This window comes from Fundulus heteroclitus, chromosome 5 (genome assembly GCF_011125445.2).
Source record: "Fundulus heteroclitus isolate FHET01 chromosome 5, MU-UCD_Fhet_4.1, whole genome shotgun sequence".
Classification (NCBI taxonomy): Eukaryota; Metazoa; Chordata; class Actinopteri; order Cyprinodontiformes; family Fundulidae; genus Fundulus; species Fundulus heteroclitus.
In genome coordinates, this window is record NC_046365.1 from 23,570,735 (window position 1) to 23,714,913 (window position 144,179).

At 40.6% G+C, this 144,179-nt stretch overlaps 1 protein-coding gene and 2 long non-coding RNA genes across 3 annotated transcripts in view; 2 read left to right on the top strand and 1 right to left on the bottom strand.

Moving 5' to 3' along the window:
* Positions 1 to 48,138: 48,138 nt before the first annotated feature.
* LOC118563172 lies at positions 48,139 to 50,574 on the top strand. The gene is made up of 2 exons (XR_004931069.1): positions 48,139 to 48,319; positions 50,421 to 50,574. It is a non-coding gene; the product is annotated as an uncharacterized LOC118563172 (long non-coding RNA).
* Positions 50,575 to 74,785: 24,211 nt separating this feature from the next.
* Positions 74,786 to 75,590, top strand: LOC118563173. The gene is made up of 2 exons (XR_004931070.1): positions 74,786 to 74,898; positions 74,993 to 75,590. It is a non-coding gene; the product is annotated as an uncharacterized LOC118563173 (long non-coding RNA).
* A 38,253-nt stretch (positions 75,591 to 113,843) lies between these two features.
* The window catches only part of bcl11ab (BAF chromatin remodeling complex subunit BCL11A b), a 48,236-nt gene continuing 17,900 nt past the window's right edge, over positions 113,844 to 144,179 (bottom strand). Inside the window, exon 3 of the mRNA XM_012870208.3 lies at positions 113,844 to 120,070. Coding sequence (XP_012725662.2) covers positions 118,098 to 120,070 — 1,973 coding nt within the window. The 3' untranslated portion in view covers positions 113,844 to 118,097. The remainder of the gene's footprint in view (positions 120,071 to 144,179) is intronic.

Consider the following 144,179-nt stretch of genomic DNA (forward strand, 5'->3'; position numbering starts at 1 on the left):
ATTAATCCTCCAGGGCAATCTCTTTCTGTCTCCCTCGCTCTCTCCATCTACAACTGGTGAAAAACAGAGCCACATTTGCATGCTGCATATGTTGCCAGGTGGCTCTGTGGGCTGCGGGTACAAATTAGATTTTCTGACAACAAGGTGTAATAGAGAGGGAGGAGCTGAGAAACCTGGCAGAAATGTCTGTCTTTCTTTCAAACCACTCTTTCCTGACATTAAGGTTGGTCTTTTATAGATCTAATTCAGTGTCTAGATAACCCAGATAAAACATTTTAGTCAGTCTTAAAGGTTATTAAAAGACTGACGGGTGGAGAGATTGTGATTCTTCCCTGATCGCTTTTACACATCCATTTCTTGTTTGAGATAAAATAAAATTTAACGTCCTCCCTTTTAACATATCTTAGAAATATCCTAATGTTACTCATAACACCACAAAAAATATTTTCTTAAGTGAGCTTTTGAAGTAAAGATGTTGGTTTCCATGCTCCTGACTATGTAGCAGTTCCAGGTCTCTTAATCTGGTCATCCATTTTTATTTAATCAGTATATGTGAAATAGGTGCATAGTGCAAGTTTTGAAGTTAGATATTATTTATTTTCTTTCCCATACATGCCCTTACAATTGCTGGACGTATAAAATGAGCTTTCTCTTATTTACCGCAGTTGCCTCTATTTGTTGGATTAGTAACTTCATGAAGAGTGGTTCGGACCCAATCATCTGGGCATGCACGTGCTGCTCGCTCTCGTTCACCTGGCTACTGAGTCTCCGTCACAATCCTTACATTAGTGAGAGAACACAGGCTAAGTTCAATTCAATTCAATTCAATTTGATTTATATAGCGCCAATTCATGAAACATGTCATCTCAAGGCATTTTACAAAGTCAAATTCAATCAGATTATACAGATTGGGTCAGATTATACAGATTGGTCATAAATGTCCTATATAAATTCAATATTTAAAGCTTTCTTACCTTAGAAGACATTACGCATCTAAACAAAAGACCTGTGCAGTTGCAGTGGCAGATGCTTTTCCTCCTCTCCAATGCATGCACAAACTGGTGTAGTTTCAACTTTTCACCAGAGGGGGCAAACTTCTGCAAAAATCCTGCAACTTTTGCTATGCTCCTTTAATGGTGTCAGTGGTTTCACAACTTAATTTGTCTCAGACGTCAAAGATCAGATGGAGAGCAACTTATGTTATGGTTTCAAGTCAGAGAACTTTTTAGATTTAGTAATTGCTTTGGCGTTAATTGCTATTAGAAATTCAAGCCAGTAACTATGTATTTCAATCCATTTTAAACATTCAAACACAAAAGGGACCCGTTAAAATAACTATATCTGACAATGGTTAAATAATAAATATAAACTGTCAGAAGTGTTAATAGATATGTATACATTTAACTTTAATTGTATGTGACTTTGTAAAGTGCCTTTAGATGACATGCTTCATGAATTGGCGCTATATAAATAAAATTGAATTGAATTGAATGTGCACAAAGTGAATGTGGTAGAGAGTTTCATGGAATGAATTTATGTTGCAGAGCAGCTAAACACCAGCTAAAGAAAACCCAATGACGACAGTGGTGTAAGCTTGCCACTAGACTCTAGGGTAGTGGAGAAATGTGCACCATTGCTCTAAGACAAGGCTGCAAGTACCTGGTTATTTCAAATACATGGATGAGCAAATTTATGGTTGAAGAACTTGACCTATCAGAACAGATTTGGTGTGAATTAGAAAAGAGACTACAAGACCTATGGTTTATGAATCTGACGACGCTCAAGTTCAAGTGTGTGTCAACGTAGATGAGAAAATTATTTTAGTAATGTAGCGAATCAAGTTCAGGATGGAGTGAGGAGAGGAAGCCAGTTTTTAGAGATATATATCTTGGCATGTACTTTCAATATGCAACACTAACATTTACATTAACAATAAGTAGAGTTTATTTATACTTTTCAGTATATCAGGCACAGGAGTCCAAGTGCCTGACTGTCCTTTTAGAACCCCAAGTTTTTTTTAGATTTTGTTTCTGAGCTTCCCTTTGTTCTTTAAAATTCCTTTCTAATCATTGTCGACCACCATTTTTTTCCAACAGAAGACTGAAAGCAAAGTCTAAGTTGAGGAGGACATTACCATTCCCTAAAGACATCATGTTACCCGGGCCTTAATCTTTCTGGAGACAACGAAGAAGGGCATCAAAGCGAAGATGATGTTCGTCTGAGTGTGTCAGCACAGTCGTGCATGTGCTCTTGCTCTTATGCTGTCCATCCATATAAAGAAACCCAGTCTGCTGCCTTGCTTCTCCCCAAATTCAACATTCCAGAATTATCGACCCATCCTCTCAATTAACAGACAGGTTTGTCTCCAATCAATTCCTATCTTAGTCTTTTCAATTCCTCTATCCTTCTCATTCTATCTTTTCTGCTTTCTACATTTTTCACATCAGCCCCTCGTGTCTCCCTCTTGTCCCCCCCCCCCCCCCACCTCACACTTTAAGGTCTCACGGGTCACTCGCACCAAGGTGATTCGTAAACAGCAGCCCGCAGAGAAATCAATACTTTATCAACAAGCTACAAGGGGCTTTAGCCTATATGATCTTGGTGGTAAAGGCCTCCAAACATCTATCTCCTTCTCTGGTCCGCTTCCTAAGCTCTGTTGCTAAGACAATCTGAAGAAAGAAGAAAAGGATGAAGGGAGATGGAGGAGGGGCCAAAGGAGCGATGGAGGGAGGCAAAGTAGAGGGGATTGTGCAGGGTCTAGAGGCTTGCTGTTAGAGGAGAGATTTGCTGCTCCGCTGCTTTTAGCTTGATCTGCATCTGATTAAGGAGAGAGGGCAGAGTTTTGTCCTTCACCCCAGTGCTCCTCTGTCCCACCATTATTGTACCCTGGCACTGAGATCCATCATCCACCTACCACAGGCCTGGCTGCCATAGCCTGGGGACTTATTAGACCGACCCTGCTCTGTTCAACACGGCCCCACGCATACCATTGAGGGTAAAAAGCTTGTGCTTCTATAGGACACTATATGTTTACCATGGATCCTAATGATTCAGATGAATTCAATATAAAAGAGACATGTACCACTAGAACTGCCCAGGTTTCCTTAAGGCTTTGGATCATGTTTATTCACCAATTCCCGAGATGTCTAATTAAAATTTAAGAAGTTACAAGTTTTCCCATTTAGTCACTGACTCTGTTTTGTTATTCCAATTACTTTTTAACTGTTTGGGTTTAAGTTCAGATTAAACTGCCGATTTGCAACATTAATCTCCAGACCCTGTAAAAGTATTACTTTCTCAACACGGAAAAACAAGGTGCAATAATCAAAACGTTAGCGTACAAGTTGACGTACTGCTGTGATGCTCAAAGGAGCTATAACTACATTTATTTTTGTCTGGTAAAGAAAGATTTATTTTACACAATGTATAATGAGTCAGATGATGTAATTTGATAATAACAATTGACTAATTGATTGTGCAACCGAGCGAGTCCAGGCTTTTTTTAGTAGGAATAGGCAGCGAACTGGGGACGACCCGGGACGACTATTCTCTGCCAATATTACGACAAGGTGCAGTGCCATTGCTAAGCAGCAGCTTCTCCAGTGCGTGTATGACAGGGTATGTAAACAGAACAGCATGGCATGAGAGAAAGTATTGACCGTTCATATAAGAAATATAATTTATTTTCATGTAAAAAAAGAAAGAAGAAAAGTCCCTCGATGAAGCTTTGTTTTCTCCGGAGGATTGTGCACGACCTTGAGGCACAGGTTTAGTCTTGTGCAAGTCGTCAGGGAGGAGTGACCAGGAGAGAGAGAACGAGGGTTTCTCATTGAGAAATAACAAAGTCGGAGGCGGGGTTCACAATTCAAACTAAACTGTTCTCTTCACTGATGGTTCAGATTTGTGAGAAAATCAGCTATAGTTCCTTTAAAGTGGTTGAGACACCAGTCTGGAAAGCATGATTTTAAAGAACCATAGATTGATGTAGGAGTCACTGATGCGTGTTTGGAAATTCCTCCTTCATTATGAAAGAAACACAATTCTGAACTTCCTGTTGCATTTCTAAGCATATTTGGACAACACAATAAGGAACATTTGCATAAAGGTAAACCCATTGACAAGTGACAAATTATAGTAGCCTAGACAAATCTTATCTCTCTATCTGGTAATCCAGTGAATGAGTCTGGGTTCGGCGTTTGTCTAAAGAACAGCAGGTGTCGGGCTACATTCCGTCAAGCCTTAGGTTTGCTGTCAGACCGGACCATGGTATGCGGCTGTATTTCGGGAGATGGTCTCGTCCCTAATAAGTTAAAAAAAATGAGCGGACAGCGCAATACCAGGGCATTTTTGATCATCCTCCCTTTGTGGGAAAAAAGCCTGTTCTAACATGACAGCAAACCATAAACTTGATGTGGAAGAACGGTATTTTCAATTGAGAACTGGTATAGAGTCCTGACATCTACCTGACATAACAACTTTGGGATAATGAGATCATGACTGCAAGCCATCATCTCATCCAACATCTGTGTCTGATTTCACAAATTCCCTTAAAGATTCTCCTGAACCTTGTGGAAGGTCTTCCACAGAAGTAGAAGCTGTTGTAGCTGAATATTAAACCCTTTTGATTAAGAATGAGATGTCACTCAAGCTCATGTGTGTGAAAAAGCAGTCGAGCATATGTAACAATGGCACAGTTGTGTGCATGCACTTTATAGGATTTATGGTGTAGAAGAAAGTGTCTCATCAAAGCAAAATAATTGGATTCCTATTATGTTCCAGCACTGGATTGAAAATGTGCAAGAACTTATCCAGGGGTCATGAAAATTCTTCAAATCATATTCTCAAACCCTTAGAACGATGGTTTTAGACCATCTGTCTATGTCCTTGGAGGAAACAATAAACTTGTTTTTATAAGTTGCATGTGCTCATGACTTTTGCATAGTGTTTGTATAACCTGATTTAATAACATTCAGTCAATATTTTTACAGATCAAATCATTAATTCACCTAAAGAAATATCTGTGGCCTTTAGTTCAACCTACCTTTTGCTTTTGCATAAACATCATGATGACATATTGGAGTTTAATTCATCTGCAAATCACAAGCATGTGGAGGTCAGTTTTTGTTCTGCAGCTGTCTCACTCTCAATGCGTCTCGTCCAATGAGCCTGCATCAAACCCTTCAGACTGAAAGAGAAAAAAAAATGGAGAAGCTTGCCTTGTGCACACATCAATCCTAAATTTCCAGCCCCAATACCATCATGACCTTGGTTTGGAATGACATCTATTTACTGGCTGGCTGCACACATCTCTTTGCAAATTGTATGGGCCAAGCTAATTTGTTTTTATGCACGTTTAGTCAAGAATGTGATGCCACGTTGGCCTTTGGGAGCACTGCCAATGTGGTGTGGGGTTCCAGGTGACAGACAGAAAAAGGGTGATTGAGGATGATTGTTCTGCCTGGTTGTGTAGATGTATAAAAGGAAAGACGCCCTGTGCATCCTGGAATGGGTTCATGGCAGATAGAAGTCCTTCTGGGACCACCTAAAGCTGAATATCATTATCTGTACATGCGAATAAACAATGACCTTTAGAGCTTAAATCCAAAACCACCGGAAGGTGCAGGGTAACATAAATAATAAAAAAAAAAAACTAAACAAATCCTCCAGAACAATCTGTCATGTGATGTAAAGCCTCATAATACTTGTTAAATCACTCAATTTATGGTAAAAAATGTACATGCAATAAAAGGAAAAAAAAAAACTTTCCATGCTGGTAGGACTACACTCCTCTGACCTGCATGCAAACCTAACAGCGTGACCTGATGAAACTGAAATGTAAACATAGTTTATGCGGGAAAATGTTTGCCTTCTTCATAGCTGATTTGACCTTTGCACCTTACAGATTTAACCTCACGCCGTCATTATCATTTTTACATTATCTCCACAGCTATATAGTGTCATGTTTTGCTCCCATGTTATTATTCACAAGAAAAATAAACCGACAGTAAATATATACTTTAACCTTACTGCACAATGATAAGGAAAAGTGTATAAGCTGAAACATTATTGATCTCTTTTTCCAGACTTTATCTTCTGTACTGTTGTCTAAAAGCTGTCTTTCCTTGATTAATTCCTTATGTAATTCCCTGCTATTTTGTTCAATTCAATTCAATTTTATTTATAAAGCGCCAATTCACAACACATGTCATCTCAAGGCACTTTTCAAAGTCAAATTCAATCAAATCATACAGATCATTCAAAACGTTCCCTGTCCGAGGAAACCCAGCAGATTGTATCAAGTGTTGACAAGCAGCATTCACTCCTCCTGAAAGAGCGTAGAGCCACAGCGGACAGTCGTATGTATTGTCCATGGCTTTGCAGCAATCCCTTATACAGAGCATGCATGAAGCGACAGTGGGGAGGAAAACTCCCCTTCAACAGGGAGGAAAACCTCCAGCAGAACCAGAACCAGGCTCAGTGTGAACGCTCATCTAGAGCAGAGACACAAAAAAGCTCAAAAGCACACATTGATGTAGGAATCCTTTCTATGTTTTATGGTAATAGAATGCCTCTCCTGGATAATGTCACAGCTAAAAGAACGCCAGACCCAGTATACCTACCATGAGGAGGAAAGAAGACAGAGAACAAGAAGTTAAAGACTCTTTAACTTTTTGTTAAAGAGTTATATGTAATGCCTTTATAACTATCTTGTGTCCTACCTTACTTCCTTGTCTCCATCCTCCTTTCCTTACTTGTGTCATTCTGTACTTCCTGTAATTTTTTTGTCTTTCAATCCTACTTTACTTGCTTTCCATGCTTGTGTCCTTCCTTACTTTCTTAGTTCCTTCCTTCTTATGTCCCCCTCGCTGTTTTCCTTCCTCCCTTGTGCCCGTTCTTCCTCTTTGTTTTCCCTTGTATCATACCTCCTTTTTTTCTCCTTTCCTTGTGTTCCTCCTTCTTTTCTTCCTTCCTGTATTGTCTCCATCCCATTTTCTTTGTATCCTGCCTTGTGTTCTGGCTCTCTTCTTCCTTACGCCATTTCTATTCCGTTCCCTTGGGTCCTACACCCTTCTCCCTTTTGTCAGTTCTTCCTACATTGCATTCTGTAAAGAACCCGGGTGGGCAGGGAACCCAGAATTTTAGCCAGACATGGCGTTGCATTAAAAAAGTTTTATTTATAATGAAACCTGGACAATAATGAGCATGCTGATCATGCACAGGAGCCTAAACAGAGCAGACAAAATTCAGGGTCAAGGCAAGGCTTGTTGACGTGGTACAATCCAGGCTGCAGTCAGAAAACAGAAGCCTGATATGATGTCCGACAAGAGCAAATCAAAGCAGGGAAATCCAGAAAAAGGTGAACAAGATTAAAACAAGGTCATCAGGCAAGATAGCAATACTGGAATCTACTAAGAAAAGCTTTCAATAATCTGGCACCTGCTTGCTGTCAGTAGAGAGCTTATAAGGACAAGGAAACAGGTGTCCATAATGGCCGTAGCATGGTGAGACAGCCTCACAGCTGTGGTGAATAATGCTGATTACAACCGGGCAGCGAAGGTGCAGCAGGATGCAGACAGCAAGCAGACCAGATGACAGCACTTTCCTCTGTCCACTCTGCTTTTCTTTTTTTTTTCTTCCTTGTCTCCTTCCTTCTTTCCCTTCCAAAATGTTTCCTTGCCTCTTCCAGTTTCTGTTTTTCCAGGTTCTGTACAAAAATCCTGGTCACGTCAGAAGTATCTGCGGCAAATTCATAGTGAACAGTGTATTTTATAACTAACATAAAGGACTAAAAACTGGAAAATTAAGTTTGGAAAATTAGACATTTTTTTAAAAGAGAATTTTATAGGAACGTGATTGGCAGAAGGGAACTAACAAGCGGAGAGTTGCTAGGGACATGGTCTGTGGAAGAGGAACCAGGTGAGTCTAACAAGATAACGTGCTGCAGCTGGGTGGGGATCTGATCTGAACCTGGAGAAATTAGGTTCAGATAAAAAAAAAAACTGAAAGGCTAACTAGGGACTACAACCTAATCATGTTAGGAAAATCTTATCTGGATCATGGATTTTTCTGGATTGAATAAATGTACTTAAATTAAAGGTACGTAGGATAGTTATTTCTTTCAATTTTTACATTGCAGTAATGCCTTTCTAAGCCCTTTTACATATTTATTTGGAAGGCAATGCATCCTCATTTAAGCTGAAACCTAAATATTTGTTCCTCCTGAGGCAAGGAACTTTAGCATTGTCATTTCAAATAGATAATATTTTACAGGCTTTAATGTCAATAAATGTTACATGTATAGCCATTTATTTTCTGCGTCCTCTTGATCGTATTGAAGACTAATGCAAGAGGGTGCATCAGGTCACTGGTTCATCACAAAAACCACACAGACATTACAGGAGCCTATTAAAGGCAACACTTACACACAGGGTAAATTTAGACATGCCACTTCACCTGATGAGCATGATTCTTCGAGGATGTGAACCCAGCCCCTTTTAGATGTGATGGAACAGTGACAAACACCACATAAAAAGGAAAAACTAATAAAATCTTGTTTAGGCAGTAAAGTTTTGACAGGTAAAAAAAAAAAGGAAGAAACAAGCTCTGGCAGATGTTCAACAGCCAGCCTTGTTTCTGTTATCCAAATTAGTGTCCTGTTACACCCAGAATTTATTTTTTTATTTTCTCTTCCTTCTAACAAGACATGGTTTATATGTAATGCCTTTTTTCTTTTGTCATAAAGCATCAAATTATAAACCGAGGCATACTAACAAATATCACTTAACACTGTATTTGGCCTGCTTAGAATACCTGCTGGGCCACCCTCTCATAACGGATATCATAGCATTAACACTTGGTTGTGTTTTTTGTGCTATTATCATTAGTCTGTTTAAAAATCTTGCCTTGTAATTTATTCCACTGTCATGTTTTGACATCTGCCAGAGTATTCAGGTTCATGGAATACCCAGACAGGGACGTATGGGCTCATTTTCCCACAAAACCCTTTTGTTTTTGTGGCATATACTCCTCTTCTGTGATTACTTGTTTTCTCTGCATCAAACACGCTGTCATGCGGCAGCACTTCTTTGATCTCTAATGTAGAAATAACTACCCCTCATAATAACATAATGATGCAAAACATTTACTTTAGCATTTCCTCAGGTTTCGCTCTTTTTTTTTTTTCTTTCCCTCTCCTAATTTATATCTCTCTGTCCTTATGTATCAGAACCCAGCAGGCTTTTCGGTCCCAGATAATGGATGCCTTTTCATGCATGGGAGGCCTGATAGCCACACGGTGACCTCATACCCCTTGGATGCTCAAGGCTATGCTTCTCCCAGGTGTAGTGAAATGTTGGACAAACATTTGATTGAAACAGGAATGAAGTGATACAAGAACGTGTGATGTGGCTCCGGGGATGGAGTGCAGCTCTGACACAATCTCCCAGACGCAGCGGTATCAAGAATATCAGGTATGCTCCTGTAGCCGGAGGGGTTTCCATAGGATTAGACTCTGCTATTAATCTCTCTGCAGAAATAGACCTTTGCTGAGTATGAACGTGTCAGTCAAAGCAAATTCTGGCGTGTAATCAAGCAAAAAGTATCAGTCAACATCAACAACATATTCTGTGGTAGTTCTGCAGCACTTTGCAAATGTTTTTTGTGTCCTTTGAATAATTTTTCACATTCCGTCATGCTGCTGCCGTAAGCTTCGATGTATTTTATTCTGAGGCCAGCACAAGGGAGTGCATGTTTTTTCTTTATTTTACACGTCAAAATCTGTAACATTGCGGCATGCATTTGTGTCAAACCCCCCTTCGTTCTGATGCGCCTCAATAAATTACACCAGAGTCATCTACCTTTCGAAGCCCACTTATCTTAGCCCAAATCCAGATGTTCTGTGAAGGCTTTAGAGAAGGGGTGTCAAACTCATTTCTATATTGGGCCACTTTGCCATCATGAAGTCATTAAAAGGGCCGGTTGCACCTGTATAGATGACACTTTTGATATCATAATTTCATTCCAGTTCACATAAAAATGTAAAAACATTCACAGTAACATAAAATTAGCACCCTTAGGACAATGTTCTACAGTTTATCTGCAAAAATAAAACTTGATATTGGGGTGAGTTACATTTTAAGCTCTCATCATTCTGAAACACTTTTTCTCTTTTTTTTAGTAAAGGTTGTTTTAATGTCTTGAGGAAAAACTGATATCTAGTGGCAGGATGCTGTTACTACACAGTTAAAAAAAATCAACATTTTCTACAGGAGGCACAGTTTAAGCCCCTTTGTACACTTTAATAGGATATGTGCCTCTACTTTATGACATGATATGCCTCTTTTGGTTCTTAAGGGCCGGATAAAATGCCTTAACGGGCCAGATTTGGCCCACGGGCCTCAAGTTTAACACGTGCTTTAGAGGATTGTGAGAGAACTAGCAGCATCATGAAAACCAAGTAAGACACAAGACAAGTCAGGGTTAATGCTAAAGAGAAGTTTAAAGCAGAGTTAGATTATAAAAAAAACATATGTCTAAGCTTTAATTTCTCACACACTACTGTTCAACCAATCTTCCATAAACAAAAGATTTTTTTGCAGACATGAAAACCTACCAAAACATGGTTGTCTACCAAAAATTTTGCACTATGAAGGGAGAGCATTAATAAGAGAGAGAGCATCCAGGCCCATGGCTGTGCTGAAGCATAGTGATAGCAGCATCATGCTCTGTGGAAGCTTTTTTTTTCAGCAGTGACACGAAAGCTGGTTAGAAGTGATGGAACGATGTATGGAGCAAAATGCAGGATAATCCTGGGGGGGAAAAAAGCTGTTAGAGACTGAAGAAAGGCATGAGGCTGGGGTTTTAAATCAATACATAAATAATGAGCTAGAATGGAACAGTTTATTCAAAATCCAAAAAGAAAATCTGTGGCAAACCATGAAAATCTCTGTTCAGATGCCTTAAATTTAATCTGACAAATGATTTTGCAAAGAAGCATTGTCAAAGATTTTAGTCCTTTGAAGCGCAAAGCTGACAGAGATAGAGCCCAAATGACTCGCAGCTGTAATGGCGGGAACACATATTTCTAAAAAGTACTTTCTTTCCTATCTCACTTTACTAATTGCACACACAGTATGAGGTAGGGCTACAAAACCAATGACACAGAGCAAGCGACTATCCTCTGTCTCTAAATCCAGGAGGAGTGAATGACTAATCTGTTTGTATGATTCATTTGAATTGACTTTGTGAAGTGCCCTGAGATGCCATTTGTAGTGAATTGCCGGTAAATAAATAAACTGAATTTAATTGAATTATTGATCCTGTAAACCACACTGTTTAGATTTTTATTTGTAAAGGCTTTTGCAAACCAGTCAAGCCCACATGACAACGATGCAACTTATTTTGGTCTGTTACATAAAATCCCAATAAATACATTGCATTTTGTGGTTGTTAAGACGACAAAATGTGAAAAGGTTTAAACATCAGGTAACTGTTTTAACTGCTGTGTACACTTTATGTAGATTCAAAGAGAAGTGAATATTTCTTTCCCTTACTGTGGATTAAGAGCTTAAATGCATACAGAGGTACCTGCATCCATGTACTGGTCTCATCTGGAGAGAATAAACCAGCTCCAGATGTTGTCCTGCCCCCCCACCCCACCCCCCCGTCCCACTTCACCTGATCCTAAGGCCCTAAAAGTACATGGGTCATTTCTGCACCTCACATCAGTTTCTGGGCAATCGCTTAATTTTTTTTTACTTCCTTTCTTTCATTCACCGTCTTCCCTTCTTCTATATTCCAGTTTGTTTGTTTGTTTTTTTGCCGCTGTCCCTATGTCCCCTTATTTTACCTTCTACCTTGACATCTTTCATTTTGTTTCTGATGCATGTTCTCCTCCTTTGACCTAAAGCCTCCTCCGTCCTCTCCATCCGTCAGTTTGCAACCATCAGACGAACGGACAGGTGTCAAGCTGACTTTACAAGCGATCTTGCAGGGGGTGACTACTTCCTGTTGTTTGTTCAACAGTGCTTTTAACAGCAGATATGTGCATGTGACAAATACGGTGCCATTTTGTTTGAATTTATATATACATTTTAAACTCTTTAGGCAGTAATTTCTAGGGCAAGTATGGCCATGACTTGACTGTCTTTATTACTGTATTTTTGAACTATAAGGCACACTTAAAATCCTTAAATCTTCTCAAAAATTGATGGTGCGCCTTATAATCTGGTGCGCATGGTATATGATCACGGTGTGCTTACTGACCGATTTTATGTGGTACAATGCACGCAAAAATCTAATCTAGCTAGCTGATCACACATTTTACCATCCATTCCACCACTGGCCGAAAGTGTGAGAATTGTAGGAATTTGCCACAAGAAATGTATGCAATAAAACGCTCGACTATGAAGGGTAAAACGTCCGCGGAGAGTCAGCGCGGGGTCTGCCGAACTCAAGTATGTGGGAGTCTTTAGGCATTGAAAAATGCCTTCTGGTTCAATAAGTCTTTATTTCAGCTGCAACATTTAAATAGCAGGATCAGAATTAGGTGTAAACAACATGAATGCTTGGATCCTTCCAGCCTTATATCAATGGTTCAAGCTGCTGGTGGTTGTTTAACAGTGTGATGGATAAAAAAGATGTTAAAAAGCTGCGGGAGTTTCATGGCAATATGTTTATTTTCTAAAAATGACCTGCCAGTGGTTTTCCAGCCCCAAAACACATTAGGGCAGAGACTGGTTCACCCCAAGGATCCCGTCGCCCGGCTCAAACAGAGCAATGTTATGTGTGCTGTCAAGTGCCAGGAGGACTGTGACCAGTTATACATTGGGGGAACAAAGCAGCAACTGACCAAAAGGATGGCCCAGCACAGAGGAGCAACATCATCAACCCTAAGAAGACGTTTTCATCCTGGACAGGGAGGAACGTTGGTTTGAGGGAGGAGTACAGGGAGCCATTTTTGTGAAGTGAAAATGCTTGTCGTTAAACAGGGGTGGAGGCCTCTGGGCCCAACGATGCTTCTATCAGGAGTATGACTCTTAGGAACAGCAAGCGGCTATCAGAGCGCTGACTATCGGTCGGTAGCCTGATGGTCCTCTTTTGCAAAGTTTCAATAAAGAAGAACCCGTCCGGTGGACCTGCTCAACTTTTCTTTCTACCTGGATTGTTGAGAAGCATCAGGACAGTGTGGAGGATACATTTTCTGGCACACTTTGGGACCCTTAGCACTAACTGAGCTTCATTAAACACTAAAATTGACTATGTCCTTCTCTTTATGATGTCAGTGTGCCTATCCTCTGACGGCTTCTTCCGGCAGGATAAAGCACAATGCCAGCCAGATCAAATCAACTCAAACAGATTTCTTCTACATGAAATTTGCCCTCACTGCCAGATCCAAAGCAGCATCTTCGGGATGAGGTGGAACCGAAGCCTCGCCTCATGGATGTGCACATGACAATTTTTTTTTAAACCCGTTGTTCAAATTGTGCCAAGAAGAACCGATGCAGTTCTGAATGCAAAAGGGGTCCAAGAAAAGTACGAACATACCTTAAACAGTGGCCAGAGAGTGTACATAAATGGGCAAATATGAAACAGACAGATAATAAATGAGATGCAGTAGATTCGATATAAAACCCCTCATGAACAATAAAGCTTAACGTGCTCCATTTTTCTTACATCGGTCATTTATTTATTGTGCAAAATTTGGAGAGGGCTCAAAAAGACAGTAACACTGAACCAAACCGAAAACAAACTTAAACAAACAAAGTTTAAGAAATTAAAAAAGCTACAAGAGGAAACAGAAGTAGTTTGGGAAGCTTGGGGCCTCAGTGGTGCAGTGGTTCGTCAGAACATTTTGGGCAAAAATTCCCAAACTAGGAGAGGGATTCCAGCAGATTCCAGGAGCAAAGTCTCCTAGAATCTCAGTCCGGTACGCAGTTTTCACAAAAATACCTCCAGCAGATTTTATCTAAAAGCTAAAAAGAAAAAAAAAACTCTTGCTGTGTTGTAAATTAAAAAGTTTACACTTGCTCTGCTACTTTACATGGTGTGAGAAATTATATTAATTCTCTAATACATTTATGTTTTTTATATGAAGCCCTAAACAGCTAATAAATTTGACTCAAACTCCTTTTTTTTCTAAAAAGAACTTTCAAGAACCCGAGTGTTATTAATTCCCTTAACATAATAAGCTACATTGTTATGTTGATATAAACAGTAACATCATTTTTTTTTGTTTCAAATTAATTTATTGTGGGGCTGCAATTGCAGGTGCATAAAATTCATATTAGTTTTTGAGTCAAACAAACAAAATCCCAGGTGGTTCTTATGTATGCGCTTGTTTGTTTGTTAAATGTGATTGCAAAGCTACATAGTCAGCGGATTTACATTTTTTCATGACACAAATGGGTTGTATGCTCAGTACACTTCACCACAGTGGAAAATTATTTCTGCACTGAATATGCGAGTTCTGATTTGAGAAACTCATTACGACGAAAACAAATGCCCGCGTCGTCTAACTCTTAATTTGAAGATGTGGTGGTGAGAATGTGCTCCCTGATGCTGGCGTGGCACAGCTGGACACAAGCATGCATGCAGTCATTGCTCTATTCTCCATCAAGAGCACACACACACACACACATAAACATACATGCTTATACTCATATCTAGGTCAAGGCAGCCAGGGGTGATGGGAAAGGCCTGAGGCATATCTACCAGGCAAATGATCTAGTGAAATGATTAAAAGGTGTTTTTTCCCCTCGCTGAAGTAATCTAACAAACAAAACCCGGGGTTCATGCGGAGGTTTGCTTACAATCATTAGCATGCAGGCTAATGCACGACTTAAAGTGCATTCTGTTCAAATTTTACACACAGCAGGGGGATGAGAGTTTAGAATCTCGCTGTTCTCTGTGTACTCTATATTGTAGCACTTCATTGTGTATTAATTGAAGTGAATTGAATAAGTCAAACAAGTGCATGGGTGTCTTTACAAAAGAGTCTGTGTGTATTGTGTTGTAGCTTGAAGTTGTTCACAGCGCCTAACAGGTCTTATTGCTGAAGCGCCCCGTATTTCGCTTTATCCATCTTCTCAATTCTTTCCCAAAGAAAAGCTCCCCACAGCATGACACTGCCACCACCACAAGTCACCCAAGGGAATTTATCAGGGTAGGTTTCTGTCACGTTTTTGCATTTTAGCAAAATGTTAGCATGTTGGTTAGCTTCTGTCTCACCTGACCAGAGTTTGTTCTTTCACTTCTTTTTAAAAGTCATGTATCTCCTGACCGTACAACTCTCAGCTGTCCTGTAAACAGATTCTCTCCCCTGAATGGTGGATCTCTGAAGCTGCTCCAGAGTTACCGGAGGACTCCATACTGCTTCTCTGACTGAAGCCAGGCATACACTGTATCGTGGTACTCAGATACAGCTCAAACTGTAAGACGAAACCGCAGGGTTTCAAAGTTGACTGCTCATGATATCCGTTTTTACACTGTGCCGCTCGACGCTCTGAATCGACCTGACTGCTCACACTGTACGTTCAAAAACCACACGTCGGACTCAGCCCCGTAGAGAGATGGCGCTACTCGGACTTGTCTACCCAGAAGCCAAATGTCAAAAGTAGAAGAAGAAAAAGGCGGAAGTGTCGATGCTCACTGTTAAATAAGAGGCTCACAAGAACAAAACGCGCTGCCTTAGCAATTCTATGAGTTTCTATTCCGTAGTTTGACTCCATGTCACACGTACGGCCATCATGCTTCTCGCCACTCCTATGTTTTTGTTTGAGAAGACGAAGAAGAATTTCCAGTGCACGAGGTCCGGGTTAATCGGCTCGTAATTCCACTTCAACAGTAGGACACGTTCACGAGGGCCCACTCAAACATGTTTGATTTCCAACCGACCATACGATTCCTGATTGGGAGGTGGTCGCAAGAGGCGAATCGCCCCTCGACACAGGACGCACGATCAAGCTTGGCCCGATCCAAAAAGTTCTCGCACAACTGAAGAATCGGCCCGAAAAGGGTGAAAATTCATACAGTGTATGCCCCGCTTAATGCTCTTAGTTGGTGTTAGTCTTGGTAATTTTTTTTTTTTTTTGTGCCACACTCTTTCCATCTTCAGTCTGTGAACTGACCAGTGCTCTGTGAGATGTTCAAAGCTTGGAATTTTGCTTTATAACCTAATTGAGCCCTTTCTTTACCAATGTTCTCTATTAAGCCATCAAAGCATCCACAGAACATCTGGATTTTCACGGAAATTAAATTACACACTGGTGGACTCTATTCCCTAAACAGGTTGAAGGAAGACCCAAGCACAGAGCATGGTAAAGTGGAAAAAAGAAACATATCGAGGAACTCGCGGGTGGAACGACTGGTAGAACAAACAGGTAGGATAATGGAGAAAACAGCAGGTTAACAGAATCCAAAGAAGAACAACAGAAGAAACTGGCAGTAAACTGTGAAAAGGGCTTAATTACTGAGGCAGGGGTGGAGAACTGATGAGCAAACCAGAGGAGCTAATCAGATGAAAATAAGCAGCATCTGAGGAAACAAGCAAGCAGGGGAGCTGAAAAGGGAGACACAGAACAGATCTGAACAGCAACACAAAGAAACTCAGGAAAATATCGAACAGAAACATAACAGGAAAAAACTGTAAATGTAGAAAAAAAACTTAAATAAATGTGGAAGGTAAGCACAAAACAAAAACCCAAACACTTGGGGATGATGACAAGGTGATTTCCCATTGCCTGAGATGCAACTAAGGCAAATTCTTTTTATTCCTTTTGGTGACTCTCTGTGGCGTGTCAACCTGGGCTTAAAGTCATATGGCCAATATCAAAGATGGCCTGTTCTTATTGTCTGCCATTCATTTTATTCATTCATTATTCCCTTGTTTAGTGATTAAAAAATAAAAACAATTGGCATTTATGACAGATACTCTTGACTTCCGTAAACATCTGGACATAATACAGGTAAGATACCAAAGTCACTGCCTGTTTCTGGCCATTTAGATTTAAATGGGTTTGATTCAACGATGAGGCACATTTCTGATGATTCTCTCAAAACATAATAAAACAATGTGTAAGGAGAATAACTGGAACAAATATCTTGCTGTACAGCAGCCAGACCTTTCCTGTGGTTTGCTGACCAGCTTGTTTTGCTGGTTTTGGTGACATTTTGTTTTCATTGACCTCCAAGTCGATGAGGTTAGAAGGCCTCTTTGCCATAACCCTAATCTTTATCTCTATCCATAGTATCTCTATCAGATTCAAGTCATGACTCTGACTGAGCTGTTCATAAATGGTATCATTACTTCAATTCAAAAGACACACATTGGGAACATTAGGATTGGTTTAAACCCAAAACTGCCATTGGTAAATACACAGTTTCAGTGTTTGTTCATAGTGATTAAAACAGATGCTTAAGCCTTTGCTTTATATTTATTGAGTAGCCCTTTAACAAGATAAAACAGTAAAAAAAAAAAAAAAAAGTTCACACGTAATGAGGATGTTATCATGGAAGTAGTTTTGGCTGAGTCGTTATATCCTTGTGATATTTAACAAGACCACACACTTTTTTTGTTTTGTTTGCTGTCTGCAGATCCTTTGCACAGCCTCTTGTTTTCTGGCTTTTATCCTCGTCGCGTGTCTTGAAATTGGGCTAAAATAATTCCTCACCGCTGAACATCCAGCTCCATAAACACATTTCCCTTGCCTTGATTATTAACAGAGTAAACTTTACTTATGTGTTTGACAAGCAACAGTGATGCTGATATTTTTTTGTTTTTGCCAAACTTGCCTCAGTTCTAGCAAAGCATCCTGCATATTCCTCTTTTTTTTTTTTTATAGGAATCCACTCTATTGAAAAGTGCTGACAGATATGCAAACAAGCAGAGTATGTGTTAATGACTGCCAGCTCAGTGTGTGAATAGCAAGGTGTTGATTAGTGCTGCTGCGAGCTGCAGCGGCCCTGACAAGTCCGCTCCTCAGCAGAGAGTTATAGCTCAGACCCCCAGCCAACGACAACTAACTTCTGCCTCCATCAACGGCGTCGTTTGTGCTCGCGTCCCGGCTTCGCCCCCGTGGCCCTGTTAGAGGAGGGAGGATAACAGAGAGCATTTTGGACAGCGGCGAAGTGACCCACGTGTTTTCTCTGGTCATCTCTCCGTCTCGTCTCTTGTCCTTTCTCATTTTTTCATCTGTGTCTCTTCTTTTTCGTTGCTGCGCTGACAGTGAACAGATGTTTGGTGTCACTTCTGCTCCAAAATAAAAAAAAAAAAAAAAGACACACGAGAAAGCAGTCGACGCATATGTTTTCATGTTTTAAATCCTTCTTAAAGTGGTTTAAATGGTGCGTGTGAGCTTCCCTTTGTCACGTGCAAAGAGCTCTCCTTGCGTTTCCGCTCCCGACATCAGAGGAAAGGGGGATGACGCGTCGTCGCTCCTGGAGTCGCGGGATCACTCTCGCCGCAGATGACCAACAGATATAATCAGCTCTCCAGAGACTCGTGCTGCTGTAGCCGCGTTCATTACAGCACCGGCTATAATGCGCGCATCAGACAACAGAGGCCCGCTGACCGCCGCACTGTACCCACGCGCACGCGCCTGCCTGTCACGGCGACATATTTAACGCACATCTCCACGCTCGCGCGGTCGTTCACACATAATTGCCCGCACTGTCAACGCTCATTGTCGTCACCGCCGACACGTATCTCATTTCAAAAGAGTTGTCTCTTTGACCCCCCTCGTGGCACGTAGAGCAGAATAATCGCATAATCTCCGAACTGAGGAGCAATATACAAATGGCTGGCTAGGCGGGTTCTTCCTGTCATTCCATCAGTACAGATTTGCATGTGTGTGATGTATTTAATACTTTCTCAGGCCCGGTCCGGCACTCTATAATAACCCAGCGTGTGAAGACAGACCTGAAGCTGATTTATAGTCTCAGCCTGGCTGGAGGCTTCTGTCTGGGCTGTTTGAAGTGACATCGGGGTGTCTTTGTCTATGAATGAGGACGGACAGAGGAGCTGATATAGGTGTTTATGCATGCGTGTGTGTGTGTGTGTGTGTGTGTGTGTGTGTGTGTGTGTGTGTCTGGAGGTTCGCACATCTAATGCATGTCGTCTAGACAACATTTGTGCCCTCCGTCCGAAAGGGGTGATTGTCTTATGCAAATGAGGCCACGCTGGCTGTGACATGTCATCCAGCATGTGGGTCATGTGATGAGAGACCAACCAAGGCACGGCAGTGACGGTTGATAGCCTGCCTTTTTTTTTTTTTTTTTTTGTATATATTTTTTTAAATTTATTAGTGTGGCCATTGTTAATCATCACCTCTTTGGGCAGCGGAGACACGGCGTGGCATTCAGGCCAAGGAAAGGAACACAATGTGTGATTTGTCGCAACCTTTATGTTTGCATGTGAGACCATATAATGACAGTGAAAGAAAGAAACATTTCTAGCTGAAGACCTAAGCGGGGAACTTGTGAAATAAAGTAAAACAGAAAAAGTTATTTCTGTCTAGGATATGCCTATTCAGACTTTCACACTTTTTAGTTTTCTCTTTACATTTATGGAGGGAAAAAACAATTATTTATTGGACAAAGATGAAGTTTGAATGGAAAAGTTTGTGATTTTTTTTTTTGAAAATACAGTGCTGCTGCCAGGTAGTGGTCAGGTAAACACAAGGATTGGCTTCAACAGGAAGATCTTCCCACCCGTTCTCTGCTCGGGCAACGTTCCTTCATGCCACGAGATCTGATACCTTCCGATTGTCGGTGCTGTAAGTGCCATCCTTCTTTTTCTGTCATCCCGGTTCTGTCTCCGGTCCTTTTTGTAACACTAACTCCTTTCAGAACCACCGTTTTGCCCTTCAGGTGTTACTAGATCAAACTGCGTGCTTCTTTCTACCCACTGCCAGTTCCTTACCGCATCCGGGTCTAACCAGAACGCTACACAGTCGTCTTTAGGTGAGCATCTGTGCGTCTTGCCTCCTCAGTGACAGCTGTGAAAAAGAGTTTTCTCCCTATTTTCTTCGCTGCCACTTGAATTCTGTGTCTGCCTCCAGGCTTAACTTCAGACAAAGCTGAACGAAGCTAAGAAATAATTCTATCGTTAGAAAACACCTGAGTCTTGTTAGGATCTTGGTATCCTTCAGCCGTAAGTCAATGACTAGATAATGGTAACGCACAGTGGAAAAGAAATAGATTCTTCCATGTGTGAGGTTGGTGTATAAAGAAGCTGAAACTAGAACGACTTGTTGCAGTTTTGCTGTATGTTTAACCCGGGTTTCCTTAAACAGTTCCTCAACCAAAGCCTTGTGTCTCCTGGTCTCTGGGGTGTCTCTCGATGGGTCACTATTACATCTCCAAACAGACTTTCTTCTGTTTGGCTTTTTGTCAGTTTTAAATGTTTGATATGCATACACCATTATTGTAAAAAGGGAGCGATAAAAGAACAGCGGCGAACCTTCCTAAGAGAAACCAGCCTAGCAGAATTACTCCTGGGGGTCACAAAAGAACCTCAAAATGACATTTAAATAACTGTGGGTCTCATATACTTTATATAAGGCAATTACATGTTTCACATTTGCTCAGATTAGCTATGAGGAATTAATCTTTTAAAAGCTAGAACGTTGCATTTTGGGTGTTTTGTTAAAAACACATATATATTTATTATAACGCTCAGACCTGCTTGGACAAGTAACAAATCTGAAGATGGCACACAGAACATGAAAACATTTTGGTGTAGATCTCTGTACATCTGGGTTTTCTGGACTCAGAACAAAAGACAGGAATAAAATATGTGCACTCATTTCCGAATGTAGAAAAATACCTTTTTGTTCCAGGATTCTGACATTGACAAGAAAACCTTTAATACATTTACAACAAACCTCTGTCCATTTTTATAAATCAAATGGACTGTTTTTTTCCCCCTCTTCTGCATAAACTGAAGGTCCTTTGGATCTCCTCCAGTTATAAACCAATTAGCTTCCTGATTCCAGCTTTCCTTCTCCAGCTGTAATATAAATATGTACATATATTTTAAATTCTGCTCACACTGAATGCATTGTTTAAGTTTAACTGGTTCTTTCTAAAGGCATAGATTTATTTAATATGCTGTTCATATATTTTGGGGGCAACAACAGACAAACAAGCAATAATCAAAAAAGTAAGATATGGCATCTGAAAGCAAATATTTTAAACCAGTGGTTCCTTATGTGATATAAAAACAGATTTATTGTTATAATAATAATAGTAATAATACTAATAATAATAATACGCTACTTGAGTTGAATTTATTCATACTTTTACTTTTACTACAACCACTCGTTTAGATTGGGAAAAGATACAAAATTGATCAAACTCACCTTGACTTAATTATTGCACCATTACCAGTACAATTAATATAATACAGTAATACCTATACATCACAGTTAATCCCATTTCTTGTATCCACTATTACTATTAAAGTAGCATAATTTAGAAAAGTCATACCTGAAATATTAATATATTCGGGGAATAAAAATAATGGGACTACAAATTCCAAAATAGAAAAAGATTTTTTTTTTTCAATCTACTAATATTAATCTAACTAAATATAACTAAAGCTACTTGCTAATTTATGATTTACTTTACTATGAGGATCAGGTTCCAGGCTCCTCTAATCAGTTACCGTATCTACAGAGCAAATCATTAAACGTTTAAAACAATGGTTTTAAACTTAAAAAAAAAAAGTTTTACTGAGTTTTATGTTCATTACCACTATGCGTGATGAGTTCTCACTGTAAGAGAACTGTAGCAAAGGGTAGCATCTCAAGGTACACAAATCCCTTTATTTTAAGGCTTTTTAGTCAGTTTTACCAGGGGTAACAATGACTGACACGAGCACAGTAACTCTGTTTGAAATATTTAGTACGCAGGTAACAAAGAGGTTGTCGATTTAGCCCTTTTTCATCCTGGCATACTCCTCTGGCACTTTCACTCAATGCTGCAGCCTCTAACTGGTAGCACTCAGGTTTAAATACTTTCCTCATTTATGAATAACCAGCAAAGGTTGGAATGCAGAAAAAAAAACTGAGTTTTGACAGATACCTTGCAGCGTGGATTCTGCAACCCAGGGCGTGAATGTTGTAAACAAATTTTGAAACAAATGACCTGCATCCTGATACCACGATGTGGGCCTTCCAGTCCTTCCTAAATGCGATATCTTCACTTCTCATCTCTTTCATCATGTTTTCTCACATAGAGATCTCCCCCACCCCCCTCTAGACTCACACACATATGTACCAGAGTCCTGGGTATTATCATCGGATATGTCCAGAGGTCCACACTGACCTCTCACCCTGGTCCCTGGGACATAATGGGGCCCCTGTCTCTGCCTAAGCCGAGCCAGCGGCAGTTTTATAGAAAAGGTCTGCTGACTGACGGGTCATTTTTAACCTATTGTTTTTCTTTTAAACACCAATTTTATCTTGCAAAGTAACACACTGGCAACCATGAAGAGTGAAGCTGTGGTGTTCGTGTTATTGTTAAGTGCTGATCTGATGCCTTTCAGAGCAGAAAGGCAGGAGATGTTTTTTGATTGGCCAAATGGTTCAATCTGTTCAATACAAATAGGCTGTTATTTACAAAGTATTCATAAACTATATTAAAGTATGTTATGTTCGTGTATCAATCGATCTCTCTCATTGTTTCCTAAGGATTTATCATTAATACATTATTATGATTTACTGTATGTTTTTTTTTTTTTCAGAATATTACCTTAGCTGACTGAAGTTCAGTGTTTATCAAAAGTTAATTAGTTTGAAGAAAGGTGCTGTTCTTTTAAGTTAAAATGGCTAACATAAATTTAAGTGGGGAAGAATCCGAGGGGAAAGGAAAGAGTCTCAGAATCAAATTTGATTTCCACAACCAGAACCAACATAAGAGAAAAGAGTGCCTCATTAGTTAAATGGGCTAAATATCTTTCTCAGAACTAGGTTGCATTTCTATTCCAGTCCTCCAACGCTACTGTCAGCGTCTCGCCTGGACGGACCGTGGGCTCCAAAGGTGGTCTGGTTTGCCACATATCTCTCTGAGATGGCGAGTGGTGCTGGATCTCTCCTGTTTGAGATTTATTCAGGTTCCTCCCTTTGGTTCCTGAGCTGGGTGATGCCATTCAAGAAAGTCTTGAGGGATGCTAAATATTTCTATATCATGGAGGAAAGACAAAACGAAAATCTGTGCAGGAACTTTACAGAAAAATTAGAGGAATGTAACAAAGCATTTGATGCAAGCAAGAACATTTAGAGCAGCCAAATCCGATAGGGTGATTAGGCTTTTTCGGACAGACAAAACCTCTTGGTGGTTTCTATGTTGACCTGAGAGGCTGATCACAATCAGAAGCCAGCTTAGAGAAACCTGCTAGCTACATTTGTGTTAGATAGCCACCAAAAAATGGATTCGAGAAACTGGAGATGTCACCAAGCTGCTCTTAATATATATTATATTAACCTGTTTTCACATTTAAACACACAATAACTGTGTTGAATAAAAAAACTGTTTTTGCATTTTAAGGTGTAAAAACACAAACACACATTAAAGGATATTTAAAGTTTACACAAAATAATTTTTTCCTCATTTTTGTAATTCCTCTGTAAGTCTTTGCTATATTCCTATCCCTTTCACCAGAAAGCAACTCCTAGGCACCAGGAAGTCCTCTCTGGACAATCGGATTCTCATTGATTCATAGAGTTTTCTTTATTTTTGAGATCCTGGTTGGTACCGGCCCTGCGATAAAGTGGCGACCGGTCCAGGGTGTACCCCGCCTCTCGCTCATTGACAGCTGGTGATAGGCACCAGCACCCCTCGCAACCCCACAAGGGATAGGCGTGGTAGAAAATGGATGGATGGTTGATACCGTGGCAGCTCTCTATGGGATTCAACAGACACAGAAGTTGGGAATGCACAGGCACGCTTGTTGAGCTCTGACAGTAAAACGGCTCCATGTCCTGCCTAAGCACTAGGCAGATGCCCGCTCCCTAGTTGACAAAACGGATGAGCTGCTTTTTCTCAGCACAAGAAATTCAGATTTGCATAGATCTGCCGCCCTCTGCTTAGCCAAGACCTGGCTCGGCAAGCAGGTCCCGGCCTGTGCACTTCTAGTGCCGGAGTTCTAGATGTTTCCAGCAGACTGCAGTGCGGAGCAGAGCTGGATTCTGCTGTTACATCAACAAAAGTTGTTTTTCTGATGTATATATATTTATATTATATTTATACCAAATATGTATTTGCTCTGAGTACTGTAACCAAAGTCAAATTCCTTGATTGTCCACATGATCATGGCCAGTAAAGCTGATTCTGGTTCTATTCTCTTTTGGTATCTGGCACTGAATCAAGGCAGGGGAACGAGGCTGATTCCAAGTTTTAAACTGATTTTCATGCCGGATTAGTGGCCCTCCTCCGAAACGCATCGGAGCCTCCCTCTAATGATGCGCTCATCTTCGCACACCAGAGACACGCTGTGGAGGTTTGTGTTTCTCCATCAATTAGTACAAGTGGCAAACCAGTTATGTTTGCTTTATCACTGGAAGTAATTACGCTCCTTTGTTGAGGGGGGGCTTCATCACACATTGAGACAGAGAAGGATACCTGCATTTTGGGGCACATCAAATGTATTTTCAACATGCACTCACTCAAGCTGCTTTGTAAAATGGATGCTAACATAAATCTGTATGAAAATGAAAGCAAACAGAAAACGTGGACACACTCGGTTTCTTCTTCCCTCCCTGGCTAAGTCTAATGGGGTATGGGCAGCCTTGGGTCTATCTGTCCTTTGCCATGTGTCCTCTTTAGCACTGACCCATGGTGCGGGAGCAGGGACCGGGCCCCGGGGGGCTGAGGTGGTAGAGCAGAGGAAGGAGTGAGTGTGAGCGAGGGGAGGGGCCGTCTCTCCTCAAGGCTACGAGCGAGCAGAGGGCAACATCGTGGGGGTTGAATGTAAGCCATGGAGGCCTCTCCTTCCCCTTCATCCAGCACTCCACCCCTCCCTCGTGATCTTGGCCTGAATGACATGGATGAATAACAGAGATGTGCTGCAGTACAAGCTGCCCTGCTGCTGACCCTGACGGCTCTGGCCAGACCAGGGACAGCATGTGTGTCTCTGTATGTGTGTTCTTTAGACCTGGCTTACATGTGCATGTATGTGTGAGGAAGGTTTCATCACGTTTTTAACATTTAAGGTGAAATCAAGGCTCCGGAGGTATAGACCAAACAATGTGTGATTGTTAATGTATCTCATATATGAGTCCATGTATTAATATATGCATATATGTGTAAGTGCACATGTGGCCAGCAGGGAAAATAAACAATGTGCTCCTGTCAAACTTCAGGCCTCAGGCCTGTGAAATATATCAGGCATAACTCATACAGGAAACGCATGAAGTCAGACAAAGGAAGGGGAGGACATAAAAAGAAGGTTCAGTCCATTTGGCACAAAGAGCAAACATTTTTTAAATATTCAGATACAGAAGGCTTCTGTTGGGCTTTAAAATGCAAGTGTAAATCAGATAATCATTCTGAATGGGTCAATATTTCATATGTCTCTATACAAGAGGAATTAGTAAAGACTTTAATTTTGTTGAGTCCACATGTTCAAATGAAAGTGATGTTTTATGATTTACATAGCTTATCCTATAAACCTTTGTCTACGCACCTATTAACAGCTTTAACTCTTCTGGAGAGGCTTTCTACAAGGTTTAGGGAGGATTTTTGACCGTCTGTCTACTTGAGCAGTTTTGAGGTCAGACGCCCATTATTTTACTTATTTTCAATCAGAGCCTTTGCAAGGAAATGTATATTTTCAATGTGCAGTTGAATGACAAAGTCTGTGTAAGTCTAAAAGTACAACAAGGCCTGCTTTCACCCTTTACTCTAATTCATCCCAAAAGTGTTTGGGATGTCGGGTTGAAATCAGGGCTCCAGTCTAGTTGTCCCTCACCAAACTCGCTCAGCCACATCCTTATGGAGATTGATTTTTACACTGGTAGGAACTAGCCATCCCCAAACTGTTTCTACAAAGCTACTCAGAGCTCAGTGATTGTCACAAACTTTTGTAGAAGCAGCCTGCATGCCTAGGAGCTGGATTTATACACCTAAAGGCATGGGAGTAATCGGAACCTGAATTCAATAATTTGGAGAGGTGAGTGAATACTTCTGGCAATATAGTTTATGCCTGACAAGAGTGCGCAAATACCTCGTTGCCCCTACCCCAATCCCTCCCTAAAATTTGATAGAACACTAAGAATTCACAAAGGTAGAAAAGAGGAGGAGGATGATGTCAGGATTCAACATGTAGAAGCTCTTGAAGGACTTGCTTTTGAACAGTGGTGTAACTTGGAGGGATTTAGGCATGACTTGACTCCCCTCTCTATAATGTTATTATTTTCTTTTTTTTCTTTTTTTGCATATTGCCTTCCCTTTATATTCTGCAACATGCTTTATATACTATGTAAGTAAGCTGTGAATTTATACAGATACCTTCAAGGTTTGACTCATAAACATATGCTCACTCATCTCGTTATAATGCTTGTAGCTTTCATTTTCATTCTAATGCATTTTTACACACTTGAATTATTTTTCACTACGATTGTTTTTTAATGTAAACCAACCCCCGCCGCTTGTTGTGGTGATTAAAACACAATAAAGCCGAGGCGTTCCCCGGCATTCGTGGCGACGCGTGCGATGAAAACGATGTTATGTAAATGCTGCTATCAATCTTAGCGTAGAAGTGGTTAAGTTTCAGGGGGAGGTAGAACAAAAAAGCCAGCCATATTGGCTGTGCTGTTTGCCAAGTGGTTGTCATGGCCCCTGCCCAGCCCTCCTATTATGAGATTGGCAATAAGTTGGCCTGCCCGCTGGGGGAAACAGGGAGCTGACACCAGGAACATATGCAGCAACACCTGATTGCCGCGCCGCTGCCACGGACCCTTCCCTGCTAGGGAGCACAAACACACGTCGATTCAACATACACAACGGCAACCCTCGAAGATACTGCAGGACGCATTAACATAAGCCGCCTAACATTCATTTTACTCATTAGCGCTTATGGCTGTATGATCGGGGCACGCACACAGAAATGTAGCGCGGCTTCCAGAGCAAAAACCCCACTGGGGATTAATTTCCTCGTTCAGAGAGGCTGCGCATGCCAAGCCTGGCTGGTGTGCCAGCCGCCCGCGGTGCACCACACACTGACATGCTGTGCCAGCAAACAGCACCGATGCCCTCCATTTGCAGTGTCGCATATATCAAACGCACGCTGCGATCGTTTAGCCCTCAGTGGTGAGAGTCCCGTCCGCCTTGCTACGCCGCTCCTCAGACGTGTCTCTGTTTGTGTTCGGCACCTGGCCCTGAGAATGCTCTCCGATCGGGGTTGATGGACGACGGTGCCGCACAGAGCCACCGCTGACTGTGTGAAATTCTGAATGAGCGGAGGAGTTTTTCAGGATTATCTGTCAGCTACAAGACACTCACCTCGCTCCACCTCAACACAAACAGATTTTATTTCCCACCGCTTCATTGAGCATTTTTACCGATTGGCACATTGGTCATCTGCCCAGACGAGCCCAAACGCAGGCAGCAGCACACAGAAGAGGAACGGTCCAAACTAAATTCTTTCTGAATTTTTCTACCGGTAAACCAAACACGGTGCATTATTATGTAGCCATATGTGGTAGATTGAAGAGAGCTCGCAAGAGTTGGAGGAGGGTGGGGGGAGTTGTCGGAGAACGGGCCTGCATTGTCCACCGGCTCTCAAAAGGTTTTTGCCGTTGTTCGTGGTCACGTTCTGAACTGGATGAGACCCTACAGGTGTCCCTGCTCTCTAAATGTGTTCTCCAGACCCTTCACCAGCCCCCTTCAAGCCGCCCGTCTGTGACCCCTGACCCCGCAGACCCCAGGAAGTATGGGTAATGGCAGGCTTGTCAATAAAGTCCAGGGTCACTAATAGACTAGCTTTGTTCTGCAATGTCAGCCAGCAAAAAGGAAAAGACTAGCAGAGAGAGAGAAAAAAAAAAATCTCCCTCATACCCACCATCTTTATAACGTATCTGGGCCTATTCAGATAACAAATGGGTGCTTTTGATTGTGAGCCTGCGACCCACCACCTTTCTGTTCCCCTCTGCTGCATGTCTGCCTCTCCTCGTCTTCCTCCATCTCCTTGCCTGCCTCTCGTCGTTTTTTAACTCCAAAGAGGTGCTTGTGCGCTGGGCTAAAAGGTCTTAATGTGCCTGCATTCATCGAGCCAGACCATAGAAGGCTGTTTTTAACCCTGTTTACGGCCTTGCATCCATTTGGCCAGGAGTCCTTCACTCCTTGTTCCTCCCCCTCTCCATATTTCTCTCCATTTTTCAACCTCCTTCACTTTCTCTTACTCCCTTTCTCTCGTCCACCCACATCCCAATCCCTTTGTGATAGGATATGAATGCACTTTGCTAGCTGATAATTACACTCTCCCTCTCTGCCCTCCTCTCCCTTTCTGACAGTGGGATCCACAGGCAGTCCTTATTCAGCCAGTAATTTGCCTGTCCTCCTCATTCATTGAGAAGGTACAAATTATCCTTCACACGGGCACTGGCTATTCTCCCTCTCAGGCAGTGTGATGAGGACCGCACTAAAGAGAAAATAGCCAAGAACATGCACTTTGCATCTGCTCTAAGTGTAATCTAAAAGAAGCGATTTGTGTTTCATTCAGAAACTTTCTTGCCAGACGGCAGCAAATGGAAAGAACTAGTAATGAACTCGCCCAATTATGTGGCGATTTACAGCAAAAAAGTATATTTCTGTGCAATACCAGCAACTCCAATAAAGCTGCAAATTGTTTAGGTTGACCGTCCGACACACAAGTCTGCGTCTACACTGCATTTCTCTTTAAAGCAAAGTGTTGCATTGCACTTCGTAACATAGGACATCTTAGAAAATATTTGTGAAAGCTTTAGTTGTCAGAACAAAAAAATGGGGGCTTCTTTTTCCCCAAATTTTTTTTCCTGTGAGCAAGAGGTACCGTTACACCCTTACAGTCAACACCACAGTCAGCCATCTTGAAATCATAAACGCACATAATTAGTGTCCAAGCTTGGTCACATTTGGACATTTGCGCTTCGTTGCCTTATCATCAGCATCCATAGCTGAGGTCTCACCGCCAACCCAACTGTGTTTAAACCCCGGCCAAAAAAAGTCAAAGTGACAAACAGATAGTTAGCAAATGAAAGGAGTCTACGACAAATTACTTACAGGACTCTGGCTCCTTGTGCACATATGCATCTGCAGCCATTTATATCGCCTTTATGAGCGTACAGTTTTCGCCAGGATTTATGGCTGGATGTGAACTGGGCTCAGCGTGACACCCTCCGAGGCTGGAAATGTTTTGAATCCTCAGACGGGGTCGGTTTACTTCAGCATATCTGTGTGAATTTAATTATAAGTGCTTTGCTCAGTTTTAAAAGTGTGACAGCACTGAGGGCCATTTTTGTAATTTATTTATGGGCTGCGTTGGCAGGGTACCGGAACCTCATTGGGCTGAAAGCAGAGTTCAAGCAGCCCGTGGCGATTACAGGGCAAACGTGACCACTGGATAGACATGGACTGGCCTGGGAAGTCAACAGGAAATGCTCTTTTTTTCTTTTTTTTTTCTAAAAGACCATAATCATCTTCTGTCGAGTAATTACAGGACAGCAGAGGGAAACAAGAAAACACATGGTGATAATGGGACAAAGCATTGATCATCACCATACTAAACAACTCCTGATGGTCATGGAGGGACAATGGGAGTGCAGAGATGCCAATTTTTCTTTGAGTCGATGAACTACGTAGCTTGTTAGACGGAGTTTTCCAAGATTAAAGAGACGGGGGTGTGAGCAGAGGAGTCAAGGCCTGAGGTTAGAGCTGGGGGCAAAAAATCGACACTCTGCCACGGCAGAGATGATCCGGCTCTGCAGCCCCCTGACCCCACAGCGTGCTGCAGCCTTTGATTGTGCTCTCCTTTTTCTCATTCCCACATCAAAATCGCACATTGTTTCACCCTCTTTGCATATCGGTAGACACGATCCCATTCTTCAACCGCGGAAAGGGAATATTTTCTATCTTTATCTCCTCTTGCTCGATTGGAACTGTTGCTGTCTTCCTCCCATTAAGGAGTTTATAATTGATGGATTTTAATGAAAGGTGTAGGTGTTGAATGCATATCTTGCCGAAAGCACCTTAACATTGATATTCCCCCTCAGGCAAAAAAAAAAAAAAAAAAAAAAAAAAGAGGGAGGAAAAGCAATGGAGAGAAGAAGAAGAGAGGTGACCCTGCTGCCTGAGTGGCAGTGGCCGTCATGCATAGCATCTGTAAAACGGGGGTAGGAGCGGAGGGGGTGTGGGTGAATGTCACTTTCAAGTGTCTTCTCAGCACTCTTCCCTAATGAGAGATGGGTTCTGCACCGTAGACAGCCAAGGGGACCAAGAAAAGGGCCCCTCCCCGCCTCCTCTTCATCCCTCCCCTCCACCTCTCAGATCTCCTATCCTCCAAGGAGCTGACAGCTCGAGCGTCTCCCTCCACCTGCACAGCCCCGTTCCCCCAATCATCATCCCAACAACAACAACAAAGGTAGGGAGATTTCCATTTCCTGATTCCTCTCCCCCCCCCCGTCCCCACGACGTGCGCCTCCCTGCATCACTCTTAATCAAAATGACCACACTTTCACTGTATCCTCGCTCGTACGCGAGCGCCCCTCACACCCCAACCCTCTCCCTCTTTCTTTGCCTTCGGTGAGGGACGCACACGAATGCTATTTAGCTACCCTAGCTGGTGATTCATCCATTCCAGCTGAAGGAAAAGGTGAGAGGAGAGATCTCCCAGGACTCCTCGCAGCCCCCATCTGTCAGATGCACCCAGCCCGCTGATTTACATTTACCGCTAGGATTTATGGGATGCCCGCCACAAAACGAGTCGAAGCAGCAAGAATCATGGGCGAGAGACAGAGCAGGAGAAATTATTCAAAGTAGTGATTATTTTGGGACGACCATTACGCATGCACACCTGATCAGGGCTTGTCACCCATGACTCCCCCCATCCACCATGATGGAGAGGGGCCTCATCCACGCTGCGCTCTTATTTTACCTGGCTTGCATAAAGGAGAATTCTCTTAGGCACCGGGAGAGCCTGCTAAGGCTAAATTAGGGCCTCGGACAGGCAGAGGAGACAGGGAGAGAGGAGCAGATAAGGCTGTTATGTATGCACAGGGGACTGAGATAAGAGATAATGTTCAAATTCACAATCATTCTTAAGCTCGGCATAACGTGGCCACATATTTGCAAATATATATATTTCCCTGTTTTGATTGTTTATGAGTTCGTTTCAACCTTCCGGGTCATTTTTTTTTTTTCTCCGTTTCCGTTACACACTCAATTATTTCAACTTTAAATCTATTGAATTGCAAATCAGTTTAAACCGTACAGCAAATGGGCATAAATGTGTGAATTTCCGTATGTTTAACAGGTGACATTTGCCAGTCCACCTGCTCTCTCTGTAATTCAGAAGCCCAGAAAATGTCACAGTGACAGCCCTCCTTTCAGCGCCGCTGTTAAGGCTCCACTCGCTCCCCACCTTCAGCGAGGATCATCACTTATAGTCATTACCTACAGCACTTTGCAGTCTGTCTCTGAGAAAAGGGTTAGCGTAGCCAAGTTTTAGCACATGTTCTTTTGCTGTAGCTTAACAGCTAAGGTCAGCTGAAACTGTCTGCCCTCCTCCTCTCCTCTCCCCTTTTCGCTGCCAAGTTCATTACCGATGGCCCCCAGGAATGACCTGATTTCAATTCAAATGCACTTTGTTCGACTAACCTTCGTGTAAAAGCTTGCCAGAATGGTGCCAGTAGATTATTACAGATTTTTGCTTATTTTGTTTAATGCTCAACACACCAGCAGAAAGTTTTCACAATCGAGGACAATCGCTCCTTTCTTCTTCTGTTTTTTTTTTTCTAATCTTCTTTTGTATTTTTTAGTTTCCTTCAACATCAATTTTTTTGAATTAAGAAAACATACAAAATAAGTTACGTAGCATACAGTGTCTTACCAGAAGCATTTAAACCAGTTTATCTTTATTACTATTTGTTTCTCATTACGAGGTATTTTATTGGGATTTTATGTGAGAGACCAACATAAAGTAGGCCACACTAGCGAAGAGGGAAATTAATACATGGCTTTTATACTTATTTGCATTTTAAAATAAAATAAAAACATTTGGTGTGCATTTGTATCAAGCCTCACCTTGTATCCTTACTGTGTGCGATTAAATCAGCAAATCCTTTGGTGTATGTCTCCACAAGGTTTGTGCAAGTAGACAGTGAAAAATGCACCCATACTTTTTTATTTTTTGCAAAATAGCTGTAGATTTTGAGATTCTGTGAACAATATTTTTTTAAGAACTTGCCACATATTAGCAATCAGATTTGGACCTGGACTTTGACTGGGTCATTCTAACCTTTGTAGCCTGTATGTTGTGGATCATTGTCCTACTTGTACAATACTCAACTCTTTTGTTGCATTTAACTGGTAATCTTCAAGTGCTGCACTTTATTAACTAGCGATCTTCTTTAAAATTTCTTGGCAGGTTTTCTGTAACTGATGTGGAAAAACGCATTCCCTTAATGGGATGCTGTCAAAGAATATTTTTTACTAAAACTGTGTACAATTGGTGATGTGTTGTGTTTGCATCTGCAGCTCACATGATTTTCCAAGCAGATCAAAAAGCTAAATTTTGGTCTCATCTAACCAGAGCATCTTCCAAAGTGTCTCTTGTCTGATAAAGTGCAAACAAGACTTCTTCCCATCCTTCCTTAAGAGCAAGATCTGTGAAGAACACAACTCGTAGTTCACTTTTCACACCTGAGCTAGATGTCTCTGCAGCCCCGTCCACTACCATGGGTCTTCTTGCTGATTTTCAGCTTGATTAAAGTCCTTCTTAACCAACCCGTCACTTTAGGTGGATGACTAGGTTTTAGTAGGTTTGCAATTGAGGTCCACACTTTCTGTTTCCGTAGAACTGAATTAATTAATAAATTAATTAGTTATTTTCACAGACAAAGTCACAACCCACTGTGCAAAAATATAACCTGAATCATAAGACATACAGGGCAAAAAAATCAAAACAGAAAACATGCCGACAAGAAAGATGTAGTAATAATAACAATAAGAAGAAGAAGAAGAAGAATTTTTATTTGTATAGCGTTTTTCTAAAAACTCAGACACTTTGCAAAAATCCATTTAAATAACAAAATAAGGACAGTTAAGTACATCAAAGAATTTAACAGAGAAGAAAGAAGAAAAAACATAGACAATTTATTGAAAATACACAAAACTGGGCAGCCTAAAACAGGACATTAATCATACATTAAAAGCTATTCTAAAAAGTGAGTCTTCATAGACGTGTTTGGGAAGAGAGTTCCAGCTGTGGAGAAGGCTGTATTACCCCCCAATAAAGTGGAATAATGTGCTCTGTGGGATATTTAAAGCTTAGGATATTGTTTTAAAACCTAACACTGTCTCAAAGTTCTCCAGAACTTTCTTTCTGACCTGTCTGCTGTGTTCCTTGGACATAATGATGCAGTTTGTTCTCTAGAAAACATTTGTGTTTCTAACAGAGAACACTAGTGAACCTCTGAGGCCTTCATAGAACAGCTGGACTTACGCTGAGCTGAAATTACACATGGGTTAACCAGTGGGTGACTGAAGGCATTTAGATTTGGCTTGGATGACATTTAAGGGTATTGAACTAAAGGGGAATGAACTCAAATACATGCCACACTTTTCAGATCTTCATTTGTTGCCATTTTTAAAGACCATGTATCGGTTTTCTTCCGCTGCACAATTATATTTGGTGTTATTATAAAATCCCAGGAAAAAAACAAAACCCTGAAGTTCAAGGTTCAAGGTTGTTTTACAGCTCGCAGTAGCAGGCAACAATCACTCAGATTGTTGTTTAAAAAATATGAGGAATCAAAACTTCATATTTTGCAACATTTGTGGTCTAAATGTTACAAAATATGAAAAGGTTAAATCCGTGACAAGGAGTTGTTTAGTGTTGGCAATTTGCTGTTGGTAATTATCTGACCTGAGGTAAGGGGTTAAGGTGCACTTAGCAACATAGAGGGAGGCAGAGTCTCTTACTGCTGGTGCCCACTTTGACTCCAGAAGGACGAAGGCAGAAGATGAACATTTAGGAATATGCAACAGCTCTAAATGTAAGTGCCAAGTAACAGCAGACGTGGCGTTTTAGAGGCTGACTCTTATTTAGGTGACCACAGGCATCTTTCCCAACTGCTTTCATGTCCTTTCATGGCAGCCAATGTGGTCTCATGAAATTTTGTGAGCTTGATAATTTAAGTACTGGTCACAACGTGATTTATATTTTCTTAGTCCTTTAAACGTTGGGTAAGTTTTAGATAATTGAAATGGATTTGTTGTGATCGCTGAAAAGACATTTCACATTTCATCTGTTTATTTGTTTCGTTCACAGGCACTCATGAGAAAAAAACTCGCGCGGAACATTTTTTTCTATTATTATCACGTCGGCTGGCTTTGTTGTCACAGATGGCGGATGGCGATTCAGAAATTTGCCATTTGCAATATACAGTAGTTTTTAAAACGTTTTAGTTATTGTAAAACACCTATTGGTTTGTAGCTAGAAGAAACAACATAACTTTTTCAGAGCAAAGTATCATGTTTTATTTCTTTCCATCCACATTTTCTTCCTTTCTGTTGTCGTATTTGCTTCTCTGTTGTGTAACATTATACAGTACCTGCCACTAATATTGATACCCCTGGTAAAGTAATGTACAAAACCCTTAGAAAAATGGGTGTTATGGGAACTTGGAGACCTCAAGTTATCGATTTAGCTGCTGCAAACTTTGGAGATTCACTTTAACTTATTGCTTTTAATCTCTACAGCAATTCAGTTTGATCGTTTATGTTTATAAAATGCTTTAAAAATAAAGTTGGATTGGATTGGACTTCTTTACCATCCACTCTCTTTTGGCTTCTTATCCATTTATTTTCGCTTTGTTGAAGACATCGTCAAGTTAATGCATTTGGATTTTCTAAAAATGTCCAAACTATTTTAGAAAAGCGTTTGGTTAAAAAACAACAACATTTAGCCAAATAATGCTGTTTTTTTTTAGCCTGTTTTAACGTTCAGGCTTACTACAGAAACTTCTCAGTACCTGTGGCGAGACAGAGAGAAAGTAATTCTTCAGCACATTTGGTAAGATGGAAACAGGTTTCACAGCATCAGAGGGATCCTTGTGTTTTATAGAGCCTTTCTGGCCAAAGCTGTGATCACACAGCCGATGAGATGCCTTTACAGGCACTTCAAAACTGGACAAAGTTCAGCGCTGAGCAATGTAATATTTCTGTTTTACTACACAATCTTTGCCCCACTCATCTACTGCCTGACTGCTCCATAAACTTCTTCATAGAGATGAAACGCAGGCTGGGAGTCACTATTTGAGTCCGATTCAAAGAGCCTTTTTTTATTCCATGATTGTCTTTTTCCTGGCGCTGAATGATCGGCTCGGTGAAAAATGGCCTGCTCTTTGTGCCATCTGATCCTGAGCTGATGAGCCGCTTTGTCTCGTTTAAAGGAAAGTTGATTTACCCCCAAAATAAGACTCGCTAATTTGTCTGAAACAGGAGATTTGAATGTTGTCCGTTCATGCCACTGCGTGCCTCGCAGAAAGAGAGATGTGTGAGCAAAACCTAGAAGAGAAAAAAGAAGCTTGGGCTGGGGAGAGTGCCGGACTCGATGGCCAGCCAAAGTTCCTTCAGACTGGATGAAGAGTGTCCGTGAACCTCATTTTTATTTTACTTTACCTCAGACTTTCTTCCAATATTGCTCACTATTTGGCTATATCCATTTTCTGATAAATTCTGAACTAATTCCCTGTCCCTGCTGAACATAAGAATCCCCACAGCATGACGCCATTACCTCTTTGTTTCACAGTAGGGACGGTGTATTCAAGTTGAGGTGAGGTGGTCTTGCTCAGCAGAAATTTTGCAAGTATAGGCCAATTTTGGTCTCATCTGACCAAAGCATCTTCTCCCACATTTGCTGTGTCACAAGGGTTGAGGCAAAGCAGACATATTAAAGAAGGTGCAGTACAATGGATTTACACAGAGATTATACACAGCGGGACTCTTATGTGTCTTCTGAAGGCAATTGATTTGCACTTTTTTATGGGGACCCAGAGTAAATGTTTTTCAGAACTTGTATTTCTTCTAAACTTGACTTAATAACTATGTACTAAATTGCTTCCACTTGACAGTTATGCACTAACTTGTGCCGATCTATCAAATTTGTGCCTAACAACATCCACTGACTGAGGTGACAGCATGTGAAATCATGTAATGTGCAAGGCCCGGTAAGCAAGAGCAGAGATTCTATTTCATTGTTGCTCTTGTTATTTTTGTTTTATATATTTTATATATTTGTTATTTTTGTTGTCTTATATTTTAGTTTTTTTATGTGTGGGGGGGAGTACCTAGAAGTTTGAATCAGAATCGTCAAATATCCGATCGCGCAGGATGCTAATTCAGCCACTGTGAAAAGTTGTTTCGACATTTTGTGTGCTTTTGCATATGTTCGCTCTCTTTCTTTCAAAATGCTCAAATCTGTCAAAGGAATTGTACGAAAATTTTACTGAGAAGTGGACGTTAAGATGTGTGACATGGGTGTAGTTGTTAGCAATAGTGTGTGTGTGTGTTTGGGGGGGGGGTATAAATATGTTGGTTTGCCTGGATGAATGGCACATTTCCTTTCTTGCATTTAAATTTTTAGGCTGTTTAAAAATGTAGGTTCCTGTATTGATGGGGAGTCATAGTTCAAGCCCCCTGTCCCCTCCACGATTTCAGCCTCTGCCCGTAAGTAAAACTAGAGAAATTAGGTCAAAATCATTAAGGATACTTTGCTGCCAATTTCTGATACTAAACTATAGCAAGTGTACCAGCCTTTAATCGTAATTAGCATACTGCTAAAACCCCATGGCAGTCCAAGTATTGTCTTTCTCAAGCCTTTAAACAACTGGTGGACATGGTGAGGGTGAATTATGTGGCATAACGTATGTGGGAAATATCTGAGGCCCATTGTGGCCTGACAGAAGAACCCACCTAATCTGCGGGATAGCTTTGCCTCCGATAGCAGGTCTGAAAGGCTGTTAGGCAAAGTGGGACAAAGAGACTCTTAATTTCCAATACAGCCTCATCGGTTGTCAACTCAATTAACATATTAGAAGGGATCAGTCTGTGACAACTGTCAGAGCACAACCTCAAGACAAAACCGGCATTGTGTCTGAAGGAAACCTACATGGCCCGGTCAGATGAACGAGTGGGGAGTAGGTAAGAGGTGGTGCCAGAATGTGGCAACGTGACCCCAAAAAAAAAAATGTGTTGGTTTACTATTATTATCTCATTTTGTAAATGTGTCCGACGTTACTCAAATGTTTTTTGTCTGTGCACACAGAAAGATGCCTCCTTTATCTCTGCCGCAGCCACGGAGTGACATAAGGTGGGGTGTTCCAGCTGTAGCGGGCTGGTATTATGGACGTGTTTGAAGCACCGTTGAGTCTAAGCGCTGTTGACAAAGAAAGATGCCTGGAGGACCCTTCAAATGTCCATCCTCACAGGACGTGAAGCGGACAGCACCCAGAGCAGCTCTGAAATGGGTCTCCAGACGAAGCATATGTTACGCAGAAACTAAGTGTGAGGAGGTGGGGGGGGGGGGTCGAAAATGGACACATAGGGGCAAAAGGGGGATGAGAAGAGAGACAAACAGATAGCAGGCAGACGGACATAGGCATGCGGGTTAGAAAAGGAACATGGGGAGGTGTAGGATGTGGGTGGGTGCTGAGAGAGACAGAGAGCGCGCATGAAAGGAAGGAGGGAACGAGGAGAGGGGGTGAAAGGGTGAAGGCAAAGAGGGGTGTAGAAAGAGGGAGAAGTTTGAAGTAAACTGGTTGGGACATGTGTGACATTGGGGCCCTGGCAGGAGTTGTGTCATTGGTCCATATGACTTGTCTGGAGCTCGGGTGAAGTAATGCGTTGTAACAGTGGTGGAATGGTCACTGTATGTCAATGACCTTTCCATCAGGAGCACTGTAATCACATGTCACAACATTTTGAGGGGCAGCATGCAGCAATGTCGCTGATGACTAAATGCTCTCTGACAAAAAAAAAAATTGTTTTTTTTTTAGGCTTTGATTCCATTCGCTTCATTCTAATAAGAATAAATGCATTTCAAGAGGCTGTTAAATCCAGACTTATATAGGAAAGCAAACGAGAAAGAGAGCGGCGTTGTCTTGTCTCTCCGGGGTCCGTGCGATGAAGCTTTACGTCTTTATTTTCTGTGTGCTGATGAGATGCAGAAGAGTCCTTCAGCCATGTAAACAAAACCCCCGAGAAGAGAAAATGCCAGGGTAACCCGGACCACCCCTACCAAGAAATTAGACTTGACAAGAAACAGACACGGGTTCAAGCCTTGGCCTCCAGGCCCCGCTGCATTCTTCACCACTCCAACAAACATAAAGTGTAGCAGAAATGTTGACATTTCTCTCCGTATGGCACCACAAATTAGTCACACAGATTAAAAAAAGAAGGTCATCCTGAATTAAAATAGTCACGTTACAAGTGCAGGAAAACATACAGTTACATCTGTTTCTTTATGCACTGCAATCTGCGACAAATTGCTTTCATTTACACATATTTTATATTGGGAATATGGTACATATTCCCAATATAAATATATATATATATATATATATATATATATATATATATATATATATATATATATATATATATCTGTACATGTCACTGTAGCTTTTCACATTTTGCCATTTTATAAGGACAGGCTTCAGTGCATTTTTGTGTGAATTTAAGTTAACAGACTGGCTCAAAATGGTGCATAAATGTAAAGTGAAAGAAAACAACAGTTTTCAGTTAAATGAAAGATCTGAGCACTGGGGGTGGCACTTGTATTTAGCATCCTATATTCCTATACCACTAAATAGATGTACAGGTCAGATGGAGCAGAATCCATGTAATGGGCAACTACACCATTACTCGTGCACACCATGAATCTGTTCTTTTTATAATGGGCCAAGTAAAAAGAAACATATGGAAAAAAGAACTCTAAACAGATGAGGCAAATGTCCAACATTTTGGGCCTACAAACAACCAGAGTCCTGATTCGAATCTGTAGTGGGACCTAAAGATTAGGGTAATGGCAAGGAGGCCTTCCAAGATCAAAGACTGGGAGCTCATCAACAAACATAAATTAGCAAATTACCCGAGGAAACATGCAAGAACCTGGTCAGAAATTATGACAAGGTTTTGATTGCTGTAAAGCAAGATCTTTCTGGTACTGAGAAGGGTATAAATCATTTTTATATGCCACTTTTGATAACAAAGACTCTAAATCTCTTCAGGGTACCAATACCTCTGGGCTTAGTGTGAACCTAACAGAGCATGTCACCCTTCAAGTACCATCCCCATGGTGAAACATAGAGGTGGTAGCATCATGCTGTGGCGGTGTTTTCCTTCACCAATTCCAGTGAAGCTGGTCAGAGCTGATGAGGCTGAATACAGCTGTGAGAGGGTGAATAAGTGTGAAACCATGCTTCAAATTTGACATGTCTAACAACTTTAAAGCACCTTGAGATGAATTATGTGTCAATTTTGGGCTTTATAAATTAAATTATTAGAATTTCGTTTGAATCAGACTCCTATACCAATATATTATGTGTTTATTAAAGGTTTAGTAAACTGAAAGTGTGTTATTTTATGACTGCAGGTTTTAATGAGACTAGTTCTGTTTATGCCAACACATATCCATTGAAAACCCACCTGATCGCACTTTAGAACAGCTAAAGAGACTCTTCACCGATTTTACGTCCAAAGTCCCTGCCCCTGTTGTGGGGAGTAGCACTGAGCCTGTGAAAACAGATGTTTACTTTCTGCTGCTGCTCTCAAACAAATTGCTTTCTAAGTGGTGACCTCACTGGGGTTATCAGAGGTCAGGCTACCACTGAAAAACTCAATCTTTAAAAGCAAATCTGTGATAAATTCAGGCGTTTACTGTGTCAGGTGAGAAAAATTAGACCAATGTTCTGACTAAATTTTGCTCAAGTGCCAACATCTTTAGAGTTTCTTTATTTTTTTAGGAACTCTTTTCTAGGTCTTACATTGTCCATGGATTATAATCATATAATCCAGAAATGTTGGGGAAAAAAATACAGTTTATTTAGTTTTTTGGCTACTATATCATATAATTCTGCTGAAAGGGAATGGCTAAAATTCTGTTCCTCTTCTGTTGTGGTCATTGATTGTTTGTTTTGATTTTTTGATTTTTTTCCTTTTTTAAAAAAAAAAAGTTGTTCGGACTGAAAATGGTATTTAAACAAAATGTTGAAACCACTTAAAATCTATGTGCTTGAGAATAACAGAGCAGGTTTGGGGTCAAATGTTCCTTTTGTTACAACCTGTTTATTACCATGTGACAAAAACGTAACAAATGTTATAGAATTATGTAACACAAAACATAAAAACACAAGAAAAAATGCAGTATGAAGTGTGATTGATTATCACAAGAATGTTTGTTACAAGAAGGCATGTTCATGAGAAGCAACGTTTCGCCTGGACTATGAACAGCATCTGTCTTATTACTTTTTAACATTTAACATAGACTGTGTCCCACATTTACTGATCCCCTGTTAAACATACATTGCTGTGAAACAGTATTTGCACCCTAATAGATTTATTCTGTGTTTATTTTGCTGTCACACTTAATTGTTTCAGGTGATCAAAAATAACTATGTAAACGATAATCAGCGTAAATACCAAATGCAGTTTGCAAATGATTATTTAACCTGAGTCTATATGAAAAAGTAACTGTCTCTTCCAAAGCCTTATAACCATATTGTGCCAGTTTTGGTTGATACATCTGCCATCAGGTCCAGTATTTGCAGAGCCTTTTGCATCATTCTAGAGGATATTTTTTCTTCCATGCTGAACTGTTTTAATCCAGCCACATTAGAGGGTTTTTAAGCATAAACATTATTGTTTTTTTTTTTTTTTACTGATTTATTGTTCAGGTCAGACAGTATTCAAGCCTTGTGGTTAATCTCGGTTACTTTCATGAGTTATAGTATCTTGTATTCACCCTCCTTGGCATTTTTCATGTTTTGTTGCCTCACAACCTGGCCATAAATTGGATTGTTTGATATTTTGCATCATTTCATTTACCAAACATGCCTACAACCTTGAAGATGTACTGTTTTTTGATTGTGAAGGAAACAACACATTCGACAAATTCCTCAAGGCAAAACTGTTCCAGCTCCGTCATGGTGGGCAGTCCACAAGCTTAACCACAGATTCTTTATTGGGTTGGAGTCTGGACTATGACTGTGCCTTTCCAACACATTACAATGTTTTCAGTCAACCCACCTGAGTGCCACTTTAGCAGTATTTTCCGGGTCATTGTCCTGCTGGAAAGTGAAGCTCTGCTCCAGTCTCCAATCACAAGCAGACTGACACAGGCTCTTCTCCTGAATATCCCTGTATTTAGAAACATCCATCTTTCCCTTGACTCAGATCAGTTTGCCAGTCCCTGCTGCTGATAAAATATCTCCAGTGCATGATGCTGCCACCACCGTGCTTCACTGAGGGGATGCTGTTCGTGGAGCCATGAGATGTGTTGGGTTTGGGCCAGATATTGCATTTTTCTTGGTGGCCAAGAAGTTTAATTTTAGACCCATCAGACCAGATCACATTCCTCCATACATTTAAGGAGTCAGGCCACCGTTCCATAAAAGCCCAGCTCTGAGGAGGGTACAGCTTATTGTGGTACCATGGACAGATCCTCCAGTCTCTACTGTGGAGCGCTGCAGCTCCTCCAGGGCTGCCTTTGGTCTCTGTGCTACCTCTCTGATTAATGCCCTCCTGGCCAGGTCTGTGAATTATGGTGGGTGGCCCTCACTTGGCAGGTCTGTTGTGGTACTACAAGCTTTCCATTTGTAGATGATGGATTTCATGGTGCTCCATGGGAATATTAAAGATTTTGATCTTTTTTTCATAACCACACCCTGACTTGTACATCTCAGATTCAGCACATAAATTAAGATTAAAATATTTAAAGATGCATAGCTATGTTATTTAGCTTTTTTATGTATTTATACGTCAGTAGCTAACTCTGGTTTCATACAAAGTTGTTATGAAAGATTATCATATCCTGCAGGCATATTAGTTGTTACGTTGGTGCTTTATGCTTTATTTACAATTTGTTAGTAAATAAAGCCTTTCATGTTTATATTAATGGAAGTACATACTTCACATGCGTAGCAGGGGTAAAAACAAGGAAGCAGTTTATGGCTATTAGCACCTCCTAGCGAAACAATGCAGAATGTTCCAATATACAGTGAAACAAAACGCAAGAACTATGATTTCAAAAGGGAAAAGACTGGAATGTCACTGGGAATACGACATGAACGTTGGTGTCCACTGAAGTGGACGCTAATCCTGCCAAGATTCAGGTGTGTCCACAGAGTTTATTGACGTGAGTAAATGACTCTTAAATTTGCTGTAGATCGGTTTATTTAATTAATAACGGTTGGTCTTTGATCACGCCGAGCTGCCGCTTTAATGCGAGGCATTGGAGAGGGACAGGCTCGGTCCAGCATTATTTACAAATGATTTATAAACTAAGCTAACCAGCATTCTGATAGTTCTGTAATACTCGGACGCGATTAACAAATATAATCGCGCCGAGAGCAAATTATTTTTCGGCTCAAAAAGGACCATCTAAACACTATCAAGATCGAGGCTTGGTGTATATAATCTTATTTTATCATGATCAAATGATTTTGGTCTATTTTAATTGCATATTACGTGGCTATTTATCTTTAAATTGCAAGTTGTAATGTAACAAACTAGTTAAAATGCTAAGGAGGATGAACAGTTTCACAAGGGTGAACACTACTTTTCTGAATGGGGCTAGGTTGGTTTGGGTACCTTTTTCCATTATAAATAAAATCCTCATTTGAAATCAGCATTTTCTGTTTACCCTGCCCATTTACTGAGACTGAAATTTGTTAGAAATTCTACAACTTTGTAACAAAATAGTATGTATGTTGCACTATTTATTTAACACACATCCAAGTTTATCTTGCCACCATGAAAGGTGAGGAGGAGATTAAGGTTTCACATCTCTTCCACAGGTGGTAGTAGATGTATTGAAACATATCAACTAAATAAAAGATGGAAAACAAACCAACTCCTCTGGCAATTGTGAAAATATCACCAATAAGCCAATATTAGGGACTGTGCATCTGGCTGCCAGGAAGACTAACAAAAACAGCATTTCTTCTCTGTGAATCAGTTCTTGGGTCAAGCATTCTGGTAAAAATGGTATTTAGCCTTCAGGGTTTAATACTGAAAGAAATAAAGGAAGCATAGATAAAAGAAGGCATTTCAAACTCTAATAACACTCACTAAAGGCCTTCACGAGGATTTACTCTTTGTTCACAATATGCAATCAATAACTACCAGAGCCAGACATCTTTATTTTCAGACAAAAGTTGTTCAAGAGGGGGAAAGAGACCAGAGCCTCTCAATTCTACTTTCTCTGCATGTTTCTGTAATGTTGCTCTTTAATCTGACAGGCATTCAAGCTCTTTATCTGCAGCATTATTCTGTTTTTGCACCTGCATGTATTTTTCAACAGTCTCCACATTGTATTTGGGTTTGAAATATATCGCTTTAAAATAAAAATGTGGAAAATAACTGGAGCATAAAGTTAAGGAAAAAAGAGCATATGCAAACGTCAAGTAAGGGATGTAAAGAACAATAGATGGATACCATAACAAGTCCTTGCTTATATTATGTATGCACTGTTTTTTTTTTACTGGTTTATTTAGATTGATCCAAATTTTACCCAATCGCATTGAGAGAATTTAATTAAATGCCAAAATGGCTGTAAAAGAATCACAACATGACAGGAGAAAACAATTTTCCTATCTGTGTCCTCCTTTCTCCGTCCCCGGTGGTGGACTCCCACAGTCCTCGGGCCTTTGTGGCTGTCTCCTCTTTATGAATAGAGGCTTAACTATGGCCTGGAGCAATGCATCTTCTGCTCCCTCATTGATAGCCGATGCATTATTCATTTATTTTCATCATGTCGTCAGATGTGCATAAGCTTCACCCAGTTATTTTTTTCCCCCTTATGAAACACATTCATATTATTCAGTCACTCCTGGCCTCTCAACTTTATCAAGAGTCCAGCTGAGATGAAAGCCAGTCTTTATTATTGATTATCAGAGGGATTAGCTCCCAGTGAAAGTTAAGGTTAGCCCCCAGTTCTGTTTGTCAGAGGAAGTGAGCCGGTCCCTTTTTGTCGGAGGACTGTCGCTGCACGCTATCCTCTCATGTTTGGGTTGGGAGGCTTTGTGTCTATGCACACACAGAAGAAATTATGTTAAATTCATGCAAGCATTCTTAAAGGTTTCACTTTGTCTTGAAATCCTTTCAAGCTTGATGCACCCCCTGCAGGCGATGAAGTGCGTTTTCTTTTTCTTTTCCTTTTCTTTTTTTTTCATTCCCAACTTCAGGAGACAAGACGCAAGCTAGCCAGTAGGTAAGATGGTGAACAAAGAGTTTGAAACTATATCCCGTGTCCACAGCCCTGTGTGTAAGTCAGTGCCCCGGACCAATTACCAGTACCTCTTTCCTCTACCTTTCTTTACTTGAATGAAAGACAAACAAAAACCTTACAACCAGCTGGCTCGCCCGGCCATTTTAATGAAAGCATCGCTTCTCTCTCGACCTTCTCTTCACCTGGTGCCCATAAGTCTTCAGCCTTGACCATACATTATCTTTCAAGCTCAATGCTCCTCTTCCTCCTTTTCTGCCCCCCACCCCCTCACCCTACATCTCCAAGAATAAAGCCTTCCTAATGACTGTGGGCTCTCAAGGGCCTGCTGGTGCCCGGGTACTCAAAAGTGCGGCATGTTGGAGAGGGGGGGCACCTCCACCTTCCTCGCTTCCTCCTCTTTTATCACAGGTGAGAATAGAGGGTCAAGAGGGGTTAATGTGCTGCTGTTGCACAGAGGTTTGGGCTATCACCATGGCAGCAAGCAAGTTGAACACCAAGGTGTATTTCTTTCCTTCTAAAGGAGAGGTCTGTTTGTGACTTGTTTACTTTGGTCTTTAGGGTTCAACTTTGTTTTCAGATTTTACCCTGAGAAGGTTAGATTTTTTTATATAAAAAGATAGCTTTGGGTAATCTTGAATCTGAGGTTTTCCCAGTTTTTGGGGAAATTGCCCTTTTTTTTTAGAGATCTTCAAAAACTAAAATTACTATGTTACAGCAATGAAAATCAGCTATAAAGACACTGGTCACTTAGACTTTTAATATTCCTCCCAAGCATCCACATTTAATTCAATTAAATTCAATTCAAATTTATTTATATAACGGCAATTCATGAAGCATGTCATCTCAAGGCACTCTTCAAAGTCAAATTCAATCAGATTATACAGTTGGGTCAGATTATACCGATTGGTCAAGAAATTTCCTATATAAGGGAACCCATTTGATTGCATCAAAGTCTTGACAAGCAGCATTCACTCCTGGAGAAGTGTAGAGCCACAGGGAGAGTCGTCTGCATTGTCCATGGCTTTGCAGCAATCCCTCATACTGAGCAAGCATGAAGCGACATTTAGACTGTAATATTCCACCACTGCCTTTTAATTTCAGAGGTAAGATTAGAACTGGCGACGTGGATTACTCATCCAACTATGGTGCACTGAGAATCCACAGAGAATGGATATATTTAAAAAGGATTTTGTTGACAAGTCTTTGTGAAAATGTAATAAACTATTAGTTTGATCCATTAAGATTTTTATACACAACTCTTGAACATATTAAGAAATTGCTACAATTATTTCTGAAATCAGTTTCTCTGAATGCATGACAGCCTTTCCACTGCAGTGACTGTTGAATTCTGCTTGATAAGGGACGTATTTGGTAATCACTTGAGATTCGTGGAGAGATGTATTAAATCTTTGATTAAAATCTGGGTCGCTTCAATAGATATTGATTTCTGAACTCATCCAGCTCCCCCGGCTACATCTGTATATTTTGTGTAACCTGTATTCATGCAAAATGTTGGACTGTACCAGTTCTGAACTTGTTATATCTTTAAAACTGCTAAAAATTAACCTCTCTACAGATCTGCCCACATAGCTGATATAAGGATACTAAACCATTTAGTTTAACTTAACTTCCTTTTAGCTGCTTTAATTGTGCAAACTGTGTAATGTTGAATGACGCATAACAAAAGAGTCTGACTTTTCTGATTTGAATGCATTGGTGTGTATTTCCACTTTGTATTACATAATGTACTTAGCAGGTGGACTGTTGTTAAAGAGTATTTGCTATTTAGTATTCGAAAAGGCTAAGGAGGACATGTTTTCATCTGGAAACAAAAAAAAAAAAAACACACCTGAATGGTTTTTCAAAGGTCTCGTGAATGGCTGTTTGTTCAAGAGGATCTGATGATTAGATCGCATTTCAGACTTCAATTTAGTAGATGTCAGGATGATAAATAGGTCATTACAGATCTTTAACTTTGGCCCAATTTATTATCTAACACACATCACAAACAACCACTGGAAAACGTATTTATTAGTGACTTCGCAGATAATGTTTTTTTTTTTCTGTGCTTTTTCTCTTGCATTTATTTGCACTTCTTCTTCATTATGCGAGCCACCAGAACTCTGCCAGATTCGAATGTATGTTTCTGACGACGGTCTCTGTTGCATAAATCTTCTTTGTTGAAACATAATTTCTGCCAGCTTCCGTCAACAGAAAAATGCTGATAAATACCATATTGCAGGTTTTAGAATATAGAGTAATACACAGATGAGTAGACCTGTAGAAAATCTTCACCAGCTTTTGGCCTCCAAAGATGGTAATAGCATTTATTGTCTCAGGAGTTGTTTCGCTGCTGATGAAGCTATGGGACAATAAGGTTTCATCCAAAGAGGAGAGAGAAGGAGAAGTTAGATTTCTATTTCTAATTCTCACCAAACGAAACAAAAAAAGTCACCCCAAAACAGCTCCTTTTAAGGTTTTAGATTTCTGATTTATTTTTTCAAGGAAGTCTTTGTTAAGGGATTTTTTTAATAATTTGAAGCTATAACATCAAACCTTAAATAATTTTTTAAGGTTTGATGGTTTTTTAAGGTTTTTAAGGTTTTTTAAGGTTCATTAATACGGAAGAGGATTAGGGCCACTCAAAAAAAAAAAAAAGAAGTCTACTCAATTCTGACTTTTTTCTCAGAATTCTGACTTTTTTCTCAGAATTCTGAGATTAAAGTCAGAATTCTTACTTTTTTCTCAGAATTCTGACTTTAATCTCAGAATTCTGAGAAAAAAGTCAGAATTCTGACTTTAATCTCAGAATTCTGAGAAAAAAGTCAGAATTCTGACTTTAATCTCAGAATTCTGAGAAAAAAGTCAGAATTCTGAGAAAAAAGTCAGAATTCTGACTTTAATCTCAGAATTCTGAGAAAAAAGTCAGAATTCTGAGAAAAAAGTCAGAATTCTGACTTTAATCTCAGAATTCTGAGAAAAAAGTCAGAATTCTGAGAAAAAAGTCAGAATTACGGAAGAGGATTAGGGCCACTCAAAAAAATAAAAAAAGAAGTCTACTCAATTCTGACTTTTTTCTCAGAATTCTGAGATTAAAGTCAGAATTCTGACTTTTTTCACAGAATTCTGACATTTTTCTCAGAATTCTGAGATTAAAGTCAGAATTCTGACTTTTTTCTCAGAATTCTGAGATTAAAGTCAGAATTCTGACTTTTTTCTCAGAATTCTGAGATTAAAGTCAGAATTCTGACTTTTTTCTCAGAATTCTGACTTTTTTCTCAGAATTCTGACTTTTTTTCTCAGAATTCTGAGATTAAAGTCAGAATTCTGACTTTTTTCTCAGAATTCTGAGATTAAAGTCAGAATTCTGACTTTTTTCTCAGAATTCTGACTTTTTTCTCAGAATTCTGACTTTTTTTCCCCAGAATTCTGACTTTTTTTTTTTTTTGGGCGCCAGGAAGGAAGGGATGTTGGTGCAACCAGTTTCATTGACAGAGATGTGAGTTGTGTGGAAGGGCAGGTAACATATACTGGTGGAAAATGACGGAATTAAGCGACTTTTTACGTGCCCGAGGGATCCCTGAAGATACCATTTCATTAATGGAAGAGCAGAAGGTGAGTAAAACAAGAAAGCTACTTTGGTATCTAAAACAAAACGGTTACAGCTAGCTGTTAGCATGTTTGTTAGTTTACGTCGATGAAATTGCCAATAGAATAGACAGCAGATGCGGTTTAGCAGAGTAAAGTAGGGTTATATTAACAATTTTAAATGGGCATTCCACTGAGAATCTTCACCAGCAATTTAAAATAGATTAATTTCACTGTGTTTTTAGAGTTTGACTGATGTTAAGACCTGGAGCTAAGAGGGCTAGCAGGCGGCTTAGCAGGCTAGCCCTCTTGAAACAATGCTATGCTGATGAGCAGAGCTCTGTCACGCATACACATTTCACTGACTTCACACGCAACACGTGGCATTTCTCACGCATAAAAATAACAAAGCCCATCTGGGCTGCGGATGATCCGTTCACAGCTCTGTCCGTCCAGAGCTCAGTCTAAACCCGCCTTCTACAGAGCTGGTTCAGCTTCTTTCACAACTTGTGGCCATCAGTTTAACCAGTGGTGAAAGTAAGCCGGTACAGTCCGGTAATGCGTAGCAGGAGACGAGGTGGGCGAGCGGCTCCCGAATGAAGCCTTTATTCAGAACCAGTCATAGTTGCACGCTGGATCAGAAAACAGATTCGCTAACCAGATTCAGTCTAATACACAATTTAGTATGCTTATAAGTGTCATTCTTATTAATTCTGCCTTTTTAACTACATGCGACGTGTTTCTGTGCCTCAGCGCTCTTACTGCTCTTCTCTCCTCCCTTCACTCGCAACCAGGTGCATTTATCAGCGGTCACCATTCAAAACGTGAATCAGTACGTTTAATGTCCTCACACCCGTAGCAAAATGTTCCAGTTAAAGTCAGTAGCAGAGTTAGCAGTTGTGTTTCATGCTATTTTGTTTTTAAGACACAGAACGAGTGGTGCTTCGGTGGGCGTGCTGCCTTGCGCTTTAATTCAAGTGCGCATAATTCCATTACATTTATTTTTTTCTACGTCGGAGTTGCATTGTGAATGCATATCAAATACAAAACATATGAAATAGTAGGAAATACAATTCAAATGTTCTAAAACTAATTTAACCTTGTTCCACATTCTTTAAGATGACTTTAGTTCTGTAACTTAGATCTGCAGTGAATCCAAGATTCACTCAAATATTCGTATGATGGTTGTAAAATATATTTGTCCCTTTTGTGTGTACATAGTTCCAGTTTATTTAATATCAATTTTCTTTAGTAGTTTTAGTTTAATTTTACTAGCCTAGTAAAGGATTTGTTGATTGGAATATATTGTTAAGTCAGGTAAACATTAAATCATCATGTTCTCTGGATCTTAATTTTATTTCTGATATTCACTGGACAATTCCTAACAGTTATTTAATAAACATTAATTAGGTTTGGAGATGGTAGGCCATAGTCACAGCTCGCTAAATCAAACTTAATGTGGGTTAAAGTTTTTTTGTTTCTCTCTCTCTCTCTCTCTCTCTCTCTCTATCTGTCTGTCTGTCTGTCTGTCTGTCTGTATGTATGTATGTGTATATATATATGTGTATGTATGTATGTATGTATGTGTGTGTGTGTGTGTGTGTATATATATATGTGTGTATAGAGAGAGAGAATTAAAAGAGCTTGTTGGGGACCACCGCAGCCTTGAACTGTGATCACAGGGAGACATGATGTTCGCGCAACCAGTGGGAAGGCAAAATTATTTGAGGAATGGGTGAATAGATGGATAGAAAGAAACAGGCTATCAACAAACATGTAGTTAAAATATAACATCATGATCCCTTTGGCATGATTTACAATGTTTATTTTTGTGTGTTTTATTTGTAATACTTTTTACCTTAAATAGACTGTATGTCGTAATATCTTTCTACATGACAATCAATCTAGTCTTTTCTTGTTTTAAATAATGGATGGTCCCATTTACTAAAAGGGTACGCTATAGCTCCCTTCTTACATTATTTTATTTCTCCTAAAATCTGTAGATAGCTCTAATGTTATTTACGGGCAGTTTTTTTTCCCACCCATGGGTGCAATGTTATTGGTGATCTTATTGATTTGTATGGAAAATGTTATCGAAAGTAATTCTTTTCTTGCTCTTTCTGCACAGATTGACTGTGATGTCATAGCGCTTATGGATGACGCAACTCTAGCAAATTACATCACCTCCTATGGAGACCGAATAGCCGTCTTCAATTTCTGCAGAAGCAAACAACCACTCTCAAAAAGAAAACAGGGACTTCTGCAGAGACTTCGTGAGAAAATGAAAAACAGAAAGGAAAGTACATCGGAGAATGCCTCATGCGAAAGAACAAGCCAGACAAAGAAGCAAAAAGCAACACGAAATGTTGAGATAGGATGGATACATAGTGATGGAAAAGTAACCAAACAGGTGAGAGCGAAGCAGGGAGGTGGCACTAGAAAAATTCAGATGGCCACTGACGCTGGATTAAGAGATATTCTTCAGGAAGGAAAGAAATTATTTTTCCCTGGTGGCAAATCTCCTAAGGGGCCAGAAACAGATTTTGAGTTTGAGGTTTGGGACTTTAAACAAAACCACCTTACTGAAGACACCTGCCAGAGTATTGCCACTATGTATGAAGCAGCAAGGCTGACAATGTTACGTTTCTACATTTCAACAAAGCTAAAAGATCCTGAAGAAGAAGAAAGTGAGACATCTGATGTCATATTTGTTTTGGAAAGCAATAGCAGTGAAATTAATCCATTTCAAGTGGTTGAACTCCAAACTGGTTCGGAACTTTTAGGTGATTCAGAAATCACTTTCGGTCCTATTCTTGATGCTGAAGAAGATACAGAAGACACGTTAATCTATGAGGGTTTTCTTGCACCGCTTAATCCAGCTAATCCAGAGGATGTAACAACAATCACTGTACGTCGCACTAACACTTTAAATGACATTATTAGTGCTTTCTCTGATGCCGATATTATGAGAAAAACACTGAATGTGAAGCGCATACTTCCAGACAACACAGAGGAAGCTGGCAGTGGATCAGGGATACTGAGAGATGTACTAACCTGCTTCTGGAATGAATTCTATGAGCGATGCACTCTTGGTACAACAGTTAAAGTGCCATTAATTCGCCATGATTTCACTGCTGAAAAATGGAAGGCAGTTGGACGAATACTTTTGAAAGGTTACCAGGACTGTCAGTATTTTCCAAACAAACTTGCAATCCCCTTTTTTGAACAAGTGCTTTTCAGTGGTGTTTACAGTGATCTTAAAGGACAGTTTCTGCAGTTTGTCAGCAGTCAAGAATGTGAGGTTTTGAGGGAAGCAGTTAAGAATTTTTCTGCTGTTGATTTAGATGATCTTGTCGAAGTTCTTGATAGTTATGGCTGTAGAAAACAAATAACTGCTGAGACTCTTCCTACCATCCTTGATGAAATAGCACACAAAGAGCTTGTCCAAAAACCAATGTTCGTCATTGACTGCTGGAGGGAGGTCATCTATCCACATCTTTCCATTACTCCAGAGGCACTAAGTAAGTTGTTCTCTGACCTGCAACCAACATCAAAAAAAGTCTGCAAGCTGCTGAAATTTTCAGATGATTTGTCTCCAAAGCAAAAAGAAGTGGGAAACCATCTCAAAAGATTCATCAGAGAGCTGGATGACATTAAACTTCAGAAGTTTATGCGATTCTGCACTGGATCTGATCTTATAGTAACAAATGTTATCTATGTGGAATTTCAAAATATGACAGATTTCACAAGACGACCAGTGGGACGCACATGTGGGAGCATCCTGCAAATAGCTGACAACTATGAAAACTTCCCTGACTTCCGTTCTGAATTTAATGCAGTTCTTGAAAGCAATGTGTGGGTAATGGACATTGTCTAAACTCTTAAAGTAATCCACTACATTTGAACTACTCATGCAGACTGCAGCAGAGCTGCAAAAAGACAAAGGTTATGCATTTTGATCTTATGAAAGCGTCTCCTGTTTCATTTACCAATTTTTGCATGACCAGTTTTGGCTGAAAATAATTCATTTTCTTTTATGATGCTGAGTTTCAGATGATATAGTTGAAGTGTTCAAAAATGAATGAGTACACTGTTATTTACTACATCCAGAACTGTCTGCACCAGATCCCAATTTTTCCAGCTGCATAATAGAAACCGTTACCAGCAAAAAAGAAAAATTACTACTACAGATTTGTTATGTGGCGTTTACTTTGTTACATATTTGGTGACAGTTTTGTATAATCAGTGACTCTTGTAAGTAAGGAGTAACAATAATTCAGATTTAGTTTTCTTTACAGTTTATGCACTTGTTATTTGAGGTAAGTTGATGTATCAATTTTTATTTTTTGCATTTGAACACAAAAGTACAATTGTAAATTACAGAAAACATGTTTATGTATTTTACAGTATTTTCTAAATGTGTATATATATTTGTTTCATGCACCAATCAAGCTGCATAATGAGTTCAGTGTGTTTGGAAGAAATTTACTAATTCCTTGTTATAAATGGAAACCCTATAATAGAGTGAGCTGATTAAGAGCTCTGATATTTGGTTGTCCATATGCCAAATTATCATCTTCTCAAGTTTGGTATTGATTTAACAGAATTCCAATGAGTTATTACTTTTTGATATGTGTGTGTTTTTTTTTCCTAGAAAATTAGCACTTGTATCTCTAAACCCTAAATGATCTCCACACTTTGATATGATATCTTCCGAAAGCCCTGTATAAGACAAAAGACGTTTTTCTAAAAGTTGGCTCATTCTAAGTGCCATGCTGTTAGGATTAGCAAGAAAATGTTTCTGCTAAAGTTTTCCTAATAAAATGTTTTATCAAATTCTTTTTGTTTTTAATATTGTTTTTTTTTAATCTAGCTCCATCCATTTGAACAGGCCTCAAATCTTAAGCCTTACCTCTAGCCTTAAATATGTATTTTGCTTTTATTGACCAAATTAAAAATGTAGAAAAGGGTGGAATACCATTTATTTGTCTTTTTAAACATTTCGTTAAAATTGTTTAGGATACGCATGTATTACTTGTACATGGTCTCTTACATGCAATGGAAATATAACTTGGTAAAAAAAAATTGGCATAGGTGCAGGGATCCTGCAAATACAATCAAATTATGTTGGGTTTGTGTTTCTCAGAGCTTCAGGAGTCACATCAGATTAAGGGCTTTATATGACGGCTCACAAAGCATCATTATGGCAGGGACTAAAGTTAATTTACATGGAAAACAAAGGGGTCTTCAACTCCAGGGCTGATATCCTGCACATTTTAGATTTTTCTCTGTTTCAACACACCTGATTTAAATAATCCTGTCATTTGCAAGACTCTGCAGAATCTGACTGCATATTGTGGATGTAATTTGGCCATTTGATTCATATATGCTGGACCAGAGTCACATCTAAAAGTTATAGGACACAGACTCTCGTGGAGTGGACTTTAAGACCCCTGCACCCAAAAAAAAAAGAATGCATCTCCAATTTAAATGAATCTTTTCACTTGCCTAACTTAATTTATTTACAGTGGTTTAACTAGACAATTTATAAACTGAATAAATTAAGCTGGAGAAAATGAATCCAATTACTTATCAATTGAAGTACTCTTTTTAGAATGTGAGGTATAATATTAAGGTAATGATCTTCAAACAGGTGTATAATTATATAGCATTTTTTTTCATTTTATTAGCACTAAAAGCTCCCCAGAAGGCATAACAGCTTGAAATATATATATGAAGATACATGTTTAGAAATGATTTAGACCTAGAAATATTGTTAATACACGGGGGGCAATTCCAGTCCTCGGGAGCTATTATTCTGCAACTTTAGATGCAGAACACACCAGCACACTTTAATCTAAAGACTGAATACCCTCATCAGCATGTCAAGGAGTACTGTTGAGGCCTGATAACAAGCTTGTTCATGTGATGCAGGTATGATAGCGAAAGGATACACTAAAGGTTGCAGAATGGTAGCTCTTGACAGGCCTGAAATTGTCCCCCATCCACAAGGTAATACAGGAGTGGTTTGCTTATAATACACTGGCTTACATATACAGGTGCATTGGTGGTAGCCATGAATATTACAAAAAGGAGGCTAAAGAGTACAACAACGATTTTCATTTTATACCATGCAAAAGCTTTTCAACAAAACAAGTTTACATTAAATGGAAGATGGGTATACAACTTTAATGACATTAGTTTTTGCTGTATTAATACCTCCAATTTTACATCTTACACATACATTATCCAATTTAGTTTAGCAGGACAGCAAAGTTAGAAGAAAATTACATTTTTGTACATGCAGTTGAATGCATAGCTATTCAGAAGGATTTACATTGCTCACAAAACTGGTTATATCACAATATTTAGCTTTAAGTAACAGACCATTATTGTTCCATCTCATTGAACAAGGTAAAGTAAAAATAACTATTGTAAAACGAGATAGCACCCAAACTACTTTTTATGGTGATCAGCAAAAGCCTGTCAACTGCTGAAATTTGCAGAGGATTTGACAGCAGCTGAGTGAATACATGGCTAGGCTATCCAGTCCAATGATCAAGATGAACAGAATCACTGTGTTTTAAATTTTCCTTTTAACTGCAGGAATTTTCTAGATATTTTGGAGTATTTCTTCTCTTAACTTAATATACAAATCAGCTGCAACAAGTGGATCTCTTGGGGCATCCCAGTCATTTTCTACCATAAGCAGACAACAAAGTTCAAAGATTGTTTCATCGCATGGATATTGGCCTTTCGGTCTACACTCTTCCATACACACAGTGATCTCATCCGCAACAATTGGTTTCAATCTATCCTGAGCCCTGTGTAGCTCTGGAAATGAGTACATCACTACTGGTCGACCTGATGCTGCACTAGCACTGGGCCGGATTCTGTGTGAGTTCCATGTGTTTACAACGTCATCAAGTTCATCCTGCATGAAAACAGAAAAGTGTAAATGTATTAAACAGACCATGTAATAAAGCAACATCAAAATAGCACTTTCAGCTAACAGCACATGTGTACAGAATATGGAGCAAATTTGTCTTTTTAATATTTAAACAAACAAAAAGAAATCTCAATCGAAAAATACTCACCTTCTGCTCTTCCATTAATGAAATGGTATCTTCAGGGATCCCTCGGACACGTAAAAGGTCGCTTAATTCCGTCAATTTCCACCAGTATATGTTACCTGCCCTTCCACACAACTCACATCTCTGTCAATGAAACTGGTTGCACCAACATCCCTTCCTTCCTGGCACCCAAAAAAAAAAAGTCAGAATTCTGGGGGAAAAAAGTCAGAATTCTGACTTTAATCTCAGAATTCTCAGAAAAAAGTCAGAATTCTGAGAAAAAAGTCAGAATTCTGACTTTTTTCTCAGAATTCTGACATTTTTCTCAGAATTCTGAGAAAAAAGTCAGAATTCTGACTTTAATCTCAGAATTCTGAGAAAAAAGTCAGAATTCTGACTTTAATCTCAGAATTCTGAGAAAAAAGTCAGAATTCTGACTTTAATCTCAGAATTCTGAGAAAAATGTCAGAATTCTGAGAAAAAAGTCAGAATTCTGACTTTAATCTCAGAATTCTGAGAAAAAAGTCAGAATTCTGAGAAAAAAGTCAGAATTCTGACTTTAATCTCAGAATTCTGAGAAAAAAGTCAGAATTCTGAGAAAAAAGTCAGAATTCTGACTTTAATCTCAGAATTCTGAGAAAAAAGTCAGAATTCTGAGAAAAAAGTCAGAATTCTGACTTTTTTCTCAGAATTCTGACATTTTTCTCAGAATTCTGAGAAAAAAGTCAGAATTCTGACTTTAATCTCAGAATTCTGAGAAAAAAGTCAGAATTCTGACTTTAATCTCAGAATTCTGAGAAAAATGTCAGAATTCTGAGAAAAAAAGTCAGAATTCTGACTTTAATCTCAGAATTCTGAGAAAAAAGTCAGAATTCTGAGAAAAAAGTCAGAATTGAGTAGACTTCTTTTTTTTTTTTTTTGAGTGGCCCTAATCCTCTTCCGTACAGAATTGAGTAGACTTCTTTTTTTTTTTTTTTGAGTGGCCCTAATCCTCTTCCGTACATTAACCATTATTAAATTTTTAATAAATTTGTATTTGCTGTTTGGCTGAGTTTATGCTTTAAAATGGCATGACCAATGAAATTCAACAGCATGGATTGATAGAGAGCATGACAACTGTCTTACAGAGAAGTCAGCTTTCCTCTCACTAAATTAAACGCAGTGCCTCGCAAAGTATCCATAATTCTTAAACATTCTCTCATTTAGTCACAGTGAGAAAGTAAATTATAAATGTATTTTGTAAGTATTGTATGCGATAGACCCATAGTAAGTATTTGTAAAGTGGTTGAAAATTGATTTTTTTTTTCTACAAAAAATCTCCCTGGAAAAGTGGTGGGGCATGTGAATTTAGCCCCCATGTCAATGCTCAATTTCAAAGTCTTTTAATGGCCTCTGATAGATTTTCTCCCAGAATCTTCCTGCATTTTGCTTCAACCAGCTTTCCATCAATTACCTCCAGTTTCTTTGTTGTTTTTTAAAAAAAATAAACATAAAACACAACACAATCCTGCCACCATTTTTTTTCTCCCTTCGCCACATGGCTTTCTGCCCATAGGTCAAAAAGACTAATTATGGTCTCATCAGATCAGATCTGGTTCTTCCTCATCTTTGCTGTGTCTCATACACGTGGCAAACTGAAAAAAAAGACTTCTTATGGCTTTCTGCTTGCCACAATCCATAAAGCTCAGATTTGTTGCGTTTTTGATTAACATGTTATATCAAAAAGAACATGTCCCACCTGAGCTTTGGATCTCTGTGGCTGCTCCAGAGTCACTATGGGCCCCTTGGCTGCTTCTCTGATTAACGCTCTCCTCAACCGGCCAGTCAGTTTAGGTAGGTGGTCATGCCTTGGTTGGTTTTGCAGTAACTCAATCCGTTTTTAGCTAATTAGATAGATTGGATAGCTTACGAATGCATGGCAGAATTTTAAGATTTTCCTTTGCAAAAAAATTATAAGAAAATCCTTTCATGTCACAAAGATGCAGTAACACATATTGCTCTATGATATGAAGAAGAAAAAAAACATTAAGGTTTATGGTTGTAACCGGAAATAAATCAAGAGGTATGCAAAGCCATTTAACCTAAAAACATTCTAGTGTTCACAAAAACATACTCTTACATCTTTAGGTAAAAATAAAATGCATATAGTTAGAGTAAATAAAGTAAGTGAAATATATATTTTTTGTGTGTGTTTATCATGAGACAAAGCTTTGCATTCACACGAGTACTTATGAGCAAAAGGTCAGAGGGCCAAGGTCACCAGATGGGTTCAAGGGACCATAACATCTGGCCAGTTGTGAGGTTCAGTAGTGAACAGGAATGTAGGCAGGGAAAATAACTCTTTTGGTCTTTTTGGATGTGAACAGCAAAAACATACTTGCTGCAGACATGACAAAATTAATCATTAAAACGCTGCAAGGCTCTGCGCTCCATCTCAAACTTCACTTCTACAGAAATTAACCCACCTCTTTATTCTTTTCCCCCTTTAACTTGAAACAAATGCAGACAAATTATGCGTTTCAAAGGGGTGTGAATTAAAGAAACATTCCATCTAGCTATTCTGATGCAATTTGCATTTAGATTTTTTGCCATTTCTGCACTTTCTTCCAAGGTTTCTTACTCTTAATATCGGTGCAGATCAAAAGCCTTTCATTAAGTTTTTTTGTTACACTCCTTCCAGCATTGTTTGGCTCCTAGGATAACAACAAAGTTCTTTCCCCTCACTTCGGGGGCCAGGTTAGCAGAGAAGAAAGGAGCAGTTATTCCTGGGCTAAGTTCACATCAAACACAAGGAGCTCCAAGTGAGAGAAGATGAAAGCGCCAGGCCTGACCCGGAAGATTAGACCAACACTGCTGCCAGCTCCGTAGCACCCAGGGGCCATCCTCACTCCAGGATCCCACCCCTCCTTCTTCATACGGCACAATGGACTCCAGCACGGAACAAGACTAGTCAGAGAGGAGAGTTAAATATGGATAGCAGAGGAGAACAAAGATACAAAAGCAAGGGGGAGATGGATGAGCAGGAAAGAAGAAAAGTATAATGCAATTTCAATGGTGTAAAACTGTCCCAACCTACTTTTCTCGCCTCCACTGCCGCCTCCTCCGAAAGATAGCGGTGAGGCTAGGAATAATGCCAATTATCATAATTGCTTAAAGTGTGTGTGAATATTCATGATTTCTGCAGCCTTATTATAGCAACAAATCCACACCACAATGAATGTAAATGTGCTGTGATTATTTTACATAGTGCTATGCCCCTAATCCTTTTCCACAGAGTCTGTGCGCGAGCGTGGACTGCAGCTGCGGGTGTCAAGGTTGGGTGCGATCTGTAACTGGTCCTCATCAGCTGGCCGAGCTGTTGCCACGCATCACATACGGAGGAGAAAAAAAATCTGTAATGTAAAAGAACAAAAGGGGAGGGAGAACAGGAGGGGCAGAGGGAAGTAGAAAGGGGGGATAGAGAGACAACAACAACACTGTGACTGAGTGATGAAAATAGAAAAATTATTGAAATTGGAGCAGGAAATCATCTTTCCATTGAAAAACTTACTTTCCCATCAAGAGTCAACAGACAAAAGATGTGGACAAATGGAAACCTAAGTATTGAGGGGATAAAATGGGGCGCTATGGGCTTTGGGCCAACGGGCCACACCGGGTACCCTTAAACTAGTCATTTTACCTCTCCCACCTTTAATGCATTTTATATACTGTCTCTGTGAAATAGATGCAAATAATGCATGATCTTCACAATGTTTTGCAAGTAAAAATGTTTAAAGTGTGGTGCATAATTCATTTTAGGCCCCCTGTGCGCTGAAACCCCTAAATACCTGCAGAGGTCTGCTAAGACATAAATCCTAGATGCCTTAAACAAAAGCGATCCACACCCTTAAACTGCCGTGTTAGTTGGCAGACGCAGCACTAGGCAGCGCTAGGCTATCCAGGCAAACAAAAAGAAAGTATATTGATACTCTTGACCAATGTGCAAGACAACGATACAGCCACGAAGAGATCAGAAAAATGACAAAATTATTTGTAATTTTGAGCATTAGCTGCACTATGCTAGACAGGTCCAGCATAGTGCAGCTAAGTTAACCACAACAGAGGTATAATGAGTCATGAACAGAATAATTACTGGAATGAAAGTGATCGGAGCAGATTCTTGATGTTATCGACGGCTGATGCTTGTGGTCGATGTTTCCGACCCCGACTCGCTGACGTTCTTCACTCAGCTTCTCCATTTGAGGTCCTTCATATTTTGGGGATGTAGTGAAAACTGCGTTTTTGTCATCTGCGTGGATGGAACATCCTTTAACCCAACATGAAATATCCATTTCAAGCTTAGTAAAAGATAAAAATAAAATAAACATCCCACGGTAGTCAAACTTGCCGGTTAGTGACAGAGTGCCCGGATATGTGACGTCACATGAGAACTACGTATTGGAAACAGACTCCACATGTGCGTAATTTAATCTCATTCTACATGTAGCTGTTCAGGGAAGGTTCTGTGAGGTGTTTTGGAGAGCTTTAGAGAACAAGCATAACATTTTGGAAGTCAGGCATAATTTTTCCTTGCATTTCATAATTACTAGGTTTTGTTGGCCGGTTCCATAAACTCCTATGAAAAAGCATTTCAGTTTGTGAAAACTGCACGCGGATAAGTTCAACGGACATGAACACTTTTTAATATCACAATACTGCATGCACGAACACGCACACAGATCCCCTCCTGCTCCTCTGCCCATCCTTATGAGGTGCCAGATGGCACAGGACAAATGCTCCTGAGGGGAAACTGCATACTGACCCCTCCCGCTCTTCACCCATACTTTCTCACACATTGAAGACACATGGAAACAGGGGCCGAGGGAGAGGAGGGAGGGGGGGGGGGGGCAGGGTTATCGATGACACCCATCAAATGTACTCACAGGTCCTGCGCTGACTAACTCCCGAGATGCAGTGATATCAAGGCGTGCCTCGGCAGATTAGGAGGCAGGCAGGGATCTGAATAGCCCTTTGGTTAGCCTGCGGGCCTCTTAAGGACAGTGCCCCAGATCAAACGCTCACTTTGTCTGGCATGCATGCCCTGCTACCTGGAGATGCTATCTCACCTCCGCCTGCACGGTAAACAGTGACCTGCCCCCACGCCCTCACTGTGCAGCAACAAGACCCATGAGCTCTGTCCAAAAAACCCTCCCAGAGCCCTCTTGGTGGTGGCTATGGGTGAGCAATTCCGAGACAGAGACACAGATCAGAAGATAGAGGAGATACAGAGCCAAGGTATGAATGCGGGTAAAATCATGAGAGCAAAGGCTCCCAGTAGCTGTTGAAGGAGGGCGTCTTTTTCAAAACACCGCCATGGCCCTTGCCATATTTTTGGAGGCTGTCAAAGAGTTAATAATCAGGTAAAGAAGTGTGAACTGACAAGCTAATACAAGGAAACAGAAAGGATGCTGTACCCTTAAGACACGCACCTAAAAACAAATATGCTATATAGGGACGGTTTTAGTAAAACATCATTTTAAAAGATCTGAGAATATCAATGCCTTTTTTGCACCGTAAATTTAAAAACAATCCAAAAAAGCCTTTTTGGATTATTCTAAATATATTCTAACAAGCACCATGTTTCAAAGGCTACCTGGAATCGGTAAACTATTTTATCCCTTGAATCAAATACAGTTCAGTTTAGCCCCCTTCACTTTGAGGCCCCTGAATCAAATCGAGCACAAGTGACTTTGACATGGCAAAGACAGTCCACAACTTCGTCTCAGAATAAACCCAAATGTTCCATGAAGGCCTCGGAAGAACTTCAAGAACATTAAATAATAAACAGCAACATGAACCAACCACAGCAGACAGGTCAGAGATGCAGTTGTTGAGAAGTTTGGAGCAGAGCAAGATTTTAAAACATTATTCTAGCCTTAGGACATCTCAGAGATCACTGTTCAGTCCATGATTTTAAGATGTGTAGCGTATGACACACTCTCTGCCCTCATTTATGTTGTATATGTATGTATGTATGTTATGTATGCTGAAGATTGCCTTAAGTTTTAGTCTATCTAATCCTAAGACAGTATGCAGGAGGTTTCCAGGGTAACCAGCATTAAGGTAAATAGGTCAGCCCGTTTATGATGCTGTCAAGCGTCACTGCCCTCGTGCTTTCAAAGCGTTTATTATGCTGGCATGGCTGTTAGGCATTCTAGTCAACACAGGGTGATTCTGAGTCAACTTCCAAATTCAACATCAAAGATGGTGGCAGTGGAGGAAATATGGACAATGCACATTCTGAAAAAAACAGATCGGACTCAATGCAGGTGGTCCATTAAATTTGTTGCAGAATGTTGGCGGAGAAGATCCTCCATTTTTCTCTCATCTTCTTCCTCGTCGTTCTTTTCGTTGATCACACAATCTGTGCTGCACCACACGGCCCCGATGATAGCCGGAAGTGTCGATCCAGTGCTGCTCGAACATTTTAGCTGTAGTACATGTGGTTAACAATTTTTTATGAAACATTTGGTCACCTGGTCGAAGTTACTTAGTAGCGATGATGCCCATCCACTAAACTGACGTACATTAGCAAACAACTAGAGGTATCAGTGTGATAGCAATTTGACCTAAGAAAGATGCGACAAGTGTTTGCTGGGATTTGTGTCACACTAAAATTGGGCTCAATCTTGCAAGCTAGAAAATCAATGAGCTTAGAAAAAACAGAAACAGTTTTATATTGTCCTTCAATGGGGAAATTCAGCAAAGTGAGAAGCGTAATAGCAGAATACAGATACACACAAAGGTACAAATATGAAAACAAAAAATTAGAATAAGAGACTGTACACTAAAGGCAAATTTACAGCATAATAAAACACACTATACAAACCCAGATTCAAAGAAATGGGCAACTGAGAAGGATCATTTAGAGACATGTACATGTGCACATGTATCTGTGCATTTAAAGAAAACAATCTAGACTATCTACATCAAATGGAAAAACTGTGGAAATAACAGCAGGGATGTAACCAGAAAATGTTTGTGCCTGGTAATAAGGTTACTTACTAATAACCATACAAGCTGATACCAGCATACAATTACATTCAAAAAATTAGAGCATGTATTCCGATGAGGCTCATTTGTCAGAGTAAAATAACCTTTAAGAAGGTATTAAGATCATTTTAATCAAGCCCACCTTTCTGTGTTTAAAATATATACTTTTAATTGGTCAAATATAATATTCTAATCTTTAAAGTGTCTTGCTTCCATTAGCTGTAAGTGTGAAATCCTCATAATTAACAGAAATAAAGGCTTTAAAACATTAGTAATTATGCAATTAATGTGGTCACTCAGAGAATTAAGTTACTAAAAATGTTTTACCTTTTACTAACTTTCTAATTCATTGAATATGACTGTATTTCCCTCCGTTCTGTCGATTTAAACTCTCCAGACCAGACCATGTTACCAAACGGAGGTCGCATTGTACCATGGTCCTGCTGGTTTGATGTGTTAAAATGATGATGTGCTAATAAACAGTTTTTGTCCTGAATCTTGGATCTTTGGGTTTTGATTTTTTATTTTGCTTTCTCTGATTGTTTGTTGTTTATTTATGTTTGACAGGTCTTGCCCAGGGCCGGATTATCCATAAGGGCCAGTGGGCCAGTGCCCAGGGGTACCAACCATGGGGGGGGGGCACCACATAACACATGCTTTAAAAATATACTTTTCATAAATTGTTATATTATTTACTTGAAATTGTTGAAAGACCATGCATTGTTCGTTTTGTGAACACTGATGTCACAATAATAATAAATGATAAATAAATCAATATTTTTTTAATTCAACATTTTAAAATGAGATACTTGAATATTGCTCACTGCTCATATGTCTACATGTAGTTGTGTAAGTTAGTAAATAATAAATTACATTACAGAACTTCCCTTGATTATGTCTGATGTTTTTGACTGGAGAACAGCACGGGTAAGGGGGGGGGGTGGCTTTGAGGTATAGTGCCCAGGGGCAACACATTGTCTTAATACGGGCCTGGTCTTGCCATGTACAGTTTATTCTCTGTTGCCCATTATTGTCATTCGGGTCTTTCCATACCGGTTAATTCCTTTGGTTTTAATTCCTGTTCTCTGTGTATTTCAGTTCTTTCTCTTACATACGTTTTTTGTTTTTTCATATTGGTTTGTAGTTTCATTTATGTCTACTTCAGTTTCCCCTGTGTTTCCTCATCTTCCCTCAGTCTCCCTGGTTTGCTCTCCTCCACAGCTGTTACACATTCTCCTGATTAAGTTCACCTGAAACCTATGCCCTTTGTCACCCTTACCTCTGTGGTTTTCATTGCTCGTTGCTGGCTCCTTCCGTAACACCACCCATGTTACATGTTCCGCTTTCCTGGTGTCATGCCTCTAAGTTTGCTCTAGTTTTCCAATTGAATTCTGTTTTCACTCACCATGTGGCTTCCCGCAGTTCACTGCTGCTTCATCATCACAACAAATGACAGTTTTTTTTCCTGTATGTTTCACTATAATGTGCAGCAGCCATAGAGCCTCTGAACTCGGGTTGTTGGGTTGAGAAAACTTTGACTTGGGAAGCTGTTATTCTGACTTCAGGAGGGTTTCTTTTCCGACTAATCTCTTCTCTTTGGGCTGAACATGTCATACCCTTGCAAATCTTATGATTTCTTTTTTTTTCTTTTTCAAAGTTGTTGTTCTTTATTATTCCTTATACTCTCGTTACATTGTTTAATATTGTACCCAATACTGTTTGGCCACATTAAATAATAATAATAATAATAATAATAATAATAATAATAATAATAATAATAATAATAATAATAATAATAATAATAATAATACATTTTAGTTATTTTTGCTCATTTGTTATTTGCTTTTCAAAAAACTCAGACACTTCACAGGAATCAATGCAAAGTATAACATCAGATCACCTAAGTACAAAACATAGGACATAAAAAAGAAACTAAAGGTAAGTCACTTAAATACATAACCTACAATACATAACACAAGATAACAGGATTTCTATGCGCTTTGTCCGCTCTTGTTCTTAAATGTGCTAGTAAACTATATTGTGTATTAACAGAAATTGACTGATTTAAACCAAATTGTGTGTCTACAAAGTCCTCCCCAAATCATTTAGACTTAAAGAAAGCCTAGGAATCAGTAAAGTATCTTAAAGGACTTGAACATGAGCTTCACTTTCACTTTTTGCTGTTTTTGAGCGGCGTTATGATTCTGCTGCTCCAGCACAACGGCAAGTGATTTTCACATTTAAGTCCAAAAATAAAACTAAACAAAGTGGAAGAGATAATGGTTCCCATGTGGGACTTGAACTCACATCATGTGTTAGAAAGTCCTCTGAGTAATTGGTGTCTTGTTAGAGGCTGTATAGCTTCGCTCAGTTTGTCTTTGTAATAATAATAACAACAGTGGCCTAGTTTATTAAAGCATAGGAGGCCCACACTTGGTCCGCGGAGCCAACATTTTGCTGATATATATATATATATATATATATATATATATATATATATATATATATATATATATATATATTCTCATCATTGATTATTATAGAGGATAAAGTCTGGCTTTTAAAGGTCATGCACTTTGTTGGAACCACACTTTTAAGTAACAGAAAACTTTCCAGTTACATCAAATGACTTACGGTGCCAACACAAAGTAGCCATAATTTTGAAGTGAGAAGGAGATGATGTATGGTTTTCAAAGTTTTCATACCTGTGGAACTTTGGAAATGTTGGTGTGCTTATTTACATATACTTCCCCATCTAAATCAACATATAGCAGAACTGCCTTTCTCTGTGATTGTAGCTGCCTTTCTTTGTAGGTTATTTGACTGTTTGCTGTTTGAAAGTTTATTTAGTTAAGTAGCATACAGAATGAAGAACAAAAAACGAAAAAATAATTCATAAAATGAAAGTGTGCAAGTTGAAGCCAAGCAGAGCTGAAGACTCATTTATGCAAACTGCCTTTTAACTAGATTGCTTCTGAATGATTTTTCTTTTCATCTATGAATGCTGGTTAATCTTTACCTTCATGCCCTTCTGTTTTCTTTTGGATTAAATTTTTTCATGTAGGTTTTTTTTTATACTATGTAAAGCCCTGTGTGCTTCTTGTCCAGTGACAGGTGCTTTTTAAATAAACTGGACTTACTATCTACACGCTTACTATAAGGTGCATACCCTTAATAAATACAATATAGAAACATCTATGATAAATATGATTTGAATTTGTTAACATTTATAATAATATTAGATAATTTTATAATTTTTACATATTTTCAAGTTTTAACGTACAGATCTCTAACATGCCTTCACAGAACAGCTTGATTTAAATGGTTCACTTTGATTAGGTGTCTTCTTGACTTATCTTGTTGTACTGGATTTTATGTAGGTGAATCAGAATAATAGATTCTGATGTCACAGTTTATTTTTTCTCAAAATCATGTTTGCAAAAAAGTCAAAAACTGTGTGTCTGTCCATTTGCACTCCACAGTGATGCACAACTTTTTGTTGCTCCATCACGTAAAGTCTCAATGAAATCCATTTCACGTTGTGGTTGTTATAAAATGTGAAAAGGTCCAGAGCACTGTACTTTAAGACTATACACATCAGATGGGGAAAGCATGGCCTCTGGCAAGTCAATTCTGACAAAATGTTAAAATGTTAAAATATAATTACTCAAACAATTTCTGATCTTCCGTTTTTGTCTCGCGTACAAACGGCTCTTTTGCCTCCTGATTCAAAATGAGTGCAGTGTTTTCCTTTGAGCCACAGTGAATTTTGGCCATAATTAAGTCCAAAATACCTCCGCCTTTGCATGCCTGAAGAGTGACCTATTTGGTTTCGTCTCACTTCTCTATCAGCGGGTTGGCTCGGATGGAAGAAAGAAAAAAAAAAAGCTGCGCTCAGAGGACAGACCAAACCGTCCCAATGGGCTCCACCACTTATCACCAGTCTTCCGAGATTCCTCCAAGATTCAGCCCCTTATGAATAATCTCACCCACAGGCACAAAGGAGCACTGGAAGGAGGGGGAAGTGACAGATTATTTAGAAAGACGCAGGGAGGGTTGGAGATAGTTTGAGGGAGAATAAGGAGAAAAAAAAAAGGGCAGACGGGGGGAAGGGGGGTTGGAGGAGGCAGGATGGAGAGAAGAAAGGAAGAGGGAAGAAGGAGGGCATGAGGGGATGAAGGATGGAGAGAAAGTGAGGAAATCTTTTGATGTGTTTCTCTCCGCAGAGAGGGGCATCAGGCTGGATCCGAAGCTTGAAGGGACTGACTGGTTTATTAAACGCTCCCGCCGCCCCCATGCCTTCCAGCATGATGGGATTAATGCTGGCATAACCCTTTACTTAATTCATTACAGGGCGACGCCGGCTAATTTGATTTGATATTATTTTAATAAAGTTCTGTGATGATTTGGAAGATTGTTTCAGGCCATCAGAAATAATTTTCCAGTTATTACCGCCATTCAGGCAAGTCCTTTGATAGCAGCGGCCGGGCCTCGGTGTGTGCAGAATACATTAGCCGTAAGTGTGAGTTCTTCAGCTTACAAAGCTTCTGAAGAAATACTAATAATTACACCGCTGTGGATTGTTGAGTGTTGTGAGAGGACACTCGGATGTGCTGTGGGCAGGCAAACACGACAGAAGAGGGAGAGAGCGACGGAGAGGAGAGCGCAGAAGCAGAGGAGCAACGTTTCTGTATGCACTGAGCTTAAACATGTCACTGTTGTTAAATCTCCGTGGGATATATGGTTGGCTTTCAGAGGAGGACCGGTGCTCCCGTGTCGCCCGTGTGATTATTAAAGGGACTATTGCAAGTGTGGGTGTCTCGGGACAAAAAAATGGAAATTTTTCTCTCTTTATTCAACTGTCGGCAATAATTTCCCCTTCCGCGGGACAAGAAAGGATGTTTTCTAATCAGAGAAAATAATTGCAATGATGTTGAATATTGTTATTCTATATTAAAAAAAAATGTAATAAAGACAAACGTTTCTGACGCAGCTGACATATTTATTTTCTGTTTGTGCGCGTCCATTCTATAGGACAATTAAGTTTCAAATCCATCTCTGTAATATAGCGGTCCCTCAGTGTTTGAATAATCCTGTTTTCCGCCACGTCTTTTGTCCACCTCTTCGTCATCAGCCGTTGCCAGTTGAATATAATCCCTCCACTGTCTCTCCTCCTATTTACATATTCCTGGAGATAATTGCAGGCACTGTAGATACACCCCCCCCCCCCTCCACCCCCATCCCCACCCCTTGAAATCTGCAAGTTTTGGACGAAAAAAGGAAAGAAGTGAAGACAGGGAGTTTAGGGAGGGAGGTGAAACGCTAGGCTAGTGACAGTGTTTTTGTTTTTCCCCTTTTCCCTGATCTCTTCCTTAAAAACCAGCCCAAATGATACACATTTCCCTCTGAAAAGATAAGCTCTCAGTCAAAGGCCGCGGGAGATGTCTGGGACCCTGTGAAAGAAGTGGGGGAATTACCTACCGGGGGTCTGGCATGAAGGGGAGGTGGAGTTCGGGGGGTGAGGATGCAGAAGAAGGTGGGGGTTACCCTTATTCATTAGTCCGTCTGGGGTCCACGGCGGGGTCACACAATGTGTCGGTTGTTCTCCAGACCCCCAGACCCAACGAGACACGTTTAATGGCCAGCGTTTCCTCTCCAGACAGAGGGAGAAAGAATGGGAGGGGCGCTGAGGTTGGGGGGGCGAAGGTGGCAGAGGGGAATGGACTTTAAAAGAGAAAGAATAAAGAGATGAAGAAAGGGGTAAAGGAATAATGAGAACACTGAATGCGCTTTGGAAGGAGGGAAGAGAAATGCACAAGTACGAGAGGGGAGGTTCAGGTGGACGTGAGTAGGACGTGATTTTGGACCATGTGGGCTCTCATGCGGGACACGTTAGTACCTGCCCTGGCAGTGCATTCCATCTCTGGATACAGCCGACCCCTTTTTTCTCAAGCTTTCAGCTTTTCAGGTCACAATTAGGGACAATTTCGGGGGCTAAAGTTCATGGCCATCAGGGGGTAAGAGGAGTAGCAAAAAAACGCGGGCCAAAAGTTTCCAGAGAAAAAAACGGGACAAAAGCAGTAAAATCTGCTCCATCTTCCAAATGTTTAACGCTTGATCTCTGCTGTGCACTGAGATCCTGCTCAGATGGCGCAGAATTCAGGCAGACACAGACAGGCTGATCATCAGAGATGGGAGCAATCGGCACCTGCTTGTAGTTCTCTTCCCTTCAGTCACAAACACTGTTAGCTTAAAAAAAGTATTTTCAATGTTTTCAGTATTTTATGTGTTCCTCAAAACCTTAAGGACATCTAACCAAATCATTGAGTAAGAAAACATTTGTGAATTCTTGGCAGTGATCCTCACTTAAGGAAATGGATATCTGGTTTCTATGCTGGCTACTGGCTATTCTCTAGCCCATCCAGATTCTTGTCCCTTCTTTTTTTAGACGCCATATCCATGATACCAACACCTCCGGTCTGTCAGAATCAGAAGCTGTTTGTTGTGGCAAGAATTCAAATAGCTATGGACGGAGTTTTCCAGAAGTGCATCAGTGTAGTCACTTAGCTCAGTAGCACTGTTTTCCAGCCTATTTTCCTTTGCGGGTAGTTTCAGAATGAGAAAACATGTGCAAGCTCAGCATTTTACACATTTATAACACACAAATTACTTTGCAGATAATGCAGATCTGCTGGGTCTTTAAAACCGTGACCTTGTATTGGAGTGGGACTAAGTAAAAAGCCACAGCAAACTTCAGGGATAGGGATCAGTATCTGACTAGAGCAGAGGGTTTTTTAGTTTCATGCTAAAAAACCCTTTCATGCTTTCATGTCTTGTTCTCCAAAGATCGTAAGATGGAGAAGGAGATGGATACATGGATTGGGGCTTTGTCAGTCTGGAGTAACCTAGTGTTGAATGAAGACCGACGTCTGCGTCTGCCCTGCTGAAGAAAGAGCTTAGCCAAAATACACCACTTTCACCTTCATGTTCTATCTACATTCTGACCCTAATGAGATGTGGACGATAATCAACAGAACATGACTAGCTGCTGAGATGAGGCTCCTGTGTTTGTACAGGCCGGGTTTAGGCGGGAACTCCAACAGAGCTGCTGCTCCTCCTTGAAATGAGTTAGGTGAGGTGGTTCGGGTGTTTGATCAGCATGCCTTTATTTGAAGGTTTTCAGGGCATATCCCACTTGGAGGACACCTAGGGACAGACTTGGATTATGCATGGCGTAACACCTTGGGATGCCATCGACAGAGGAACGTCTGGGTTTCCATCTTGGATCTCTTACCTCCTCAACAAGATCTCAGAGAAGCAGAGGAAATGTTTGTGGATTTGCCCCCTTTGAATGACTCCGAGCTCAACTTAAAGAGGCCTGGTGTAAAGGCGGCTATAGATCCATAAACACTTCATGTAATAATTGAGTTCAAACACGTCAAACCAAAAAAAAACGATGATGCACGGCTTCTCAGCACATTTGAAAATGAAATGCAAATCGCGTGTATTTGTGTTCCATGTGCGCGCCTATTTAGCCAAGACTCTCTGCTAATGTCAAAATGTCAGAGGTGCTAGTAGCACCTAGTTTCTTTCTCTTTTTTTTTATTTCCTTATTTCTTATTTGAGCATTATATCCGCTACGATACGCCACTCCTGGTTCAGTAGTGTGGCCCCGGGCAGAAATCAATGTCCACAAAAAAAAAAAAAGGTTTTCTGATACCACAGCAAGTAATCAAGGTTAGAGTAAAAGGGCACACATTAACGCAATTCCGCTGGAATATGCAGAGTTCACGTGCATATGTGCTGAGATGAAATCAAAGACTCAAAATGTCAAGTGTAAATGCACGGAGATGCGAGAAAATAGGGCAGAGCTTTTTTCCTATTGATACCAGAACTGGAATGCTCAGTGAGGCGATGAGAAGGTCTTGAATTATCAGTTAGTATGCAAATAAAAAAATGACTTACATGTTGCAACCTGCAGGAAAAAGTCCTACGTGTTTTATTTCTGCCTGAGTCAAAAAGCTATTTGTCATTCTGTAACTTACTGGAGCGTATTGTCATTAAAATGATTGCGTGTTGAATTACATGCTTTAAGTAAATCTTTGTGTAATAACCGATAATTTTTTTTTTTATCTAATGGACTGTTTTTGCGCCATTTCTAATAGGCTTTAAGATGGAATTAAAAGATATTGAATTAAGTACCTGGGTATCCCTTCCTACATTCATCTCCAGAGGTTCCCTTTTAGTCCCCAGAGTGAAAGGTAGTAATTTGTCACTTTACGCCGGCTCCAATTAGATTAATTGCATTAGACAGGCTAGTTTAGTGAAACCCTCCTCTGGAGCTCAGAGACTTGGGTTTTCTGTCTTCTTTTTTTTTTTTTTTCTCCGTCTGCCCTTAATATGCTGTTTCTATCCCCTCGAGGTATAGCTGTGATCTTGAAAGATTTTGTGATCTGCTGTTGATTTATGCGTTGTAAATAAAATAAACTAAAAACCTGAGCAGAAAATGACTAAATCTGCTCGTTTCTTGCGTAGTAAAAAAGTCGTTTTCCAAGCATACAGAAAACGGATTATTAACCTGAATAATAAAAGCTGGCAATAAAAGAAAAAAGAAGCTCGACAACTACCTGACCGGCCTTGCATGCTTGTTTTATATTTGCAGGGGGTTATATGAGGACTGGTTCGCCCGTAAAATCCTTTGTGTCTGCACCTTCCTCTTTAAAGTCCGCCGGCCAGAAACATGTGCTGATGCTGCCGGGGCCTCAGTCAGGACTCGGCCTCGCACCGGCAAGAGCTGAAAGATTAGGGCTCGTTTCAGCCCCAGATTATAGGAAGATTTTACATATATAAAACCTGTGCCGGCTCTAATTTAACTGCACCTTCAGGGGCGTTAAAGTGTGGCTGGAATGGTAGAAACAGATGGGAGGCCCTTTTTAAAGAGCGAACAGCAGCAGTGGATGCAGAGATGAGGCCAGACAGGCTCATTCACACACCTTATTCGTCTCTTTCTTCCTGCTCTGTTTCCTTTTTTCTTTCCTCCCTACCACTTCCAATCGCTTTCTCCTCCTCTCTTCCCCTGGCCAGTCCCCCCCCCCCCCCCCCCTCTGTTTGTACCTCCCCCCGTGTCCTGCTCGCTGGCAGAGCTTTGGGAGACTGAGCCGGGTTTCATGTCATGAACTGCGAAGTGTGCTCCCTGCCAACCGCTCAGCATCCTGGAATACTCGCCTGGCATTGACTCGCCGGCCGCAGCCAAACCCCTCCGTAGATTGTGCTCCGGTCAGCTGGCAGTGCAGTTAATTGACGGATACCGTGCACGGTGAAATCAGAAGCATTGCAGTGATTTGATCCTTCCGGAACACTGTGTCACCAGAGCGATAGGGAAATTAATGTTTTGGTGTGTGAGACATTGTGTCGTGCTGCTTTTTCTGTGGAATTCCCTAAAAGGTTCATTGCTTTTTTTCTGGATGAAGTTTAAAAGTGAAATACATGTTGTCAATTGATACAAACTCACAACTATGTCTGCTTTTTTTTATTTCCTATTTAACTATAGCTGATGGGCATGTGTTATTGATTCAGAGTTATGTATCATCTAATGACAGTTTCTGTCCAAACTGATCTCTGAAACTCGCTGTGTCTCTTTTGGACTTTCACCCAGCAGTGGGCTTAGAGTTTTAAGGGATCCGCCTTACATTTATAGGCTCTCATAATGAGGCTAAACAACAGACCGTACTGGAGCTCAGTTTTCACTTTCTCAGTCTCTGAGATTTTCCAATGAAAGAATAAGCATCAAAAAATGTCGCTGTAGAAATGCAGATGGCCTCTATATCTATATCTATCTATCTATCTATCTATCTATCTATCTATCTATCTATCTATCTATCTATCTATCTATCTATCTATCTATCTATCTATCTATCTATCTATCTATCTATCTATCTATCTATCTATATATATATATATAAAGATATCTACGCAGCACCTGGACAGACTATATTCAGATTATCTGCACTCTTAGTGACTCCTAGTGAAAATGTATTTAAGCATAAATTAAGTGGATTGTGCACGATATGTCCCCTTTAAAGCTGAATGTGCATGAACATTCCCCAAAATGTTACAATATGCATCTTTCTTCTGCAATAAAAGAAGACAAGGATAGGCCAACCTAAAACGGTCATTGAAAAAAGATTTTCAATAAAATCCTCGTCTTTTATTAGAGCAAGATAGGCCTACTTTTTTTTAGGCAAAACAACTCAGTGAGATGAAGTGTAAGGAGTTTAAACTATGATTGAGAACAAAAGCAAAGGTCTTGTGCACTTTGAGCAACCAGGGCGCCACTCACTAGTAATACTAATAAAGTACAGGAAACCCAAATAAGGTGTGAGAAAAATAAGTTTTAGGTCTTATTTTTCTGTGTTATGAGGCTATCATGCTGTAAGTGTGAAATCATTTCTTATTTACTCCAGCCATGCAGGGTAATACAGTTGTCATGGTGTGTGTGTGTGTGTGTGTGTGTGTGGGGGGGGGGGGGGGGGGCGGTAATGTCAGTGATCTAGCAGGGGTACAGTTCCATATGACACAGATCAGGAGCCATCACTTGCTTGCTGGCTTGCCAGTCTCACTGCCAGACAGGCCTGTTAATTGGCCGACAAGATCAGAGGCGATATTACAAGCCAATTAAAGCGATCGGGACAGATTGCCAAGAGATGAGCTCCACTGCATAATTGAGAGTGTGAAGTGATTGTCAGCTCTTTCTCTCCGTCTATATATCCACTCCTCTGGCTGCAGAGGGTGGGAACCAGTTTGGAACATTCGCGATTAGAGTTGTTACACGAGACTCCTTCGATTGTTGCCCTCAGAGCAGGAGGTTGTGAACCAGGGGTAGGCGAGTTGCTGCATTGGTCACACACCAGCGAAGAAAACCTAAATCAGAGCAGACGTTTTAGTGATGGGTCTGTTTCTGTTTCTTGCAATGAGAAGTGTACTTAATTTCTGCTTCTTGGGGCGCTGTTGGCTTCTTTACTTTAGGGGAGGGAGAGAGAGAGAGAGAGAGAGAGAGAGAGAGAGAGAGAGAGAGAGAGACTGATCCACACGACAGCTACTTTAATTCGTTCAGGGAATATTATTGTACCGGTGCAGTCCATTGGGTTGCACCTGCATGCCAACTTTGCTTAATCATGCAAAAAAGACAGAAAAATGCATTACAGATGTCAGACCGTGTCCCAGCACAGAAAGAGATTTGACGTACACCTTGAACCCTGAGAGAACAGAAGTACAGAAATTCATTTTAGGTGCATTAAGGTACATCTGACCTGGCTATGATGACTTCTGCTCCAGTATTTATTTTTACATTACCAATGCACAAAATAATTCATCATCATTACTTTGTCATTTTATATTTTATACATAAGAATACCTGCAATATATCAATGATGCAATGTTGATTAAAACTGTATTTTACAACATACACAATATTCCACTAAAATATATTACTCATTTCTAATTCTTATTTATTATATCATACACACAATTTCAATTTAATGTTATTTATTAACACTATTTATTGTTGTTTATAGTGCACATTTTAGATGTTTTCCTGGTTCAACACGCCTGGATAAGATAATGGGTAATTTCCAGGCATCTGCATAACAATGATAACGTTACATGAATTGATGTAGTAAATGTGATAAAAAGACAGCTTGAGATAATATGTGGTTCAGATTCTCATAGAAAAAAAACCCAAAAGGATTACTTGTTTTCTTTTTATCTTATTGTTCATGGCTCTAGGTCTTGTTGTTTTTGTTTTGTATTTTTTAGTTAGCACTAACAGACAAAATGTATGAGCGGGAAGTCTCACCGAGGAGCTTCTGTCTTGCGTGGGATCACTTTTTGTAGGCTTGGTGTTATCATTCAGCACATTTTCCTATTCATATCAGCTGGTGATTTGTGGGTAAAGCAGCATGATGCATTTGGTGGACAGTTCTGACAGAAAAACTACAATAATTGACACAAAAGTCTGGGGTGGGGTGTGTCACCCTGGTAACTGGGACAATGGAGGCTTTTTTCCTTTGCCTGCATTAGGTACTGGGGTGTTAGAAGGTCACTCTCATTTCACTACTTTCTGTCTGACCAGACATTGTCTGCAGTTCATGTGAGAAAATGTTCCAAAAGACGATAAGAAAAAAAAAGAACAGCACAGGACACAAATAGCTACTTTGAATCTTTTGCTTAGAACACCTTGTAAAGGTTTTAAAGCCCATTTTCCCATTTGGTAACAACCAATACCTTGAATATTGTTTATTGGGAATATACATGATAAACCAACACAAAGTGCATTGTAAAGTGGACAGATAATGATCCATTCATCATCTCCACCCTCTTATCCTTGTAGGGCAGCAGGAAGTGGGTGCATATCTCCAATGGCCATTGGGCTAGAGGTGGAAAACACCCTGGACCAGGAAACGGTCCACCACTGGGCAACACAGAGACACATATGAGTAACAGGTCTGTAAGTCCTGTTTGTTTTGTATGTGTACAATAACACATCTGGCAATTTAAAGACATCAATTTTCCTATCATGCATGTTTTTTGTCTGTAGGTGGAGACTGGAGTATTGGAGAGTGTGGAGAGGGAGAACATGCAAACTCCACACAGAGATTCATAACAGCTGCACTACTGTAGAGCCACGGTGATACATGCATTTTGATTTTATTTTTTTTACATGACAAAATCTTAAATGTGTGGCATGCATTTGTATTTCTGCAGAATGTCATTCGTATCTCCAACATCAGCTGCAACGGTAAAAAGACAAACAAAAACATGCTTCCACCGATGCTAGTAGAGAGTTGTTCTCTAGACAGATAATTCATGCCCCACCCTGCAACTCAATGGACCTGTCTGGCTTTGGCAGTGGCCAAACTCAGAATAATTTATGATGTGGAGCGCTTTTGGGATGAATTGGAGCACAAACTACAAGCCAAAGCCTTTTTGTCCAACATCAGTGCCTGACCTCGCAAACGCGCTTCTAAAAGAATGGTCAAAAGTTCCCATAAAGACTCTCCTAAGCCTTCAAGAGTTGAAACTGTTACAGCTGCAAAGAGTGGGTCCACATCATATCAAACCTTGGGGATTAAGAACAAGATGTGACCTAAGGTCATATGTGTGTGATGGCAGACAAATAAATCGTCTAGCTTTGATCCTTTGCGTTGTCTTTAATTTTTCTGTTTTAAACTGACCATTTTCTGTTGTCTCCTTCAGCTTCCCCTATCATCCCCTCCTAATACCACTGCAGCCTCTAAAATCTTAAGCCTGAGAATATCCAGTCAATTTTCTCCCATTTTGTATAAATTAATTGGGTGGAGTTGCGTATTTTCTGTCTGATATACTCCTTTTCTCTGCCCTGAAGTCTCATAGGGTGTTTCTAATAGAAGCTAATGCAGGACTCTGCAACCTCTGTTTGTTTTAAGAGGGGGGGGAGTGACATTTAGAGGCTGACAGAGGGGCAAAGGAGCAAGACATAAAAGTTTCATTTTTAAAAAGGAAAACACCAACTACGGTTTCTGTTACAGGCAGGCCGCCCACATTCCCAAACCACACAAGCTTCAGACGTAACGACCGTTTTCAGTTTTGCCCATCAATCTTAAATGTCCTGCAAGGTGCATCCTTGTCGCTTTTAAGCACACTTCTCTTTAAATGGGCCATAACTTTAAAGGGAGTTGACACCAACTTCCCTTTATAAAAGCACAGTTACAACTTTCACAACCTTTTTTTTTTTTTTTTTTTTTTTTTTTTTACGAGTTTTTTTTACAACTCTCCCCGCAATGCTAAGCACCGGCAAGTCAATGGTCGAATTGTCCCCCTCCTCTCTGTTCCCCTCTGCGATACTGCTGATGTTGTTCTAGTGCTACTTGGGGAGTAAGAGACCTCACACTATGGGGACTTGTAAAACCACTGTCATCTTGATGGCGAGACTCAGAAGTGTGTGAGCTCACACACACATTAGTGAGTGTGTGAGTCTGTGTGTAAGGGTTTTGATGTGTGTATGAGCGCACTGCAGAGACCAGTAAAATGCTGTCTGAATGAAGTCCCAGAGCAGCAGTGGTGAGTAGTGTTTGATGGCCATGTGATTTGTTTGTTCAGCCCCAATGGCCTTTTCTCCAGGCTGAGAGAGGGGTAGAGGGGGGGGGGGGGCAAAAAGGGGGGGGGAGAGAGAGAGAGAAACCAGGAGTTTGGAAGGGAGGGCTGGGTGATCGCTTCACACCTTCTCCCCTTCTAGCCCCACCAATGAGCCATTTAATCCTCCTTCCTACAGCTATATCAACACCTCTCACACACTCGCCGCTGGTCCCGACCGCCACGGCTTATAGTCCGCCGCTGTGTTTGACCATTTAGCTTTAAACTGTCGGCAGTCCGGTTCCTACATTTTTCTAAATTATTCCCATAGTAATCCTTTATAATACCTTTATGTAAACCGGATGCTCGGTTTCACTGCCACTGATGTAGAAGGCCTTTGAAAAGCATTTCTACCTCCGGTTATATTTTTGTCTCATCACAGCCTAAATCTTAAAGGTAGATTTCATGTGACACTCCAACACAATTTAGTAAATAGTTATGAAGTTGAAGGCAAAGAATACATAGTCTACAAAGTGTTTATGATTACAAATTTGAAAAGCGTTGCATACCTGAGTATTCAGTCCCTGATCTCTACACACAATAATATTTGCGCGTAGGTAGTTCAAACTCAGTCGACTTAGATGGAGATCATCTGAAAGTATTCATTTTTCAAGCCTTGCCACAAATTCTCAATTGGAGTTAGGACTGGACTTTGACTGGGCCATTCCAACACGTGAATGTGCTTTGATCTAAAGTGTTTCTATGTAGCTCTGACTGGATGTTTGGAGTTGTTGTTCTGCTGGAAGGTGAACCTCTGCCTCAGTCTCATAGGGATTCTCATGCATTTAGGTCCAGCTATCACTGGCTCTGATTTGTAGTGAGAATAAATTACACCCAGGAGAACTCTGATTACTAATCAGCCGACATCTACATGCAATTGGTTGCCGTGGATTTTATTCAGAGACATCAGAGTAATGGGGACGGAAATAAATTAATGGCACTATTTTAACATTTTAATTCACAAAAAGCTCTAAAAGCCATGTATCGTTTACATTTGCTCTACTCTGTGTTGGTCTTTCACCAAAGATCACAATAACATACTTTGAAGTTTGCGTTTGCAACAAAGGCATCAGGGAACTAAGCCACTCCTTAAGGCCCCTGTTGAATTTGAACACAGACCATAGATCTAAAATTTTATTTGATGATTTTGACGGTTGTGTTACCATAGCTACAATCTGAAGGTAGGAGTTTAATCTTCTCTTTGTAACACAGCTCGGTTTGTTCAGAAAAATGTCTTAGCATACTATAGCCAATTATTCCTGATTGCTTTTAAGCTGAACCAATTCAAATGGGGCCATCTCTTCCAAATCTGTATTTGAGGTGCCCCAAATCTAATTTTGCTTAGGACCTCATATGACTTTGGGCCGGACCTGCTTTGCAACATGACAAAACGTGAAGGTGCTTGCATCCATTTTAATGTCTTTATGTGCAGAATAGGAAATTCTACCCTACACCATCTGAATGCACAAAGGTGGAGAGAACAGTAGCTACATTTACATGGACAAAAGTAGTCAGAATAAAGGGCCAATGGGAATTAAAAAACGTCATGTAAACAAGCCAATTGGAATATTATGATCGGATTGAGCTCAGTCGAGTGCACATGTGCGCCTGAAGTAAACGTGATATATTTCCACCTTGATTAGTGGTGGAAATACGTCGGGAAGCCAAATTGTCGGGGCTCCCGATACAACCTTTGTGTTCGAAAATAATAAAAAAGCTCAAAATTGTTGCTTACTCAGTAACGTTTCAACTATAATTAGAATTATTGGTTAGCAAAGATGGAAGCACTTCTTCTTCTGTGTTTTTTTCAGGGGAATTGGATAACTGTGCATGTCAAAGTGGTTTTATTCTGAATAAAGCCAGGTGCACATACACCCACATTATGATTGGGTAATTGATTGCGTGCCCATATAAACGCTACCGATCATTTAATCTGAATACTTTTTAATCCGATTGTGATATTTTGTGCATTTAAACATAGCTAGTTTCAGGGAACAGCAAAGGATGAAGGGGCCTTAGAGGATGGAGTATGTGAGTGAGATTTGGTTATAATGGAGAGAGAAAGACTAAAAGCTTCGGTTGGAAGCAGGGTTGAAAAAAGGCCTTTGATGGGTACTGCAGCCTGTGAAGGGCCACATCTTTAGCCCCGTGTGGTAATTGTGCCTCAGAGGTGAGATCCTTGGACCTGATCCTCCTTGTCATCATAGAGCGAGGAAGATCATTGCCAAAGGAAAGGAAGAAAGGAAAATTAATCACAAATATGGTCCATAAGAAAACTGTTTGGCATTTTAGGAAATTATTATGAGCAGCTTTACTCATGAATCTCTGTATTCTAAGAAGTTGAAGCGGTATCAATTTTATAGTTCCCTTTCAAAAATCCATGTTGTTGATTTAATGGAGGTGTTTTCAGCATGTTGCTGTTGCTGCTCACTCTCAAACTAACTAATTGCAATGCGTTAAAAGAACAGCCATATAATATTAATAGGTATATATAGAACTATATATACCCTTTCTTTTCTGATAAGACAAAATGTTGGTCCACATGAATGGTTCTCTGGAAATGTTTGAACTTTATAGGCAAATCTGGCAACAGGCCCACTGTTTATGAGGACAAGGCCTCTTAGAAGTCAGATCATTTCAGATTTACAAGCAGACATGTGAACATTCTTAGTCCCATGGCGGAACCAGAGAAAAAATAATAATAACTTTACACATCCACTAGAGACAAATTGTTTTGTTTAGTTTTTTGTTGATAATTTAGCAATGACCTCTTACTTGGTTAGTTAAATCATATCATGAGTTAAGGTAAAATATTTCACCTTAAAGTTTAGAAATGCGAAAACTCTTGTGTTTTTGACCAAACAAGAGGCATTAAACATTTGAAAATGACAGTTCAGCCAAGAGGATTTTTTGTTTGCATAAATTGGCTTTCCTTGATAAACAATTTCCAACTTCCTAACCTAATAAAAGTTTACTATTTAAACTTCATTACTGGCATAATTAGGACATGGAAACCTTGGAAAATTTCATAAGCATATCCAAATGGGATGTTTCCTGTTTTCACGCTGCTTCCCATCATGTCAAAATTGAGTCAATGCTCCATAAATGTTTCCTGTGCAGTTGCTTTTCCCTGGTTTAAAACATGCAGCTACTATCCCAGTTAATAGTTTTGTTTACATCAATGCATATCAAAGTTATTTTTAAATGCATTTTATTTTACTGGAGCTGCGTGATGACTCAGCACTTAGCACCATTCCTTCACAACAAGAAGACCCTGGGTTACAATCCCTGTTCTCCTGTGAGTGCGTGGGCTCTTTCTGGGCACTCCGGATTCCTGGCACAGGCGGAAAACAAATTAGCATATTAGGTTGCATGGTTTTTCTAAATCACCTTCTGGTGAGTTTATTTGCATGGTTTTCTGTCCTGTGTGTTTCTGTGTGGCCTTGCATTGGACTAGTGATCTTTCCAGGGTGCATCTTGCCCAATGACAGCTGCCGGTAGGTCCAGCTCCCTATTCACCCTGCGCAGATTAGGCAGATGGGCTGATGCGATTCTATTGAGGTATTTTTTAAGATTTGGAAGCATAGCATAAAAAAGCAAAAGGACCACAAGGACCAAAACTTTGCTATATCGCAGAAGACTGTACTGTGTGTTTTTGGTTTTGCTTCCATTTTATTCATCCTATGAAACAATCAAAAGTCACAAAGTAGTATAACAAAATTCCCACATAGCTTATGAGTAAGCGTTTTGCCTTTAAAACGCCATTCTCCTGCCTTTTGCAAGTCGTTTTGTCTTTACTGAACAAGGAAATCTGAGTGTCCACAAAGCTGTTAACAACATTCCAGTGGCCTTGTCTCCGTAAAGCTGTCCTATAATTTCAACACAACACTGTCCCCTCTCGTGTAATGTAATGTGATGTGAAGAGGGTGACCTATGGTCATTGTATAGCTCTCATTCTAACCAATTTTAAGTTTGCTTTCATCAATTTAGCTAAACAAATGGCAATATAATAAAAGACTATCCTTTGACATGAGTACCATCCCCAATTTTGCCAATGTTACTGACAGTCACACCGCTGAGTCAGTGGGAATGGCAGAAATAAACAAACAGTTCATCCATTTACCACACTTAAGTTGTCCTCTTCAGGGTCACAGGGGTTGGGGTGAGTCGTCATCAGGCAAGCTGCGGGGTTCACTCAGGACGGGTCATCAGTTAATCACAAGACTGACACAGGGACACTTGAGACAAACAACTTCGCTTGTTTTTGGACTGTGAGTACCCGGTAAAAACGACACACGTGCTCGGAGGGAACATGCAAACTCCACACGGAAATAGCACACAGCTGAGATCTGGACCTTCTAAGGCGGAGAAAAGGTCATGATTAGATTGTTAGGTTTTTTTTCCATAAATAAATGAATACACTGTCACAAACATGTCAGCAACTTTTTTAACTGTCTTCCCAATTAGTGCTGCTTCATGAGATCCCTATGACACAGTGTCCATTTCAAGGGGAAAACTACACTTTGTGTTGAACAGAAAGGTTTTCCAGAACTCTTTTCTGCAACAGCACTTTTTCTAAGTGCTGTTGCACTTAGAAACCCAGCTCTAAGATAAGTTATCATAGGAATGAGTGGAATCAGGACTGCTAAACTGGCATAGTTTGTTTAACATAGACAGATTTCAGAAGCTAATAATGCTAAGAACTAAAAGATGGGCCACCACATCGACAAGCATTGCTATGAGGTTGTGTAAAATCTGTGATGTGTTTCAACCGAACCACTGAAGGCCAATTAGAATTCTTTCAATCCTGCTTTCTTACAAGCTGATTTTCCCCAAAAGATTAAATTCATCATTATGTAGCTGAATCTGCTGTTGTAGATGATTTTTATTTCATGTTTTGTTTGTGTTTTTCAAAGCTGAGAATATATTACGGAACAAGATATCATCATAAATCCTGGACTGAAATACCATGTAATAATCCACTCTTCCATCCATCATGATGGAGTTTAATACAAAATAATCTTGAAAGAAGTTTTTAAGAGACTGCAGAAAGAGTAGGTGATAAGGGGGAGATTTTCTCTGACAAATTAAAATATTTTAAAGTAGATAACCCAATCCTGGCCTGAAAACACAAGGTATTCATCTTTTATTAACAGTTATTGCTTTGATTGTAATTTCCCAGGAAATAGGACAAGAAACATTCAGCAGCTTCCTCTCAAGAAATCTTGTTGCTGAGAATAGACAGAATAAAAAGGACCAAGAAAAGGAAAGATAATCCCCGCAAAAACCGCTGGTAAGACAAATATAAAAAAAATATAAATATAAATATAAAAAATATTATATAAATATAAAAAAAGACATATATATATATATATATATATATATAGAGAGAGAGAGAGAGAGAGAGAGAGAGAGAGAGAGAGAGACAGAGAGAGAGAGAGAGAGAGAGAGAGAAATTAAACTTTTCGTGTGCCACCAGTACTCTCAACTTGACAATGTTGGTCTGTGGCAAAAGCTTCTAGCACCACTGCCCTAAACCCACAGCCAGAGCAACAACAAAAAGATGTTTTAAGCCCTCTCCATCCATCCTGATTGAGCGAGGCATTTCCCAAAGAAGAATTGGTACATATTTCAGGTGCATCTAGAAAACGAGGCTGCTGAAATATCAAAGCAACTCCAAAGTGATTTAACTGTGTTTCATTCTTTAAAAAATACGGAGACAGTTTTATTCAAAAACTTCTAAACTTCAAGATTGACTATTTGTAAGTGGTCTGCATAATGTCTGTTTATACTACCTTATTCATAAAAAAAATAAATTCAGTTCTATACTTTCCTCATTTTTTAAGTTTTAGAACATAATGGAATAAACTTCAGAAATGTGAAAAGACTCTTTATTCACTGCTGACCAAAGCAAAAAAAAAAAAAATCACTTATTTGTCTTTATTGTTCTTGATTGAAGTGAATCAAAAATTTACAGACCGAACCACAACCTTAAATCTTGTACATGTATCGAACTTTGATTTTCATGTACTGATACACCAATAATACAAAACAAATAACATGAGCCACTAGAGTGGCTCATGTTACTCTGAGCTACCTTTATAGTTTTACTGCTATAGGCTTAGGCTACTGGAGGACATCAGGATCTAATTTTCTCACTCTATAGAGTTCTACTGTTCTTCAATTATGCATTACGTGTTGTCATTTCTGCTTTAACTTTCTGTTCTCTCTCTTTTATCGTCATAGTAGGTACACCTGGTCTGGCGTTCTGTCAGCTGTGACATCATCCAGAGAAGACGGCTCACCCGATACTACCATCTAATGTAGAACAGATTACTGGATCAATGTGTGCTACTGTGCTTGTTTGTCTCTCTTGTTGTGTCTCTGCTCTGTCTTCTGTAACCCCCAGTCGGTCGAGGCAGATGACCGTTCATACTGAGCCCGGTTCTGCTGGAGGTTTTCCTTCCCGGTAATGGGGAGTTTTTCTTCCCACTGTCGCTTCATGCTTGCTCAGTATGAGGGATTGCAGCAAAGCCATGGACAATGCAGACGACTCTCCCTGTGGCTCTACGCTTCTCCAGGAGTGAATGCTGCTTGTCGGGACTTTGATGCAATCAACTGGTTTCCTTATATAGGACATTTTTGACCAATCTGTACAATCCGACCCAATCTGTATAATATGATTGAACTTGACTTTGTAAAGTGCCTTAAGATGACATGTTTCATGATTTGGCGCTATATAAATAAAATTGAATTGAATTGAATTAGATAAACATTTAAGGACAATCAAACTCCCATGACCCCCTCAGCAACTCCACAAGGAAATACATATGCCATCTTATTGATGAGAACTTCAGTTTCAGTAATTTGATACCACATGGCATATGATTCCAAACCAGGTTGTTTAACAGGTTTAAAAGGTTTAGCTGCACTTGTGCATAATTAGTGCACCGAGACCAGCTGAAGTACACAAAAGCTGTTTTGTTGCTACATGGAGGAAAAGGGAATGTTACTTTGCTGCCTGCTGGACAACCGACACACCTCTTGAGCGGAAGCGCCTTCCCTATCTCCCACTCGTAGAATGGCCAGGTTTGCTTCCCACAGGTCCGGCAACACGCTTATACACTTCATGGTTTTTCACCCACCACCCAGGGAGCAAAACAGCACTGCTCAGACCTACGCTGATGCTTACATGAAAAAGTTTACGCAGGGCGGCGCATTCAGGCACACACATGTACAGCGGCTCCTATCTGGTGGCAGCAAGCGAGTGAGGGGAAACATGAGCGCCGGCGGTCCAAGTGCTTTGGTGTCGACTGACAGATATAATTACAGGAGCGGTCTCTAACCCCCACCTCACCATTTCTCCCTCCATCCTTCCCCTCCTTTTTCCTCCTGCTACCCTTATACCCCCCCCCCCCCACAACTCTTACCCCCTCAGCTCTAACCATTATTTATTTTAGCAGCTCCAGCCCGCTTCAGAGGGCTCAGCAGCACTCACAGGGCCCCTGCCAAAAAGTGGCTTTCTGACTGAAAGCTTTCCAAACAAGCTCCGCTGGTCCATTTGGCCGAGCTCCAGCACTATGCGGTCTCCCTACTACCGCTCCCTCTCTCTAAGAAAAGAGGGACAGAGGGAGTCTGGTTTGCATTAGCGTCAACGTGTGTGTGCGTGTGTGTGTGTTTGTGTGCACGTTGGGCTGCATATGCTCCCAGACTTCTGCAAGTGTATGTGCGTGAGTTTGTTTCTGGCGATTTGACCCAGAGTGATGGTCCCTGGAACCTGAAGCCACACTGCGTTGTATAAACAATGAGCAGTGTATTTACACAAAGCCAAGAGAGCAGGAGACCGCGGCTCCTCCGGTGCATCTCCGCAGAGCCCCAACCTCTGATACTATGCAGACAACCTGTTTATGGCGGTGTGTGTGTGTGTGTGTGTGTGCGTGTGTGTGTGCTGGTCCATGTCCCTCACTGGTTTCTTATCATTGCCGGTGAAGATAGTAAGTATATGAAGAAGCTAGTTTAATGCCCCCCGCAGATAAGTCTGTGTACAGGGGAGACAGGTGAGGAGATAGCACGTGATTCAACAGGCGTGCAGACACCAGATTATAATGTGTTTTTAGTCCTGTCTATTCAGAGGTGATTGCGTGTTATCATACAGCACTGGAGAAAGGTGTGCATGCACCAATCACAGCCATGGATGCCATGGATGCTCTCAATGTTACATTTGAACCATTCAGTCTTCCCAGGCTGAAGGATTGTACAACAAATCATCTAAAACAGGGTTCTTGAACCCTAGTCTTCAGGACGCCCAGTCCTGCATGTTTCAGATGTGTCTCTGCTCCAGCGCACCTGAATCAAATGGTTACGTGACCGCCTCAGCAGCCATCAATCGCTGCGGAGCCCTGTTAATCACCCGTTTCATTTAGCTCAGTTGGGTGGAGGCAGGGAAACGCCTAAAACATACAGGACTTGGGGTCCTGGGGACCAGGGCTGAAGACCCCTGATCTAAAATACCAGACCATTCCAGAAGCGTGATGTGTCCGTTCCTATTCAGATTTTAAGCTTGTTTAGAGTCCTAACCTTCCTGGAACACCCAGATATTTTCACTGTTTAGCTGTTGCTCTGAGACGAAGTTGAAAAACTGAATCTGTCATTAATCAGCCCACTGTGCTCAATGCACTGGTACCACCGGCAGAAAAACAGAGCCTCAGCATGATGCTGCCACCACCATGCTTGAAAGTTAGATTACAGCTCACAGGCTTGAAAGCCTCATTTTGACTTCTCCAAACATCCCTCACGTTACAGAGGTCAATCTTATCTCCTGTTACGTTAAAAAGATTCTGCTGATGGTATCTGGCTTGTCCATGTCAGCAGCTGGATATTCCAGATTTATTTTATTTTTACTTTTGGAGGCATTGTCTCTTTCTTGTTCAGCACGTTTTACATCCATGGTAATGGTGAACTGCTTATTTGGGGACAGGAAGACTAAGTGTTCCTGCGTGTTCTCCTAAAACATCTGTTTTTCTGTCCTCTTCGTCATTCCATCAACTCTTACTTGTGAGGCGACCTTGTGGAGGATGGACAAGAGGTAGGATTCTTCTTTAAAATCCTAACCAATGTTCTTTCTCTCAGGGTGACTGTGGGTCAGACGGTTACAACTTGCACATTCTAACAGAACAATATCCAGGAAGACACAACAAAACTACTTTCTGGATGGGTAAATCAGGGTTCTGGCATGTCCCCGTCCCGTGAACCTCCTATGGATTTTGCTAAAAATCCAACTAATTAAAATTGACTACAATTTCTGAGAAGGTAAAAGATCAAACATCCATCCAGAATCATCCAGGAAGCTGGCCGATGCTACAAAATATCACTTCAAATTTGTGATCCCAGTTCTTGTTTGTGAGATCAATACTGCAGTAGAGCCTAAGAATGTGTAAAGAATGTGTAAATTTTTTACAGAGCACTGCCTACTAAAATGGATATATAAACATTCTTAAAGGTTCTCTCAAAAACAATTTAAGGAGCTTTACTAGAACATCACGTATGTAAAACTTTTGTAAACAGATAACTTCACCATGTCGACCAACAAACAATAAAAGGAAGAACACACTTTTACCACTCAATGGCCAAGGCCGATATAAAGGGGACAAAAGACAGAAAGACAAAAGTAACAACTGTGTGAGAGTTCTGTTAGTCTGATTTACGGTGTGTGTGCATATCTCATGTCATTGCATTTGTGTGAGATGTTGCAGCTGTCCACTCTTCCGAGAATCAGGAACCAGACCCAATCTCACCTGACCTCCTGTGAGCTGCGGAGTGTGACCAAAAGCATGCATGCACGCACATGTATGCACACACGTGTGTACCTAAAGCACGGAGGAACAGAGCAACAGGACACACACTCTTCCCCAGGCCAGCAGGGAGGAAGGAAGCAAGGGCTGGTGGTCACACCAGCCGCCAACTGAAAACCTGCCTGTTTCACTGTGCAAGCTGCCATCTCCTTTGAGCAACGCTCAGGACAAATTCTAATAAGTATTGCCATAGAATCAGTTATTTTAACAGCTAATTTTACCACTTTGGAAATTAAATATTACATAGTTCTATTTATCACACGAAAAGGATCCACGTCATGCACACACATTCATACTTTGATGAGCTTATCTTTCAAAGTATCCATGCAGACAAAAGACAAGTGTGTATGTTGACGACTGGATGTATTTTGAATACATTTTAATTCACTTTTAAGTTAATCAAAGCTTTTTTTCACTAAAAAGAAATCAGCTTTCCAACAAAGTTTTTATTTTGAAATCCAGTCACAATAAAGAGGGTTTATATGGCAATGAGTCTGACATGTCTTTTTCGCCAGACATGACGCCAGACATGACAATTTCTGTGCAAGTCCTAAGAAAGTTTATCAATGGAAAAAAATATCCGACCAGCCACAAACAAAAGTCAGGCAAGTCAAAACAATGATGACTGACCTTTATTGTAGCCATACCCAGAAACAGAAACCTTATGAACAAAAACTATGTCAAGACATTGTTGATTCTGGGTCATTTCATCCCTTCACCTATTCATGCCTCTGTTTCTTACCCATAAAGAAACCATTGTGCATCATGGTACTTTACTTTCTTGCATCAGTTTATTTCTCTTAAGTATGAATGTGTGTGGCTGTGATTTTGATCCCTGTGCAAGAGATGAAATATGACTGATTGTGACTCCCTGATCAAACAAAAAAAAATTAAGCAACCTCTGCCTCTGATAATAACTTTACCTTAAAAGTTACTCCTGATATATTTAGGTCAGTTTTCAAGGCAAGTAAAGAACGACTGAAACTGTAACCTTCTCTTACCATTCATTTTTGAACAAAACAAACAGAGATTGTAATTTAAAGACCTGTTTGAGTGTTTTTGCAACAACATAGTTAAGGCATGTTTATTTCTGTGTCCTAGCTGTTCACTTGTTAAATATATAATGCCTCATGGCCTTCAAACCATTATTATTTGAAGGCTTTTCTGCTCCTCTCTTTGAGTTTGCATAGACTACCAGGGCCAGACATGTTTGCTAAAAGGTTAAGCCACAACTCTTTAATGGGAGGGTCTAGGTAAAGCCTCAAGTCTCCAGTATCAAAGTCTGAGTCAAGTTTTGAGGTTTCAGTGCATAAGTCTAATTCAAGTTTCAAGTCTTTAGGGTGTAACTCCTTGTTGAGTCTTAGTTCTTTGGTGGGTAAATCTAAGTGACATCTCGAGTCTTCAGTCCAAGAGTGGAAATCAAGTCTTATAAGTCTAGTCTTAAATCTTTAGTGTACAAACCTGATTCAGTATCGAGTCTTTAACACACAAGTCTAAGTCAAGTCTAAAATCTTTTGTTCACAAATCTATGTTCAGTCTCAAGGACTTTAATGCCCAAAGCTAAATCAAGTGTGAAGTCATTGTTTTTGGTGCCATAGCCCAAGCACACTGCTTGCGTCCGATCCTTCATGCTCCGATCCACTTTTTTTTCTGACCTATTGGCTGTGCAGAGGGTCCTTCTACGGACCACCAGACTTGCGAGATTCACACTAGAGTAGTAAATGTAAAGCTTCAATTGCTGCTCAACAAACTCAAAGAAGATCGCTGTTTAATTTTCTTATCTGTTTTCTTTACTCCTGCGCTCCAACCATAGGTAATTACACTGTTTATTGAAATGTTTTATTGAATATTGATTGAGCTGTGTGTTTTCCAGGGCTAATCTATATGAGGATGAACCTGTCCAGAAATTGTGTTGAGATTACCTTGCAATTCAGAGATTTTATTTTGTATTTTCCCCAAGCCGGACGTGTTTTCCTTTGCCAACGTGTCTTCTTTCCTGTCTGGCTCATGACTTTCCCGTCAAATTGCCGGCTAATTTCGAACAAAATTTACTTTGGTCAGAGCTACGTAGACACAGTTGCAGAGAACAGCAAATAAGTCTCCTCGGCCCCATTCACTTCAACCAGATCTAATTGCTACAACTTCATATGATCCAATTTTCCATCAGATCAGATGCCCATTCAGATCTGTGTGTCTTGGGCTTAAATGAATGAATGAATGAATGAATGAATGAATGAATGAATGAATGAATGAATGAATGAATGGGTTGAATGATGACATGTTTAGGCGCATGTCATCATTCAACCGCTGGTTGTGTAGGTGGTGTCCTGATAACAACGTGGGCCACACTGATAACTGGCGAACTTTCTGGGGAAAACCTGGACTGATCTGGAGAGACGGCATCCATCCAACTTTGGATTGTGCAGCTCTTCTTTCGAGGAATCTGGCCGGATTTATTAGTTCTCCAAAATGCTGACAGCCAGGAAGCAGAGCTATAGTTTAACATGCCTCTCTGCAGCTTCTGTAGTGTTACCCACCCATTACCCCATTGAGACAGTGTCTTGCCCACGGCCAAAAGTAAACAGATTAAAAACTGATCTAAAAGGGGCAAATCATGAAAATCTCATAAAATTCAACTTGAACCAAAAAAATAAAACAATTAAATGTGGTTTATTGAATATATAAGGTATCTCCCGCCAAAGACTCTGTTAGTTAATTTCTAATAATCAAATTGATTTATTTTGTCTCACAGAAACCTGGCTATAAGAGGACTACTAGTTAGTATAAAGGTTAGTATAAATGAGTCAACTCCCTCTAATTATTCAAATTTCCACATTCCCAGAACTATGGGATGAGGAGGAGGAGTAGCAACCATCTTTTAGTCTGATTTATTAATTAGTCCCAGGCCAATTAATAACTATAATTATTTTGACGATTTAACCCTCAGTTTTCCTCATCCAAACTGCAAAGCAATAAAACCTCTTCTGTTTGTTGTTTTGTATCGTCCACCAGGCCCTTACTCTCAGTTTTTGGATCAGTTCTCAGACTTCTTACCTGATTTGTTGTTAAACACTGACAATGTTATTATGGTGGGGGATTTTAACATTCATGTTGACACTGAATGTGATAACCTTAATGTAGCCTTTAAAACTATCCTAGATTCAATTGGTTTTGCTCAAAATGTGCATAAATAAATGTGCCTCCATACTTTGGACCTTGTGCTGACATATGGCATTGATTACTGTTGATTGCGAATTAACAGTATTTCCTCACAACCCTGTCCTATCTGACCATTTTTAACAACGTTTGAGTTCAATTTAACTGAGTTCTCCAACCCAAAAGAAGGCTTCATTATTTGAGATCTTTATCAGAAAATCAAACTTTAAAGAGTCTGTCCCCCTTTTATTTTCCTCAGTATCACAGAAATGCCCAGCAGAGTGTGGCAATGTTATTTCTTCCCCTTCACAAATGATGCCTTTGTTGATGGTGTTACTTTCTCTTTTGCGTTTTGCATTAGACAACGTAGCCCCCATGAAAAATAAGGTGATTATTCACAGTACGCTGGCTCCTTGGTTTAATCTAGAGCTGTGTTCTTTAAGGCACAAAGATAGGAAATTGAAGAGACAATGGTGCTCAACACATCTAGAGAAATCCTACCTAATCTGGAAAAAACAGTCTACTGTTGCATAAAAAGGTCCTTTGCAGAATAAAAATAATCATAGGTTTCTCTTTAGTACAGTTGTCAGACTTACACAAAGTCAGAGCTCTGTAGAGGAAGGTGGTAACTGGTTACATTTACTCAGTTACATTTACTTCAGTAACATTTTGAGCAAAATTTACTTTTAGTAGTTTTACTGCACTGCACTTTTTACTTTTACTCAAGTACCGCTACTCTTACTTGAGTAACATTTCTGGCTACTCTACCTACAGTGAGTAAGTCATGAATGATGATCATACTTGTTTTAACTACAGGCATGTCTTGATAACATCAGAACCTGGATGACCTTAAATGTTCTGCTTTTAAATTCTGACAAGACAGAAGATGTCATCTTTGGTCCAGAGTCCTTAAAAAATAAACTTCTTAATCATTCACCTAATCTGGATGGCGTTAACTTGGCCTCTGGTAATAAAGTAAAAAATCTTGGTGTTATCTTTGACCAAGACATGTCATTTAAATCCTATATTAAACAGGTTTCCAGGGTTTCCTTTTATGGCCCCCAGAATATTGCCAAAATTAGAACTATTTTGTCCAGGAGTGACACTGAAAAACTGGTCCATGCATTTGTTATTTCAAGGCTGGACTATTGTAATTCTTTACTATCAGGAAGTCCACAAAATGCTGTTCAAAGCCTTCATCTGATCCAAAACACTGCAGCAAGAGTTCTGATGAATCAAGAATAAAATGTAACATTGATTGATTAGATTTTACTTTTTAAAGTGTCTTCAGATGACATGGGTTGTGAATTAGTGCTATATAATTTTATTGAATTGAATTGAATTAAGCCTGGCTCGAGTCAAAGCAGACTTATTTTACCATATCTGCCATTCTCTAAAAAGCATAACATTTTTAGGTATTTTCTTGAAACAAAGATGCCTTGAAATGAATTTGTGGTTTTCCTGTTGTAATTGTATATTGCCCTGATTATTTATAATCAGTGCTGAAGATGTTCTCGTAAGCTCTTGTAGGAACATGAAATAAAAATAATTTATTTTTAAATTAGGAGGGCTATGAATAAAAGAGAAAATTGTCACACACATCCGGTCACTGAATTGAAGCAACAGAAATCCTGCTTTTGCTTACCTGGTACATTTCAATATTTTCCTGCATTCATTCCAGCTGTATTAGTTAAAAAATAGGAGGAAAAGCAGAAGACTTAGATATGGTAAACGTGATTGTTCATGTGGCTGGATGGCAGCCAACAACAGCAATTTCAATGGCTTTCTAGTTTTATGACAGCAACAAAACAAAAAAAGTGTACAAAACTGGAAAAGCTGGTTTTATGCGTGGGAACACAATGTCCGAGTTGAGAGACTTGAGTTTACAGAAGCACGAGCTGGGTGATGTCACATAACAGAGAACTGATTGTTCAGCTAGTTAGTCTATAGCCGCTGTTTATCAGGAGAGGTCAAGGCTGGCTGTTATTGTGTGAGGGCGGTCGCTGATCCTGGCCGGCAGGTAGACGGCTGCAACGAGCAAAATGTTCCTCTCAAAGGTAACTGTCACGCCAAACGTCAGTCGTTTCTCAGTTAGGTCGGATTCATCGCTTTGTCTCCACACTTTCTTCCTGTCTTCCAACGTATGCTTTTCTTTCTTTTTCATGCTATTCATTTTACGGCCCTGCAATAACAGCTTATCTGCAGTGGTAAACTTGGCCCCTCCACTTCCTTATCTGTCTGACTGGGCAGAACAAGGGTCTCTTGAGCAAAGAGAGGACAAGAAGACAAGAAGAGGGGAGAGAGCTGAGCGGATGTGAAATGTGCACATTAAAAAAATTAAACCTTCAAGCACATAGCCAGATAACTGGTTAAAAGGAAGCAGGGTTTACTCAAAACATATCATTTTGTTTTTCTGCTTCCCAAGTATTTTGTTTAAACGAATTACATTGTCAACGCGTTAAACAAGTAGTTGGTTAAAAAAACTTCTGGCCTTAAAGAATATTTATACGGCAAACTTTAAATATTTTGTTGAGATTTATTGAGACAGACCATTACAAAGAAGTCCACGACTCAGAAGCTGAATATTATTTACTGTCTAAATCAAATAAGTGCGGTGTGAATTTGTATTTGGTGAATAATGAGTGAATGCTTTGCAGAACTAATCTAAAGCTCCAATTACACCTCCAAGTCAAAAGCTTTGTATATCCAGAGCCAGATATTCTTTCTTTTTTTTTTTTTTTTTGCACATTCTTCTTTGCAGAGTAGTTTAAGATCAGTCAGATTGGTTGGAGGATGTCTGTTAATAATACTTTGGCCACAGAATCACACCAGGATTTAGGCCCAGACTTTGAATGGTTTGGGGGGTTTGCTGTCCTGCTGGTTGTCCTGTCTGAAGAAAAGCATCCCAACGTTATGACACAGCCACCACCATATTTCACTCTGGGGGTGATGCATTTATGGTGATTTGCAGTTGATTTCCTTTCAAACATAACGTTTTTGTATGCAAGTTAAAACCATTTGCTACCGAAGTTTGTAGTTATGACAAAATGTGCAACATTTGCACTCGAACCTTTTCTAATTTTCTTATTTCTGCATAATCAATAGAGCTTAAAAACTACTCCTGAATAATTAATCTACCACGCCAACACATATTTACATATTCAAACAGAGGCTGACATTTTTTTTCTGTTAGTGCTCAATGCACTATAGCCCATTATTTCTTCCTTAGACCCTCCCCCATCGTACCCTTCTTCACCCCCATCCACCCCTCCTCGCCGCCCTTCTCTCTGTTGTCTCGGCTGGTCAGTGGGTTCATGTGTGAATGCTATGTGCCTGTGTGCTCGTCTGAAGGGCCACTGGGGTTAGAGAGTAGACCTTGGCCTCATGGTTTGACCCCTGGAAAAGAGGCTGGTGTCTGGGTCTGAATGGCCTGTCTGACCTCAGTGTGTGCGAGTGTGTGATTGTCCATCTGACTGCATGCTTTGTGTGTTTCTGTGCCTCCTGCATATTTGCGCACATATCTCATGTTTGCATGTAAACACTCTCAGATGGCGCGCATGTGTGCAGGAAAGTGCATTTATCGGTTTCGTGTACATACACGTGCACGCTGCTCGCCATTGTCCTCATGTTTATACAAATCTATCATCAGAGCAGAAGGGAGGGGGATGGTGGGGGGTGGGGGGATCTGGTCAGACGAGACAGAAGTGACAGGTATTGATCATCGGTGGTCCAGTCAAGCAAAGACCCCCTCCAGCCTGTGTGCTTTAGAAGCAGTCCTGTCTGCATCCACGGAGCAGCAGGGAGAGGGAGACAACTGCAATCAATGTCTGATCCTCCTGTGAGAGCTGCAGGGTCATCCTGAATTTACCTCTGTGTTTTGGTATGTTCCTGACTGACAGCGGTAAAACAGAGTATGGCAGTAAACAAGTGTTGAAAAAAGACATGAATATGTCAATATTCAATTTTTTTCCCACTTCGTCAGTTAAAAGCGAGTTTCGTAGAAAACACTCGTGAATAAGTGTTGTGAATTTTAAAAAAGTATCACAAAATTGATCCTGCTTATTCTGGCTTTCATGTTACTGAAGCTGTGATGACTCTAAATTGTATCTCGGCGGATTGGTTGCGATGAGAGCTTTTTGTGCACGCATCAAATAACGCACAGAATAAAGAGACCGTGACGTTGTTTCATGAGAGAACTGCACGCCTCAGACATTTCACCACTATTAGGTCGGTTATTCTTCCATGCGGCCTTTCCTCCTCCTCATGAGGAGGCACTGAAGCTGCGCCACCTTTTGTTTGTGAGCCTAGAATGCACTGAGAGCACAGCACAATACATACTGCCCTGCAAAAGGATTTTAGAAGAATTTTATATGACGGAGCGTCACAAATCAGGGTTTAATTGTGGTGTGGAAGAAAAATAATAATAAGTTTTTTAAAATGTTTTTGCTAAAAAAAATAAAGTGTGGCAAGGTTTTGTGTAAAGCCACACCAACATAATTATTTGTGGAACCCTCTTTTGCTGCAGTTAGATCTATTTGCTGTTACGCTGGACAACTCACTTCTTGCTGTTCTTCTTTCAAAGAAGAAATCTTGGATTCTGACAACACAGATGTGATAGCAGCAGCTATGTGTGGGTCCTCCTGTGCTGCCATGTTTACTTCGGTACAGCTGTGGGCTTGGTCAGCACCTCTTGCTATCATTACAGCACTATGCCCCATGTTGAACCATAATGCTTCAACGTGATTGGCCCAAACCGTTCTTTGGTTTGGGTCCGAACAGTTGAGAAAAGAGCAGGACAAGATGAACTCCCATGGGTTTGTGAACATACAAATTCTGCGAGAATTAAGCTTGCAGGCAAGGAAACTTGCTTGCTTGATTTTGACCTAGATTTGGGTTTTAATTTTACGAGAACAATCTAATGCTTTAATATGCTTTGATTTTACCCATTCCATAGTGCTTCTTGTTGCAGGCTTAAGATTGTTGTCCAACTGGAAAGTTTTTTTTTAAGTATTTCACACCCTCTAAAAGGGCTTTCTTCCACAGGTGTCCAGTACTTGGCTCCCTTGATCTTCCCAACAATTGATAGGAAGATGGAATAAGCCAAATACAGTTGTTGTTCTCCCCATCCTTGTCAAAGAAAATAATATTGGTCTCATCTAACCAGGACTTTATTTCACATGTCTGCTTTATCCCGCTACTGGTTTGTGATAAACCTTTCAAAAGAGCTACTGTTGGATTTCTATCAACTATTTTTTTCTTTCCACTTTCTAAAAAGCCAGATCAGAAAGCATAAGGATTGTCCCCTCAATAGACTATCCAACCTAAGCCATGCAAATTCCCCATAGTTGCCATGGGTATCGTTGCTGCTTCTGCGGTTGATGCTCTTTATGCCAAGTGTGTCAGTGTACCTGGCTAGTAATGCTTTGCTACGTTTGCAACAGTGTCATAACCCAGGTTTCCATCAACGTTTTTTTTATGCACATTTTGAAGTATCGTATTGGAAAAGGTCGATGGAAACGGCAAAATTCAAAATAACTTCCTCAATTTCGCAAAAAAAAGTTTTTACGTCCCCTTGAGGTGATTTGGGGATTCTGCAAAAACAAGTTAATGCGCAAAACAGAAGATGGAAACACATTTGTGGAATAATCACTTCTGACTCAGCAAACATTTACCTCACATCACTGATGAGCTGTTTCCACTGTCGGCGTCCTCCAAGATATTCTCGTATCGTGCAGACAATTGCACTTCTCTCTCTACGTCTCCGGTCTGCAAGTAACATCGGCAGTAAAAGTTGACACCACAGAATAGTTACAGCTTGCCCGATCAACGTATTCCTGGAAACCGCTCTCTTCTTTATGTGGGGTCCATGCTAGTTTGCAACCTCTACTCCCTGTTTATTAGAGCCATGCATATTGTCAACTTCTGACGAAATTACGCGTTGCATAGCCTGGTTAAGTCTCTCCAAACTAGTGGAAGGAAACACTTCTAATTCTAAATTTTCTTTTTTTTTGTGACATTTTAAAAGATCACTAAAAATTTGCATGACAATTGGATGAAGACATGGTTATACTCTTTCCATTTTCTGATGAGGGGTTGAACACTGCTCTCTGTAATGTCCAAAGCATAGGGTGTTATGTTCTGATCTTAACCCTAACCCTGCTATTAACTTCTCCATAGCAATATGTTTACTAATAATCTGTAAAATATCTTTGACACCATCGGTGAACAGCTGTTCACACACAAATGGACTCTACTTGCTATTAGGTGACTTCTAAATTTGTTGTACTGGATATTGTGTCGGAGCATCAGTGTAAAGGGAGCATGCAAATGCAATCTACTTCTTTTCGATTTTTATTTGGAAAAAATTAAGTAAAGTTATGTATCATATTCCATCCACATCACGTCTATCTTCATATTGTGTGTTGGTTAATTTTGTTGCTTACTGAAATACACTGAAATGGTTGTGGTTGTAACACGAAAAAAAAAAAAATGTGAAAAAGTTCACGGTGCATGAATACTTTTGCAAGTCGGTGCAAAAGATGAGAAGAGTGAGGCACGAGGAAAAACACAGCGTGATGAGAGAAATGAACACCAGGCCAAAATCTGCATTTTTTGGACCAAACTGTTTGGTTCAAAGGTTCACACAGTATCAACTATCACACATGTATGCAGCCGTGTATGCACAAAAAAAAAAAAAAAAAAAAAAAAAAAAGCCCACATGCACACACTCTTCCAGCCAAACCCTTATGCCCTCGGCCCTCCCTCTTTGTCCCTTTATCCCTGTCTGTTTGAAAAGGTCAGTGCATGTCTGGGAGAGAGGGTCATAGAACCCCCAAACCCCTCTTTTCTTCCCACTCAGAAGAGCATGTACAAGTCCTGTTTAAACTTGCCGAATTTAACTAAAACTGGACCAAAAAAAAAACAAAAAAAAAACACATGAATGAAACAACAGAATAATGTGCATGCAGGCCTGCATGTTTTTATTTCGTTGAAACGGTGAAGGAAGTTCAAACTAAATTTATCTGTTTTGTTCATCGCAAGCTTTGACTTCTGAATTGGCTGTTTTGGATTTCGTGTAGAGGTATCAGAGTAATGGGTGCTAAATAATGAAGGGGCTAACCAAATAAAGGGGCTAAGTAAAGGGTCCTCCCTCATTACCCTATCCTGCCATGTTTCCCCACCAATCTCAATGGAAAAAAGGGAGCATACACATTGAATTGGAAAACATAGTCCATTGTGTCCACTGTTTTGTCTCTTCCCTCTGTTGATAGCTGCACCGGCCAGCATTCAGAAATGTGCAGTTGTAGCAATGTTCAACAACAACAACACTGTCACTCATTGTATCAGCAGTCATGGGAGATTTGGAACTTTAGTTACATTTTTTTTTTTTTTGGAATGTTACTTTTCACAAAGAAAGGTGGGCATGTGTCCATGCATGTATACCGTCTTACTGATACAACGATCCAAGGCTTCACTTAATATAAACTCCAACGGACACACAGGGATGTGCCAGAAAATAAAGAGCGATCAGCACGCACTCGTCTTCTCGCATGTGTCTATGCACGTTTGGGTGTTTAGTGAAATAATCAACTGTCTGGTTCTCTTCCTTTTTACCCTAATGCCCCTGAGACCGCCTTACCTACCCACCCCCTCACACACTCTCACACACACACACACACACACAGGCGGGCCTGTAGACACACAGATAAAAAAAGGGGAAAGCTTCTATATCCTTCATGAACCTCATGACCTGCAGCCCTACACAGCCGAGGAGGACGTGGGATGGATGGGGGGAAGGAACTTTGTGAGGAGAGAAGAGAGACTGCAGTCCCAGCTGGGGTGGAGGAGGAGCATAAATCCTACCCTCCTACCCTTTTCTGCAACACCTCACCCCTTTGCTCCCTGACCTGTTGCGGAGCCAAGTGCTAGCCGTGTCTGGTCCACCTCATGGTGGTATACCATATGTGTACGTATATACATACATGCACACGTTCACTCTTTACAAGCCGAGCTCAGATTTTGCCCACATCATATTCTGTTTTCTAAACTACGGTGGCGTGAAATTGTCTTTGGTGCTTCTATCATGGCCGTGCCAGTCTTTGTTTAACTTTTTACTTGGCTCTCCTTAAATTGGAAGATTTGGGTTTAATTTTGAGATCATGTCAATATTCCATTTTCAGCAATTATTTGACTTTTACTTTTTTTCTTTTACTCTTTATTAGTGATAAATTCCTGCTAATTTGTAGGGATGTAACAATGCATTTAACTCACTAGATAAGATGATAAATGCTATTGGGAATAAGATTCCCCATTTTTTTTTGTTCACACATATAAATAAGGTTTTTGCAAATCACAAACTTTAGTTTGATAAACAACATAGTCAGCAAAAAATAATTAAGCCCAGTTTTGTCAAGTTTGTTGTGCTATCTAAATGTGCCGGTCCTTATTGCCAGAAAAACGTTGTTGTTCTCATATGTTTTCATAAATAGAGTAAAATCTCCATGCATCTCAAACTTCTTTTTTATTGCGGCTTTCTTCAATGTGGTATCACCCAGTTCAGATTTGATCGGTATGAAATTGCTTCCACCCTGTTTCTAATTCTGCCATGTACACTGACATATATAAAAATGCTCTGCACAGGCCGAAACATGAAGAAATGTTCTGAATAACGCACACGTATTGGGAATAAGGGTGTACATGTGCTGTTGTGTCAGAACAGGATAAATTACATATGTTCGTGTTGGTGTCATTTATTTCTTTTTTCATATTTTATAGTAAACCGTTTGTGAATTATATGTCATTGATGTATGTGTGACTGCAGGGGGCCAGATAAGTGGTTGCCAAATTAATCAGAAAGTAGGTAAGTTCCAGTTTCAAGCACCCAGCATGTCAAGGTGAGGGAATCTTCATCAAACCATACAGACTGTCTTCATATGGCCACGTGAGATTAAATAATGTTATTATTGGGTCACTGATGGGATATGTAACCAGCAGTGGGTCAAATGCTTAAATGCTATGATGATGGTCCACATGTATAAACTGATGTGGAAATGTTAAATAAATGGGTACAAACTGGAAGTTGTGCGTCGAAATGGACTAAGCAGTACTATTGCCTACTAAACAACTATGGTTCTAAATCTAGCAAGTAGTCAGATCGCAAAGTCTTTTCAAAATGGGACTAGCAATATATCTAGTGCCTTTTTATGGTGTTGAAACCTTTAAAATCTGCTGATATTAGGTGAAATCACAGATAGTCCAGTCCTCACACAACAGTCTTTTCCACTTCCAGTCGGAGCAAGAAACACCTCCCCTCCCCTCCCCGTCCCGACAGCAAATAAATTGGCACTGTTTTTGCATGACTTTTCCTCAGCTCAAGCCCAGATGAAGGAAGAAAGGGTGGAATTGTGACAGAATCTACAGACATGAATCCACAAGAACGTCTATATATGGTTTGAAGGATTATAAGTCTTTGCTTTGCTTATGTTTTGTCTCTTCGGTGATGTTATTGCTTTGTCCTACAGCTTTTATCACAATTACATGTAATTGCTTATTAGATCATTTAACAGCTTCTTATGACTTTTAGGGGAGCCAGTAGCCACTAAACTAAGCTGCTTTCATCTAGACGTAGATATCTCTTGCCAGGACTAATATGCTAAAATCTTTGTTTATCCCTACAGTGATATGTTTTTTTTTTATAATATAGTGTGATTTTAGTGTGTATGTTGTTTAGTTATGTGTCTGTCTTTGTGTTCTGCTACTGACCAGGCAATCACTTGTCCCTAGGGTTTAATAAAGATTCTTAAACAGTCTTTTTGGTTTCAGAAGTGTTGCTTGTGGTGGAGCTCTCATTTGTTTTACTTGACAAACATCCTTACGATGCTTTGTTTAAAGTGCGAAGACTAAATGAGGAAAGTGAGACAAAGTTCTGAAATAATAATTTTGCAGATAGTTGAGATCAACCTGAGCAGAGTGGCTTTTACCTCCAAGGTGTATAAATAGGTAGAGACAAAACAGTGCGACAGACACACAGCAAGTACTAATACACAGATAAGTTGGAACGAGAGGAAGCAAAAGCTGGAAAGAGTAGGTGACGGGCATGTTGCGTCTGAAACGTGTTTTTTTTTCGTGACCCTGACCTCTGATAGAGAACCACTACTTTGTTTGGGTCTGAGCAAAAATATGTGTTTGGATTTTCACTAACCAGGACCAGGAGAGAAGAGGGGTGGTTATCTCCCAGTTGGTCCCGTGTTGCACACACAACACTAATGTTTTCGCCTGGTCCTGCTCCTGATCTGGGTCAAGGAACACCCCATTCAGGTCCATTTCATCCCTCAGAACCCCCTGCTGCCTTGATGCTCCACCCTCAACTAGGCGGCTTTTACTTTTCGTTCCAGGGATTGTTTCCAAAGACCAGACTTAATATGAATATCCATAAACAGAATGGGACTCACAGACTGTGAAAGCTATCAAAGACATATTTGCATCTAATCCCTAAAGAAACCCTCTCCCCCACCCCTTACAGAAAGCTAGCAACCCCCATTCGGCCCCCCAAAAAGATCTTACAACGAAAGGGGGGAGAAAAAAAAAACTGCCCAGCCATCCCCCAACCCCCCAAAATCCTCCCCTCTTGCCCCCCAGACCATCTCATCCATTCCCCTACCGTTGGGCCAGACAAGACGAGACCAATTCTGTTGGGGATTATTTAGCTTAGTGATGAATAATGGATGACCATCTCCCCTCTGGTTCTCAACCACAGTAGCACCTCTCAATTGGCCTTGGCATGGAGCCATTCACTGGCCTGTCTGGATGGCTGCTTGGACGGCTGGCTGCCTACCCAACCCACAAGAGGTGTAAGCTGATTGCAATATTGGGAAAGTATGGACTCTATATCAGTCATGAATTTTAAAAATATATATATTTTTTACACAGATTTGCATCTCTGTTCCATACAAATAAATTATCACTTTTGGAGTCAGTTTGTAAATTTAAAAGCAACGACTTCTGTTAGAGGTCACCAAAATTTTGCACACCGTAACATTTTAAAAGGAAATAGAAAGCTTTACGTTAGTTGGAACCTTTGCCTACTGAACAATAAATTATTGCCATCCTTTCAATAAATTTATATATGAGCCGTAGCTGTTTGACACTAAGTAGAACCACAGGGGCAGAGAGAGTGTTGGACAGAGCGTGGGAGAAAGGCCCGACATTGTCCTTGCCCTGAAATGCATGGAAGCCACTCTTCTTTTATTTCTCCTCTCATCCTTGTTTTGCACTTTATCTCTTTTCATTCGCTTCGCTCTCCATCTTATTTTCAATAGAGCACTCGGGGCCAAAGAGATGTCAGAGCCGTGGATACTCTCACACACACACACACACACACACACACACACATATACGCAGACACAAACACAAGGACACACCTGGGCATATGAGTGCCAGCTGAAAGGAGACAAGTTCATCTAAAGGGCCTGGCTAACAGTAACACAGGACGGGGCCCAGTCCCTTTGTGCTCCTGGTCCGCTCAGAGGCTTCTTAACCCTCACTCATCCTGGAGACAGACTCCCAAGGTGCAATTCAGCGAGATGTTTTTTTTTTTTTTTTTTTTTTACTTTCATTATTCTTGACCCCTTTTTGTCTTTGATATTCTTGTTTTACGTCTTTGTTTGTTTGTTTCTTTCAGCCGGGAGTGTAGTAGCTTCGGGTCCTTTGGCGGCAGCTGTGCCTCTGAGCGCTGCAAAGAAACAGCACAAGCTAAACACAATAACTGACAAGCGCTTTGTAAAAGAAGAGGCCCTACAATGAATTTGTCCCCAATAAATGCAACGGGTTCTCGTAAAGGCTGAAATATTAGAGGCGGCCCAGACCAAGAATCTTAAGCAGCATCCGTCTGGAGAACTTGAACTGCAAACCTTCTTTAGCGGCTCGCTTCCGTTTAAATTACACCAACTGGCTACTTTATTAGTCCAAAGTGTCCTAAAATATGTCCCCCACACCGTATGACCACCAGCATCATTCTGAATGTATGCAACTTTTTGGACCACTTTCAGTAAACCCAACAGATTGAGCATGAACTTCCAGTAGGTCATCAGTGAATACTCAAACTTCTTGGTCGAATACGGGGTCCCGTCCAGATGAAGTGGCCATGAAACTGACAACATTTAAAACCTGCTCGCAAATTGGGACATTTTGAATCTGCTCCCGGCAGCAGCTCTATCTGAATGTCCTTATCAGTTTAACATATCAACACATCTGCACATACTAGCCAACGTAGACCTCACCTGTCTCATAACATGCATGCATTCCCTTGCCAACATAGTGCTCGCCATTTTCTTCTTGTTATTGTTTTACTTCCTGCAATACTACACACACATGAACAATGTGACTGGGTTTACTTTGGTTGCCCTGTTATTGCATCCCCAGCAGACGTAGCATACACTTCACACGCATCACAATGCCTTTTACGGCTGATTTGGTATTGTGTTAACAAGTGATTGAACAGGTGTAACCAACAAAGAGCTGATGAACGTGTAGAGGCCAGTGAACTGCTTGCAGAGCATGATGCTCTAAATAGTAGATCCAGATAAGACCAGAGGAAAGGGAGATTAAAGTTAGTGTGGTGGTAAGTAAGCAAATCATACAAATATGTATTTGCTCTTACTTGAATTGTATTGGTAGCTGGTACAGGTACTGAGGGTCCCAAGGAGGCTGTGGTGGATGGCTGATTATAAGGTGCATATTAGCAAGTGCTAATGCAAGTGAGTTATGGTAAGTAGAGTCAAGGAAGAGAACCATAGGCATAGCAATGGTGGAACGCCTTTGAAGTAAACTTAAAACTAATGGTTTCATCAGTGAGGACCTTTTATTGCAAGAAAGAAACTATTCTGCTTCTTTTAAAGAGGGACTTTGTGAAATGGTTGGATGCAGCTGAGTCTGTAGCCCAGAAGGAGAAAGCCCACTGACATGGAGAGGGAAGAGAAGGAATAAAGACACACAAAAATGCACAGCAACCCCACAATCATAACGAGAGATCATTCAACAGCATCCCAGAATTGCATCAGATTTAAAGATTGATTCTGGGTCAAGACTGTGAGATAAACCTCTTTTGACTGAAGAGATGTACTGCAGAACCTGAGTCAAGACGGGCGGCCCTCTGTCTGAAAAGCCTGAGACCGGACCAGTGATACCTGTGATGAGAACAAAAAAAGAATTAAAATACCTGAAACCTCTGGATCCCACTCTTGTTTTGCACATCTTTAATAACCAGAACACACGCAGAGTGAATTGGAGGAGCTCTGATGAATTTGGGCTTCCTGTTGCCTAGTCTTGGGGTCTTTGTAAAGAACTTTTAAGATAGTACAGAGATAATACTGGATGAAGGGGAAGAGAAGAATATTGTCTTACTGCTTGTTTCTTTAGAAATTGAGACATATTTTAGTGGGATAGACTTAGATTTCTATCTGGCCAACAAACTCAGATGAAGGATGGCTTCTTTGTTAAAGGTCTAATCAGAGCATTTCTCATAGTCCTTCATTAAAGACCAAATTATTAAATCCAAACTTGGGGTGGTAATCAAGGAAAAAAACTTCCCCTGATATTCTGGTTGATATGGTATCTAAAACCCAAGTTGATGATTCCTATCCTCATTCTCTGATAGTTCATAAGTAAAGGTTAAACTAGACTAATGTGAAAACTAACAGTGACAAAAACAAAAATCCTTGTATCAAAATATGTCTAGCCTTTCTATTCAGTATGAAAAAAGCTCTGATATTCCTTATATATAAGTTTACAAAGCCTAAAAACTGTATCTGCAGGCCAGGAACAGTATGTAAAGAGTGAAGTAAGCTGAAGGTCAAGCATGTGACTGGAGCCCTATCCCTCTTCACTCCCCTTTGAACCCGCTCTCTGTAACCCCTTGGGCCTCAGGAATGAACCGGGAGTGAACCGAGCTCACAGCAACAATTCTCAGGAACTTCCAGTAACTTCCAAAGCCTGTCACCCCTCAACCTCACAGCCTCAGCCTCCATCAGCCCAGAAGCAGCTGGAGTGGATCAGCGAGCTCTGCCTGCCCCACAGGAAGGGTCAACACTGCAGTATCCCCAAAAATACACACAAACACATTTAAGGGCATATATGTATACTGGTCAAATATTGATCACAAGGGCTAAAAGTGTAAATGCATTTAAATACAATATAACTCCCAAAGTGGATAGTATAACAAATATAGTTGCTGACATGACTTTGGAAACCCTTGTACTCAACTGAGAAGCCAAAGCTTGTCTGAGTGTGGATTTTAGCAGTGCCTGACAATGGGTCATCTATTTTCATTACACTAAGAAATGTGTTCTCCTGATATGAAATAAGACAGGCAACTTTTAGAAGATAATACCACAGTGAAAACCTGTATAAATGCAGTAAAAAAATACATTCAATAAATTAATACCTATTAGTTACATTTTATTCTAAAAAAAGAAAAGCATTCTTCACATCTCTTCCTGCACTCATGCAAATCTTTAGGTCCTGTTATGATTCTGGCCCAGCTGTCTCCAGGCTCTCTCACATTCCTCTTAAACTCTGCAATCAAGTTTGTCTGATGCACCAATGCACCAATCAAGACAATCCCCTTCACCTATTTTCCCAACTATATATACTCCGACTTCACAGCTAGCGCCAGATTTTTGAAAGCCATAGTGTGAGTAGATGTCTGCCATTCTTTACCTTTCTTGCCTGTCCATGACTAAGTTTTCTCTTCCTGGATTTCCCTGTCTAAACTTGGCATTGTCGCACATCTCATCGGCATTTATTTTCTGGACCTCGACCAGTCTACATCCCTTCCCCATGATGGTCATATGAGGATTTTTTTGTAGCAGCTGGTTGTTGGGTTTTGTGATATTTGTCTTTTTTCTTGGTGTGTCTGTCCATTCTCGCTTTCTTTTACTCTGTTTTTGTAATTCCTCATCTTCCTCTGTCATGTTTGGCATCCGTTTATACATAGCATCTTAACAGCTATGAAATAAACATTTAGGAGTGCAAAGACTCCCTTGGTAAAGTAAATATCTTTGGCATAATTAAGTCACCCAGGCAACCATACTGTTAGCCCTGACGCTAGACATGACAAAGGGAAAGAAATAAAAACAATTGTTTTTAAATATTAGTTTTATATTTATATATATATATATATATATATATATATATATATATATATATATATATATATATATATATATATATATATATATATATATAGTTAGCACCCTTCTGTTAATTAAAGGAAATCCCACAATGGTCATTGAGATAACTAGTGATGTAAGGAAATAATGCATACAACTTAACTAAAATTTAGCCACACATTGCTTTTGAATTGTCATTCAACAGAACCGTTAAAGAAAAAAATAAACAAATGAAAAGTGCCCTTGACAAAGATGATGGTACTCCTAGAAAAGATTGCAAATAATTTGACCATAGGGACCTGTTAAACTGAGGTGAGTCCTCTAATTAGCGTTACAGACGTCTTAACGCTTCAACCCAGTCAGTCTGCCTATTTAAAGGGTTACAAGTAGTCACTGTGCTGTTGGGTGACATGGTGTGTATCACACTGAATATGGATCTCAGGAGGTGAAGGAGTTGTCTCAGGGGGTTGGAAGAAGAATTATAGACAAGCATGTTAAAGGTAGAAGTTATAAGACCATCTCCAAGCAACTTCATGTTCCTGTGACTACAGCTACACATATTCAGAAGTTTAAGGTCCACGGGACTGGAGCCAACCTCCCTGGACGTGGCCGCAGGAGGAAAATGTGTGACAAACTGAAGAGAAATATAATACGAATGGTAACCAAAGAGCCCAGAACAGACTCCAAATAAATTAAAGGTGACCTCCAAGGTCAAGGTACATCAGTATCAGATCGCACCGTCCATCACAGTTTGAGTCAAACTGGACTTCACAGGGGGGGACCACTTTTGAAAGCAAATAATAAAAAGACTGGAATTTGCCACAATGCGTATTGTATAGACTAGACAAAACTGGAGCTTTTTGGCAAGACGCATCAGCTCCATGTTCATAGATGCAAAAAATAAAGCACAGCTAGAAAATAACACTGTCCTTCCTGTGAAACATGCACTGCAAAAAGGGAACTAAAAGTAAGTAAAATTTTCTCAAAATATGCATATTTTTCCTTGATTTCAGCAGCTAAATAACACTATTTGCCAATGGAATGAGAATTTCTACCCCTAAAATAAGGTAATTAGACATCCTGTACTTGAAATAAGATGATGGAGATGAATTGTTCTCATTTTAAGTGCAAAAATCTTATTCCATTGGCAAATAGTCTGAGTTACCAGCTCAAACCAATGAAAAATACATTAATTTCAAGAGGATTTTACCTTCTTTTAGTTTCCTTTTTGCAGTGTGGAGGAGGCTCGGTTATGTTCTGGAGCTGCTTTGCTGCATCTGGCACCGGGCGTCTCAATTCTGTGAAGGGTACAATGAAATCTCAAGACTATTAAGTGTTACCATGGGTGTGTTTACCTGCTGGATGTAATCGCTATGAAAACAATCAGGAAATAACTTTTTATTTATCTGGTTAATAACATCTTTATGAATCGCTCTGTTAATGTTTCTCTCTGTTGTTCTATCAAAGTCTCTCTCTCTCTCTCTCTCTCTCTCTCTCTCTCTCTCTCTCTCTCTCTCTCTCTCTCTCTCTCTCTCTCTCTCTCTCTCTCTCTCTCGTCATCGGACACAAATCAAATTAAACTTTTTCGTGTTTTTATTTTGCGGCGTAAATTGTGAGTCAGGCTCAGATTTAGAAGCTGGCACAAGACATAAACAAAGTAAGAACACACAGGTAGATAATCAGAGTTTAGTCCGTGAATCCACTTGGAGGGCCTCTTCTTCAGAGACGTCTCAGGTTGTTTGTGGAGGTTTGACAGATCTGAGTGTCTCTTTCTGTCTCTCGCTCCACGCTGAGCCACCAAAGCACCTGAAAACCCACAGGATCATGTTATGGATGTTGTGTGTAACTTTACTGCAATTTAATTCAAATTATGTTCCAATTTTATTTCCATAACCTTTGTTATGATGGTTGAGTTGAAACTGCAACTGCATTTTTTTTTATTTTATTTTTGAAGATTGGGGTTAGCTGGTGAAGATTCTCAGTCATCCAGGTCATGGTCATTCCAAAAAAGTTGAAAAAACAAAACAACTGGACTTTTTTTTTCTTTTTGGGGGGGAGTTGCGTCAACCCGGTTGGGACATGGAAGGGGGTAAAAAAGTTTGGGAACCGCTGCCCCAGAAGATACACGTTATGTAGATTGCATTGCTCACAAACTGGTTAGAAGCCTTTATTTATGTTAATTATGCTGATGATGTTCTACAGTTGCTGTACACAAAGCATTTAAGATTAGGATATTACATCAGACTAATAAAAAAAATATTTAAAATAATGAAACAAGGGTAAAATAAAGTAGTAATAATAGCAAAGTAAGCTGTTGGTGAAACCATACGTTAAAAAAATAATATATGCGGTAAGATATTTTCTTTCTTTGTATTTTTTTTTTGTCTGAATTTTCTATAACGGTATTTATTTTATTGAACATCGCCTGCCTGACAACTCTTGAAATATTAAAGCGATACCACAGATGGCATATGCAAGTCTGAACCCCTCCTCTCCTTTGGGCACATTTCACAGGAATCCACCAGCCCAACTGCTGCCAACGCACATGTTGCCAAAGGAAATGTGATGGATGCCCTCTTGCATCAGCTCTGACCTCTCGTAGTGGACGGAGGTCCTGAGATGTGGACTTCTTGTTCATATTGATGTAATTCTTTGTAAAACAGGGTTGCAGAGGTCGTGGACTCAATTTGGTTCCACCAAACCTTTTCCCTAAAGAAATTTTTGGATATTTAAGAGTGGTGGGATCTGGAGAATTTTTGCACAAGGAAGCTTTGGTCCAAAATGTCTTGCATGTGTGTGTAGCTAGTTTACTAAAGACTTGCTTTTTCTGAAAGGTTATGACATTTATATCAATCCTTTCGTCCCCCACGTTGATAAGAATTTAACATATGACATTAGAAATAATATCTGCAGCAACCGTCTACTGTATTTGTCCCTGTCTTCCTCTTCATCTCTTTTTTTACTACAAAATCCTTGCCCAACTCTCTACTTCCTTCCTCGTTGCTCACCTTTGCGTGTTTGCTTTCCTTTTTCACAACGCATAATCTAACTTTATCTAACAAATGTCCAAATCTGTCTTTTTCTTCCGACCGCTCTCCGTCTTCTTTGAAGCACTCGGAGGGCAACGTGACAGACTAATCGCTCTCCTTGTCCGAGCCCGGCGCTGTTTGCCTTGCAGGGCCAGATTAAAGTTCACAGATAGAGCGAAGTTCCTGCTTGAGCCAGGTGTTGACAGCTGAGATAAAGCAGAGACGCAAGGAAGTGGAGCTGGTTGGGAGGGTGTTAGAGGAGAGTAGCTATTAGGATGTGTGTTCTTGCACATATATACTGTTTTGTAATCTTTAGAGAAGCTGTTGCTTTAGCTCCGTCGTCGAAGGTCACCCAAGTTCAATGTCAGCCACAATACTCTGACCTTCAAATCTTGCCACCAATCAAGCAATGCATAGCAGACATACTTCTCTCTAAGCACTCTTCCAGCCCTTGCCTACCATCCCCTGCACCGCCGCCTAGCACCCCCCTCCTTTTGAAGACTTATGTCCTTAACTTGTAAAAGGTATCATCATAGCTCTTTAAATGAAAGAATGGGTTTACACGCATTCATTATGCTTTAAATGCTCTGCTTGAAATGCTTCCTTGACACTTTCTATTGACTTGTTAAACAAGACGCTGGGGAAAACAAGCAGTGTTAGTTGGGATATACTTGAGCCATGGTTCTACACCGGTGGTTCCAGTACTAACATTTGTATTTCGGATGCCACTAGCAGTACTCAGAAGAAATGTTCCTGTCATTTATTTTTAAGATAAATTTGGACCAATTAACTTTTGTGCTGAGCTAATGAGTACCAGTAGCCCTAAAACTTGATTGTTTAACTATTAAAGGTAATATGCAAGGCAGCCATGTTGGGTTTTGAAAATTTTTTGTTAATTTTTCTCGCTTGAAACGCAAAAGACGTTCGAGCCACGACCTGCGTCGTGCACTGAAGTGGTTCAAAGTGAATAGTGAAGCAGCTGGGATTAGAGACAGCTTCTCTAAAATATAGTTTACGCCTGTCACTTCTGACAGGCGTAAACTGATACATGGCCCGTCAGAATTGGGAATGTTCGGCCATTTTCAGGTCCATGGTGCAGATGTCCATAATTTTTCCGTGCATGGGAATAGCACCATTCACCAAACGGGTAAAGGATAGACTCTAAAAGCGTGTTGATTATAACTTCTATATCCGCTGCAAGATGTAACATCCGCTTGAAAAAAACAAAAAAAACAAGGTCAAAGTGTGCAGTTGATGTTGAATCCGCTTCCCACTGCATACTATTCCTCTGCTAGGAATTGTTGAAAACCGGCAGATTTCTGTGCAGCAGCATCTGTGTAAAATGAGGACTGCAGTGCATCATGTCTCTCAAGCAAAGGTCTGAACTGCAAAGGGTCATTTTTCACATCACATTTTGAGACATACAGTATGTTGCACGAAGATACAGCCGAGCCTTAAGTCTGAAGCTATGGTTCTCAAACGAGAAGAAGTGGATTTAACTCATCAGATCTGAGGTCAGCCTCTGCCTTTAGTGGAGTAGTTCAAGTGCCGTAGAGTCTTATTAAGAAGTGACACTAGGATGGAGCAGGATCTGGACAGACGGACTGAAGTCACATGCGCAGTGACGTGGGCGATGCTCCAGTGGACTGTGGTGAACAAAGAGCTAAGCTAAAAAGCGAAATGAGCTTTCCCTAAAAGAGGAAGGACTGCATCGTCTGACAGGAGCTCAGAGTATATCCTCCACTCTGAAAGGAGTCTGCCGAGATGGTTAAGGGAGCGATTCCCCTTGGAGATTTTAGTTGCTCATCGTAATGGGAGGATCCCGCACGGCTGACACCCAACCGGCTGTAAGGACTTTATGGTCAGGAAACACCTCGAGATCCTTCTGGAGGAGCTGAAGAAAGTTCCCAGGGAGAGAGAAGTCAGGGTTTATCTGCTAGTCCTGTTAAACCCAACAATTAGATCTCATCGTTCAACCAACAATCAGGCAGCATCAATATATATATATATATATATATATATATATATAGATAGATAGATAGATAGATAGATAGATAGATAGATAGATAGATAGATAGATAGATAGATAGATAGATAGATAGATAGATAGATAGATAGATAGATAGATAGATAGATAGATAGATAGATAGATATGTCAGTATTCTGGTCATTGTCAAACTAATATACAGAAGTACTAGTGATAAAAAAAGCTGACTTAGAGGAATAAAGTGAAATTAATTCAATAGCTGGTTTTCTGATGAAAAGTTGCCTTAAAAACAACTTTTGAAAAGATCAAGAAGTTTCATCTTTCTTAATATTTTCCCCTTCTTCCTCTATTTGTCCAGCTGTGTGTTTAAAGACAAATAGCTCTCCGAAGCAAGGCAGGAGAAATCTTATCCAGGAGAGTCGAATTAACTCTATAATCGTTTTGAACATGCCTCTTCTTCCTGTCTTGCTCTTTTATCTTCTAGTGCTTCTCCCCCCATTTTAACTTTCCATGTCTCACACATCCCCCCTCCCACCTTTGGTGTTTCTTTTAGTGATTGCGGCCAATTTAGACAGATTTTTCTATCTGGCTCGAACTCGCCTCACGAGTGTCTGTGAGTAGAGGAGGTCTGAAGAGCAGCGACTGGGAAGCAGACTGCAGCTGTGTCGCGGTGCAGCGGAGAGGGGGCCTCGCCCAGGCTCCTTGGAACAATATAAAAGCGCTAATAACCCAGGACAGCTGACACCCCGTGCCTCACACATATACTAACTGTATCCCACAGACACACTCAAACAGACCCAAAGATCAGCGGATCTCCTTTGCAGGGTGGAAGGAGTGGAGCTCTGCCCGGGCAGGTCCAGAAAAGGGCCTGCCCGGGCAGAGCTCCGTTTGTCTACTGGGTCCGGAAGCTTCAGGGCTGAAAGTGCTCCCGAATGAAGACGCACACGTTTTACCTCTAACAAGAAGCGAGCACATAAAACAACTTCAAAGTAAGCACAATACAGTATAGAGGAGAATTTTCCCTCCGTGCATGCTCGTATGCAGAATCCAACGCACATGCTTATCCCTGCAACAAAAAACCCACATAATAGATCGGGTGCATGCACGTTCTCGTACGTGCATAGACACACACACACACACACACACACACACACACACACGTGCATACACAAAAGTGTCTTGGGGAATTTGACCTTTTCCCAAAAGCCTCCCTTTCCTGCCTCAGCTCCCCTCCCCCTCTGGCTGTGTGAAGACTGAAGGGGTCAAGGGTTAGGTTTTGGGGGGCTGAAGATTAGGTTTCACATGACTGAGCACCTTTGTTGGGGCAGGCCGGCAGAAAGGAAACGTCCAGGAGGGTAGCTCTGTCTGTCTGAGAGGAGAGAAAGAAGAAGGGAGGGGGGGGTTGTGGAGAAGGGAGAAAGAAGAGAGGACGGACGGGCTGATGGACCGATGAAGGGACAAGGCTTGAGTTGAAGTTGAAGACCGAAGCTGAAGTGCAAGATCAAGGAGGAAGTAGAAGAGGAGGAAGGGCCAGGGAAAGAAAGTGAGAGCATGTGAGATCAAAAAATGGCAAAAGCAGGGTGACTTCATCCCAAAAAACTCCTCCATCTCTCCTTACACTGCTCCTTTCTTGTCTTGACCATGTGGCTCCTGCTTGGTGCTGCAGCCGGCCGGCCGGCGAGCATACTCAGTGGCCGCGTCGATCTGCCCTGTGACCACACAGTGAGAAGAAAGTCCCGGCCAAAACAGTAAAATGGATTGCAGCAGAGACAACCCCCCCACCCCCCACCCCTTCCTCCTCCTCTTCCTCCTCCCTGGTCTCTCCGCTTCACAACATCTGAGATGTGGTCTGCCCACTAGACACCATGAGCAGTAACTGGCAGGGAAAGACTTGGCAGAGACCCGCATTACCTCGCTTGTGAAGTATTGCTTTAAATGTCTGCGTGTGTGACTTTTTTTCTTCTCCCCCCCCCCCCCCCCCTGCTGCCCCTGTGTCTCAGAATTAGAGAGAGGCTTTTTAACGACGTGCAACAGTTTAAACAAAATGACTCACAGAGGTGGGACTGGTACTTCTGATGGCTTCCAGATAAGGTGAAAACTTTGACCTCGGAGTGAAAAAAGAAGGACTGGGGGCAGGAATGTGTCGAATATATCACACGCAGGCCTTAACTGAGAGAACCGTTCTCTGGTTTCATCCTGTGTGATCACAAATTAACCCGGAACTTTTTTTTTTAATTGTATGACATTTCGGACAACGCATTCCTCAAAGCTCTATCTAATATTCCTCTGTTCCAAGACTTGCCGCGTTTGTGCATGTGGCACTAAAACCTTGTTGTGGTCATCAGGATTCCAGTGAGATCTGCAAGGCTTGGCACCAGCATGTGGTTGGTCCGTCAGTGGCAGGGTTTCCTCTGACACAATAAGGGGTTGGCTCGTTGTAAAGCATGGCTTTACTGAGGGGAAGATGAAGGAGGTGGAGCGGTAAATGGCCAAGAGATTCCAGAAATGGACTGATCCGACCTTGAACCTCAGGGTGTCGAGATTAGAATGGCACCATTTTTTTTTATATTGTTCCTTTGCTGTTCAACAGATTTATTTTGCGAATTTGTATTTGCATGTCACCTATTCTGGTAGATTCATTATTCACTGGGAACCATGCATGTGTCCAGGTTATTTTATACCTGAGTAATGTATGCATAGAGTTTACCAGGTGCACCCCTGGCAGAGTTTATATGGCCAGTAAAAAAAAAAAAAAAAGGTTATATTATCAGCACCCTCTGACTTGCTTTTTTTTATTGTATGTGCATGTGTGTCTCTGTCTGACTTGAATGTTGTGCGTGCAATTAGAGACAGCAGGGTGCCCATTTACTGTCCTGTGAATAAAGAGCTAAAGTTCGCCCTTTGGCCCATTTATGCCACCGTATCTGTGTCGGTGGGGCTGGACAGTCACTCAGCAAATACATATTTTACAGCCTGTGACCTAGTGTCGCCAATAAAGGATTTGGAACTATTGATTCTGGCGAATAACGCACGCACAAACAATAACACACGTACAAACCGTCTCGCTTTCTACTCGACACCGAATACAGGTTGAGAAAGCGTATCTGTTCCTTGAATTACTTATTCACGTTTTATTTCCTCACAACCACAAACGTCAGCGTACGTCATTGAGATATTATGTAATAAGCCGACACAAAGAAGCATCTAACTGGGAAGTGGCTGTTTTAACACGTTTAAATGCTTTCATGTAAGCCGTTCTATTCCTGCTCTGGGTGTACATATGTGTAGGTCAATGTCCAGCCGAAAGGTGAACTTCAGATCTCCTTTTTGACCTGTATTAATCCGTCCAACTTCTGTCAACTAAAGCTTTGATTTGTGTCTCATCTGACCAGAGCCCCTTCCTAAACATGCTGGCTGTCTCCCCTGCATGACAAACAAGACTTCTTAGTTTTTAAAGGTGGCATTCTTCTTGACCCTCTTCCACAAAGATATGTGGAAGATCACAGCTTTTCCTAGATTTGTCACCTAAGCAGATCTCTGCAGCTTCTACAGCCTATTCATGGGCATTTCTTAGCAGGTTTATAATTCAGCCATACTTCTTTTACTTTCAGGTGCAAAAAATAAATAAATAAATGTTTTAACATCTTTGTTTATGTTCAGGTAACAGTGCATCTTGAAATGTCCAAATTTGGAATAGGTGTGTAACTTTCCTTTAACTTCACAACTATACCATTTTTAGTGGTATTTTATAAGGATTTTATGTGATAAAAATTATCTATGTTATACAAATCCTAATAAAATACACAGAAGTTTGTTGTAAAGTAAAGTAAAAAAAAAAAAGCAATAAAGTTGAAGGGGTGTGCATACTTTTGCAAAGCGTTGTATAACACAGATGCTCTGGTTCCCCACGGAGCAGAGATGCTCCATAGAACGTCCAACGTTACGATCAAACAAACAAAGTTGCATTTCTAACATTGCGCTTTCATCAGCGAGTTCTGATGTTCTTCTTCTCCCATAAATAAGTCTTGGTTTATATGGTTTTGAGAATAAATGCCACAAAGAGTGGTGCAACATAAGAAGCACAAAATTCAGATTTGTATATAATACATTTTATTATTATTATTATCAAGACAAAATGGCTGAGTGAAGAAAACAGCTGAAAATAGAGTGGCATTTCCATAGACTGAAAACAACAAGAAAAAAAAAGGTGTAAGTCGAGCAAAAACTCATAGGTGTTGGTCAATGACCTTTGGTCATGAAACAGAGAAATTAGGCCGTCACGATTCATCAAAGAGGGAGAAGAACTGAACTGATGTGTTTGCGGTGACTCTGTTCTGAACAGAGCAGGTGTGTATGTGTGTGTCTGTGTGTGTATTTGTGTGCGTGCGTGCGGGTGTGTGTGTGTGTAGTCATAATAAATAATGTCGGCCTATGCCAGGGGCCAACTTCAAGTTCAGTTCAGAGCAAACAGCTTGAAAGCAAATACAGAACACAGGATTAGATCTTAAATGTACCCCAATACCACCGGCATGACAGCATGTACCCACGTTTCTGTTTGTGATTTTTACTCCTTGCATATGAGTTGTACCATCTCAAAATCAAAAAGCACCGTGGTTTATTTTGTCTAGAAATAAAAAAACAACATAAAAACTTTTTTTTCTGGTTGATATTGGACTGATTGCATATGATAAAATGTTTTTTTTTTTGTCTTTAAACAACAGCTGGAATGTTTTCAGGTGGTAAATGATCAAAGACTGGAAAAGGTTGGCTACCAAGAAAAACCCAACAATAGCTTGTATTACTGCATATAAAATGGCAGGAGAGAAAAAAAATATATAAACCAACTAAAAAGATATGTACAACCACCTGTTTTAACCTCAGTGTGGTCACCTCCCCCCAACGGGACTGCCTGAATAGGCCATCATATGGCCTCTCGTCCTTTGGGGAACACCACAGCTTTTTATTTTTCCCAAAAAAAAAAAAAAAAAAAAAAAACATTCTTTTTTTCCCGAGCATACAAATTATTCACACAATATTATCCTGCCAAATTAAGAAAATATACGGTGGCAGCTTGTTGGGATTTTTTTTTTTTCACTACAGAAAAAAAGAGTACATTGAAACCTTTAAAGAGTACAGGCAAAACAGTTAAAAATACAGGCTCCAACATAAATACTATAAGTGCCTACGCTAAGTGAACATTAATTTCAAATACCATTCTAAATACAGGAAAAAAGTAGACCATAGATGTGTTTTGAACATAGGAACTTACATGAGTGTGCATTTTCCTATGTGTTTTAGGTTCTCTCTATATATTTATATATCATAAATCTCTCCTCAATGCAAATTTTTGTTCAACCTGAAGACTTGCATTTTATAGCAAAGGCAAAAAGATGAGAGACGTGTTCATTTTTTTCTTTTTCTTTTTTACACAGTTCATTACATAGTGATCAAGTCCTGGATGGAACCACGACGGATTAGAGAAACATAAAAAAAACGATAAAAACAAATTTTAAATAAGGATCTCCCCTAAAATCTAACGCAGAGTTACTTAAAACAGATTTTATTTCTTTTTAAAATCAGATTTAACTACGGTGAGCTGTGTTATGCCTAATGTTTGTATGGCAATTCCTGCATTTTATACTTCCTAGAGCAAAACCCCTGTTTAGCTCTCAGAAGGAAACATGGCTGGCAAAGTCTGTAGATCAATATATTTTTTTTTTCTTTCTTCTTGTTTTTTTTTTTTTTTCTTTTTCGGTTTTAATGCTAAGCAATGACACCATGCTAATCTGTCAGCATAAGAGCAAGTTTTCCCTTGAGCGCCCAACTGTAAACTGGGAAAATTGAACAGTGCATGTAGGTAGCGCCAGATCTGGAATCTGGTCCTCATTTTATACTCAACCGACTGTACCTCCGATTAGAGAGACAGATACAGAATCCAAGGCAGAGTGACAAGTGCTATATTATCATCATCATTGACAAGGGTGGAGATAAAAAAAAATAGAAAAAAAACAGTGACCGTTAGAAGGTCTAGGAAATATGTTAAAAACTTGACCTTTTTAGTAATAAAACTTGTATGTATAGGGTTTTCTGATTAAAATTTGAATTATTTCCTTTTTTAGATAGTTTGCCATGCAAAAGGCTTCAGATTTCTTCAGTGTTTTCAAAATATAATGTAAAAAAGTGTTTTCACTCTGAGCATTTTCAACTGTAGAGACACTTGTTAACCTCAATCAAAGAGAGATACACCAATTCATCAGGCAGAGACCAGAATGATAATAGTTGATAATAGTTGCTTAATGTCTGCACCATTTTGATATACTAATATATCAGCCAACATCATGGACTTAGGTGCACTTCATTTTAGTGTAATAAAAATCTGATTTAGGTTGCAGACAAGTAAATTGGGATAATGGGTTAATTTTTCTTTTAATTCAAAACCACTACCTCCATCAAAGAACCTGCAGTATAACCTTTTTATTTCTTTTAGCTGTTATTGTCGGTCACAACTGGAGTTCTGAACTGAAGAGTCAGAAATAATTTAAAAAAATGAAATCAGTACTCTATGGGAAAAGTCTTATTGGTGCATCTCTACCAGTCGCCATCTTGCTAAACCTGTTGGACGCTAGTTAAACCCAATCAATGGAGATGCACCAATCAGTTGGCCAGAGAAAAGAATATGCCAATTTTTACTAAAATGACAAAAAATTATAATTCTTTCTGCCTATTCATTACATGGATACATTACTTAAAAGCACAATTTTGATAAAAAAAAAATTTGAGTTCAATAAAATACATGAGATAAAAAAAAAAATATGGTCACATGATTTGATGTTTTTTTTTTTTGGTCAAATTCAAAACCAATACCTCAGTCAAAGAATCGTTTTTTCTTTTATGGGCTATAGTACGTCGAAAATAAAAGAGGTGAATTTATCAAAATCGGAACAAGCACGTCAGGCCTCAAAGAGAAACCAGAAACTGGTACCGGTCATGAAAAGCCTGATTGGTGCATCTCTACCGCTCGCACACCCTCATGCTGCTAACCCGCCCACCAAACACCTCCCCTATAATCTGTTTGAGTTGCAACAACTTAATCCCACATTTAATTTTTTTTTTTTCGAGTGACTGCTGAAATTACAGCTTGAACGGTTAATACAGAAAGAAAAGATATGAATGCTACTCACAAAATAACACCTGCACTTTTAATTTTCAAAGAAAATAAATACTCTGAAACCTTTAAGAGCTTCATGTTGGTTAAAACAACTTAGCAGAGTACCTTTTTTTTTTTTCAGTTGTACCAAACACAAACACCAAAACCGAAAACCTCCGACCCCTTTTAAGCATGTAACATGCCAGTAAACAGAATTGTAATCATGATCGCATTAATATGCATGAGTCAGGCAGTCAAATGATTTACCAGAGATACATAAAATCTCTTTTTTTTTCTAGGTTTGTTTCAGCTGGTTCTCCATCTCCAAAGTCCAAAAAAAAAAAAACAGAAAACAAAAACAACCAGGTTGGGCAGGTGCTTGATGCAAGGACCTGCATATTTCCCATGTCCTGTAATTATTTATAGCTGAAACTCCGAGCTTATAGCAAAAAGGAGGATTAACTAATGCAGGTAAATTATCCAAGGCACTCTTTGTCATCATGTCACACCACATATTTAGTTTTGTTTCATTGATGTTTGTAAAAGAAATATTTAATGGCGCTAGTGCCTAGCATTTCACAGGCGGCCCAATTTTATATATATATATATGGATATATATCTCATCTCAATGTTGCATGGAAAATCTTTCACAAAGATTGGTTTAATGTTTGACCCTGCTTGTCTTGATGTTTTGACAATATGACACTGTCTGCTGTGTTTCAACACAAAACTGTACATGATATGTAAAACAGTATGTACTGTATGCAGCTTGGGTTATAACTAACTGTTGTGGGTTGTTTTTTTGTTTTTTTTTCTGTTCACGCTGAGAAAAATCTAAATTATCAACGGCAACACATGTACAACCAAAATCCTCCAGCCAAGGAAAAAAAGAAAAAAATTCTCTTTAAGTAGCCAAAACACACCAAGCATGCTGTCCAGTTACAAAAAATACAAAATGTGTAAATTATTGCACAATAGAAAGGCTCAAAAAGTTCTGATGTAATAGTATTGCCCCGGTTCTGGATCATGCATCAAGTTTTCTCCAGATAGGGGATGGAGAGCAGGGCTGCACGGCATTCTGGTGTCTAACCCTGTTGTCTGTTCCCCGCTGCTTATTGGCTACATAGCCAGGGTTGCTTTTTAGCTGTTGGGGGGGGTAGGGGTAGGGGGGGGTGAGAGAGAACTGCTCTTTGCCTATTCAGTTTTAATGTCATTAGCCAGAGGGCGGTCGCTGTGCCACTTCTTCATGTGTTTCTCTAGAGTGCTGTACACACTGAAAGGCATGTGGCAAATTTCACATTTGTACACGTCCTTGCCCATCTGTCCGTGGGTCTTCATGTGGCGGGTGAGTTTCGAGCTCTGGGCGCACGCGTAGCTGCACAGCTCGCACTTGTACGGCCGCTCTCCGGTGTGGCTGCGGCGGTGCACCGTCAGGTTGCTGCAGTTCTTGAACACCTTGCCGCAAAACTCGCAGGTGTCGCTGCGGCGGCCGTCCTTGGAGCTGGGCCGGCCGTTTCCGTGCGGAGTGCTGGCCCCGCTGCCGGTGCCGCTGCGTCCCGATGGGGCGCGTTCCCCGTCGAGCTCGCCAGGCGGAGTGGAGAAGCGCAAGCTGCCGTTTTCTGATGAGTGATCGGATGAGGAAGTAAAGGGTGATTGTCTGGAGTCCCCGCCTGTGAAGTTAATGAAGGGGTCCTTGAGTTGCCGTGAGGCAGCGTAGCCGGCTAGCCACTGAGAATAGACATTCTCTGTGTTTGGGATGGTAGGGGTAGGGGGATCGAGGTCCTTTTCCACCTTGATGCGTTTAGATAGAGGGCTGAGCGAGCCAGGACTGATCCCCCCACCCAGCAGCTTTCTAGAGATGCTGTCATTGGATAGCGGTCCCAGCCCATTGATGGTAGTGGTGGATGCATCATCTACATGGTCTAATTCAACAGTCGAGTTATCATTGCCATGCTCTCGAGTCAAACTCCGGCGATGCGGATGTAGAGCATCACTGTTCTGGTGGTGGCGGGCTCCTTCCAGCCGCAGGCTGAACCGGTAGTTATTCCTTCCCCCCTCTTCAACTCTGGGCTTCCGGTCAATTTCCTCCTCCTCTCCTTCTTCCTCTTCTTCCTCCTCCTCTTCTTCTTCCTCCTCTTCCTCCTCCTCTTCTTCGTCTTCGTCCTCCTCTTCATCTTCGTTTTCAGCCATAATTCCATTGTTCTCAATCTTGAACTTGGCTACCACCGACTTGAGAGCATCCGTGGCACTGCCCACAACGTCACTGGTACCAGGTTCAGGCGAGCTGGCTGTCGAGAGGCCGTCATCCGACTTGGCGTTAAGCGCCAATGACTTGTTCTGACAGTGTGTCTTCATGTGACGCTTTAGCTTGCTGGCCTGTGTGCAGGCATGGTTGCAGAGGTGACATTTGAATGGCTTTTCCCCCGTGTGACTTCGCCGGTGCACGATAAGGTTACTCTGGAACTTGAAGGTCTTCCCGCAGAACTCGCAAGACTTTGCCTTGAGAGGAGTGCCCGGCTGGACCGCATTCGATACCGGATTAGGGGTCGAGCGTGAACCAGACGGGGACTGAGAGGTGGAGAGGGGAGGTGTGGCTGTAAATGGAGGCTTGGAACCTGGCTGGAATGGCTGCAGCAGCCGTTGCATAGGGTTTGGTCTGTTAGGGGAGAGAGGCGGAGAACCTCCAGTGGCATTCCCGGCAAGCTCCCTCAGACGTCTAGAGAAGTCCATGGTCTGAGGGGGTTCTAATGGCACTGAGTTCAGCCTCATCACTCTGTCGAAGGCGCTCGGATGGTGGGTTGCCAGGGCGAGATCATCCGGGCTCAGATGGTGGCGCGGCGGTGGGCTGAACAACGGGGGGGTTCGGGGGTAACGGCCCTCGCGTGGTGTGGATGCCGAGTCCCGGCCGGAGCCCGAACCCGGCATCCTCAAGAGGCTGTAAGGGCTGCCGTCAGCCAAGTGGACCGCGTGGAGGGGTGGCTGGGAGGAGGCACAGTCCCCCCCCATCCCAGGAGCGGCAGCCACACGTGGGGTCAGAGGGCTGCCAGGTTCGCTCTCCAGATAGATGCGGAAGCCGTGAGTGTTCTGGGCATGCTGGAGCAGGAACCAGGCACTGGTGAAGGGCTGTTTGCATGTGGTGCAGGTGTAAGTGCTGGGCTCATCTTTATCTGCCAAGAAAAAGAAACACAGAGGGGGGAAACCTGAATTAAAATAAAGTATAAAATGAAAACAAGGCTGTTACAACACATTTGCTGATCTTTTTTTTTTTTAGAAGTTTCTATTTTTTCATGTTTCACAATCAACCAGTCTTTAATATATTTTAACCAAATGTACCAGAATAGATTAAAGCATTAAAAATATTTATATAACAGAAACTACACATGTGATAAAAATCTAAACATTTGACCAAAAAAAAGAAAGATGTGTATTTGCAACACGTGGATTAATATAGCACACGGCACGTCTCTTGCTGCCAATGCACAATTTGTACAGATGAGAAGGCACAGAAATAATTCAAACAGTAATTGACTTTCAATTGCACTTGTACACTGACCTGAGATTTGCTTGACAATGCACGCCTAATCTCGTTAAACACACTCATCTCCTCTCCAATACCTTGTTTACGAAATTAGCCATTCTAAAGTGGGACATGTATGGAATGCTGCATATTAACGATGAATACAAATAAGGGGTCACATGTTAATAATTGTACTAGTGTTTATCACAAAAAAACACACATTCGCAGGAAATAAAAGCCAGGAGGAAATAAATGCGTCTGCGAGTTAGTGTGTGGGTGGGGAGGCTCCTTTGAAAATGCATTTCATGCATTGCTTTTCTATTTCTGATATTTCATGCTTTATGGATTTATTTAAATCCTCTCAGGTGAATAGAAGAAGAGAAGAAGGGGGGAAGCAGAAGTGAGAGCTATGCAAAATAAGAAGCATCCACCGCTTGCAAATGTGCTCCTCCTTTCATCATTTGCCTTTTTTTTTATCCTTTCTTCTCTCTCTTTTTTTTCTACTGGAGGGCATTCTTCTAAAGTCATTGGCAGACACTGAACCCAAAATCCATGGCCATGCTAGGCAAGAGAGGAAGAACAAGGGAGAGAGAAAGCTAGGTAGCGCGTGTATGACAGGGACAGTGTGTGTCTTCAGCTTAAAGACAAAGCGGGAAGAAGGGGGCAGAGAAAGAGGAGAAAGGAGAGATAGCTGTGGTCGAGCGGTAGTGAAAAGAGTTTGATGTTCTGCGGTTTCGCCTCCTATCTCGCGTGTCCGCAGCCACGGGGGCCCCCCTCCGAAGTCTCCCACTTAAAGAACAGAACGAGGCATAAAATGTGCACCAAATCAAACCTCCGCGCAAACCTTTCTCTCCTGACTGAAAAGAGTTGGAAGGGGGTATAATGGTAAATTATGGATCATTACAATCTGCAAAAATTACAGTTAATTGCTGCCACCTGCAATGGGCTTTGACCCACTGTGGAATTTTTCCATCATAAAAAAGCCATTTGCCCATACACTTTTTTTTCCTTTTTTTTTTTTTTTTTTTTTTTGCTCTCTCCCACTCCCTCCCTCCTCTCTCTCATAAGGACAAATAAAATATGCCGGTTACATTAACGCACGCTTCCTGATTATGTGCGCATTTTTACGGCTTTAAAAGGAGAGCCCCCATTTCCCCCCCATAAAAATGGTTGCAATAACCCACATTCTGCTGTAGGTTTTTGCCTTTGATTTGCGGCCTGCGGACACTTCCCCATGCTAGCTAGGGTAATGCGTGAGCAGGCAACATAAATCCAGCAGGAGGTAAACAGACCTTTTTTTTTTTTCTGTTGTTATGAACGACTAGAAAGGAAGATAAGGGGGTTGTCAGAGAGAAGAAATCACAGAGAAGTCAGGAAAGTGAATGAAAGAGTCCAGGGTAAAAAGAAAGGAAACAAGAAGTGTGCCACGAAGGGGACAGTCCTAACGACAACCTACGACATTTCTAAAGGGCGCAAAAGCCACCACACAACACGCAAGACTGCCGTCTTCATTGTTTCATCCATGGTAAACAGCACACCTCGAGCAATGCGATCGCTTTGTCATCTATGAACATTTGACAAACTGTGTTCATGCCACAAGCAAGGATAATAGTTGTTGTTTTTTTATTTTGGATCTGAGGAGTGGACACAATGATGCGCATCTGAAAGTCAGAACAACGGATGCCAAGACTCGCAACAATGGCACATAAGATATCTAAATAAGCCCGCTATTGTCCTTAATAGCCATCCTCTCGGGAATGGAAGAAAAGTAATTCAAAGGGATAAAAGACATTTTGACAAGGCGTTTGATGTTTTTTTTTTATCATTATTATTCAAGAACAGAGGAGCAAAGAACTGTGTGAGGGAGGAAGGAGGATCTTATAAACAAGTCTGTCCTCTAATGGAATAAAAGAGAAGCTCCCACTCTCTCTCAATCTGTTTCTCCCCTAGTAACTTAAAGTCTGGGGCGAGTTAGGGCTGCAGAGCAGCAGAGCTGAGGCTAATGCTGGATCTCCAGGTCCCTTTGAAATAGGATCAGCAGAGAGGAGAAACCACACTGACAAGCCTTTAGCTGCCATTTCATGGCAAGGGGCTGAAAGAGGGGACTTTAGAAGAGAGGGAGAACGAGAGAGAGAGCGAGCGAGAGAGAGAGAGAACTGACAGGCAACATGGGAAAAGAAGAGAAAGAGTATATCAACAATGATCAGGACAAAACCAAAAAACACAGCAATGCAGAGTTTACAAAGTATTTTTAGGCCCTTCGGTGTATTACAACACAAGTAAGGTACACCGGTTATGGTATTGGTGACTCCACTGCTATCGGGCAGAGAATATGATCTTGATCATGATCAAACTACGGTCCCTTCAATTGCAGATAAAGTAACCTCACTCTCAACCCACACCTTCATCCCAAAATACAGAGTTTACAAAGCAGCCTGTAGTCCAGGTGACTGAGGTGCACATGTCTACTAAAAGCTCACTTCACACAGTGCCTAAAGACGGGACTCTGTGTACTTCCTGAAAGCACCGAGGCATCAAAGGGGGTGGTTGAAGTCAACCTGCTGATATTACACAATGAACTTGCCAATCAAGGTCATCAATCCACCATAAAGGTTGGATCATGTACCTATAGTTTTGTAGCATGAGAGTGAGATGAAGCATTAAAAGATTGTCTATAGCCACTGGATACTAGAAACACATGTAAAAAAAAAAATGGGCTGGTGACGAGGACCGGGTCGGTCAACTTGCCCTAACTTGTGATCACCCGGTGCAAAACAGAAAATTCTGAAAGCTGTTACTGAGGGAAGAACACACACAGTTAGCTATTTTCAGTATCAGTCAGGTGTTTTTAAAAAAAATGAAATCAGAGGAAGTGAAAATGCTGTTACAGGCATCCCTGAGGAATGCTGGCTGCCCCAACACGGAGTTGGACATCAACAAATAACAGGAAGCTGAAAGTATTACAGCAAAGTTGCTCCGTTTTATTCTTTTGAAGAGTCTAACGCTATATGTCATGGAGCATGCAGGATTAAAAAAAAAAAAAAAAACTGGAAGCCTTATATAGGAGGTGAATTATAATAAGACACCAAAGAAAGTTTCAAATGTTAACCATGCATTTAATTTGTTTTTTTCTATCAGTGAAATTCTCTTTAACTAGCCAAAAGGTCTCTTTCACACGCAATTGTTGATCAACCATGACAGAAAGGCTACTTCAAGCTCTGGCAGGAGTGAAAATAATGCATTGGGTTTTTTTTTAATAGTCTAACATATAATAGCAATATAATAGAGCTTTGTCCTTCCAAATTGATGGAAGTTGGACTGCTCTGTTATTTATTTTAAAATGATCTGATAAAAATGTTTTGAAACTCTTGCAACCCAATGCACATTCAATTGTCAGATATTTGCACAAAATAAAGAGAAATGTACTTTGGAAAGATGGATGAGACGTAATTCTCTTTTTAAGAGGTGGGCTTGAACAGATACCTCAACTCAATCACTTAAAGGATCGGTAATGCAGGGGGAGACAGTTGCGTAACTACAGCTGTTTTTGACAAATCATTGATTTACCTTACAAGAAACCTTTCTGCGTTAGTGAAAATGGAATTAATTAAAAGGTCATCAAAAATGTTCCATAGTTATTTATGGTTACAGAGACCTATATGGAAATCAGAATCGCCCTTAATCAGTGTCTCCAGGTCAAACTTTTACAAAAAATTGATGGAATTGAGACACAAATCTCTAACTGGTCCACCCTTACCGGAAACACACGTGAACACATTGTGGTGAGTTAGTTGAAGGTTACCAAATCTCTCTACACACACACTGTAGCTCGCCAAAAGAGAGCAGATCACTAGATAGAGCCCTGGTAGTGAACAGCTTTCAGCAGCTGGACACCTCAATTGTAGGCTGTTGGGAAAAAAAAAACATACCAACAGGGATTATGGATGTCCATCGCTTGCCTCGAATACGTCTCAGCCATTTAACTGGAGATGCCCGACGAGCATTTTATGCATAGCGCCCAACACTGACCCCCTATAGTCCTGTGAACTCAGCTTTACAGCTTCCCTCTTCCGGGACAAGGCCCACTTGATTGGTTATTTACGAACAACCAGAGGTATTCAAAGAGGGAGTGGTTTTTGCAGCTATGCGATAAAACAGTTTTGCGAAAGAGGATAATGATTGCTAAATTGTTGGTGAACCAAGCAAGGCATGTCGTCCACAAACTCATGCAAAATGGAAAGAGGTGAGTCGAAAAAAAGTTTTGAAGCAGTGAAGAAATATGTCTCCCCGCTCTGATGTTCTCTAAACTTTCTTGTCCTACTTTTAAAAGTTACCACACTTGTCTTGACCTCTAGTTCTTTGTTTTTTTGTTTGTTTGTTCGATTCGTCCTTGACCAACCCCAGTAGTCGTCTAAGGCCGTCCTGGTGTGACCACATAGCTTTCACTGATATTGGTCATTAAGCTAATGGAGGAACAAGCTAACAGGATTAGCTTGCGGGTCCTCCAAAAGGAGACGGAGGAAGTGGAACAGGGGTTGGATAAAGGCAGAGAAGCAGAAGACACGGGGGACACGGCATGTCACGGCCATTCCTAAAAGTTATCAGTCGCTATGGCTTAAGGGAGCACTTACAAACACCTGAAAAGTGATTATGCTAATATAGGTCCTTACCAATATTCATAAGTGTTTATAGGTGTTGGAGGGAGTGCTTTGGGAGGAAGGAGCCTTGTCAGTACAGTGCCTCTTAAGATTGCCTCTAGCCGTAACTGGCGTTAATGTGATTACTACCCTGTTTATGTCATTAGGGTATTCACAGTCAGGAATTGGACAGGGGTGAAGGGTGAAGCAGAAGAGGACATGTTGAGGGAAAAGACGGAGAGTGGCTGTGGCCCACTTCTCTTCCAAAGTCTCTCCCTTCTAAATGACTTTCAGCAGTATTTAAATGGATTCTCAGTAAATTGTTTATTAGCAGCTTTAGAGATAAACCAAAGAATCCATGCATTACAAGTCTCATCAAACGTAAGCCGATGTGTCTAACAAACTTGCCAGGCTTGACCTCCTTCCTTACTTCCCTATCTCTGTCTCCCTGGCAATGTTTCCTTGCTGCACACTTTAGGCTCTTGCACTAACTTCTTTGTCCAGAGCAAGGCTTACAGTTGCCAGCGGAGCACCTGGACACAGAGAGAAAAAGACCCGTCGTGCCAACACTTGTTTCTGACACAAAGACAATTGCAAGACACACAGTTCACTAAACAGAAAACCACCCAACACTGGAGGGTGTTGGAATTACACATGTCACTGCTGGGCGAAGTCTACTGCGAGCTGATGGATGATTCAGAAGATGAGAGGGAGAGAGAGAAAAACGAGACTACATAGAAAGAGGTTGGAAGCTAAGAAAGCAGAGGTGGACAAGATTTGAAGAGGTCTGTTTTGTCAGGAAAAAGCAAAAAGTGGTGGTGGGGGGGGGGGGTGCCCAGTTATAAAGTAACCTACAGGCTGTTGGCTTTGCCTTTCCTTTCCTCCCCCTGTCTCGTTCTCCTGAAAGTGGATAAGAGCAACTGTGGAAGTGAGGAGGTGCTCTGAGCTACTAACAAACCATTATAGACAGATGGCACCCACATAGGGACCAATGAAGGCCTGCACCATACACAATAGACTAATTTGTGTGCGCATGCTGAGGAAGACAGCGTATTTTTCATAAAGATACGCTTTGGCACACTCTTTTATGCCGCTCATGCACACTCAGTGTTAGCTACCCACATGGCATTTTCAATAAACGTGTGTGTGTGTGTGTGTGTTGCGCGTGCGCATACGAGCGTGAGAATAGAAATTTGTAATAGCGCTCACAATCATTTCAAAATTAGCATAGCTCCACACTCTCTGTTTCCCTGCGTGACCTCACTCTCTTTGATCTTTTCTCGGTTGAACTGAGTTTGAACTGACAATGCAACCCAACCATCTATCCGTGCATCCATCTCTCTTCCTTCATCCATCACTCTATCTATCCGTCGTGACAAAGCCCGGCTGCGCAGCTTCGTGTCTGGGCGCGGCTCAGGTCCAGCAGACCTTTTCTAGCTTATGTCTCTGATGCAGATCATTATTTGCTCTCTGCTTACCAGCGTCGGCGGGAGGCCAGACACCATTGTTTCTCGCGCTGGCTCTAGTAGTAAAGAGAAAAAGACCCGCGGGCCTCTAAGCTTAACTGGTTTAATTAAACGGACCGTCACTTATGTAAGCGTCCACGGAGATTATTTGTCAGGCTGGGAGCCGCTTCGCAGGATCAAACAGCCATCGACAAAAAAAAAAAGCCAGCGCTCTGTGGACTAGGAATTAACTGATGGAGAGGATTCAAAGAAACTTCAGCGCTTCACTTTATGCACACATATACAGGTAGACAAGAAGACATCTTCAAGCAGGACTATTTTTGGACGTGGGCAATATCCCAGATGGGCAAGAAGTCTCTTGATGCTTCAGAGGGGAAAAGCGTTCTGTCAAGGAAAAGATATGTCTCAATAACCTGCACCTTGGATGGGGGAGAGCAGAGTATGCTAATAAAGAATAAGTCTTAATCTAAATAGATGGAGTACATGACAATAAAGTAGAATAAAAACGTAGCCATCTTTGGCCTCATTGGTATGAAATTACGTCCGACATCATTCAGATAAGTAAGTCGTCCCTGTTTTAAATGCCATGACAAGATAGCCTCCGCACAACGTGAGACCAGCAGAGTTTTACTATCTCTGCATAGCTCAGCTTATGACAGGCTGCCATCCCTGCAGAAAGGATGGAGGGGGACCAGGGAGGTCGGCTAGCTGCACATTTCTGCATAAATCTCCAGATAGATAGCATCGGGAGAAGAGAAACAGGGGAGGAAGGCCGGCAAGCAGTGAAGGATGATAAGGCCCCCGGGGCAGGGCATTCGACACTGTCAAAACCGTTTCTTCGCCGGCTATTGGACGAGTGGAGCGCGTTATTAGCCTGCATACCATTTGCCGGGACGCGATTCGGCTTCACCGGAGCATACAGCGCCCTGTATCTGACCTCTCCTCTTTCCTCCTTCTTGACATGCGGAGAGAATGACAGAACATCACAAACATCGCACAGGAAAAAGGACTATGGAGATCTGAGGCGGACGCTTTGCTTTGATCAACAGCACCTTCAGCAATCCAGGGCGCTTACAGAAATTATAAGGAGGATAGAGAATTTGTTTTGAAATCAGAAAATAAAGCCTGCAGAAGGGGTGGCCGGCAATGACAAAATTCCAGCAAAAGATGTTTGCATAAGGTGGAAAACACTTCACTCAGTTATCTTCATCTACATTCAAATCTAAATAATTAAAAAACAGGAAATAGTGATCCTTTTGTGTTTACGCAATTGGTTATTCTGCAAATTAATGCTTTTGTCCTTTTGAAGATAAACAATATAAGCAAGAGTAGAAGCACAAATTACAGTGCCTTGGCAAAGTATCCGTATCCTTTAAACTTGCTGTAACATTTCCCAAACTACAGAACAGTTTAAAGAGATTTTTTTATTGTAGCCCTACACATGGCAGCAGAATACAAGAAGAATGATTTTTTTATATATATATTGCAAATAAATATCTGTCACTGTGATGATCATTTGTATTCAGCTCCTCTCTTAGTCAACATTTTTGCAGAAATTACAGCTGTGAGTCTTTCATGGTTTGTCCCTACCACCTTCTACAGACCGCCGTTTTTGCTAATTCTTCTTTGCAGGATATCTCAAACTCAGTCAGACTGGATAAAGAGCAGCTGTGATCAGCAATTTACAAGTTTTGCCATGGATTTTCATTTTAATTTAAATCTGAACTTAGATTCAATTCCTTTTAACACAGGAATATGCTTTGAGTCAAGCCTTTCTATTGCAGCACTGGCTGAATGTTTAGGGTTGTGGTCCTGCTGGAAGTAGGGCTGGGCAATATATCAAGATTTTTAAAATATCGAGATTTTTTTAAGGGATATAAAATGAGACAACAGAATTTATATCAAAATGGTCTATTTTGCATAATAATAAAACGTTCATATATTCCAGTAGGGTATTTTTCAGCTCTTACTCATATTTATCTATCTATCGATGTTTGTTAAAAAAAAATGTGCCTGTGAGACATTTGGGATAAAGCTTTGATTCAGTGATGTCTTTTTGTAACTACATCATGAAAAAGAAAAACACATTGAGATAAATATTGTATATCGCCATTTAGCCTAAAGGTATTGAGACATTATTTTTGGTCCATATCTTCCAGCCCTAGCTGTATGGTTAACTTGTTTCCACATACTTTTAAGATTTTGGTCTATCACATAACATCCCTAATAAAATCCCTAAAAAATGTTGCTTTTGTAAGTTGACAAAATGTACAGATTTGAGCATATAAAAACTTTTCTAAGATCAGGTCGATTTTAACAAATTGTTCTCATTTCGCTTATTCATTCTTCTGTAGTATTGTTTTTACATGATGTTTGGTAAATGTGTTTAAATGTGACTTTGCTTACATAAAAATGTATAGACTAAGTTAAAAAAGACTAGTAATAGCAGAAAAAGGGTGAAAGAAATCCTGCAGAATGACTCCCGGTTAGTAGGCACTGTTGAGACCGCTGCGTTGACTGACTCAGACAGTGATAACAGAGAGGAGAGCAAGGAAAGTAGAAAGAGCAGAAGCCAAACAGAGAGTGGGACAGAAGAGAGGAAGAGATGGTAATGGAGGGTTGGAGAAGGATTCCTTGAACTGCAGACACCGACCTGCAGACAAAGAATCCCTGAACTGAACAGAGGATGGTATTTTTACACGCAATCCCACAAATTGTGGCACAGCGAGAGTCTGTCTGAAATGAGTAAAGAGTAATCCTTCCCTCAAACTCCCTGTTCTTTATGCAGCTCGATGCTACTTCCTCACCCCTCCTTTCATCGCGACGTCTTTGACACAATCTGATGAGAGGACCGAGAGGGGTCAACACAAAGCTACACGCACGGAAAGATTCTCCTTGATCACTTTCTGTCATGTTCCTGGGTTTGGGTCGACAAAGCACACAAGGAAAGTAAGACATTTAACTTTGTTCATGTCAATTCAGTTGAATTCGATTCAAATCATCTAACCTTAATCCAGTTTAACTTAATTTAGTCTAAAAGCTGTCTGATGAAGTTCAGTTCAGCTCCACTCTATTCATTTATCTGTTATCTATACCTGCTTTTCCTTGCAGAGTTGGGGAGGCGGGGGTTGGTGCCAATCCCCAGCGGTCATTGGACAAGGACCGGACCATAGGCCAACACGGGGACACATCGGACAAACAACCATGCACAAACGGACCAAAGGACAATTTACAGAAACTAAGTAACCCAGGACCTTGCTGCAGAAAAGCAACAGTGCTACCAAATATGCCACCGTGCAGCCCTCAACTAAGCTTAATCTAGTCCAGGTCAATTTAATTTAAATCAATTTAGGTTCATTTTATACAGTATAGTTGAATTTATTTCGGCTCGATACATCTAAGTTTATTAGAACTTGATTTAACTCAACCACATTAAGTTCAATTCAATTCAGTTCAGTTTCTTAAAACAGCACCAGTCCAAGTCTTATTCAATTAAAGAAAAACATTCTGTCCATCACATTCAGCGGTGTAGTCAGACTCAGAGCCAGTTATATCCAGTCAGTTTTAATCCAAATTATAGTACAATACGGTCAATTCAGCTGATCTAATAATGCAAGTTGTTAAAAACTGTCTAAGGAACTCCAGCCGATTGCATGGAGTCATTGACGTGGCTATTATGAAGAAAAGCTTCTAAAGCCTGAATCTACACTCGACTGTCCAGAGGGACGTGTATCATAACAGTCATCTAACTATATATTCTCTTTTTGTGTGAGAAAACATAGGGCAGCTTGTACAAACGTGGTTTTTTTCCCTGACTTTAGATTGGGTGCTAGCTGTCGCTGCAGAATTACGGAGGTCAATTACAGACATGATCAAACCTATAATAAGACGAGTCTACTGTATGTAACAAGCTCAGAGATTCAGATCCAAACTAAGTACTGATAAAGAACCCGTATTTCCTTGTCCTGGCGTCAAGATGGAAAGCAAAAAATAAACCTGTAAACAAATAACTGATTTCCTGGCTGACGTTGACCGGAGCAGTTTGTTCCTGAACGCGCTCACATTTGCCCCAGAAGCTCTCAAGCATGGCCATCACGGAGATGCCAGGGAACAACGGCTGTTTTTGAAGCATGCAGCTATTTTTCGCTGTGTCCCTCCACCTCGGGGTGTGAGGACCAGGGCATGTGAGCTCGGGCCAACCATAGCAGCTCGTTGTGCATCGAAGCCTTAAGGCATTGTGGAGGGACATGGCACTTTGAAACAAGGAGGACCAGTGTTAGAGTGTGCCGAGGTCCCAGAGCTGTGGAGGCTGAGGGTTGAACACGCGTCCAATCTGCAGTGTGTGACTGTGCGCACGGTGGTCGAGTGGTTAAGGAAATATCAACAGCCAGTGTTTAGATCGAGGGGTGTTTTGGGGTCAGATGGAGCTCAGAACACGGAGACTGTCGAAGTCAGAGAGCGACTCTGTCACAAGTTCAGCCTTTTCTTTCGTCTTTGTTTTTCTGTATTAAGATTCCGTAATGAGGACACAGCCACAAACTGTGAGACCTTCACACCACAACCCGCCATTGCTCCAACCCTCCATGCCTTGCTCCATTATTAATTCATCGAGGAGAAAGCTGTGCTGCGCCAAACATTGATTAAAATTGCAAAATGGCCTCCTGTTCAGCCCAGTTCAACCCGTTCAAGACGACGACGACAGAGTCAGGAAGAGACGTGGCTGAGAAAGGAAGTGGTCAAACAGCCACAGCGGCATCCATATGCTCCCCTTCCTACTCTTCAGCTCCATCCATGAAGTTGACAGTAAAGTTGTTAGGACATTTCAAGAGGGTTGATACCCACCAGGGTCACACTTGTGGTCTCAAGCTCCTTTGGACAAAAAAAAAAAAAAAAAAAAACTGGCTGGCTGGCAAACGAAATGAGTCCCATTTGGATTGCATATTACAGTGCAGAATAATCCTTCACTATGTCACAAGCCTGCACTGAACACGCTTGGAAAAAGACATTACGATTTAAAACCCGGTGAAGGGAGTCAGTAAATATTCATGTACAGTGCCGCCTTGCAAAGTACTTAAACACACCTTGAATTTGAACACGTTTTGTCCAGTTACAACCACGTCCTTTAATGTATTCGTGTCGCACCTTTTTTCGATAGGCCGACACAAAATGGCACATAACTATAGTGACAATGAATTTTTTATATAAATAAAATTTTGTGAATTGAGGCATAACTTTGCATTCAGCACCACATGTTTGTAGAAGCTCCTTTTACTGGGGTGTTTGTTGTCTTTTCAGGAATCTCTCTACCAGCTTTGTACATTTAGGAAATTAGGTTTCTCTGCATTATTCTTTGCAAGATGATTCACCCTCAGTCAGAATGGATGGAGCGCATATGTGAGCGTCAGTTTTAAAGTCTACCCCCAGATTCGCTGTTTTATGCTTTGATCATAGCCATTCCAGTGTAGCTCTGGCTCTTCTGCTGGAACCTACGCCTCAGTCTCAAGTCTTTTGAGTGTTTTAGTTTTTGTTGAAAGAGTAAAGCACTCTTATAGTAAAAATAATAATAATAATCATCAGGAGCATGCACAGGTCCAAGCAGTAAGTGTGTGGGATATTAATTAAGGTATCCAAACTGTAGGTTTCATTGTGCACAGCTGTAAAGCATAAATCAGTCTTTTAACAAGGCCAGGGTCTTAAGATCTCAAGCCGTGTTGGAAAGCAACCTGCTCAGCCATGCCAAAAATCTGTCTGGGTCCTGAGCTCCTATAGATCACTACGTTTATCAGGGGGGGGCTTTAGGAAACTACCCGAGGGTGGAAAGAGAGGGCAGGGAGGGCAACACAGAGGGGCAAAAAAAGAGAGTCCCAAAAAAAAGGGGGGACAAGAGCCTATACCTATATGGGTCATCAGGTTTGCAAAAGCACATGTGGTGCGCGTACAGTTGTGCTTCAGGCGGGTTAGATGTGCTGCAACAAATTCCTCTCAGTTCCTATAATGGTTCTGCAATAAACACCAAAGGAAACCCAAGCTAATAAGAGAGATGAGGCTGAGACAGATAAAAAAAAAAAAATCTTCAGTAAAGGGTCAATCTTCTCGCATTTCAAACGTTACAAACACGCCCTTTTCGGGGGATGCCAAATTGCGCTTTCAGACCTCAAAAAACGTTGACGTGCAGGACATGCGAAGAAAGGCTGAGTGCCATTGGTGACAGAAGGATTTATTCACAGACAGCTGCAGGACAGGACACACACTCGCTAACAGGCTGACTGGCTGGGCGAGTCCACCACCGAGCCATCGTTTCTTCACAGGAAGAGCCACGGTACCTGTGCCCCTAAACAAAAACCATAAAATAGTTTGTTTCCATGTAGAGTAAAATTACTCACACTGGCAAGATCACCAGTCGTTAAAGCAGTAAACAAATACGTCCTGTGTGGAAATGCATAACTCTGAATGAATAGCTGATCAGAGGATGGCTGGGTTTCTGATGCTGCTCCAGCCGAGATTTACGGGCCAGATGTTTACGGTTCTGGTCTACAGGCTACTGAAAACATCCAGAACGCAAAAGGCAAGCGAAGAATCAGCAATATCCAAAAATTCTAGCTACACCGATGAAAATGTCTATTCCTAATATTCATCTTCCAACGGGTTGTTATCCTGCACTTGTTTTTCGTCCAGGACCGTGTTAAACTACGCGGCCCTGGCAGGAATGTGGCTCCCCTCCCTGTCAGTGTGAACTCAGTTTCTCAGGATCCACCCTGTCCTTTTAAGAGGGACTGACAACCTCTGCCTGACACAGGGGTCGCAGGGGCAGCAAGCCCAGAGGACTGCTTGTGCTGCATTCTGAGAAATGAACTGTGTTTGCACAAGGTCAAAATGTACGCGGCCTTATGTGCTCATTCCATACATGTTCTGCAGATATGGTTTAAGCCCATGGAAAATCATGGGAGGCCCGAGGCTGCTCTGAGGGGCGGCCCAGCTACCTGTCTCATATCGCCTACAGTGCCTTGCAAAATATGTATACCCCTTATCACATTTAAACACTTTACCACCACAAGCTTCTCTGTGTTATTGGGAATTTATGCAGAAGACGAACAAAATGTACAGCACAACTATGAACCGCAAGGAAAATGATTCACGGTTTTCAAAATTTTCTACAAATAACAATCTTCTAAGTTACCATGGGCCTCTTTGGCTTCTTGCCTAATTAATGCTTTCATCAAAACTCTGAAGCTTTGACGTAACAACTGGATTTATACCGATATCAAATTACTGACTGGTGGACTCTACTTGCTGATATGTTACGTTTGGGGCTAACATGGTTGAACTGGATTTTATTTAGGGGTGTAAGAGGAAAGAGGCTGTGTCAACAGATTCTCCTTTCATCATTTTTGAATAATACTCCCAGAGTGTCATTTCAGTCAAACGACCATGTCTTGGTAGGTTTGTTGTGCTGTACTCCTTCCACTTTCAGACGATAGATGTACAGGACTCAGTGAGATCTTCAAAGTTTAGACAGAATATTGTTTTGTTTTTTAACTAAACCCTGCTTTAAACCTCTCTGCAGCATTATCCTTAACCTGTTTGCAAGGTTTTCTGGTACTTGTGATGCTGTTTGCTCACGAATGTTCTATTACAAACATCTGGGCCAGAGCAACTGCATTAAATCACAGTAATAAGCTAATTACAACTGATTAATAAAATTAACCTTATTTTTACATAGGTGGACTCTGTTTACTAGGAGTTTTTTTCATGGGGGTGTGATTTTAAGGGTGGTAAATCCCAATGCACACCACATGTTTTAGAGCAGGTGTCACCAACATGGTGTCCGCGGGCACCAAGTAGCCCTCGAGGACCACATGTGGTACCCACGAGCCTGTTCTAAAAGAACCACAATCCACAACCAAAACTTTATTTCTTTCCATTACTCTTCTTGCTTAATCACACTTGCATTTATATAGATTTAAAAAAGACAATATCTAGAAAAGAAGCATGAAAATGTTATTTATGTTACATAAAGTTAAGGTGAACTTTGACTCTTCTAGTTCAAACGTCAGTACTGGTAGCCCTTCGTATGACACAACACCAATGAAGTAACTCACAGTTTGGAAAAGGTTGGTGTCCCCTGTTTTAGAGTGTTATTTGTAAAAAAAAAAAGAAAAAAAGTAATGTAAAGTAAATGTAAATGTAAAACCATGTGTCCTTTCCTTCTCCTTACACACTTCCTAAGTAGATAAAAAGCAAAAGTGGCAGTATAATACATTATAATTTGTAGCTGAAATATGAAATAATTTTTGAAAAGTTTAAGGGGGTTGAATACTTTTGCGAGGCACTGCATCTTTTACTTAGTTTCAGTGGCATATGGGCAACAAAAATAAAACTGTGCACCTAATACATAGGCAATTTTTTCCCTCATTGTTAATTTCCAGTTCTATTATCTATAATGTATACAGAGGAAGAGCTAATAAAAGGAGAAGTATATAGCAGTGAACGTAGAAGAGTAATATCAGAAGAAAAGGGGCTTTAGCTAAAGGGTGTCAAGAACGACATTAAAAGCTACGAAGAGAAAAGAGAAAAAACAAAAGAGTGGTGGACAGCTTCAGAGTGCAGCACACCATTCTAGATTACATTAGTGGCAGCTGCTCCCTTTGTCTAGTATTATAGCCTAGCCTCAAGAAAAAAGCTGCTAAAATTTCATTTAATCTGCTGCTGAAACTCAAGTGTCAGTCAGCCACTCAAACAAGGGGAGACTAAAAGCACTGAGCTCATATAACTAAGGCAAAATAACACTAATAATATCTCTCTTGGTAGCTGCTCAAGCCGACATTTTGTGTAACCGAAGAGGGCTCGGCATTCTCGCCAGTGCATGGGAACCTGGCCTGCTCTCCGAGTCCAGGGGCAGGTCTCTAATGGTGGGTGAACTACTCAGACACCATCCCTTTTCTCCTCCATCATCTTTACCTCCTGTCCATCCATTTAAGTCATTAAGCACATGTTTCAAAGCTAAAAACCGTGCCTTGAGTTTATAAAATGCCACAGTGATAGCTAACAATTGCATTTCCGTACTCTTTTAAGGGAATACGAATGAACTGCGCTGAAATGGTAAACTGATATGCTGGACTGTCAACTGAACGACTGAAGGAGCAGAACTAAAAGATAAATCATTTGTTGAAGAGCACAAATTACCAGAAATATTAGAATAGCAAAGATGCTTAAGAAAATGTGTTGAAGGAATACAGTAAATGCCTACTAAAAACCGATGAAGAGGCCAAACTCAAAGCAGAAAGACCCCTGGAACTTGATATGTTAAAAGTAGTTTTAAAGCTGAATAATCACTACAAGCGTTTGGGTGAAAGCAGCATAAAAAGTAAAAGCTTCGAAAGGTAAATTGGCTAAAAATTTGTTCAACTATGAAGTAAGCGAGGTGAACCAGAAAGGCCAAAGCAGAAAATTAATGCTAAAACACTCAGCATGTTCACTAATAGTAGTTAGCGAGAGATGCTATTATATTGGCATGCTTTGTGCCAGAGTTACCAAAAATGTTGGTAACATGCTAATATTAGCATGTTAGCTAACCGAAAACTCTAAATTTAGTGCTAAGGCATGTTTGCTGAAGTTAGCAAACATGCAAACACATAATAGCCTGTTGCATAAGTAGAGACCAAAAAAACAAAAACAAAAAAAAAAACACCGGCAATATTAATTTAAAATAATAAATGGGAGAGCAGGGAAACCCCACACTTTATTTAGGATTACAAGAGCAAGTGGAAACAAAGTTTAAAACGATAGATATACCTGGTAAAGATTTCGAGCTGTGATAATATATTATAGATTTCAAGCAAAAAATGTAAAATAATTTCTGTTTTCATTCTTAGTTTCTCTCAGTCATGTTTGAATGTGATTTATCAGACCAATGTTTCTACTCCGCCAGCTATTCTCAAGCACCATTTGACTCCCGCCAGCACACTGAAAGCTTAAAAACTTGCCTTGAATTTGTGAATCGCCGCAGTAACAATCAAATTAAATCTGAAGAACTAACCCTCTCAAAGGTGGTGAATTCACCACTTATTTAGCATTTTTAATAAGCTAAGGATTCAGATATGCCTGCTTAAAAAGCCCAAAAACACACGGCTGTTTGAGGGCAGTGCTAACTGACAGAAAGGAGCACCTCCAGCAGCGGTTAGGGCCAGTTTCCTTCCTGATCTTAAACAGCAACATGTCCACATGCATCCACATACATTTTATTTAGACCAAAGCCCTTTGCACAAAAATACAGGGGAGGAGGGCTGGAGCAGGCCGTTAGGTCAAGATTTCCTCTCCATCTGTCTGAGAGGGATAGATCACTGATGATGAAAGTAAGTTGCCGACTTCTCTCTCACTGGTTACAACCTTTATCCTCTCAAGATGAGCTTCATTTCAAGTGATTGACACCTCTGTGAGAGAATCGTGATGTATGGCAAGATAAATGGCTGTTTATATTTATTTATTTATTTTTGTCATGTGAGACAAAAAGACGGTTCTTTGGTAACATTAATTAAAAACCCCTAAGTAAAGTCACGCATAACAAGTGCATAAATATTTTTTATATATTTACTCAATCTGTGGCATTATATAAAAACAAACCCTTTCATAGAAAAAAATATAACAATGGCTTTATTTAAAGTTGAAAATAGAGCGAAATAATACTAATGTAATGGAACATATTGATTAGTACAGTTATATCAGTGTTGTATATACAACGTTTTTTGATATTTTGAAATACAGACAGAAGCAAAAATATTAGCAGTACATTTAGCTGTAGTTTTAAAGAGAGCAGGCTGACTTTGAAGAATAATAAACCTATTGGCTGTTCTGCTATTATAGAGTAACACAAGTATAACAATTATTAGCTGGGCAACTGGCTGCTGTCCGTGCTTTCCGCCACCTGAAATATTTCCAATCAACTAAACTTTTGAAAGCAAGAGAAAAGAATAGACACCTTCTTTCAGGACGCTGTCCATCAGGGTGCAGCAACAGATGAGGAAGGTGTAGGGGTAGAGCTGCTATGATCTCTTGAGCCAGAGAAAACTGCAGCCACTCCAACACGTTTATAGCATCTCATTAGAAGTACTTCAATCAGTTGGACTGAAAATGTTTGCGGCCTTGAAAAGCTAACATCTAAAACCCTTCTACACCTTGATAATGGGAACAAACCATAGCCTAGTCTAAACTCATGGAATATTTCTGCATTTCCTATAGCTATTGTCATTTCTGAGAACATTTCACAATTTGTAAAAGATATTATTGATTCAAAAAAAAAATCCCTATTAGCAGTTGTGGAGACCAGTGTTAATATGGTGTACATTGAAATACACAAACAATAAAAAAAAAGGTTAAGTTGCAGATTATTATAATTATTAATGTAACCTTCTGCTACTGAATCCGTCCAGAAACACCATTTTGGACAAACGCAGCTTAACACAACACAAACTGCTTTTCCCAGAGTAAAGAATATCTACTTAAAATTAATAAGAATAATTTACAAGAAATTGTGGCTCAGATATGCTAATAAGTATTCACCCTTACCACTTCCATGGAAAAAGATGATCGCTTGAAAAGGAAATAAAAAAAAGGCCCAAACAAATTCAAAGGAAGCAACACATATGAAAATAAGTGCTAATGAAGTCATAGAAGGCAGTAGAGAGGGTGTAGGGGGGATGCACGAGGGCAAATTAACCTTTTTAATTGGAGAGCGGTAGCCCTCTTTGGACCCAGCAGTTGGATCCAGAGTGCTGACAGATGATGAGAAGGAAATGGCAGACCTATTACAGGCAATCTGCCCCTACAACTTGGCAGACGACTGCGGTACGAGAGCCTGGGGAGAACGGGGCATGTCCAGCATGGAAAGCTCTCCCTGCCAGAGCGCTAGCTGGCAAAAGACAAGCTTGCTTCAATAAAGGTATAAATAGAGAACAGTTATCTTGGCACTTTGAACTGTGGGGGTAAAGGGTTGTCATACGCAACATTGGTTTCTTGTGCGATAACAAAATACCACCTGGTCAAGAAAAAGGAGAAGGGCTTTCCTCTGAATGAAAGGGAGGGAAAACCAGTTTGACAGGTATGAGAGAAAGGCCACAGAGGGACATAGAGGTAGTGGGACAATAGCGTTTGAGGGGGGGTTTGGGATCTCGCTAAAAAATCTACACACCATTTGAGTCAAACTGACTTTGTCCCTACGCACACGAGACATTTGCAACCCCCGAAACCTTTGCCTCGCACTTGCAGAGAAGCATGACGCAAGAGAAAAAGCACAGGGCAAGATAACTTCCAGTCTTTCTTTCAGCGCGTCTGGATGCAAGAGCTGTGTTTATGTCTGAGGAAGCAAGGAAAACAAACATCAAGGTCATAAAAGCTCAAGTCTATCCAAGCAATAGATAGTACAACCGTGCTTCTTCACACACAGCTCTTAAGCAGAATTTATTTGGGAATATATGAACCATTACAGTTTAACAGCTTCTCGTCCAAACTCAAGAATATTACATCTCAGAACAGGAATGTTTTTGTCACTTTAAATAAACATGTTTGGAAGTGTCACACAAGATTCGACTGGTAACCAGAAAAAGAAAATTTTTATCTTTATCCGCCTACACCTGTGATCCATAAATCCAACCTTTCATACCCCAGCTCTACCAGGTTGCATTAACAAAAACCCTCTTCAGTGTAGATTTGGTTACTGAGTGAAGAAGACTCAAAATTATCCATGTTCAGCATCCGTGAGGTGTATAAAAATAAAGTCCAAGGCAGCACAGAGATGTAAAAAGCAGTTTAAAAGGAAACTGTTATTTGTATGACTTGCCAACAATCTGCCTTTCATCCAGGCTGCGAAAGAGCAAGATTTTCAGCAGATTTGTTGTTGTTTTGAGCTTTTCCAACCTGTGTCTGTCATGGAGCATGCTGGGTTTGGAAACTGAGAGCATCTCAGAGTTAGGGATCTATATTCTCCAAAGAATACACACAGACATCACTGTTTTAGTAGACCTAGATGTGATAACCTTGCTAACTGCTAATATACGATGTTAAAACAGTTGAACATGTATGATAAAATGTAATGCAGACACTGATATGGTCTAAAATTGGCATTATCGGGTTAAAGCTTTACACAAACGGGATACTGGAAATCGGGCAAAATGTTGTACTTGAAAGCCAATGGCTGGAATCAGAGCAAAACTATTTGATACTTGATACGCATCTTTGTGTTGGTCATAGACCAAAAAAGTGCCCCAGCTTAATCACTCATTGTCTCACTGTCCAGCAGACAGTTGGAGTAAACATAATCCTGATGCTTTATCTTTAATGCTGACCTCATTAGCCAGACGTCCATGGACATCTCTAGGTCATCTTCAGTAAGACAAAGCACACCCAGCTATTATCTTTGCTCTGCTTCCCCCTTTTCCCTCTGTTAGTCCATCCCTCTATCCTCACGTTCTCCTTCCTTTCCCTCTCTGTGTCCATCTGCCTTGAATTATGTATTCTAATGCATTTAGAGCAAGGCACAAAGTGGGGGACCACACTGGACTGCTTTTAGTCATGTCATGCGTAGACATCCGAAGGACGCCCGTGAAGTCTCAACTCATCTCATCTATGTGCATGCGTATCCATTTTATGCACTTCTATAAGCCCGAATCTCAATGTATTCAACTCTCACTTGCAGATTTTTCCATCACTCTCCCTCCTCTTTGTATCTGCCTCAGTCCATAACACAGTCACACACATACACCAGACACATGGCCGGAGAGAGCAGACTACCATCTGGGAGTAGTGGCCGGCTTTGTCTGGGGGGGTAGGTGGGGGTGAAAGTGCCAACAAGACCCCCTCCTTTTAATACACACACACACACACACACACACACACACACACACACAAACTACATACCCAACCCTTACAACATCACCCCCGCCGCCACCCTCCCCACCCAACTGCTCTAAGTGTGAGAGCTCTTCTCATACAATCTGCACATATACATATGCAAATTAGCAGGGGGCATTATAAAAACAGCCATCTTCTCAGACACACACAAACACACGAACACAGAAAAGCAAGCTATTTAGTTGGCCTTTGCACCAAAGTCGCCATGCAGCGCATTGGAAAATACATTTCTTAGAAACAGAGCAAGAGCCGAAAGGCTAGGACAAATGTAAGAAGATAAAAAAAGAAGAAGCAGAAAAAAACCTTCCGCAGCGATAATAAACTAATCTTAGCACGTGTGAAATACATGCAAATGGGATTGCGTGCATTTACATGGGGGGGAGGCGCATAAAGACATGCACATGCAGAATCACAGCCATACATTATCCATGTTTGGCCTGAAGCATGCACATGATTTCTACCTAAAGACTCCTTTCAACCGTTGACATTCAATGTCTTAACATCTGTTCAACATCATCAGGTGAAACGACGCATGATTTTATATATATATGATATAATCACAACTCATTTGGGATGATATTTCTACACTATATTTAGATTTCTGTTACTAAACAAACAAAATTATGACAATACCTTGAATTTTTTACTTTTTTGCATGGTGTGAGGGTAAACCGACAGAACAAAGCACGTAAAAGCCAAGCTCTCACTTCAGCTTTAGTCTATAATTTTTGTTTTCAGGTTAGTGTGCTCATTAGAACAGGAACTGGTTCATGTTGATTTGGCCCTTCACCAGTTTTTACCTCCACTTTGTACAAAAGTACCACCCCACCCTAATCTACACAAGTTTTTCTGCCTTTATGGAAAAAATAAAAAGATGAAAAGTAATGATAGTCATCATAACATTTGTGTGAAAATATTTTGAAATTTGGCTGATTTCTTTTTTTTTTTTCTTTTTTTTTTTGCTTTAGTCTGTAAAAATTTACATAGTAATAAATAGGTTTACATAATATATATCAACAATAACTGTTGTTATATTAGGAGAAAATATTTATTTTCTGTTTTAAATAGAGTAGTCAGTTCGCATTTAACATTTTTGGTCTAAATCTTTGTGTAAATACTTTCACAATGTGAATTATCATCTCAGTTTCCTCTCAATGTTGTTATACCATAATAATCATATACATTACCTAACTCAAACACAAACAACCCAGTGTAACTGAAACCTGTGTTGTATTTTAATTTATTGTGGTTTGAGTCCATCTAATATAATATTTTATCTTTAAAAATATTTGTTTCATTGTCAACAGTGCAATAACTGGGTCAGGTTATAGGTAAAGTATCAGTTGCTGGTTTGGTAAGGCAAAGGCCCAGGATCATAACCTGGTGAAGATATTAAGTAAGATTATAGGGGTGGCCAAATACGGCAGAAGGACACATTATTGTGGACAAGACAGACAACAATAACAAAACAACTACCAAAACATATGCATTGCGAGCAATTTGACAATAAAATGCAGGAGTTATTATTACATTGACTATATTAAATTTTAAGCATTAATAATTCAAGATGATCCCATCCCATTTAAAGGAGCTGTTTGAACCGGCCAGCATTAAAGGAGCATTGCGTGAGTTCCAGGATTTTTGCAGATGTCTGCCCCCTCTGGCAACAAGTTGGAAAAGCATCTGCCGCTGCAACTGCACAGGTCTTTTATTAAGAGGCATAATGTCTTCTGAGGTGAACAAGAGCACGCAGCGCATCACATTCACGAGCTCACACAGAGGATTCGGCCCAAATGAACAGACTAATCCAGCCAATAGAGGCAACAGCACTGACTAGAGGATAACTCATTTTACATGTCAGGCAATTGTAAGGGCATGTATGGGAAAGAAAATAAATAATATTTAACTTCAAAACATGCACTCTGCACCTTTAAACAGAATAATGCTATTATGTTTGATATGAAACATGTTCTGTCCTGTGAGAATGTTTTATTGAAGACAGGAAGGAGGTACAAACTTTCTTTACGTGAATATCCTTCATGTGGGTATCAAATATTAATTAATTCTTCTCTCAACCAAACTGTTAAGGGATGGTTCAGCAAAAAATGAACAAAAACACAAATCAATATATGAGTCTTTTTATTGCAAGTCTTCATTTCTGCAATGCAGTTTTAAGATGTTTGGTATGAAGTATATTATTCACATTTATTTATCATTGCAATTAAAGTTGCTTGATTTTTTTTTTTTACATGCTTTTGTCCAACATAAAGACAAAATGTCTTTATTAGTCTTTCGTGCTATGAAAGACTAATAAACACACTTTGATTTTTAATAGCGAAAGATGATGGATTACAAACCCTGATCAAATCGAAACACCTAAGTGACCTTGAATATTAACCCGAGTCGTCCGACCAAATTGAGTAAACTATGAGATCAAGCCAAACTGGGTACAGAACTCCACCGAGCCAGGTATGAACTGGCACATGTTCAGTACGAAGAATCAAGATGACCAAAATTACAAAGGCCGTCGTTAATTGGGACCATGTGTGTCCATAAACATCAAGTCTTAAAGATGTCTGGCACAATATACGCTGCTGTTACTCTATTATTTAACACACAGCAGCAGCTTCTGGCTGCAAGGCAAGCAACCAAGTGAGCCTCTTCAAATCTATTCTTTTCACAAGCATTGATGGTTCTGATAAAATTGCTCAAGTCCTGTGTTCTGCGGTGTTTTGTTGCACTTCAGCACGATGCGTTCAATGTGCCTTAAAGACACCAAACTGCATGCATCAGTTTAAAACTCATGTTTGATCGAAATTCTTTGAGCGTTCTCACTTGTCGTCTGCCATCTATATGCGTCGTTACTGTTTCGTCTGAAAGTAGACAAAAGTAAAAACCAACTATGCGGGAGGCTACATTTATGTTTTCTGGCATTTGCTGACACAGATTCGCAAACCCGATCTTCTTTACAGAAACACATGAACATCCAGTATCAAGAGAGATATGATTACAGGCAAAGCTGACTCAAATAAAAGGGTTTTTCTTGCCCACGCAGCACAACAGCCCTTTATGTGCCATCTTCTATATCAAATTCTTTCCCTCAGTTTTCAACACTCGTGTTTGCCGTAATGTTTTCAGTACACAATAGCTACGGTGGTGTTAAGCTCGTGTTGTCCCATCAAGAGCAGAGCACTGACAACAACAGAGACGCTCTTCCCCAAACCTCTTCCCACCCCCCCCCCGTTCACGACCAGTTCCACTGGTCTGCCGCTTTGTTCCCACGCTCTCTCGCTTCTTTCTTCTCACTTGTGCATTGTCCTGTGCCCCCAGGTTAGAGGTTCTCTCTCTGTTTCCTCCGACTAAAGCCTCGAAAAATAGGCGAACGAGAGGAAGAGGAGAGCGAGAGGAGGGTCGGGCCACGGAGGAGGGCCTGTCCATCTTCCTCCGTCGGCCTCGCTTCCTAACCGGTCTGAACTGGTTCTGTCATAGGTGAACCAGAGACGTGTCCTCTTTCGCCTCTGGACAAAAAAGAACCATGGTGGCATTCCGTCCGTAGTCAGCAGGTACCAGGCAGCCATGAGGCTCTGCGTGTAATTGTGTGTGTGTGTGTGTGTGTGTGTGTGTGTGTGTGTGTGTGTGTGTGTGTGTGTGTGTGTGTCTGTCTCCCAAGACCTTTGAGGCCTGGATCATTGCCAAGTTCATCTGTTAATGGACAGCTACGAGGAGAGCCTCCCCCATCCCCCCTTTTTCCCTC